This window comes from Bidens hawaiensis, unplaced genomic scaffold (assembly GCF_021521415.1).
Source record: "Bidens hawaiensis isolate Kalapana, Puna unplaced genomic scaffold, B.hawaiensis_p1.1 tig00012786_1, whole genome shotgun sequence".
Classification (NCBI taxonomy): domain Eukaryota; kingdom Viridiplantae; phylum Streptophyta; class Magnoliopsida; order Asterales; family Asteraceae; genus Bidens; species Bidens hawaiensis.
Genome location: NW_027492062.1, coordinates 325,741 through 462,582, shown reverse-complemented (window position 1 = coordinate 462,582; position 136,842 = coordinate 325,741). Strand labels below are relative to the sequence as shown.

The window sequence follows — 136,842 nt, the reverse complement described above, 5'->3', positions numbered from 1 at the left end:
TATTAAATACTTCAGAAATGAGTAATTGATTTCAGTGTTTTATTTAATGGTTATTGAAGAAAATAATATCAAAATCTTTTTCCATTAATACGTTTTTGTTATGCATACTTGTGATAAAACTTAATGTCGTTGATTATGATATATTTTAATATTAATTAAACAAGATCCATTAAATTCATGCATCCAACAAATATTAATGAGTATTTATTTATACAACCAAAACCATACGCTACCAAAAAATTTAAAGATTAAATACAAGACGCCAGTTAAAATATGTTGAAAGGTTATATGGGGTGTCTTTTTACATAATAAGGCCGTATTATAAGAACTTTAAAAACCGTGTAATATAATTATACTTTTTTCATGTGATATACAAGATACTTACATATATAAAATAATCAATGCACTAGGTATACATGCTTTATGTAATTCTGCGTGTATCAATATTGAATGGTCGCGTTAGTCATTAGGGCTGTAAATAGACTGAACCGAATGAACTCTTGTTCATGTTTGTTCGTTTAGTATTAAACTGTTCATGAACCATTCATGAACGCTAACCGAACATAAAATCTTGTTTATGTTTGTTCGTTAAGATATTGAGGTTGTTCACGAACACAAACGAGCGTGTTAATCAAATAGGGATGGCAATGAAACCCGAACCCGATGGGAAAACCCAGAACCCGACATAAATGGGACGGGTAATACCCGACCCGTTAGGGTTTGGCAATAGTTTTGAAATTTTTCGCGGGTTTGGGATTTCTAATATACCCGATTACCCGACCCGATTACCCGATAACATAGACCCATTTACCCGATTATATACCCGATGTACCCGATACAGCTTATTATATTATACATATACTATATTCCAAATATATTATTTGTCGAAACTTGTTTATGTCAATTATTTGAGATATTTTACCTTTATGGTAACCATCTTTGTAATCGATTAGTTATATTTTGTCAAAACCCCGGTAGAAACCCGACGGGTTTTGAGCCGGGTATACTCGACGAGTATTTTGTCAAATCCCGATAGAAAACCCAAAACCCGATGGGAAAACCCGAAACCCGACAGGTAATTATCCGATTAAAATCCGACGGGTTTGGGATGGACTTTTATAACCGGGTATGGGTTTGGGAATACCTAAACCCGACCCAAACCCGACCCATTGCCATCCCTATAATCAAATAAAAGTTAAGCACTTGAGATAATATTAATCACAAACAACAATCCCCCATTCGATGGTTTTATTATGACAAAGTCAACGAAGCACGAATTAGATATGTTGTTAGTTAAATGAAGAGTTATTATTACCACTAATGAAACGAGTGAACGTAAACACCAAAAATTATAAAGTTCAAATGTTAGGTTGGTTACTACAAATAAAATATCATAAAAATATAAAGCAAACCTTTAACAAACAAACGTAAAAGAACATAAATGAACACATTAAAGATCGAACGCAACCTCTATTCATGTTCCTTCATTTAACTAAATGAATATAATTTATTGTTTGTGTTCGTTCATTTATTAAATGAACTTTCTGTCGAACGGTTCATGAGCTGTTAACCGAACGTTGGGTTTGTTTACAACCCTAGTCCCCATAATTGTGATATATAGGGCTATAAACAGAAAGAACCGAACTGGAAAATTCGTGTTTGTGTCGTGCATTAAGGAATTAAGTTTGTACGTGTCCGTTCGTTAATATTGCAAACGGATAAATGAACACTAACGGACCTTAATGGACAAACAAATGCATAGATATTAACGGACAAACGAGCACTAACAGACACTAATGAACAAACATACAAAAACAACTGTAATGAACAAACGAGCATAAACGATTACATATTAATTTCTAAAAGTATAATCATATTGAACGAACTTGGTCTCTGTACGTGTTCTTTCGTTACGCTTACCAAACAAACAAATTTTCCTGTTCATGTCCGGTTCGTTTACGGAACCTAAAGGATATAAAAGGTTTTTTGAGAAGAAATGAATCGGCATTATTTATTTAATCGCATAATCTTGTTGTTTGTATAACAACTTGTTCTCGGATTAAAAGGTAATCATCGCAGGGCGATTCATTTTCTTTCTATTTATTTCTTCAATTTCATTGAATCGATTGATTTGTGAATGCAATTAGGAATAGGAATAGGAATAGGAATAGGAATAGGAATAATGGGACGTGGTGAGTCTGGACGGAAGCATCTACAGTTGCAAAACTCATTTGGCCCTATCCGATCACATCATCTCTAAGGTTACTTATATCTACGCCATTCCATTCTTTATGCTTAATCAATCCATTGCTTTACTTATTATTATTATTATTATTATTATTATTATTATATGTCAGATGATCCAATGCGATGATTATTAATTATTAAAATGTGTTTCTCATTTCTAGGGTTTTGGAATTCAACACTGAGGATTATAACTTACTGTCTAGCCATTAATCTATTTTCATTACACAATTACATCACTTAATTCTTTGCTTATTATTATTATTTACAATTCAAATTGAATTCAACTGAACTGAATTGGCACTTGATGTTACTGATACAATGTTTTATAACACTACAATATGATGAGGTCACCATAAGTCAATTTGATCCTGCGAGGTTATCGTAAGATTAAGACTGTTGACGTTAATAAGCTGCTTTTGCTACATTATTAATCATCTTCCTTTTTCTTTTAACTTTTTTTTGATCCAAATCATAGCAAGGATCAATTTGTTTCTTAAAATGGCAAATTGATTATGGGATTAAGTTTTGTCTACGGATATGATTCAGTTGGAGTCCTCAATTCATGTTTGCTGCTTGGAATCAGTTTCTTTTTACACATTATTATAGTAATGCTTACGAGCCTGTTTGTGTTGAACATACTATTTATCCTGAGCCAAAACTTTTATTTAGTATATGATCTTCTTCTTTAGATGTACTAATCGGATCCCCTACCAGAATCCAAACCCGCTTTCAAAAGAAGTCCAATTTAGACTTTAGTGCTCAAGCTCAACTATCTTTTATAATAATTGACTTTCTAAAAATCAAAAGAGTTAAGAGTGCCTTTTTAGGCTTCAAAAGGTTTAAAGCCGAAAAATGACTGCAATCTTTTGAATTACTTTGTTCAAATAAGTTGGTTCCTTATTGTAATAATAGTTTTTATAACTATATTCAGTCTATCAATAATCTGTGAAACTCAATCTAATTTTAACCAATGCTGAAATTTTTGTTGTTTTGTTTTGATTAATGACAGGCTTTCCACTGTCGACATGGGAAAGCTTATCTGTTTGATAAGGTGTAAGTGTTCTTGTTTTAAGTTTCTGCTTTAACAACGATGCTTTTATTTAAAACATCCTGAAATATTTTATATGTTTCTAGTGTGAATGTGACTGTTGGAGAGAGAAGAACGGATGATGATAACTGGAATGCATACTGTTGTTGACATATTCTGTGTTGGATGTGGATCAATTGTCGGGTGGAAATATGTGAGATTTTCTTTTCATTTATACTTGTAATTTCTCTTCCAACATTTTGGAAACTCAAACTTGGCAGTTTACAAATTAGAAGTTGACACCTGTCGAATTGTTTTTTCATCGGTCATGGTCTTGTTCTGGTCATGGTCTTGTTTTTAAAGAAGTTTATATTCGTTAGACATGGTTTATTAAAAATTTGTTCAGTAATCGTACCATTTCATATTACTTTCAAATTTCAAAGTAGTACTTTGCCTTTGACTGTAAAAGTCAAATGTGGTCTATTCTACACCTTTTTGAATAACAGACATTTGTGTTAATTTCAGGAGTCTGCACATGAGAAAATACAGAAGTACAAGGAAGGGAAGTTTATTCTCGAGAGGTATGCAAGTTCACATTTGAATTTGAATAAATTTTACGTTTTCATACATCCATTTGGTCAACTGTCCTGAGAAAAATTGTTGACTTTTATTTGGGTTTTTGCGCAGGTTTAAGGTTTTGGGGCCTGATGGGAGCATGTATGTGATTGGGCAAGAGGTTCAGGTCGGTGGAAGTGATGCAGATGACGCGTGAGGCCTATCATTGTACAGTCGAATGTGGTCATTAGGGGTGGTTATTAGTTGCTAATATTTTTTTGATTTCTGGCATCAGGTATGTCTTTGACTAAATGGTAAGACCGTTGAGATTGCTGATTTTTGACTAAAAAGTCATCCTTTTTGCAAGAACACAAGGGGAATAGAATGTACAAAACACTTGTTTTCTTGATTTTAGTATAACCATGGAACCTAGTGCAAAATGCTATAGACCTGGTGGTTAATACTCTTTCTTTTTTTTTCTGGTGGTATTATAGCTAAAAAAAATCCATGAAAGCTTTTATTTTTCTATGCATGGAAAAAAACTTCAAATGCATACTAATAACATCCCAATCTGCCATTTTATTTATTTTTTATGACCAGCAAGTGTGTGATGTGTGCCTTTGTATCAAGTATTAAACAAAGACAGTTAATATTGACTGGGACAAAATAGAGTTGATATGGACATGTATGAAACTATTTACATATCTGTGAAAGAATCATGCCACATTGAACCTATCAATTAGTATCAAGCTCTTTGTCAACTTGATCAAGCGAATATTGGACCAGCATTTATTGCTAGTTGCATAGCAATGACAATGGTAGTGAGTTGCAAACCCTCTGCGCAATGAAATTTTCATCACGCAATGGACCGTGACCATCGACTTTGTGTTAGGGAATTTGTGCAATGAATAGTAAACTGCTCTTTCTCTCTCTTTTTTAAATCGACTACAAGTTTCGTGTTTTAAAGTTTGGCCATAGGCTTTTCTGAAAATATAAAGTAGTATCATTTTCATTTTTTGATAATTATGGTATATGATATGTGTGTGTTTGAAAAAGTACATATAAATTCCAATTTGATTAATTGCTAGTCCCTACTATCGTCCGACTATCGCCTAAGATTTCCACAAAGCTGGTTATAGATAATACACGATAAATCCAAGTCATTTGTATACTTGTAGGTGCATTAAAATTGTAAAAGCTGAGTGCATAGAAAGGACAGGAAGGTGTGGCTGTAGAGTGTAGACTAGCAATGATGATTTAATCATGTCAAGCTTCTGGATAATAATAATAATAATAATGGATAATTCTTAAAATAGTCCCTTTTAGAGAGAGAAATCCTAAAATAGGCATTTTTTTTTTCAAAATCTTTTATAATTTGGACTGTCAAGACGCATTGGGAATAGATATAAATAAAGACGAGATTTTGAAAGAAAGTCATGTAAAAGACGAGATTTGGAGAAATAATGCCTTGCAAGTCCAAATTATTTGTAAACTTAGAGCAAAAGTACAAATTTTTCAAAAACTTTTTTACTCAAAAAAACCATATTGAGAGATTGTATTTTTATGTTTCCTATCTTTCCCGTCTATATTTTTAAATTCTTAGAAAAATATATTTTTTACGATTATACCTCTTAACCACCACCACCACCACCACCACCACCACCTTGAACCACCACCTTCCAACTTGTCACGTAATCACGCAACCAGTTCCGATTTCCATCACCGCGGATCTCCGGTACCATTTCTTCCACCGGCGCTTTATCCTTATCGCCGGAAACAGCTCTCCGGTGCGTGAACTCCACCGGAATCTCGTAACCGGTACGCTTCATCCTTATGACGGCTGACGAGCTGTTCTTTAAGGGTCGGTTGTTGCCGTTTAAGGATAATAATAGCAATAATGTTGTTGGACAGAAGACTACTCTCCGGGATGAGCTGCTTGCTGGAGAAGATGATGACGGTGGTGGTGGTCTTTCGTTTAGGCCGCCTAAAGCTTCGAGTACACGGTGGAAAGGGTTTTTGGGGCTCCGGAAATCGCTTATTGGGTCGAAAAGATCCGATAAGGGTGATGGATCTAGGCCGGGGTCAAGATGCTGCTGGTCATGCTTCCAAAACTTCACAGGTTTTTGTTTTCTTCGAATGTGTAACTCCGGTGGAGTTCACGCACCGGAGAGCTGTTTCCGGCGATAAGGATGAAGCGCCGGTGGAAGAAATGGTACCGGAGATCGGCGGCGGTGGAAATCGGAACTGGTTGCGTGATTACGTGACAAGTTGGAAGATTTTGAGAAAAAAAGAACTATTTTGAGACTTCTCACTCTAAAATGGACTATTTTAGGAATTTTCCCTAATAATAACAATAGTAGATATATCAAATGAAGACCGTTTCCATCATCATAATAATAATAATAATAGTAGTTGATATATTATATGAAAGAAAAATGCGTATGCATATTCTTCTACCAGTTGTAATGTTTATTTAAGTTGGACCAATTACTCATCAAAATATCCACACTAAGAAACCACAAAATACACACAGCCATGACGCTCCTTGTTCTTCTTATGCTGGCCTTATTTCTAGCATTCACCTTTTCAACATCAGCTAATAATGAAACCTACAACCTTGTCAACTCAACCTACTTAGCAAAGCCAGGCTGCGAAAGCCGATGTGGGGACTTAATTGTCCCATACCCTTTTGGCCTTAACTCAGCTGATTGTTCTATAGACAGGGGGTTTGTTATCTACTGCAACAAGTCCTTAAACCCCCAAAAGCCCTCTTTTACTAAAGAAGATTACAGCTCCATCAAATTGATATCTGACTCCACCCTGCGGATTACCAATGTAGTAGAGAGTAAATGCGAGTTTCTAGATGGCAACACAAGTTTTATTAGATTCTCCTTCAATTTTACAAGTTGACCGTACACCATATCGACAGTAAACAAGTTCACCGTCCTTGGTTGTGACGGTTCTGCTTGGTTGACCTCATCAACAAAGCAGCAAAAGAACTTGTATACGGGTTGTATGGTGTTTTGCTCAAAACCGGAGGAGGTTGGTGGAGATGACTGCACAGGAAATGGTTGCTGTCAATCATCTATATCCCAAGATATTAACTACTATACAACTCGCATCTCTTCCTTGCGGAATTCAAGTGAAATGACCGATAAGAGGCTGTTTGCTCCTTGTACGTATGCCTTTCTTGGTGACCCTAACGAATTAAAGTTTAAAGGCGCAGTTGATTTAAACAACATATCTTTCAAAGATAGGATTGAGTATGATGTACCAATAGTACTTGACTGGGCTATCGGTACTATGAGTAGTGCTCAGGCCAACAGAACCAGCGATTTTGCATGCCAAACAAATAGCATGTGTGTTGACTCTACAAGGGAAGCTGGTGGTTATCGCTGCGCATGTAAACAAGGTTATGAAGGAAATCCATACTTGTCTCCTGGCTGTCAAGGTAATAATAATATATGTACCTACAACTATATCTCACTTAGTTACCAACTTTTACATTATGAACCAGTCACTTGATTTTGTGTTTAAAGAGAATACATGATCCTTTCTCTTCTAGTTCGGTTACTCACGGGTATCAAAAAAACTCAACCTCCCCCCATTCTTCCAATCTACTTTTATTGATTTGTTTGGATAAATGTCTAGATTCACTTCATAGACTTTTCACAAGTATTCGACTTAAATTAAATTTTGTTTTACATCGAAATAATAGCCAGACGGACAACAAGATGCGCCGCTAACATTATTAAAGAAACATTGAAAAAAACCCTAGATCTGGAATTTTCATGGATAGATCTGAGAACCGAGATGAAAATCAAGGTGTGGTTCGTTGCCGGTCCCAAGAATGGCGCCAATGAAGAAACATGAAACAGATCTGACCTGATCTATATCGATGTTCCTCGGTGTTCGAGATGAACGAACCACGACTTCGTCTTCTTCTCCGGTAGCTCGAGATCTACCATGGAAATATGGGGGAAGTGGAGGTGACTGCTAAGAGTTTCCTCTTGACAAAAATCTGTGGAGACCAAGTGTCCAAGAAGGGATCTCTCAAATGAAAGATGAAGACCTCTTATATAGGAACTCCATAGCTACCATCATGAAACCCTAACCATATTGGGCCAGGCCCAGTTAGGTGTTACCTCCACAACCCTCCAGCCCATTGAGCCTTGGTTATTAAACAATAATAATATAACAAATATAATCATAATAAGTAAAATGCCGTACATGGTTATTTAGGACTCTACCTCCACAATTATTTAATTACAAAACCAAGTATTTTATAAACTACATTAATTAATTTACCTTATTCTATCTAAGTTATATAAATGTAGTTTTTCATTGACTTTGAAAATGTGAAATGAAATCAGCGTGGAAAGTGTAGATAAAAGGTGACTTGGCCTCAACTTGATGTGACATACGAACATTTTATGTTTATTATAATATGTTAGTTGCATATATTAAATAATGAAATAACAATTATTTATGTCAAATGATTTTAAAAAAAATATGTATAAATTGACGTGAGTAGATATAACAATGGCTAATCATGTCCAGGCTATCCGATTATATTTTAGCCATGACATATTTAATTTTATATGAAAAATATTACTTAAACCATTTATAAGGAAAGTAAAGAGAATAACTATCCTTTTATAAGTAATCAACATGCTTTTATATAGTAATCGACATGTGTTTTACATTTGATTAATTAACATAAATTTCAACAGACCGTACATGTCATTGGCTACATAAAAAAAGACTATATTAAAATTCACTATAATATATTAATGGACGGAATTACATGATTCACGAGAGCTATTATATTACCATAAATCGGAAATCAACCAGTACTTAAGGAACTTACAGAAAATTAAAGATAATAAAATGTGACAGAAGGATACATAATACACATTTCTCTCAATTGATTTAACAGTCAGTTGTTTATAAATATATAGTTTACAAAAAGCACATGCGAAACTATTTAATTTTCCGTTGACTTTAAAAGTGACAAATATTGAAGTTGTTTTATACAACAAAAAAAAAGGTTTTCACTTTATTTTATTTTTATTATTTTTTAATAGTGTTTGGAACTATCTCCTATACCTGAGTGTCTATTATGAGACAGATTTCAACCGTCAATACTGATTTTGACGCTACAGACATGGGTTGGTTGCAAATGCTGTTAAAAAAATAAACCTGGTATCAAGTTTTGACTTGCTGATGATGTATAACGTGATAACGATTGTTTTATTTTTATTATAACAGTTAATTGCATTAAATGTTTATAACTAATTCTATGATAAAACTTTGCTATATCAAATGATAATGCAGAATTGGTTATTATACACGATAAGAATGATATGAAAAGTTACTATACTTTAGCATAAAAAATTATAAAACCCATGCACTTATGTGGGCTAATAAATTGATGTTAGTAGAACTACACATATTCTATGCATTTAAAAATCAAATAATTTTCTAGGTTATGATTGATTTAGTCATCAAGTTATAATAAACATGATATTTTTTTTTTGTTATTTTATAGATATCAATGAATGTAATATTGTGAACATGTGTTATGGAGTTTGTGAGAATACTGCCGGGAATTACACGTGTAAATGTGAAGAAGGGTATTATGGTGATCCCATGGTAAAAGATGGTTGTCGACGAAAATCATTAAACGTGCTTCACTTATCACTAGGTATTTATATTTTCTAATTTTATTTTATTTTTGAGAAGTTTTGAGAAAAAGAACATTGTAAAAAGTATGCCTGAATTTTCAATTAAGTTGACATAATAATATTATTATTATTATGATTATAATAATTATTATAATTGATATAAACACAAATAATAGTAGAAGTGCCACATCCAATCTAAATAGTTTATTTCCTTTTTATATTAAAAACTAATTAAAAATTTACAATTATATAAAACATTCAATGATTCCTCTTTAACTACCTCTGCGCTGCACTATATTTTTTTTAGAAAACTTATACATGCTACACATTTTGGAAAAAAAAGAAACTTATACATATTAAACATTTTAGAAAAATACTTGTTTTTTACACATACACACATGTGCTGTTTGCATGTTCTAATCATGACAACTAGTTTAGAAACTTCTTAACTACCAATTACCTTGATTGTTAAATTAAAATAGTATGTTACCTGTTCTTGAAAAAAATAATAATATCTAACCCAGATAAAAAACGTACTCGAGCATAATCTGTTGGTTGGGTTATCTTAAATTAGGATCTATCTTCGAATCACATGCAGGATTAGGGCTTGGGTTCCTCACATTACTGACTGGATTATCTTTGTTACACATAATGGTAAAGCAAAGAAAGCTAATTAAGCTAAGAGTACAACTATTTGAGCAAAATGGGGGTGTGTTGTTGGAAAGTAAACTTAAGACCACCGATCATAGTGTCATGAAGATTTTTCAAGTTGAAGAGCTAGGAAAGGCGACGAACAATTATGCAGAAGATAATATACTTGGAAAAGGAGGTAACGGCACTGTGTACAAGGGAACTCTACTAGATACGCGTATAGTAGCAATCAAAAAGTCCCAAAGATTGGACCAAGGACAAAGAGATCAGTTTATAAACGAGATGGTAATTCTTGCACAAATTAATCACCCAAACGTGGTTCAACTTTTGGGATGTTGTTTGTAAACTGATGTCCCGTTGCTAGCTTATGAGTTTGTTTCTAATGATACTCTTCATAGCCACATTCGTAATAGAAATGGGAAGGGGAGATTGTCATGGGATAGTCGTTTAAGGATAGCACATGAATCGGCTGGTGCACTTGCTTATCTTCACAACGATGCTAGAATGTCCGTCATACATAGAGATGTGAAATCCACTAACATATTGCTAGATGACAATTACGTCGCAAAAATTGCAGATTTTGGTGCTTCAAGGTTAGTCCCATTAGGTCATGATCAAGTCACTAGGCTAGTTCAAGGGACCATAGGATACTTGGATCCTGAATATCTCTATACGGGTCATCTAACAGACAAGAGTGATGTTTATAGCTTTGGAGTGGTTCTAGCAGAACTCTTGACAGGACGAAAACCTATTGACCCAGAAAGAGGTTTAGATGATACAAATCTTGCTACATATTTTCTAAAGGCAAACAAGGAAAATCGATTGGTTGAGATTCTTGACCATCTAGTGGTAAAGGAAGCAACTTATGAGCAGTTAAAAGCAGTGTGTGACTTGGTTTGTAGATGCCTTAGCCAAGTAGGTGCGAGCAGGCCTAGCATGAAAGATGTGACCATGGAGCTTGAAACATTGAGGAAGTCTGGCAAACATCATCCTTGGTTTAGTCATGAAAATTACACTGAAACAAGTAGTTTCATGATTGAAAGTGAAGAACATGATATGCATCATCTTGTTGCTACTAGTGATACATTTGGAGAATACAGTTCAAGCAGTATGGGAATGAAATATATAATGCTCCACGTACATAGTCCACGTTAAAAGTTATACAAATGATTGGACTTTTAGCATTCCATTAGTGGTCCGGTTTCATGTTTCGGTACTTTATATTCAAATTTATGTCATATCTAGCATGTGTAAATAATACACCTTGTTGGTAATTTAGACTCTAAGTCATAAGTTGGTGAACTTGAGGACTAATATTGAGAAGTCAATCATAGTTGGTTACATTTCCTAATTGTTTTGATATTATAATTAGTAATCTCTTGGCTAGCAAGTTAGGTTTATTTATGTAAACGAGTTACGGTTAGACATTATAGAACACATGAAATGAAACCGAGTTAGGGTTTATCAAGAGAAACACGGGTTATATGTAATAGGAATTTTCAGTTACATTTCCTCTATAATATATTAAGAGTTATTCAATATTAATTTCGTGCGTGTTTACGATTTGATGAGTTATATCAATTCATAATATAAATGAGTGTTTTTTTTTTGTTTAGTTTGTGCTTCTTTATCAATACGTTCTTAACACCCTAAGTATAAGATTTCTTTCTCTTATGATTTTATGAATTAAGTACCTTTTTTTTTCTTATTATTAATAGTAAAAGCAGATGAATAAAATATAGATGCTGTCTCTAGTTAAACCCAGAGTCTCCAAAGGTCTTGTAGCCGTGTCTAGGGGTATTACTCTTTATGAGTTTGAAAATTAAACAATACACTAACAGCCCATGCAATTAGGCCCCATGAGATATACATGATTTATCTACCAAAAACCTTTTTTGATGACTAGAAAATTATCAACCAACACTTCATTTTCCCCACCAAGTCTACCATGCCCGTAATTAGTTCTAAACTTACACCACCTTGCTCATGAGACTCTGAACTCTCAAAGACTCCTTATCTAACACATCTTTATATCATTATATTCAATGTTGTTGAGACCGGACCGGACCGGGCCGGTTTTCCGGTCCGACCGGGATTCGGTCAACCGACCGGTCTGGTTCTATATAGTTCGCTCGGCTCCTAGAGAACTGGCCGGTCTGAACCGGTTCGGCCGGTCGGACCGGAAAACCGGCCCGGTTGAACCGGTTTTCTATTAAAAAAATATTTTTTTTTTTGAAAATCATTTTTCAGCCCGACTCTTCGTTTTCTGACAAAAGTTGTTCGGCCGGTCGGACCGGTTTGACCGATTGAACCGGTGAACCAGTTGGCCTTCCGGTTCGTTGTCCGGTCCGGTTATGCATTGATTATATTACAAACCGTTTCGTTATACTACCATGTCTTCTAGTTTTAAAATTTTGACAAACTGGAAACAAATTACGACTTTAAAACTCTCGTTCATTGTAGATACGATAATACATGTCACAATGAACTGGAAATATTAATAAAGTATACCCACGGCCAAATTAGGCTTGCTCGGTGTCCCATGGGATGCAGGTATCCCATGTGTCGCGATGTAGTCATTCCCCCCTTTTATGGAAGCCACCAGATTTCTTGATTTTTAAATGGAGGTCTCTCATTGATTTAAACCAAATTCATGGGTATGAGTCTTACCAAAACCAGATAACTCTTAAACGAGTTATAACATCTCATTAAATTAAAAATTAATCTTACCAATTATTTGATATGAAAATCCTACAAAATAGGAATATCCTAAAATTTAATATCCAATTTAAAAAGAAAAAGATATTATTTATAATTAATAAACAATTTTATAGTAAAAAACATAAGCGGGTCATGAGTCACCAAATCCAGATAGCTTTTGAAAGGGTTATAACATATCATTTATTTATAAAACCCTTTCATCATCAAACCCTAAGTATATTATTAACTTTCTTACAATAAAGAAAATTAAAATCCAAAAAATAAATATTAAAAAACAAAAAATGTAAAACAACCATTCTCTCAAGCTATCAGATTACTTTATTTGTAAATGAAGGTTTCTCACACATTTGACCCGAATTCACGGGTAAATGTCTCACCAAACCCAGATAGCTCTTAAACGGGTTATAACATCTCACTATATTAAAAAATAATCTCATCAAATATTTGATATGAAAATCTTATAAAATAGGAATATACTAAAAATTAATATCCTATTTTATTTAAAAAAAATTATTTATAATTAAGAAACAATTTTATAATAAAGAAAATAAACGGGTAATGAGCATCACCAAACCCAGATAGCTTTTAAACCGGATTATAACATATCATTTATTTGTGAAACCATTTCATCATCAAACCTCAAGTATATTAATTATTAACTTTCTTACAATAAATAAAATTAAAATCCCAATATACATATATAAATATTAAAAACGAATAATGTAAAACAACCCCCGTAATACGGGGATAAAATCTAGTATATATATACCTATATGATATTATCCTTCTATTAATTAAAAGCAAGAATATTAGTCTAGGTTAATATTGAATATCACTTTGATCGATCATGTCCATTTAACTATGATATTTAAACCATAATATTATTTTATGCGAAAAACAAAAGAGATAAAACCGGCCATACACTCATGTGTGTTAATAATTAAGTTGATGTTAGTAGCGCCACTGTACATATATGATATATCCATTAGAATGTCTATATATGATTGCTTTAGCATGAGGTTACAATACACATATATTCTTTTATTTACTTTTTAGATATCAATGAATGCAACCTATTTCCGTGTTATGGAGTTTGTAAAAATACCCAAGGGAATTACTCGTGCAAATGCAACGAAGGGTATTTTGGTGATGCCACAACTAAAGATGGTTGTCAACGGATACCACTCAACCGAAAATCAATTAACGTGCTTCACTTATCATTAGGTATATGTATTTCCTGTTTCCAATTTTATTTTATTATTTTATTAAAACAAAACCATGAATAAAAAAGTATTTATATTACTTGTTCTAAACACGACAATGTGGATTAGAACAAGTATAAGTCGTTGTTGTTGTTGTTATTATTATTATTATTTTTTGAAATTTGTTAACACCCAATTATCTTGATTGTTAGATTAAAATAGTATGTCCCCATAATTTTGAAAAAACTAATAATATATAACCCTAATTGAAAATAAAAGCATAATTTGTTGGTCGAGTTGTCTTAATTTGATAGACTTGGTCGAGTTGTCTTAATTTGGTATCTATCTTCTAATCATGTGCAGGTTTATGGCCTGGTTTCCTAGTAATATTAATTGCATTAACTATGTTGCACATAATGGTAAAGCAAAGAAAGACAGTTAAGCTAAGAGAACAACTATATGAGTAAAATGGTGGTGTACTATTGGAAGATAAACTGAAGACTGCAGGTCGTAATGTTATGAAGATTTTTCAAGTTGAAGAGCTAGTCAAGACTACCAACAATTACGCCGAAGATAATATTCTTGGGAAAGGAGGTAATGGTACTGTGTACACTAGGGAACTCTACCAGATACTGTTAGGTCCTGTTTTGTATGTCTAAGTCTTTTGTATTGGTTTGCTTATGTAATTGGGTTTATTGGTCATTTTGTATGTAATTGGGCCAAGGTCCATTGTAAAGAAGTCCATTGGGCCTAGTTGAATATAATATTACTTCTCATGCATGCTTCCCTATAAATAGGGAGCATGCCATGAGAAAACAATTTTTTGCCAATTCTCTAACTCACTTTCTCTCTTGTTATCTCTCTCTCTCTCTCTCACTCACCTCTCATGACCCGAAAATAAACATCTCAAAGATCCGAGATCAAAGGTGATTCGGTGTGATTTCCGCTAGCACCGGGTTTAGTTGATCCAAGAATAGTTGTTAGATCCATCCGGTTTCGGGATCTACAATTGGTATCAGAGCTTCGGCTCACTAGTTGAGGTTTTTGGATCACAACCTTGGGTTTTGATCTTGAGAAAGGAAAGAAAGTGTTCTTGCAAGAAAAACTACAAAAATACAAAAACAATCAGTTTCGAGTTCATAAAATGACTTAGAAAGTGTTATTGGTAGAAATAACAAGTACACAAGTTCTAGATCTAAAAGAATTGGGTTTAAAGGTGTTCAAATTAAACATTCGGGTTGAAAAGTTGTTAAAAATGGACAGTTTAGAAATTTCGCTTCGCATATCATGAAAGTTAGTGTACCAACTTTTGACCAGATCTGACAAGTTAGGTGAACAAATCCCCAAAAAGATTGTTTCTGGAAGATTTGAAGCTTCGCTTGACCAAGGATTTCGCTTCGCTTAAGTTTTTTTCGCTTCGTTTGTAATATCGCTTCGCTTAAGTTTTTCGCTTGGCTTGTAATTTCGCATCGCACAGAAGTTTTTCACTTCGCATGAAATCGTTTCGCTTCGCACAAGAATCTGTTTCGCTTCGCTTCTTATTTCGCTTTGCACAAAAGAATTTCGCATCGCATTACTGTTTCGTGCGAAATTCTTATTTTGTTAAAATTTGAACTGTTTAAGGACTGTTAGTGCTTGAGACTGTTGTAACCATGACTAGTACTGATTCTGAGTTGTTGAAGGGGTATTTGTTGCTTGAGAACCAAGTGGGAACACCTACAAAACCTCCAAAGTTTATGACCTTAGATGACAACTTTGCTGATTTTAAATGGAGGTTCATGAACTTTATCTCTCTGACTGACTCTGAGTTGATGAGATGTTTTGAAGTAGGTCCTCATGTTCCCATGACAGTCACTGCAGCGGGACAACAACCAAAACTAGTTGAAAGTTATGATCTAAATGATAAGACTTTAATTGAACAAGACAAGAAAGCGTATCTCACTTTAACCGTTTGTCTTTCAAATGAAATTACTGAGACTTTACGGGAGCACAAGAGTGCAAAGGGTTTGTGGGATGCACTGGTTGAAAAAGTTGAGGGAAATGCTGAAATTAGGGAAAACAAGAAGGCCCTGTTAAAGGAAGAATTCAATATGTTCAACTACTGTCAAGGTGAAGGTGTGCTTGATTTGATAAAGAGGTTTGAAAAGTTGCCGGTAAGAATGAGAGCTGGTAGTGTCAACATCACAAATTCTGAGATCAACCACAAGTTGATGAATTCTTTGCCGTATAGCTGGAGCACCAATACTGTGACAATCAAAAGAACTACTAACTTGAATGCAATGCCAACAACTGATTTGATATCCACTATCAAGTCTTTTGAAATGGATGAGCAAATGAGGATGAACAATCATATGAGTTCTCTGAATCAAGCTGGGATGAGTACTGCTCCTACAATGCCTACTGCTTTCTTAAGCAAGTCACAACACAACATGTATCCAGTAACCACTCCAAAGTATTCTTCAGCTGTGCCTTCACAAGAAACAGCATTTATCTCAACTGGCAATCAGTCTGCTTCACCTGGTTCTAGCTCATTTCAAAAGGCAGTTGATAGTGCTGTTGAACAAGCATTGAAAGCCCATGGGATCTCTTCTTCAAAGCCTCAGCAAAGCAAAAGTTCAAGCTACTGTGAAGCTTTCCCAATGCTAAATGATTCAAATGTTTCACTGGTTCATGCATTCCTGTCATGTCATGAAGATTTAATGCAAGGAAATCTGTTGCCACCACAGTTTGAAACAGGAGATCTAAAAGACATTAATCAAAAGGATCTCGAGAAGATGGATATCAAATATCAAATGGCTATGGCGGTACACAAAGCTATAAACTTCATGAAGACGTATGGGAAAGACAGTTTCAAGGATTTTGACCGAAAGAGGATTGGTTTTGATAAGGAGAAGCTTCATTTTTACAACTGTGGTGAGTTGGGTCACTTCTCAAGGGAATGCACAAATCCCCCAAAACCAGTAAACGACATTCGTGTGACTGAAGTGACTGATGAAGATAACAACAAGTCAGTTGGTAAGAAGCATGAAGTGCACAAGCCAAGCAGCTCAGCTCCAAGAATTGGAGGTCAACCACACAAGGGCAACTCAAGCTCAAACACTAGAGCCCTTGTCTCTCAAACAGAGGTCCAGACTGTGGATTGGGATGATCAATTTCAAGAGCTGAATAATCCACTCAATCAAGCGTGCATGGCTTTCACTTCCAACAATGAAGCATCTTCGTCTTCAAACACAATTTCTAAGGCATCACCACTCGATGAGGTACATCAAAATCCTTGCTCTCAAGCGTGCATTAACTTGGTTTATTTTTATAGGCACAATCATGATGAAGTCTTGAAAGAAATTTCAAAACTTCGAGAGTTGAATGCTGAGTATGTAAAAGCCAACAAGATTTATGTTAAAAAGATTCAAACTTATCTTGATGATGTAGCAAATCTTAGACTTCAAAATTTTCAAACAGAACAAGAAGTAATATATTTTAAAAACATAGTTTCTGAATTAAAAGATGAAATTGAAAGTTTGAAACTTGATATTTTTGATAAAAGGAAAGAAGTAAAGATAGTCAAAAGATTTGAAACATCATCTGAGAAATTAGATTATCTTATTGGAGCCCAGAGAAGTACTAAGCTAAAAGCGGGGCTGGGGTACGGCTATACAGTTGTACCTCCACCTTTTAATGACAACTACACCAGTTTACCACACTTTAGCTATACTACTTTTCCCGAGGAAGAAATGTCATATGGGGTTGGTAGAATACCAAAACCAATGAAGTTTGTTCCTGCCGTTTCACAAACTGTTGCTCCAGTCCCATCATCTGATAAATCTAACATCAATGTGTCTTGTGAAGCAGGTGATGTAAAATTTGGTGAATGTGGGAAGGTTAACTTGGGTTGTAAGCTAAAAGGAGGGTTAGAACCACGTTTTGAATCATGTGTGGATCTAACCAAATCAATTACCAACCCAGTTTGTAATAAAGTGTGTGAATCGATGTTAGGAAGTTTGATGTCAGGATCAAAAGTTGTATTTTGTGAAAGTTCGTGTGATGAAAGTTGTGAAAATGTTTGTAATGAAAATGAATGTTCCTCGTCTGATTCTGAGTGTGAAACAGTTTTTGATGAAACAATCGAAGAAAAGGTTGATGAACAGAATAGTCCTAGTTGCTCATCACCTGATCATCATATTGAGAATTTGAGAAAACCAGAATCAAATTTTGAAAATGAAAAACCAAGCACATCCTGTAAATACGTGCCACCCAAGAAAACCTCAATTTCTCAAAATACGAATTACAACAATAGTTCTCAATATTATGATCAATTTGATAGTGCCTATTACTACTCTCAACAAAAACCTAGGCAATCAAATTATTTTGTTAATCAAAATTCATATGATCACTATTATCAGTCAGATAGAGGTTACCAACATGTTAAACCGACTACATCACCTTATCACCCATACCTTAGTGACCAAGAAGTTTATAAATGCAACCAAAGAAAATGTTGCTTTGTATGTGGAAATCCTTCTCATCTTGCGAGACATTGCAAGAACTGGCACAAGCAACAAAGAGACTTAAACAGTGCGTTTGGTCAGGAATTTCCTAAGGTTAATCCCAAAGCTAAGAATATGTCTAACCAAACTCACTCCACAGCCAGCGAGTCGGATTTCAATCCCAAAAGTGATAAGAAACCTAAGAAACCATTTTGGCTAACACAAAGATAAAGAAAAAGGTTAGCTAAGGGTTCAGAAGCTGAAAAGCCCAAGAACCCTTCAAAGGTTTTTAGCAAGAAAAATCAAGATGATTTTGTGGTTAAACCAAAACCAAAACCAAAACGAAGGCAATCCAGAAAACCTTTTCAAAACCGAGGAAAATATAACTCATGTTCCTCGAGGGATTGCTCTTCAGATTCTGATTCACCAATAGATTACATTTTCAAGAATCATAAAATTAAGCTTGGTGATTTTCTGTTTAATTTTCTCGAGACAACGAGGTCTCGGGGCCCCTCCACTAACTAGCTGTTCATGTGTGTAGGGTCAGCCTGGAAGGCCTGTCAACAGTATCTGGTACTTAGACAGTGGCTGCACCTGACATATGACAGGAGATGAGTCTCTGCTGTTTGATGTGAAACCATTTGACGGCGGACATGTCTCTTTTGCTGGTGACGTAGGAGGAGAAATCAAGAAACAAGTAAACGTCTCCAATGGTACTCTGACCTTTGATGAAGTCAATCTTGTCGAACAGCTCAACCACAATCTGCTCAGTGTCTCCCAAATATGTGAAGCATTTCTCTACTCTTTTTACTGAAAATGAATGTCTTATTCTCAAACCAGGTTTTAAAGTCCCTGATGAGTGGATCTTGATGCGTACTCCGAGGCATAATGATGTTTATATTCTGGACATGAGAATCAATTATTCAATGCGTACCACTTCTTGTTTGATGTCCAAGGCCTCGGAGAACGATTCATTTTTATGGCATCGACGTTTGGGTCACGTCAACTTTAAGAACTTGAACAAGTTGGTTAAAGGTGAGCATGTGAGGGGTTTGCCTGTAAAATCCTTTCATTGTGTTGAAAAATGTTTATCTTGCTCTAAATGAAAACAACACAAACTTCCTCACAGACCCAAGACTGTCAATTCCATAAACTTCACTCTTCAACCGTTACATATGGATCTCTTTGGTCCAATTCAACCATTGGCAATAGGTCGAAAAGCCTATTGTCTGGTTATTACTGATGATTTCTCGCGTTTCAGTTGGACTTTTCTGCTAGGGCACAAGGATGAGACATCTCAGTTTCTGCTCAGGTTCATCGTATTGGTTGAGAATAAAACTAATAAAAGAGTCAAGTGTATCAGAAGCGACAACGGAACATAATTCTGCAACAAGGTGGTGAATGAGTTCTATCACAACAAAGGGATCCTTTGTCAGTTCAGTGCACCTTACACTCCCGAACAAAATGGGGTGGCTGAAAGACGAAATCGTACATTGGTTGAAGCCATCAATGGTGCCTGCTTTACCCAAAACTGTTTGTTGCTAAACAGAGACAGAACAAGACTCCGTATGAAGTCTTCTATGGAACAAAGCCAATGGTCAACTTCTTCAGAACGTTTGGATGCCCCTGCACTGTGCTCTAAATAAATGTTGCAACAACTTCCAAGTTTGCTGAAAGGGGATGAGTGCTACTTTGTAGGCTATTCAGCTGACAAAAGTGCTTATCGCGTTTACAACAAGAAAACCAGAGTAATCTTGGAATCGTTCAACATTGATTGGCAAGAATTGAATCCTACTGACGCACACACTGGTCCGAATTGGATGTTTGATTTTGAAGGGTTGTTCAAGAAATTTCGAGGAATGTATACAGCACCGGTTCCCAATGTTGTGACTGCACCAGCTCAATCTGAAGATGATCAATCAATCTTAATGCGTGCTGTTTTGAGAGGTATGGAAGATGTTCATGTAGCTGCTCTTGCACCCGTACGTAATGCACCTGCCGTGGTTAATCAACAGGTCGCGGTCAATGAAGTACAGCCATCTGCAGATATTACTAAGATGCCTATTGTTGAAGACACCGACGATTCAGATACTGATTCATATGTGTCAGCTGACAATGTGGAAAACGACCAGACTGATCAAGCGGTGGAGCACTAGACTGATCAAGCAGAGAATCCTCCAGCAGAACCAAGTGTAGTTGAGTCTGTTCCTACACCTCCCTCTGACGAAGAAATTCATGGATCTTCTGAGGAGACTGTTCAAGCTAATGTGCAGGATGAACCAGTTCAAAATGAAGCTTCTGGCAACACCGACTCAACCTCAGTCCCAGCCATCGTTGTGCCATTCCATGACAACCTATGGGAGGGTCTCATTGCTCATGAACATCTGGTCGATCAAGAAGAAGGTGCCAGTGAACCTTAACCACATGCTCATGTCAATGTGACTACTGTTTTTCATCCCATAGAGAGCTTATCAATTTAGCTTGAAGCTTCACCAGTCGAGCATGTCGAACAAATTCCACAGTTACCAATTCATCGACGACATCCTACTGAGAACATCATTGGAGATCCATCCACTTGCATTCAAATACGGAGTACTTCCGGTAACATTAACAGATGTCTTTTTGCTTGTTTTATTTCACAGGTTGAGCCCAAGGACTACAAAGTTGATTTGAAGGAAAACTCTTGGGTTGAAGCAATGTAAGAAGAACTGTTGTAGTTCAAGAAGCTGAATGTTTGGAGGCTAGTGAAGAAACCAGAACATAAAAGACCGATTGGAAGAAAGTGGGTGTTCCGTAATAAAAAGGACAACAAGGGGGTTATCATCAGAAACAAAGCCCGGCTTGTTGTACAAGGCCTTTGGCAACGCGAGGGACTTGATTATGATGAAGTATATGCACCCGTGGCCAGATTAGAAGCAATTCGTATCTTTTTGGCCTACGCCTCGTACATGAACTTCAAAGTATATCAAATGGACGTGAAGACTGCTTTCTTGTATGGGAAAGTAAAGGAAGAAATTTACGTCAACCAACCTCCAGGTTTTGAAGATCCAAATTATCCTGACCATGTTTATCGTCTTGACAAAGAACTTTATTGTCTTCACCAAGCACCCCGTGCATGGTATGCCACATTGGCTAACCATTTGGTGAAGAATGGGTACAAATGAGGAATTGTTGATAAAACACTCTTTGTCAAGAAGGTTAAGGGTGATCTGATTTTAGTCCAAGTGTATGTTGATGATATTATCTTCGGGTCCACGAATGAGAATTTGTGCAAGGAGTTTTCAGAGGTCATGCAACAGCGATTTGAGATGAGTTCTTTGGGAGAAATGACTTTCTTCCTGGGCCTACAAGTTGAACAAAAGACGAACGGGACTTTAATTCATCAGGAGAAGTACGTTCACGACATTGTTCAGAAGTTCGGGTTCAAGGATTCAGCTTCGTTTATGACACCAATTGCTACGTGACCTGTTCTCGCTCCTGATCCATCAGGAAAGCCAGTCGATCAACACCTATATAGGTCAATGATTGGCTCATTGATGTATCTCACTGCAAGCAGACTGGATATTATGTTCCCTGTTTGTCAGTGTGCCAGATATCAGTCAGATCCAAGAGAATCCCACATGACAGCTGTCAAATGCATATTTAGATACTTGAAGGGAAGACCTCATTTGGGACTTTGGTATCCAAAAGAGTCACCCCTGGAGCTTCATGCTTTTACTGACAGTGATTATGGGGGATGGAATTTAGACAGAAAGTCAACATCGGGTGGATGTCAATTCCTGGGAGATCAGTTGATTTCATGGCAGTGCAAAAAGTAAGTCACAGTGTCCACCTCCATAGTAGAAGCCGAGTACATAGCTACATCCAGTTGCTGTTCCCAAGTTATTTGGATCCAGCTTCAGCTGCTTGATTACGGTTTGAATTTCTATGATACAACGATCAAATGTGATCATGAGGCGGCCGTTGCAATTGTTAAAAACCCGGTCCAGAACTCAAAGACAAAGCATGTCGACATCCGAATACACTTTACTCGTGATTGTTTTGATCGTAAGCTTGTCAATATAAAAAGGGTCCATACTGATTTTAACTTTAATGATCTCTTTACCAAAGCTTTTAGTCGTGCCCGATTTTTATTTCTCGTTGAATCCTTGGGCATGATTTCTTTTCAGTAAATTTTATCCTATATTTTAAAATTGTAAATATTTTTAAAATATGTCACAATTTTAGAGTGAGAAAATGAGTTAACTTTAACTCACCAAAAAGATTTTCAATTTACTTTAATAAAAACAAAAATCGAGTCACTTGACTTAACAAATTTTTTTTTATTCTTATATATAATATTAATTTCATCTTTACTCCTATTTAAGAAATACTAAGAAAATTAGAAAAGAATTATCCCGTTTAGGGGGAGCTCCTGTTTAGAGGGAGTCGGATAATTAAAATTTTCAATTAAGAATTTGATCCGACCTTATGGAAAGTGATAGTACATTGGTATGTGTTGATCCTAGCACATGAAAAGAGTAGATCAAAAGTCTACAAGGTCATTCATAGATGTGTAGACAAGCTTGACAAACAAGTAAGTGTTTGGTGATATAAACTTAAACTCTTGCCGATGCTAGTGGCTATACGTTTAAGAAGCGGTTGCATGATTCCGTTATAGTCATATCAATGAAGGAAGAAATGTAATTAAACATGTCATACCCAAGCCTCTCTTTACTTGATCACAGTTGTCTTATGAAATAATTTTCATTGAGTCATGAAAAGCATCAAAGAAAAGAAAGAAAAAGAAAAACAAAAGAGTCAGAAAAGAAAAAGAAAAATTCAAGAAAAAGAGTCAGAAAAATAGTCAATTTTAACTTCTGCTTTATTTCTTCATTTATTTTGTTTAAGCTTTGGACTATCTCTGTGCGATAATATGGTATTATCCGACCTGATTGTTAAGGCTCTGAACTTCTGCTTCAATTTAATCTTTCTAGATCGAGTCAAGTGTGCAAAGCACAAAGTGTCAACTGTGCAAAGTACAAAGTGTCAAGTATGTTAATAAGAGTACTATGATCAACTAAGAAAGGTTTAAGTCAAGTGGAGGTGATATGTCAACACAAACTAGGCCCGAGATATGATGGAATCAGTATAATGTCTGATTAAGTGGGGACCACATAAGTATCGTGCCTAATTGAACCTTAAATGTATCACGTTAACATCAAAACACTTGTCAAGTTAAACAGGTGGACAATATCTACAATCGATGATAAAATTGTGTCAAAATAATATCAAAATGGAAACGCGATCTAGGGCTTTGCAAACCAATATGATTCCATGTTGTGATCGTTCTGTGTAAATTTATCAAAGAAAAGACTATGTAAATAATTATGTAAATTAATTTCACAATTACCCTTATTTTGAAATATGTTTTTAAATTTTATTTTGTTTTATTTCTATTTTCTAAAATATTATTTACCTTGGTGTCTTAATATTTTATGTTTTATTTTTAATTTTAATTTTCATTTTACTTTTATTTTTAATTTTATTTTTATTATTTTTAACTTTATTTTATTTTACTTTATCTTTATTTTATTTAAGTTATATATTACTTTTATTTTGGTTTTACTTTATTTTGTCAAAGAGATCATTTTTGCAAAAGTTAACAGTTACGGACCAACAAAAGGAAATTCAGAAAAATAAACAAGTGCTTGGATTCGGTGGGTAAATGTTTTTCGGGTTTGAATGTGCAAATATTTTTAAAGACCGAGGACTGAGAGTGTATTTTTTGTGAATACTCGTGATGTTTTGACCTTATAGCGAGACAGGCTGACCCTATATATATGGGTCACCAAAAATATCTTTCACTATTCATCATAAACCTTTCATCTTACTCTCACACTTTCTCTCTCTACCTTTTTCTCTCAAACCCTAACTTTTCATCTTCTATCTTCAAGATCCGGCCCTCTTTATCATCTTTGATCATGAATATGGATCCACACCTTCGGTATAACATCATAACACCATCAATCGTTCATCTTGTTGTATCTGGGCTCACGAAGATCGAAACGGCGGTTCAAACGAACCGTCAGCTAGATCTAAGTGATAGATCTCCATATATGTAGTTGTTATAAAGATTATGAACTGTTATTAGACCTCTATATCTTGTTTATCATCATTAATTTTTAGTTTTAGGTTTGGTTTGCAAAGTTTGTAGATCTAGGGTTTGTTCGAAGTTTTCAAGGTCCGATTGATCAAGTAAATCAAAGGGTTTTGGTCTCAAACCTTCCAGAACCTCAATTCGGGTCTAGGCTACATAGTGGAAAACAAAAAAGGATAAAAAAGAAGCTAAGTTAATGTTTTCGCATGGAGAAGGTTTTTCGCTTCGCATGGTGATGCGAAGCGAAACATATTTCTCTTTCGCTTCGCTTGACCTTATGTGAAGCGAAACATATTTCTGTTTTGCTTGGCCTCATGCAAAGCGAAAGGAATGGATTTTCTACTTCACTTCGCTTGGCCTCATGCGAAACGAATGGATTGTCTGTTTCGCTACGCATGACTCCAAGCGAAGCGAAATAAGACCCATGCGAAAATCTAACACTTAGAAAAAAAATTTTCTTTCTGGACTAAGGAAGCTACTAGACTGTTTTGGACTTTATGGATTGTTGGACTTTATGGACTGTTTTGGACATGCAAAGACTGTATATATTGGACTAATTGATTTTTAAAAAGACTAAAATTGTGACACCCGGTAAATTTCCCAACCCCTTAAACTAAGTAATCAACCTAATAATTAGGTGATTGTAAATATTATGCGCGCCATGTTAGTCAGCGCGTGCATGTGTTATGTGCGCCCTGCGCGAGCGCACCATGTTAAGAACCAGCGTGAGCATATGTTATATGCGCCATGCGTGAACGTATTGGCCTTATGTTTTCATGTAACTTAAACGTTATGTTGTCTATGGGTTGACCATCCCGCATGATGCTAAGGCGGGTGCATCCTACATCGTTTGTGCGCGTGCGGAAGGGAACTAACCTACCCGCATGGCGGGAACTTTGAGAGCTAGTTTGTCTGAAGCTCCAGGATGGAATTGACTTCAACATGACTGATCACTATGTTGAAATACCAAAACCACCTGGAGAATCTACAAATGAAACTCAAATGTCCCTAACTGCGAGAAGGTTACGCACCTACCCGCAGCAAAGAAATGTTCTACACGCAGGAAGCTATGCGCACCAAGTTATACGCGCAGAACACTTAGTCAAAATGATCAGATTTAAGGAAATTGTCCCCGCCCAAAAGAGGGCGGTAGCGTGTTTCAGAAAACTTCTACTTTTTACTGTACACTGTCTAAAGCACTGAAAAAGCAAACTGTAAAAGTCAACTGCCAGCCACCCACTCTCACCAACCACAGCCCTGCATGTCCTGTCCATATCAAATCAGAATCTTTAATCTACTTTTCTACTCTTTTTAATAAATAATAATAATTTCCATACTTTATCATCATTTCAAAAGATTACAATTCCCTAAAGCAAGGGATTATGTTCCCTTGAGTTTGCCTATAAATTTGTAGCCTAAATTATCACCCAAAACACACTTCAAGGAACTACAAACTTGCACTAATCTTTTCCCAAGCATCCATTGTTTCCAGCTCCGATCCTGTTACTAGGTAAGCCTAGATTATAACCTTGAGATCTACTTTCCAACCCTTATATCTTGATCTTAATATATATAATTGTTATTTAATCGTATTCTAGACCTTCGATTCCGAGGCCAACACCAAGAAAACCCGAATCTCGATTAATCCCTTAACAAGAACCACAGGTGAGTCTCACAGCCCCTATTTTCACTATTTTCACCATTTTAAACTGCTTTCGGGGCGAGGGACACGTATTTAAATAATGTTTTATCATGGTATATTTACAAGCTAAGCAAACGATTACGTGTTTAAGTTATGTTTCATGATGAGCAATGCGAACAGTTATCTATGGTTTTTCGATGATAGTGCACCAGATTCGAGTAAGTGATCACTTTACCATTGGAACTCTAAGGGTAGGGACTGCTGGTTTGATCCGCCCACTCGTAGGGGTCGCACCTCTTACACAGACGAGTGCCTAGCACGGGGCAGTACTATGGGTTTGAGCCCGTTCGTAGAGGTCGCTCCTCTTACGCAGACGAGCGCCTTGTTTTCCGGCACAACGTCCGCGCGTAACCCGCGGGACGGTATTACAGCATATATTCGCTCGTAGTGGCAGCGCCACTTACACAGACGAGCACAGTTTTCCAGAAGTGTCTGCGCGTAACCCGCGGGACAGTATTACGTTATTTTAGCTCGTAGTGGCAGCGCCACTTACACAGACGAGCACAGTTCCCAGAAATGTTCGCGCGTAACCCGCGGAACGATTTTATCAGAATATGTTGATATAACTATGTTTTACCAAGCATGTGTTTAATGATGCTACCAGAATTATGTTTCAGAATGATTTGTATCAAGATTATGATGCAATACGATTTATCAAGTTACTAAAACTTGTGAACTCACTCAGTTTATACTGATTCAAATGTTTTTACGTGTCTTTCAGGAGATAACTAGGTAGCGCATGGAGTCGCACTTAGAGCACCACACGCTGAACATCTAAAACAAGCTTTTTGGAAGATTTTGGTTTTATCCCCTCGATGCGCACGGTTACCCGCCGCGCAAGGGGATATGGCGAGAAAATCTTCAGTTTTAGTACTTGGATGTTTTTTTATGTAATCCTTAAACAATGTAATGTATTTGTATTAAACTTCTCATGCGCAATAAAAATCTTTGAATGTTTTGCAATGGCCCGTGCTTAAGTATCAATCCCCACTCGCGCGCGCCCGGCTGTTTCCGCCGCTCAGGGCCGGGTGTGACAAAAATCAACTTTTACCTTATTAAAACAAAATTTGTATAACATTAATTAACTAAATGTAATTAATTAAGTTAAATAACTTGTAAATACTTAATCATTTGTACATAACCTATTTTGTTTAATGATAATTCTTATAATCTCGATGAATGATTTCAGGGCCATAATCTATATTGTGCTCTCGAGGAACCCACAGATAAAAAGGACAAGGTCTTTACTTCAATGATCAAGGGGCTAAAGCAATCACCCCAAGCAGTCACCCCTTGCATATGCCATCACTGCTAACCCAGCCATTTACTCTAAGTGGATCATAGAGTTCTGGGCTTTTGCATCACCATCTAATGATGCTCTATCTATCAAGACAAAGGTTTCCAGGAAAGAGTTGATTATTACAGAAGGAGACATCAGGCGTGCACTAAAGATCAAAGACGAGCCTGATTATGCATATGAGAAGGGAGACAGAGCAAAATTGAGTGAGTTTGTGACGAATATGGCATATGATACAGAGTGGAAGAGCCTGGAGAAGAAGCATCTACCGCCGTACTGGAGATTCTTGTTTCACATAGTGACTCACTGTTTATCAGACTTGAGGGGTGGTTTTGATAGCATGAGGGTTGACTGAGTGCGGATTATGTTTGCTCTGTCGACTAAGGAGAAGTTCAGTTATTCACGAAGGTTGTTCTTGTGCATGATGGCCAATGCAAGGAACGAGTCGACATGGCTTATGTATCCAAGGTTCGTGCAGATGTTGCTTGACGATATGATTCCCGATGCACCCAGGCCACCTCACAAGAAGGCTAAGGATAAGAAATCATTGCCCGAGCCGTATCACGTAAATGAAATCAAGCTGTCAATCTTTGGAGTTTTGTTGAGCACAAAGGGCAAGGGTCATCAATATCAAGGACCAAGACGGGGACCGAAATTTGGGTTGTTTGAGGAGACAGAGCCTGCTGGGGATGACCCTGAAGTAGAAAGTGGAGAAGTTGTAGCTTCTGAAGCTGAGGTTGAAGTTGAACAAGATTCATCTGATGAAGCACCAGAAGACAGAACCAAAGCCAAGCATTATTTGAAGAGGAAGGTTACCGACAAGCCTTCTGTTGGTGGCTCTTCGGGTAAAGAAAAGGCTGTTGAAGAGGAGGAGGAAGAGCAGCAGCCCTTGAAGCGCATAAAGAGACTGGCGGACTCCCAGAAGTCTTCCAAGCTCATTGTCAAGCTTTCTACTACAGGTAAACCTGCTTCTGACCCTCCTGTAGTTTCACCCAAATCCCTAGCTCAAACACTTCGGGACTTAGATGTAGCAAAGATTAAGATCCCTGTTTACAAGAAACCTAAGTCTAGAGTTAAGTCCAAATCCAAACGAGCCAAAACCATGCTTCACGACTCACCCGATGAATCACCCGAACCCTCACCAAAAGACCAACCCATATCCACTTTCTTACCACAAATACCAGACTCCCCACCTTAGTCACAACCACAACCAACCCGAACCGAACCCTAACGTCCACACCACCTACCCAACCAGAACTATCCCAAATCACTACACCACCTAACAACCAACTACCGAACCCCTAACCACCTCAATATTCACATCTTCCATTTTTAGCTCACCAATCCAAACCACAAGCCTATGAACACAAACCTTTATCTCCTCACCACCAACAAAACCAACATCATCAACCATAGAACCCATACCCTACACACCCTTATTCTCTACCCCACACACCTCCACAACCTCACCACCACTTACCCAATCCATTACCCTACCTTTCCAAACCACCTCACCACCCATCCTTTTCGATACGCCACCAACTACAATCCTCTCACCCAAACCCATATCCAAAGGAAAGTCTTCGACACCTCCAGTGTACGCTGATCCTATCCTCGATAGGATCATCGCCCTGGAGGAATCAAACGCTAAGAGGGCTGAACGTGAATTGGTATTGCTCGAGTACATCATGACTCAAAGAAGAAGGAACGTGAGGACGCAGTTGCAAACACTAAGTTGGTGTCAAGGGTTCAGATCTTGGAAGAACAGAAAGAACTGAATGATGCTTTCATTGAAAGTCAACGACTCTTGATCAACACTCTCCAAGGTCGTATTCAAAATCAACAAGAACTGCTTAATAAAGAAAGTCTGAACAATGCCAATCAACGAGCTGAGTACAAGAAAGTGTCTGATCGGGTTGAGACTTTTGAGAAGAACCTACCTGCTGCCACTGTTTTGGAAGAAAGGTTGTTTAAGAAAATTGATGATGCAATGACCAAGTTGGATGTTGAGAAGGAGGCCACAAACTCCCGGGTCTCCATGCTTGAAGGACAATTGGCTTCATCTGCCTCACTCGGTACGCTCATTGCTCAGAACACACAGCTCAGAACCGAGATGACAACATTTCAAGCAAAGATAGCAGAGCAGAATCAACTTAATGAATGCCAATCAAAGCTGAATGAAGAGATGAATGAGAAGCACAAGGCGGCCTTAGAGCTTATCGGTATACGTGATGATGATCTTGCCACGCTCAAGGCCCGTCTTGATACAGTCTTTGGTACTTGGAGGAAATCTGCTTCCGTGGCACAAATTGGTTGATCCCAACCTACTGCAGGTCCGAGTATGGCCGTGCGAGCTGAATAGGTTGGTGGATCAGAAGAAGAGGCGACTGTGGGTCGGGTTGCACCACAGATCGGCCAGACTGGAAGCTTTGTAGGTACCAGCTTGGGGATGTCTCTTGTTGAACAACCTCAACCCCAAGCTGGTGGAGATGATGAAGGTGGTGACGGTGATGATGAAGACGACAGTGACGATGAAAGTGATGATGAAGATGAGGATGATGACGTGGATGAAAACGTCTACGATAGTTTTGATGAAGATGATGGTGGTGATGACGGAGGTGACGGTGGAGATGGTGGAGCCAGTGGGGCAGGAGGTGGAGGTGGAGTTAACACTCAAGCACCTCCACATACTCAAGAAACTCTTCAAGATCCTGCTGCACATGATTCGGCAAGCAAAGTCAGGGAGGCCGACTCAAAGATTGATAACATTTATAACGACTTGTTTCCTGCAGGTAATGTTGCAGGTATAGTTGATGCGTTCATTGAAGCCGGGAAGACCATCGAACTGGCTCAAACTTATCATACAAAGGAGGTAGAACATGATTACATCAACTACTCACCGAATCCAGACACGCCTCCAGTTCAAGTTCAAGCTTCAGAGGCTCCTGCAAGTGATCCAGTCATTGATCCAGCCACCGACTTGGCAAAAGCCACACCAAAGAAGAAAAGAAGAACTCACATCGTGTCAAGTCGTGCAAGCACCCGCTCCCTCAACTATCCTTATCACGATGAATCACTGATCGTGTATGCAAAGTACAACAAGGAGAACAGTTTCTGGGCAATCAGAAGATACAGCGGAGATCTCATATATATCACTCATCACGAGCTGAAGTCGCTGCCAGAGCTTGACATCAACTATCTCCGAAAAGCTCTGGGACGAGGAGAGTATGATGATACATTGGAAGGCTGGGTCACCACTCATCTGCATCATCAATCAAAGGTGGACTACAAGGAGTTTGAAGTAAATAAGGGTTGAAAGTTCAAGAACCCAAGGGAAATCGACCCAGCAACCGGAGAACCACGAACCATGTGGAGATATAGGGCACCAAAGGACTGTCACATCATCTATCATGGTGAGCCCTACATTCCTAAAATTCTCCAAGACTTCTCGGCTGGGAGTTCGATAACAAAACTGGTGAGGCCGCCATCTACTGCCGGAACATGCACGAGATTCGCGTGTTTGACGAGCACGAGCTAATGGGATTGCACATTGAAGACGTGTTGAAGCTCTACAACTCACCGCTGGGGACCGTCGAGGATCGTGGTCGTCAAAAAACCGACCGGATAGTTGAAGCCTTCAACAAGTTCGTCAGAAGACTTGTTGAGCTTCCACTGACCGAGGACGAATTCTTGATGTAAGACATCAACGGGTTACAATACTAAAGATTAGAGGGAGATTGTTAGGTCCCATTTTGTATGTCTAAGTCTTTTGTATTGGTTTGCTTATGTAATTGGGCTTATTGGTCATTTTGTATGTAATTGGGCCAAGGTCCATTGTAAAGAAGCCCATTGGGCCTAGTTGAATATAATATTACTTCTCATGCATGCTTCCCTATAAATAGGGAGCATGCCATGAGAAAACAATGTTTTTCCAATTCTCTAACTCACTTTCTCTCTTGTTATATCTCTTTCTCACTCACCGCTCACGACACAAAAATAAACATCTCAAAGATCCAAGACCAAAGGTGATTCAGTGTGATTTCCGCTAGCACTAGGTTTAGTTGATCCAAGAATAGTAGTTAGATCCATCCGGTTTTGGGATCTACAGATACGCGTATAGTGGCAATCAAAAAGTCCCAGAGAATGGACCAAGAACAAAGGGATCAGTGTATAAATGAAATGTTAATTCTAGCACAAATTAATCACCCAAACGTTATGCAACTTTTGGGATGTTGTTTGGAAACTGATATCCCACTGCTAGCTTATGAATTTGTTTGTAATGATACTCTTCATCGTCACATTCATAATCAAACAACTGGGGGAGGTAGATTGTCGTGGGAGAGTCGTTTAAGGATAGCACATGAATCAGCCAGAGCACTTGCTTATCTTCACACCGGTGCTAGAATGTCCATCATACTTAGAGATGTGAAATCCACTAACATATTGTTGGATGACAATTATGTCGCAAAAATGTGTTTTGGTGCTTCAAGGTTAGTCCCGTTTGGTCATGATCAAGTCACTACGCTAGTTCAAGGGACCATTGGATACTTGGATCCTGAACACTTCCGTACATGTCATCTGACAGACAAAAGTGATGTTTATAGCTTCGGAGTGGTTCTTGCAGAACGCTTGATAGGAAAAAAGCCTATAGATACAAAGAGAGGTTTACAAGATGCAAATCTTGCAACATATTTTCTGAAGGCAAATAAGGAAAATCGTTGTTGGAGATTCTTGATCATCAAGTGGCGAGGAAGCGACTGATGAGCAGCTAAAAGCAGCATGTGACTTGGTTTTTAGATGCCTTAATCAAGTAGGTGGAAACAGACCTAGCATGAAAGATGTGGCCAAGGAGCTTGAAACAATTAGGAAATCTTGCAAACGCCATCCTTGGATTCATCAAGAAGACTACACCGAAAAAAGTAGCTTAATGATTGAAAGTAAAGAACATGACATTGGCCCTCTTTCTCTTGCTCCTAATAACGATAATTTTGGAGAATACAATTCAAGTACTATAGAAATGAAAGACATGATGCCCCAAGTACAAAGTCCACGTTAATAGTTAAAGGAATAGTTGGGCCTTTTGCATCCTATTTCACGATTCTAGTGCTTTTTATATTTGAATTTATGCCATCCACGTATAATTTATAGATCGAGTGAAATACTTGCATGTGCGTTATGATTTTATATTTGTAAAACATTTCATTTACCATCTGACTTGTGAACCGATGATGTAAAGTTATTGTCTTGTATGTTAACACCAACTTCCAACCTTTTTTTTTTGACAAAACTCTGACCTCACAAATCACACAAAGCGAATCTAAGATGGTGTTGCTCGAGGTAAATGATGGATAAACACTTTATCATTGTAAGAGAACTCACTCAAAAACTATCTACAATAGATTACAATCCAAAGCCTTAAAACTAAACCAACTTTGATCCGTCTGTATTCACAACTGGAATAACCAATAGAAGCCATGTCATTTTTCGTTAAAACACTTTTTTTTGTTAACTGAACCAACCTAGCTATTAAAAACACTCTTTTTTTAGTTGGTGTATCAAACTTCAGTATTCTCATTCAGTCGTGAACGATGTACCAAAGCACAACTACCATGGGGCGATTGAACAATAGAAAAACCCTTGCTCACTAACTGCTTGTAATCTCTCGTGAAGCCAAAGCGCAACTAACACTAAATCTGATGAATGATTTTACAATTTTTGTGAAGTTGTATTGGAGGTCGCTATTTTCTTCATAATTTCTGAACTTTTACATACGGCTGATCGTTGACTAAAAACTGAGAAGTGTTTTTCCATGTACAAAATACTTATTTGCTGGTCAATCCAAAATCAATTTCAAACCGACCCACACCAATAACAAACAACCTATTTCAACTTGTATCTGTTTTCACCTGCTACATAAGCATCAGGATGAGCGTTTTCGGTTCCAATTCAGTACAGATTTGTTACCGTCGGTACCAAGTTTTTAGTTTTTAGTTTTCAGTATCGGTATTGGTACGATACCGATATTTCCCGAATTTTGCACGCAATGCCGGAACCGTACCGAATCGATTCCGGTGCCATACCGGTACCGAACCGAAAATTTCGGTACCCGTACCAAATATTTCGAATTTACAAGATTGGGATTGGTACTGGTTGGTCGGTACTGGCACCATCCCGAGCTCATCCCTAATAAGCATCCAATTTACCAACTCTGTTTCCAAGTGTTTAGAATTTAGATACAACATACAATTTTAGTTCACAACAAGGATAAGAATGTCTAAAAAGCACATATCATCCCCCCCTCCCCTCTGTTGGTATAAGAGCAGATGAAATTGAGTAAATGAGCAAAATAATAGCCAAATACTTAATTGTTTATTGATGAATTGAAAGTGCATACATCAAAAGGAAATTACTGATCTCTTATATAGAGAATCAGTTACAATTGAATAACGTAAACAAAACTAAAGACTCGGACTTCTGATAACAATATATAACTGCATTTATTTAAAATTCAAATAAAGGAAGAACTGGTAAATAGGAACATATGCAACTGGTCACATGTATATAGGACTTGGATTACTTTTCAACACCCGCCCTTGATTCAAGTTCCATGACACCCAGTTGATGACGAAAGAACACAAACTTCTCCCTAGACAAGGCTTTAGTTAGCACGTCGGCTAATTGATCATTGGTATTGCAATGTTCTAGCACCACTTCCTCTTGATTCACCATCTCTCTAATGAAATGATGCTTGAGCTCGATATGTTTGGATCTGCTGTGCATAACTAGGTTCTTGCTCAGATTTATAGTAGACAAGTTGTCACAATAAATCACAGTTGCTTTTTGTTGAGGAACGCCAAGGTCATTCATAATTCTTCGAAGCCAAATAGCTTGACAGGTGGCAGCATTTGAGGCCATATACTCCGCTTCAGTGCTTGAGAGGGCAACCGTGTTCTGTTTTTTAGTGCTCCATGTTACAGCACCACTACCAATTGTGAACACATTGGCAGACACACTCTTACAATCATCCAAGGAGCTTGCCCAATCGCTATCAGTAAATCCAACTAAGTTCACTTGAGCGCCTCTTTCATACCAAATGCCAAACTTTGTAGTACCTGCTACATACCTTACAATACGACGAGCTGCCCCAAAATGAATCTTGGATGGTGACTGCATGAAACGAGATACACCGCATAAGCCAAATCTGGCCGTGTGTGAGTTAGATAAATTAGACCACCCACAAGACTCCTATATACCGTTTCATTTGCCTTATCCGCCTGAACATCAGTCAATAACTTTTCACTTACATTCATTGGAGTGTCATTTGAAGTACATCCTTTCATTCCAAACTTGGATATTAGATTGTTGGCATATTTCTCTTGACCAACAAATATTCCATGACTGGTTTGTGTAACTTCCAGTCCTAAGAAATATTGAAGTAGGCCCATATCTGTCATTTCAAATGTCTCCTTCATTCCATTCTTGAACTCTGAAATTAGTTTAGAAGAAGAGCTAGTACAGATGATATCATCTACGTACAGGCACACATACATAATATCATTAGCTTCAGAATTCATAACATATAAAGTAGGCTCATTGTTGCTTCTCTTGTATCCATTGGTGACAAAGTAGTTGTCAATTTTTGAGTACCAGGCTCGTGGTGCCTGCTTTAGGCCATACAGAGCCTTCTTTAGCCTATAAATTTGTGTTCATTGCCTTTAACTTCGAACCCTTGAGGTTGTTTAACATATATCTCTTCTGTTAAGTCGCCATTGAGAAAGGCAGACTTAACATCAAGTTGGTGGATACTCCACCTAAATTGAGCAGCCACACTTATCACAACCCGAATTGTTTCAAACCGAACAACTGGTGCAAATGTCTCTTGGTAATCAATACCAAGCTGTTGAGAATAACCTTTAGCCACCAGCCTTGCTTTGTGCCTTAAAACCTCACCATTAGGGCCAATTTTTGTCTTGTACAGCCATTTCAAACCCACTAGGTTTTTACCTAGTGGGAGGTTTACAAGTTCCCATGTGTTGTTTTTCTTGATTGCCTTTAATTCACCAAGCATGGCTTGTTTCCATTCCTTCTTTGTAACAGCTTCATCATAGGTAGCAGGATCTGCAACATTCAAAGCAAACTGACAATTATAAAAATCTTTACCGACATCTATCTTTTTTTCTTTGTCATACACATCTTGCAGATCCTTAACCCTTGGAGGTGGACTCATTGAGGTGGAAGTAGAAGATTGGGCATGGCTAGTGGAAGTAGATGGTGTAGTAGAGCTATTAATAGTTACAGGTGTGTTGGACTGGTTAAAGGTAGGTATGGCTTGTTGAGTAGGTATATTATGGTGGGTAGGGGTGTTATATTCTGGAGAGTTGCTGGTTGTGTGTTCAGTAGATGTTGGTTGTTCAATAGGAAATGGATCAAGGTAAATTGAATGGGAGGTATTATTGTGGTCTGATGAGTCTTTTTGCCATATCCACTTCTGCCCTTCAATAAACACAACATCCCTTCGAGTGAGGAATTTTTTTATAGTGGGATTATAGAGTCGGTACCCCTTGGTTGAAGTTGAATAGCCAATAAAAATGCATCGTTCAGATTTGTTATCTAACTTCTTCCTATTTTGTGAAGGGACCAATCGATAGGCTATGCAGCTAAAGATTTTAAGGTGATGTACTGATGGTTTTTGATTATACCAGGCATAATATGGAGTCTGATCATTGAGTGCCTTGGTTGGAGCCCGGTTAATAATATAGATGGTTGTGGCCACGGCTTCAGCCCAAAAGAAATTTGGGAGAGACTTTTGCTTGATCATGCTCCTTGTCATTCCCATGATAGTGTGATTTTTCCTCTCTACGACTCCGTTATGTTCAGGAGTGTAGGGAGGAGTAAGTTCTCTTTTAATACCACGAGACTCACAAAATGAGTCAAACTCTTTGGATACAAACTCACCTCCTCGATCTGTTCTGAGTACTTTGATGGAGCATTCTGCTTCCTTTTCAACCATCACCTTAAACAATTTGAACTTGGCAAACGCATCAAATTTGTTAGCAATAAAGTAGACCCAACACATACGTGTTAGATCATCAATAAGTAACAAATAATAACTACTTCCACCTAAGCTTGAAACTTGCATGGGCTCGCAAACATCTGCATGAATCAGTTCAAGTTTCTTCGTGGCTTTCCAAGATTTAAACGGGAAGGGTGTATGAGTTTGTTTACCCAAAACACACCCTTCACAGGATTCAACCGGTTTAATGTTTGGAAGGCCAAGGACCATACTCTTGTCATGTAAATGTTTAAGACCATGAAAATAATAATGAACATACCTCATATGCCATAATCGAGAGGTGTCATCTATGATAACCGATCTGCTAGTTTCAGTTGATGAAGTGGTCTTAGATGCATCAAGGAGAAACATGTTATTGCTGGCCACCATTACTGTCATTAAAATTGTACCTGCTGCCTTGTTCTTTATAACACATTTATTATCATTAAATAACAAAGAGTAACCCTTCTTCATTAACTGGCCCATGCTTAACAAATTGAATTCAAGCCTTGGAGCATAATAAACATCATCAAGCAATCGAAAATTACCATTAGCAGTAGCAATTTTAACCGTGCCTTTGCCTTCAACAGGTAATTCCTTTTTATCTCCAAGATGAACAACAAGCTTGAAGTTTTCATTCAAGGTCGTGAAGCTTTCCCTAGATCCTGTCATATGGTTGGAACAACCGGAATCAATGAACCATAGACAGTTAGCGTTGTTGTTGGTTACCGTGTGAGCCATAAGAGAGAATGGGGTGGCATGCTTATCAATTGTATAAGCCATAAACAGTCGTTGGTCCTCTTTCCCTTTTGTATCATCATGTTCTTCATTATCTGCAGCCACATTTGCTTGACCCTCTTCATTGAACCAACAATCCTTCTTGACATGACCAAATCTATAGCAAATGGTACATTGAGGTCCCCTACTGTTTCGATCCATGGTTCTTCCTCGACCACGTCCTCTAAACAAGGCTCGTCCTCGCCCACGGCCTGGTCCAAAGGTATTGCTTTGTTGGGATCTATTAGGGTCTTGAAATACTTGGAGAGCCTGTTTTTCTCCCTTATCAGTTTTCTCAGGAGTTCGGCTGTTAATCCGTTCTTCCTGAGATTGCAAAGACCCCATTAACTTAACTGGGGTAAGTTGAGACAGGTCAAATGACACTTCAATGGACGGTACTATGTAATCAAATTTAGGAGTAAGGCTGCGCAAGATCTTTTCGACAACGGTTTGATCATGAACGATCTCACCAAAAGCCCTCTTCTGACTGACAATAGCCATTACTCTTCCAAAGTACTCACTGATGGTTTCACTTTCTTTCATTACCAGATTCTCGAATTCCCTTCGTAGGCCTTGCAGTTTCACGACTTTAACCTGGGAGTCTCCTTGGAACTCCATTTTTAGGATGTCCCAGGTTTCTTTAGCTGTACTTGCAGCAGCCACACGTGAGAACATGTGGTCGTGTACAGCTTGTTGTATGATTGCCATGGCATGTGCATCTTTCTTCATCACCGTCTTCAATTTAGTATGGTCCTTCTCAGTCTCGTCTATACCGGTTTCGACTAGTTCCCTCAAATCGCGAGATCTTAGGATCGTTTTCATTCGTATACTCCAATACTCATATCCCTCTCCATTGAAGATCGGGATTGGAGTAGGAGCAGTTGGTAAAGTGCTTGTAGCATCAGCCATAACTTCGATTGAGATAGAGGATCACTAACAATAGAGTTCTCTGGCTCTGATACCAATTTTGTTGGTATAAGAGCAGATGAAATTGAGTAAATGAGCAAAATAAGAGCCAAATGCTTAATTGTTTATTGATGAATTGAAAGTGCATACATCAAAAGGAAACTACTGATCTCTTATATAGAGAATCAGTTACAACTGAATAACGTAAACAAAACTAAAAACTTAGAATTCTGATAACAATATCTAACTGCATTTATTTAAAATTCAAATAAAGGAAGAACTGGTAAATAGGAACACATGCAACTGGTCACATGTAAATAGGACTTGGATCACTTTTCAACACCCTCCCCATGGTAACTTTATTTTCTTGCCAAAAAAACAAACACGAATATATTGCAGCTTACAAACAAGATCTTCTATGCAGATAAAACAATCAACTCGTGTCTTCTCCTTCCGCAACAATAAATAAAGTTTTTAATTTATAATGACGTTTAGTTATCAAAATCTTAATGTTTAATGCAATAAATGTCGAGTGCAATATTTAAACATATTTATAAAACTGTATGATTAAAAAGGCAATATATCTAAGCAAAAGTTGTTGCTTAACTTTCAAAATTGAAAATTGTACGAAGACCATGCAAACTACAGGTCAACTTCAACGTAAATCAGCATATGTATGCATAATGCAATCATTGTCGAGTGCAATATATCTAATATGAATATCTTTAAAACTAACACGGACTAGAAACATACCGTGAAAAATAACTTTCTATATCATCTTTCCTTTACCTTTTGCAAGTTTAGGCTGCAAATAAGAAACATAATTATATAACAAATTAAAAGTAATTTACAAACCATTAAAATATCAAATAATATTAGAAATTACAAAAACAACATTTGATTTGCGAAGCTCAGGGGTAGTTTTCTAAAACTACCTTTGTATACGTTTAAAATATATAAATTACGTGCACGGACACACTTATATATGTGTAAATATCAATTCAAGTATTTTTTTAGTGTAGTCGTGATTTATTTAAATATAAATCGTTGTGAAATACAAAAGTGTAAAGATCTGTGGTTGATGTGGCACTTCCTCTCAAGTTTTCAAGGCTAAGACGTGTATTGAAGTAACTAAGTAAGACGTGTGTTGGAGTAACCAAGTAATGTACAATCATGTAACTTTTATGTAGGTAGAGTGACACTAACTTACTTTTAACTGAAAAATGAGTAATGACTTAATTGAAAATAAAATTAAAATTTAATTTTTTTATAAAAATGTAAAAGGATGATTTGATTGGTTGGAACAAGGTCTCACCTCCACACACTTGTCTGTTGCCGTCGTTAGTATGGTAGCTCCCGAAGGGGCTTGAACCCTTTTGCGTCCTATTTCATGATTCTGGTACTTTATATTTGAATTTATGTCATCCATGCATAATTTACAGACCAAAGTAAAAGACTTGTATATGTGTGTATGCTGGTAAAATATTTCATTTATTGTCTTGTGAACTAGTGATGTAAAGTTATTGTCATGTATGTTAACGGCAACTTTCAACCCCCTTTTATTTTTTGCCAATACTCAGGCCTCACAATTCACACAATTCGAAAATGTATGCAAGAAGGTGAGTCTGTGACGGTGATGTTCAAGGCACAAGATCGATACATGCTTTATTATTGCAAAAACTTATTTAAAAACTCGTTACAATAATTCTTTATTGATCAATCAACCAAAGCCTTGCTATTAAACTAACCCGACCATTAAAAACTATAGAGCCCACTTTGATGTTATAAGTCTTTTGTATTTGTTAGTTAATTATAGGTTGTATTTGTTAGAATATTCTGGATCCTCAATTAGGCTACAATTAAGGAGGGAAATGCTCCTGTGATTATTGTGTATTTTCTCCATAATTAGCTTTGGACTCCTCTATTTATCATTGTCGATTGTATGTATTTTATAATAAGAAAAGAATGATCTTGCCCTTCAATACCTCCCTGTTACCATTGTGTCATGGTATCAGAGCTTAAGGTATAATCCTTTGAACCTAGAAATTCATCAACATGTCAGACAACACTACTATTGCAACCAACATCCCTGATGAATTAACACTACAAATCGCTGCGCTTCTAAGAAATGGTCTTGGAGCACAGCCAATAACAACCAATTCCGAGAATCTATCTCTTGGAATCAAACTAGAAGGAGACAACTATGCCCTATGGGCAGCCCTGATGAAAAAGGCTATTGGAGGCAGAGGGAGAGGCTCTCACATTACTGGGGAACCGTCACCACCTCTAAAAACAGATCAGACGTACGCACGATGGGAACAAGATGATCAGTGTGTGTTCACATGGCTGATCCAAAACATCGATGCTAGTTTGGTAAATAATGTTTCGCAATATCCGACTGCAAAGGCCCTTTGGGATGGCCTTGCAGTTACATATGGCTCTGAGGCAGATTCATTGCAAGTCTTTGATCTTCACAAAAGGGCCAACTCTTTGAGGCAAGGAGGAGATACATTAGAAGAATGTTGGAACAAACTGAAAAAAATTTGGATGACCATTGACAGAAGAGAGCCGAACCCAATGAAACACCCTGAAGATATTCAGATCTACAACAACAAAATTCAAGAACAAAGACTCTACCAACTATTGATAGCTATCGATGACAAGTTGGAACCAATTAAGCGGGACATCTTGAAACGAGACCCACTCCCTACGGTTGAAGCCGCATACGCTATGGTACGACGAGAGATAGCAAGAATCAACATTTTAAAACCTGTAAATTCTGAAATTGACAGGTCATCTGAAATCGGCCTTGGACTGGCAGCAAGGGAATCAACCGCAAAACCGAAAAACCGGTCAGAATCGCAGCGGAATAAAGAAAAAGAAGATAAAGCAAAATTGTATTGTAGCCACTGCAAGATGAAGAGGCATACAAAGGAGACGTGCTTTAAACTTGTTGGTTATCCCGAATGGTGGGAAGACAATCACAGGGAAAAGACAGAATCGCGAGGCAAAGGGGCGGCTGCCATCGGAAATCAAGACGCCGAAGTTGAACCGGCGACATCAAAAAGGCAGGATGAAGCAATTGGTTTTGGTGGTGTGGCTGCTGGAATAAACGCAACAGGTAAAGGGCTTGGTGGAAATTACACCCCAAGTCCTTCCATTCTCAACCCTAAATACTTTAAACCCTGTTGTTTTGACAATGACCAAAAGGATACCCCTAGCAACATTAATTTGGAACCTAAAGTCTGTCGAGCTCGTTATACATCAAATTCTAATCCAAAAAAATTAAGTGAATGGATTTTTGATTGCGGGGCTACAGACACTATGACGTATGATTATAAAGATTTTTTAGATATGTCATCCTCATCTAAAACTTATATCGAAACTGCTAGTGGAGAACGGGTTGAGATCAAAGGAGGGGGTTCAATTGAATTCTCTAAGAAAATGAAGCTGAAAAATTGTCTCTACATTCCTGCATTATCCTCAAAATTGTTGTCTATTAGCCATGTTACAAAAGAATTGAATTGTGTGGTGCTAATGTATCCAACATTTTGCATTTTGCAGGACATTCTTACGAAGGAGATAATTGGGCGTGGTACTGAGCAAGGAGGTCTCTACTATGTTGACGAGGTGACTCACCAGGGACATGCCATGCTTGCTCACGGAACAGTTGATAGACAACTTTGGTTATGGCATCGTCGTCTTGGTCATCCTTCATTTGGGTATCTTAAGTTGTTATTTCCGAGTCTTTTTTTGAATAAATCCACTCATGATATGAAGTGTGAAACTTGTGTTCTTGCTAAAAATCATAGAGTGCCTTTTGATCAAAGTAACACTAGAGTTAAGTCGGTTTTTTCATTGATACATTCTGATGTTTGGGGTCCTGCTCCAAACTCTAATAATAGTCGATTTCAATATTTTGTGCTATTTGTTGATGATTGTTCTCGAATGACTTGGATATACTTTCTGAAACATAAATCAGAGGTTCCTAAAAAATTCTTTGCATTTTATGAAATGGTTCAAACCCAGTTTAAGAAAAAAATACAGATTCTTCGCTCTGATAATGGTGGAGAATTTATAAATCAGTCTATGCAAAGTTTTTGTGAAAAAAATGGCCTTATTCATCAAACTACATGTCCTAACACACCACAACAAAATGGTGTCGTTGAACGGAAAAATCGAATTCTACTTGAGAAAAGTCGTGCTATGATGATCGAATCTCAAGTTCCTCAGTCTTTTTGGCCAGAAGCAATAGCTACATCCGTTTATCTACTTAATCGTCTACCTACACAAATTTTGGAACATAAAACCCCTTTACAAACTCTAGGAAGTCAAGTCACTATCCCTTCTATTCTAACCCTACCACCACGTGTTTTTGGATGCATAGTATTTGTTCACATTCCTAAGAACAATAGGAACAAATTTGACCCATGCGCAGAAAAATGTGTGTTTGTAGGATATGCTACTCATCAAAAGGGGTATCGTTGTTATAATCCTATCACACGTCGTATTCATGTCACTGTGGATTATGACTTCTCCGAATCTGAATTTTATTTCAACAACCAATCTAGCGTTCAGGGGGAGAAACTTAGGGAATCTCTAGATTGGTTAAACACTCTAAGTTGTTCTGAAACTGTTCTAACAGAGCCTGTAGATGGCGCCACCGAGTCCCTCCCAACCAACATAGAAGGGGCTGACGAACCAGTACACACAACCAATGAATCTACTTCGGACAATGTCCAACAAGAGGTAAATAATATTTTCTTGTCCAATTTTGATGATGTTACAAGTCATAATGATATTTCAAGTCCAGAAATGCAGTCAGAAGAACCACCGACTCGTGTTCTGCCTCCGAGGATAAATAGAGGCGTTCCACCGAATCGATATTCTCCAGAACATGTATCTCGAACTTCAAAGTACCCGGTGAATGGAGGCAGAGAGGGAGTTGCAGATAATGCAAAAGCATTCTCTGCCATCCTCCTCTCTGAGAATATCCCAAAGACAGTTCAAGAGGCAAGTAAGAAAGTCGAATGGCAAGATGCTATGAATACAGAAATGGAAGCTCTTATAAAAAATGGCACGTGGGAAAAGTGTGTGTTACCTGCAGGAAAGAAGCCTGTTGGTTGTAGGTGGGTTTTTTCTATTAAATATAAATCTGATGGAACCGTTGAACGATATAAAGCAAGGTTGGTGGCTAAGGGGTATACGCAGACATATGGCATTGACTACTCTGAAACTTTTTCCCCAGTTGCAAAAATTGATACTATTAGGGTGTTATTCTCGGTAGCAGCAAATAAAGATTGGCCGCTTCATCAATTTGATGTCAAGAATGCATTTCTACATGGAGATCTCAAGGAAGAGGTATACATGGAAGCACCCCCTGAGTTCTCTGGCGAATTTCAACGAAATGAAGTATGCAAACTCAAGAAGGCGTTGTATGGGCTTAAACAATCTCCACGTGCATGGTTTGGGAGATTTACGATGGTTATGAAGCAATATGGGTACAAACAGAGTAACGCTGACCATACCCTATTCTTCAAGAAAAGAGGTGATAAAATTACATGTCTAATAATATACGTTGATGATATGATCATAACAGGGAGTGATGAGGAAGAAATCACCTTGCTTCGAAAGAACCTCTTTACAGAGTTTGAAATGAAGGATCTTGGAGGGCTAAAATATTTTCTTGGGATTGAGGTTCTTCGATCTAAAGGAGGAATTTTCATCTCTCAACGAAAATATATTTTAGACTTATTGGCAGAAACAGGTATGGTGGACTGCAAACCAAGTGATACTCCAATGATGGTAAATCACAAGCTAAAGATAGATGAAAAAGATGAGCTAGTAGATCGTGAGAGGTACCAAAGACTGGTAGGAAAGCTAATTTACTTAGCCCATACTAGACCAGACATTGCTTATGCTGTTGGGGTAGTAAGTCAATTCATGCATCAACCTCAGTCGGAACACATGGAAGCAGTTATGAGGATAATACGATATTTTAAGGGTACTCCGGGAAGAGGTATAGTGTTCAAAAAGAATGGGCACCTAGATGTTAAGGCGTTCACCGATGCTGATTGGGGTGGAAATCCAAATGACAGACGATCTACTGCAGGGTTTTTTACCTTAGTCGGAGGGAACCTGGTCACTTGGAGAAGTAAAAAACAGAAAGTTGTATCTTTGTCAAGTGCAGAATCAGAATTCAGAGGTATTGTTAAAGGGATCACAGAGATCCTTTGGGTAAAAAAATTGATGAAGGAACTTAATTTTCCAGTAAAGCTTCCGATCCAATTGATGTGTGACAACAAAGCTGCAATTAAAATTTCAGAAAATCCTGTCCAACATGACCGAACAAAACATGTTGAAATAGACAGGCATTTCATAAAAGAAAAAATTGAAGATGGTACTGTAGAACTCCCGTTTGTGAGATCTGAAGATCAGTTAGCTGATATTCTCACAAAGGCGGTTACGGCAAGAACATTCGAATCGGTATTAAGCAAGTTGGGTATTGGAGATCCCACTACACAACTTGAGGGGGGGTGTTAGAATATTCTGGATCCTCAATTAGGCTACAATTAAGGAGGGAAATGCTCCTGTGATTATTGTGTATTTTCTCCATAATTAGCTTTGGACTCCTCTATTTATCATTGTCGATTGTATGTATTTTATAATAAGAAAAGAATGATCTTGCCCTTCAATACCTCCCTGTTACCATTGTGTCAGTATTTTGTGCTTTCGTTTATCTTATTATGTATATTTGGACCTTAGGCCATTGTAAGCAAAAGGCCATTGGGCCAAGTAAATAAAGAAGCATGGCATGCTCTCTACTATAAATAGTAGGAGCATGCCCATGCATATGTAACTTTTTAGAAAAACTGTATCTCTCTCTCTATTTTATCACCTCATTAACTCTCCATACTTACCATTTTTGGCAATAATCAGACATCACAAGATTGATTTAGCTTTGTTGGTGGTGATTTCTGCTAACTAACAACCAAGATTGATTTAAAAATTTGTTGGTTAGATCCGGTTTAGAGACCTACAAAAAAATTCTTTTTTAGTTGGTGTAACAAAATTCAGTCTTTTCTTTCAATCGTGAATGAAGAAGACAATGGGCAACTAATATGGGGCAATTACAAGCCCTTTGGTTACTACCATGTCTTCTACTTATAAAATGTTGTTAAACTGGAAACAATAAAGTACACGACTTTAAAACTCCCGTTCATAGCAGATACTATACGAAGGAAACAATAAAGTATACCCACGACCAAATTAAGGTTTGCTCGGGTATGCAATACGAGATACAATTTGATACGATACTACGTACATGCGTGTCACAATCAAGCATCTAACAAATATCTTATGCGATAATGCACTTAGGTTATAGTCCAAAAAACGAAAAATACAGGGGTGATTTTTATTCACTGTTAGACAAATCAACTTGTAATTTATCTTCAGACCATTTGCATCACTTGTACCGTGAAGAAAGAGTTTGGTTTATGTAAATTGTCCTTTATAGATGAATCAAAATGCAAGTGAGAATAACACCGAAACTTTCTCTATCAGCTGGTCCCAAATTAATAACCTCCATGGAAAAGGTATATATCTAGCTGTCTATCTTTTTTTTATATGTATATTTTTTCATATTGCAGAGGGTGTCCGTTAGATCGACTGAGCAATTAATTATAAGTACCCGGCCCTCATATCCAACCACAAATTACATTACATTACATTAAACAGCCATGAAATTCCTTTTTCTAATAATGTTGCCTGCAATATTTCTACCGTTGGCCTTTACAGTACCTATTAACGAAACCTACCAGCTCACCAACTCAACCACCTTAGCAATTAAGCCAAACTGCAAAACCCAATGCGGGGACTTGATTGTTCCCTACCCGTTTGGCATTGGCATTGGCTCCGGTTGTTCTATAGGCGAGAAGTTTGATATCTATTGCAACGAATCCGTAAACCCTCCAAAGGCCTATTTCTCTGAAACTGATTATGCGTCCATCAAACGGATAACTGACTCCACCCTCCGGACTTCCAATTTAGTAGCAAGCAAATGCAATTTTCCAGACGGGTCTTCCACTTCAACTAATATCACTTACGGTTTTAGTAATCGGTGGCCTTACACCTTCTCCGAAGTAAATCAGTTCACAGTCATCGGGTGTAACGGTTATTCTTGGCTGACATCAACAACAAAGAATGGAAGCGCGTCTACAGGCTGTATGGTGTTTTGCTCAAAACCGGATGAGGTAACACGTGACCAGTGCTCAGGAAGTGGTTGTTGCCAGTCATCCATTCCCCAAGACATAAAATACTATAACTCCTGGGTCAATAGCTTGGTGAATTCAGGAAACGTGAGTGATACACGGTCCTTTGCTCCTTGTACATATGCCTTTGTCGGTGAGGAGAACGTATTCAAGTTTAATGGTGTTAGTGATTTAAGTGCAAAGAATATAGACGACACTTCCTTCAAAGATAGGATTGAATCTAGTGTTGAAGTAGTGCTTGACTGGGCTATTGGTAATCTGAGTTGTGCTCAAGCCAATGGAACCAATGATTTTGCCTGCAAGTACCCAAATAGCTTGTGTGTGGACTCTCAAAGGGAAGTTGGCGGTTACCGCTGTGTATGTAAAGATGGCTATCAAGGGAATCCATATTTACCTCCTGGCTGCCACGGTACATTAATCATATCTATCTTTCAATCTATTAGTTAAAATTACTCTAATTTTCTTTTGAACGACCAACTTTTATTAAAAAAACATGGGACACTAGCAATACCGGGTTATTACAGACAATGTTTTAAAAACCAGTTCGTATCGGTCGGTTGAACTGATAATATCAGGTTTCACACAGTAGGTCGGTATTTTTGGGCGGTTTGCTAGACATCGACCTGCCAGTTTTTTTTCTGTTTTAAGCCTAAGAGATTTTTGATATCTTGTGGCCCATACTTTTCAAAAATTACTTTTAATCTAGCGATTATAACTAAAGCCAGTTTACCAAGAATGTCGGTCTTGAAAATAATGTGTATGACACTCTGATGTCATAAACCGATTGCACACTTTTATTTAAAAACAAAATAAACTTTGCTTTAAAATCGTGTACTTTTGTATTATTTTTTTATTGTGGATTTAACTTTTTTTGGTTATTTTTTGAGATGAATTTGTATTTATATGAAATTACAATAAAACTATTCAACTTGGCGGTTTTATCAATTTTTCACCTAACCCGATACGAGTTAAAACCCGGTTTTTAAAGCATTGATTACATATTCTTTTGATCGACAATGTCCATTTTAACTATGATATTTAAAAGGAAAATTGGATGTTAATAATTCAAACAATTCACTGCTGGCCAATATTAATCCCTACTAACAATATGACTACCGAGCATTCAACTTTGTTACTAATAACAATCTCAGTCTAATGAATTCTTAACTTTGTTAGTTAAGTGGGTGTAAGATTACAAAAGTACCCTTTAGATTAGAAATAAATAAATAAATAAATTAAAACACTAATTTATCATGGACCTACCCTGCATCTTCTTCAACTAATTTCCGACGACCTACTTGATTTTCCGGCGAACTTCCGACGAGCAAAATAAATCCATCAGTTCACATCCGATCACACCTTTTTTCCTGCCAACAACCTCCACTCTAATTGCTTGGACCGTCAAATCAGATCTGAAATTTGTGGCGAGATCTCACTCCAACTATTTGGACCCGTCAAACCCTAAACTCTTAATCGCTTTCTAAAATGTATGGCTAGTTTTCGAGATCTGAAGCGAGGAGATATGGTTGTACTGTCGTCGGAAAATCGGAGGTTGGAAGAATGATTGCGAGATGAGTTTAAGTGCTTGGTTTAGGTGTGAGTTCGTCGGCATAGCGAACCCAACTGGCGAGTCCCGACTCCCCGTGGTCCAAAGTCGTTGGTTTCTGAGGTCGCAGAGTTGGGTTGAATGGTGTGTTCGCCGGAATTGAATTAACGGTGAGGAAGTATAGGTAGAAAGGTTTAATGGGTATTGGTGATGAAAATGTCTCCGGAAAAATGGTGGTTGGATGGTTGCCGGTAAATATATTCGCCGGAGAAGATAGTGTTAACTGTAAAGTTGGTAAATTGTGATAGCATCCTGTTGGTCCATGATAATTGTTTTTTGTTTTTATTTTTCTAGTGTAAACGGGTACTTTTGTCATTTAATATCTACTTGACCTAGAAAGTTAATGGTTTGTTAGACTAAGATTGTTATTAGCAACAAAGGTAAAAGTTGAGACTGCTGGCAGTCATATTATTAGTAGGGATTAATGATAGTTTTGATTATTAGAATCCAATTTTCCTATTTAAAAAAAACAATATATATAGAATATATGTGTGTGTGTGTGTTTGTTTATGAATGAATGGGTTCTTTTAAGAACAACAATAAGCCGTGAGAACTTTAAGAACAAAAAACATGTAAAAACGATTTTTAAAAACTTTTTCTTTTTGTCAAATGCACGTATTATATGTAAGTTGCATTTACTAGAAAAAAAATTTTATAATTAACTTTTTTTTACACGAGTTGACCTTTGAAATATGTGTAATGAGGATTTACAATTTGCCTCAGATGCGTACTGTAAATGCACGTAACATATGTAACATGTGATTATGGTACTTTTTGTCGATTTTTACGAAAAAGAAAAAGTATATTGGTTTTTATTAATCCCATTTATCGTCTTTTGGCTGTTGTCGATCCTAACTAACGAATTGGTTGCTGGTGGTTCCATTTTTTAACGTATTTGTTTCCAACGGTTCGCGATTAACAGAATCTTAACACCCTTAGTTGTTGGTCGCCAGAAAAACTTTTTTGGCCATAAAACTCACATTTTTTTTTTGAAAAACTTAATATTTTCGTCCCATACATCTTTGTAACCTTGGATCGAACCTTTAGGAACCTTTTTCCTAGTAAAAACCCTAATTATTGAGGTCGGCGGAACCCTAGAACTACCGTCGGAATCGGTTGGTAGTGATCGATCAAGTGGTGGTGGTTGGTTGGTGGTGAGTCAGTTGGTGGTGGTAACGGTGTTCAGGTTGTTTTCTAGCAAAAAAATGTGACTTTTCCGGTCGAAAGCATGTTTCCGATGACTTGCAAGTAACGATATTAGGATTCTGTTATTTGTGAGCCGTTGGGAATAAATACATTAAAAGATGGGGCCCTCAACATCCAATTTATTAGTTGGGACCGACCACGACAAAAAAATGATAGCTTTAATTAATAAAAACCAATATATATATATATATATATATATATATATATATATAGGATTAGTACTATTTAAGAACTCTTAAATTATTTAAGAACTTGAATGAACTCTTAATAACTAATGTTTTTTATAAAAGTTTTTGTATGTTAATGTTATTTAAGTGTAGTTTTATCACTTTTGACATATATATTTACGATTACAATTATGATAATTAGTTTTTTTACGCATATCTATGTTTTTTTACACATATGTAAATTTTTATCACATAAATTTTACACATGTGTAACTTGTGATTTATATATGTAATCAAAAGAGATCGGAAAGAACACAAACGGCGAAAGCACTCTGCTGGGCCGACACTGACACTGAGAGACGAAAGCTAGGGGAGCGAATGGGATTAGATACCCTAGTAGTCCTAGCCGTAAACGATGGATACTAGGCGCTGTGCGTATCGACCCGTGCAGTGCTGTAGCTAACGCGTTAAGTAATTTTTTTTTATAAATATGATAAAACAAGTCTCAAATAATGTTAACATATAAAAAAAGTTGAAAAAATAATTGGTTTTTAAGAGTTCCTAAAAGTTCTTAACTTTTTTTGAGTTCTCAAATGAAACTAACCATATATATATATATATATAGGGAAAGGTTAAAATGAAAACCCATTTGTGTTGTGAAAACCCGCGAAAACCCTATGTAACATCGTTTTTTTTTGTTACATGTAATATATGTTGTAACATTTAATACAAAACATCGAAACATAAAAAAAAAGTTTTGCTATTTTTTAACATTTTTTTACTAATTTTTATATATGTTTTCATGAGAGAGAAAAAATTATATTTATATTTACATTTTTTATTCACTTTAATTGTGGACCACAAGATTTAAACAGTAATTAAAAACATGTGGTTGAGAATAAGTTTCTAGAGTTTTCACAACTCAAGTGGGTTTTCATTTTATAGTTAGTCTATATATATATATATAGGTTCAGGATCATGCGAGAACTTTTTGAAAATTGAGAACTATGAGAACCATTTTGGACTACAAAAAACCCAAAAATAAAAAAAAGTCATAAAACAAATAAAAACAAAAAATAAAAAAAAGTAAAAAAACCAAAGTTCTTATTTATCATCTCGGTTTCTAAAAAAACGTAAAATAAAAAATGTTCTCGGTTTAGCTATATTATACATATATATATATAATATGTACATATATGTACACATATGTTTTTTTTCCTATACACATATGTATAATTTAAGGTAAATGATAATGTACATATGTGTACATTACGTAACTAGAGATTAAATGAAAGTATACATATGTGTATAGGTATGATACGAATTAAAAAGAAAAAAATCGGTTTTTTTATTATACATATATGTATAATATGTACACACATGTTTTTTCTTATACATATATGTATAATTTAAGGTAAATGATAATGTACATATGTGTACATTACGTAACTAGAGATTAAATGAAAGTATACATATGTGTATAGGTATAATACAAATTAAAACAAAAAAAAACCTTTTGGTTTTTTTTATATGAAATATAAGAATTTTTGTTTTTTTTTACTTTTTTAAATTTTTTGTTTTATAATTTTTTAAATATTTTTTTAGGGTTTTTTTTAGTGGTCCAAAATGGTTCTCAAAGTTCTCAATTTGCCAATGGTTCTCTTAGGATCCTTACCATATATATATATATATAAAGAAATCTCTCAGCGCAGTTTTTTTTTCTTTTTTGGCGAAATACTTCTAGTAGTGTATAGATACTCTTTCAATTGTTTAAAAAAAATGTATTTTTTAGTTCTTAAAGTTATATGAGGACTCACATTGATTTTGAAAACATCTTCTGAAAATCAAAATGTACTTATCCATAGTGCATAAAAATTAAAAATAATCAAAAGTACTTACATATATTATGTGCACGTTAAAAACAGATAAAAATGCATTATATGGGACGTGATTCTTAACATGCATACATCATAGAATAAAAATGCATTATATGCATGGTTCACGTGATTCTCATCATACATGCATCATCGAATGAGGTAAAAAAATTTGTTATACTTTAGATTAATAAAACCAGTACACTTATGTGGGCTAATAAATTGATGCTAGTAGAGCCACACAGCATATAGCAATTGAAATAAAATATTTTGTAAGACTAGGATTGATATGATTGATTTAGTAATGAGGTAACAATAACCATGATATTCGTTTGTTTATTTTATAGATATCAATGAATGTCTTGATGCAAACATGTTTCCATGTTATGGAGATTGTGAGAATACTGAGGGGAGTTACACTGCAAATGCAAAAGAGGGTATTCTGGTGATGCCACTTTCAAAGATGGTTGTAAGCGGATACAACCAAATACAAAATCATTAAATGTGCTTCACTTATCATTAGGTATATATATTTCCTATTCCTATTTAATATTGCTAAAATAAAATCATGGTAAAAAAGTATGCCTGAATTTTCAACACATATTAATCTTTCTTTTTCAAATTGATATAAACACAAATAATTCTAGAAGTGCAGCATCTGATTTTTTGAACAACCAACAAATTATTTAAAGGGGCTATTGGCACTATTAGAAAAAAATGATGTCATTAAAGGATACGTATGACACACAAGCCCTAGTCACAAATTGAATATAAAATGCACCGCGCGTCATGTTTAATGACACACATTTATGACACGTTTTCATTAAGAGCATTTACGACACCAATACACGAATTGCATTTATGCGTATCATCGTTTTAATGCTTTTAAAAAATTAAATTATTAATTTTTTTGTATAATTACTAATTTGTACATTAATAACCATAACTAAATTCTGATGGCAAACAACATAAAATACAAAGATAGCAAAACTATCCATTCATTTCATAATTAGACATCCAAAGTCGAAATATTACAAGTTAACAAAATATTAGTTAATAGTCAATAAAATACATCAATATCGGAAAATAAACTGTGCCACTTAGCTTCGAGCATTCTTCTCGGATTGCATCAAATCTGCCTCCCACGTATTCATCTTTTCCATCAACCTGAAAAGAAAATTAAATAAATTAAGAAAATGTTAAAAAATTTGATCAGGCCAAAACAATCCAGTATAAACAGTAAATTATACTTACGTTGCTATTGATGAGTATTTCAACTTTGATGCTTTTATCAACTTTGATCAATTTGCATTTTAGTCCATGCATGCTTTGTTGAATAACATAGCGTATAGTTAATCAAGTTTAATTGTAGTTAAAATACATATATTAAAATGTTCAAACCAATTAAGCATTTATAAACGTTTATTACAATTCCATGTAAAAGCTATAAAAGTGATAAAAATAATTAAATAAAAATAAAAAATAAAAAATCGTACCAGTCTCTGCCCATATGTCTCGTAACAACCATGAAGAATTATTTCATTTGAGCTCATACATGCTGCAATTTTTAGTGATATTTTGTATGTATATATATATTTATATAGGGAGTGATTGTAAGGTCAATATTTGTGACTTACGATATCAAATTACGAAACCCATTATTTATTCACTGTCAAGATAATAATTAATGTCGGCGAGAAATACGGTCACGAGACGAGAGCTTCGACACGCGTTTAACTTCAACGGGAAAGCTTCTAGAATGTTTTTTTTCTTGTTTGGCTATAAATATGAATCATGTATTTCTTTTTATGTGTGTTTGTATGGTGTAAATCATCCACCCAAGGGGAGCTCACCTTGGGTGGCTCGGTTCATTTATTAATATATCAAATATTTAACCGACAACGAGATCGTTCATTTATTTTATCTTTATATTATTTATGTTCGGTCGTTTGATTTCACCGCACCTGTCTCGAACACTTATCAAGAACAAAGCCGTTCGTTGTCGGATCCAGTTTCGGGACCTACAGTGATAATTTGTGAACTCAATGGATTGTAAGAACTTTAAGAAATTATTTACAACTAGACGTTCAATTAAATCTTAATTTTTTTGTTTTTGTGATTAAATCACAATATAATATTTAAATATGAAAGAGATTATATTGTCACACCCCGGCTTAGGGCCTAGGCGTGTGACTCATAAGTTGGTACCTGTTTTGTAAATATATCAGAGTTTAAGGTTGTAAGGCGGAAGACTTTGATTAAAATATTATTATATTCAAAAAACGGGATTTTAAAACACTCGTTTCATTTATACAAAAGTGTTTGGAAATTAAAATTACGATTTACATTATTTTAATAATAAAATATTCATTGAGCCATCAGATCGTCTGACGGCTATCCCTCGTCTTCAAAAACCTATTCTCCATTACCTGTAAAATAGTTATAAAAATACGTCAGCAACGCATGCTGGTGAATATGCTGACACAAAACATTTATATACCTAGTTATCCCCTTGGGTATCTTATGACCCGGCCCATCGTGGCTTAGGAAATAACCAAGTCAAATTTACTATTATAAACATACAGTACTACTTGATACCACTCAGTGATACCGTAGCATCGAGGTCTTAGCAACTATAAATATACACAATATAATCCCCTCTCGGACATTACTTTGGCCCGGCCCAACGTGGCGGAGGTATTAGCAAGTGTGGTGCGGTGTGCCCATCGTCTACCCACATATGTAAGGATCCAACCAAACGTATATAATAGCCTGAGGGCCAACATTACTTTTGTTTATAAAGTTTTAGGGATATAATCCCATGGAAACATTCACAGACTTGTTTTAAAAAGTTTGACGTATTCACCTTTCTCCTTGGTTGGTGTTTCTCACCAATTTGTCTTGTTACCTCGGACCTATAGTACGAGAATAACGTTTTATAAGTACTAGATCAATGATCTAGCTTTAGATCTTTAGTCCGATTGCATAACCTTTACCTTGACATTTATCTCTTTATAAAATATAAGGACCTCTAGTCCTCTCTTTTGTTACTCATTTATAATCATTGTTTCTTCTTCATGAAGAAACGTATATTTCAAATTTCTTTTACTATAAGAAATATTTGTAAAAAATCTTTATATATAATAAAGAAATATTATTTTAATAATAATCTTGACTTTATTTATTTCCATTTTATAAAATCAAGGTACGGCTAAATCCCCGACTAGGGACTAAGCCACTTATAATATAATAATCGGGCAGAACTCCTACCTTGAATAGCTTACTTATACGAAATGCCTATACTTTACTTGGACCGCACTTCTACTTGGAGGTAAGTCGAGAGAGTATTTTAGGTAAGGTTACAGCACACATTTCGAGGTAAAACTTGTCGGGATATCGACATATCGAGATCATGGCACGCTTATCGATGTTGTATATGTGATTTGGGATGTGTGGGATGAATGAGGAACACCCCCATGCCCGATCTATTTATAGAAATTTTCTTGGATCTTCGTGTATCGCGAAGCTGCACTAGCTTCGCTGAGTCGCCGCGTAGGCTTGCCACGTGTCACGACGGTCTGCCGCGTGTCCTGCATCTTCGCGTATCGCGAAGTTGCAACTCAGATTCTTCGCGTATCGCGAAGATGCAAAACTTGCCATATCTTTGATTTCATATCATAATCCAAGAATACAAAGGCGTCTCTTAAGCGGCTCGCGGCGATGCGAGCGTGTGAAGTGCGCCATCAAAGCGCCACATTGCGCCCATCGCCTGTGTCCGGGCCCGTGCGCGTCGGGTGCTTCGCACCCTCCGCTAGGACTAGGGAGAGTGGTTGGTCACTTAAGAACATTATCATGGAATGTTCCCTCCTTATAAAGTGATTTATTTTCTTTACCACTTTCCATGTGGGATGAAGTCTCCTTACTTCATTCCCTTAACATAAGCTACTTCCATTTATTGTCTTATTTTGCCATGAATATTTTTATTCCTTAAGTTTTGTTAGTTTGTCAAAATTTGGACCAAAATTTTCGTGATGTTACATCCTCCCCACCTTAGAATGAATTTCGTCCTCGAGATTAGCTAGAACAGATGTGGGTACTTTCTTCTCATCTCCGATTCTAGCTCCCAAGTAAACTCGGGTCCTCTTCGAGAGTTCCATCCTATCTTGACTAACTTTAGCCTTCGACGTTTAAGTTGCTTGACTTAGAAATCCTCAACTTGTAGGGGTTGTTCTACAAATTTTAGATTTTCATTGACTTCGACATCCTTTAAGGGCATGGCTAAGGTTTCGTCAGCCAGACATTTACGTAAGTTAGAGACATGAAATACATCGTGTATTCCTTTCATCTTTTCTGGTAATCGTAAGCGATAAGAAACAGTACCGATTCGTTCTAGTACTTCAAATGATCCTACGAAACGTGGACTTAACTTTCCTTTCTTGCCAAATCGTACGACTCTATTCCATGGTGATACCTTAGTAAAACCTTATCGCCTACTTGGAATTCCAACGGCTTACGGCAGACATCTGCATAAGTCTTTTGTCGATCTCTTGCCGTCTTAAGTCGTTCACGGATTTGTAACACTTATCCGTCGTTTCTTGGACTACTTCGGGTCCAGATATTTGATTGTCTCCGGTCTCGGACCAACATACAGGTGTTCTACATTTTCGTCCATACAAAGCTTCAAATGGTGCAGCCTGAATACTTGTGTGATAACTATTGTTATACGAGAATTCCATCAGAGGCAGATGATCATCCCAAAATCCGCCTAAATCGATTACACAAGCTCGGAGCATGTCTTCAAGCGTTTGAATTGTTCTTTCACTCTGCCCATCAGTTTGAGGATGATAAGCAGTGCTAAGATTCAATTAAGTTCTTAACGCTTTTTGAAAACTATTCCAGAAATGAAACGTAAATCTAATTTCTCGATCGGATATGATACATAATGGCACACCATGTAATGGTACGATGTTGTTCACGTAAATCCGTGCCAATCTATCCATAGAATAGGATTCATTGATAGGTAAGAAATGAGCGAATTTAGTTAACCTATCAATGATTACCCAAATAGCATTGTGCTGTCGGGAAGTCTTAGGGAGTTTCGTAATAAAATCCATTGTTATCATCTCCCATTTCCATACAGGAAGTTCAGGTTGTTGAAGCAAACCTGAAGGCTTTTGATGTTCTGCCTTGACTTGTAAACATGTTAAGCACTTGCAACATATAAAGCAATATCTCTCTTCATCCAATTCCACTAGTAGTTCGGCTTAAGATTTTGATACATTTTATGACTACCGGGATGCATCATATACTTTGATTTATGAGCTTCACTCATGATCCTTTCACGTAAATCACCAACAATTGGTACCCAGATTTTATTCCCAAGTCTGAGTATATCGTCATTTCCCTTGACTAAAGAATCAATGATGTCGTTACGCTTTTCCTCCGAGATATGATATTCTTCAATTGCTTGTTTCTGAGCTTTCTTGATTCGTTTGATTAGATCTATTTGTAGCTCTAATCTCAAGGCTCGAACTCTTTTGGGTTTCTCATGTTCCTTCTGGCTTAATGTGTCAGCTACAACATTTGCTTTTCCTTCGTGATAGATGATTTCACAGTCATAATCGTTTAAAGTTTCCATCCATCTTCTTTAATGCATGTTGAGTTCTTTCTGATCAAAGATGTGTTTTAAACTCTTATGATCAGTGTACACGATAAATTTGACTCCATAGAGATAGTGCCTCCATAACTTTAAGGCAAAGATTATGGCACCTAACTCTAGATCGTGAGTTGTATAATTCTTTTCGTGTACTTTCAATTGACGAGAAGCATAAGCTATTACTTTCTTTCTTTGCATTAGTACGCAACCCTAACCCGAATGAGATGCGTCACTAAATACAACGAAATCTTCTGTACCTTCTGGCAAGCCCAGTATAGGTGCATTTTGTCACACCCCGACCAATGAAGGCAGAAACGTCGAGGCGCGACATGATTGCTCATTGCACAATGACACTATAAAGTTATAATATTTAAACAACTCATTTAAATCCATATCATCATAAATAACGCAACAATTGTTCATACAAAATGCCAAATAGATAGATAAACAAATAACTTGTTCTTTTATTTTCTAATATCCTAAAGCCAAGATAATAAGTTTCTTCAAGTAATCCAATCAAGCTAACATCAAACCTGTAACATTGCATAAAATAGAGTTTGTCAACACGAAGGTTGGTGAGCAATTTTCATAGTTTTGGACAATAAGTATATAGTATGAAATCCACAACTAGTATATGAAAACAATAAATAATAGCAACAATTTAGATAATAAAACCGTCAATAAGAATATATTGACGAACCGTCAATAAGAATACATTGACGACAATAATAAAATCGTCAATAAGAATACATTGACGACACCTTTCTATATGGGGATACTATATATACTCGGAATTAATGTATGATCATACTTTGATGAGGCTACCCGCCTTAGCATTCAAGAATTTGCACATAATCATGTAAAGCATATAACACCAAATCGAGCATTTATTTAAGTAAACATATACAATACGTGTTGTGGTTTAAGACTCAAGTATAAATCATTTGAATTTGAATAAGTATGCAATGCCACCCCCAAAACGAAAGATGGAAAACGGGGGTTGAAAAAGTACTCACATTAACAAGTAACTTGAAAGATAGTGTCGTGAATAATCGGAGAGATCGGTTTAACGAGCAAGACCTATATTAAACGGGTCTTGTGTTAGTACGTAGTCTTGGAAGGGTTTAAAATAAAATACATGACAAATAAAGTAAATAAATAAAGTTTAGAATTTAAAATGTAAATATTTGAGAAATTAAAGAAACGAGTTTTGTAAAATAAGTTTACTCGAAACCGGGTCTCGGTATTCTATTCATTAGTTTTTTTCTTTTTTCACTCAACCTATGTTAAGTAATAATGTGGGTTAAAATGCGATATTGCAAAACCCTTGGTTATAAGAATACCAAAACGAGGTTTAAACGAGTGTTCGGGTTTGTCGGTTCGAGACTTGATAATTGACCAAGCTCACAGTTAACTTCCCAAAATAATAAATGTTATGAGATAACTCAATAAAATCAAAATAGACTTAACCAAGTATGTAGTTCTATTGTAAAGAACCTTAACGTTCGTTAAGCGAGTATACGACCTTATCGGTTCGAACTTGTTATAACATCAAGTTGGTTACCGATATGCCAAGTATGTTTAGAAATTAACTAAAATTGATTTAAAATATAATCTTGAAGAAAAATATGAGTTTTGGTGGCTAAAAACACACTTGTGTGTCTTAAGCGAGTGAACTCGGTTTAGTTCGGTTTTTGGTTCGGTCCTTGACTCAGAATAAGACCGAGGATGGTTACCACATACCCAATTACCATGGAACTTGTAAAATAACTTATAAATAATAATACTCAAGTTTTACATTCAAAAAGTTAACAATAAAGCTTTTAAACAAAAGTTCGGTTTTTGGTTCGGTCCTTGACTCGGAATAAGACCGAGGATGGTTACCACATACCCAATTACCATGGAACTTGTAAAATAACTTATAAATAATAATACTCAAGTTTTACATTCAAAAAGTTAACAATAATGCTTTTAAACAAAAGTTCGGTTTTTGGTTCGGTTCTCAACTCGGGATGAAACCGAGGCTAGTAACCACATACCCAATACCATGGAACTTGACAAATATGAACAATAAACTAAAATATGTAGAAGTTAAGCAATTATAACAAGTTATATGGTTAGATTTGTTAAATATATAAACAAGGACTACAAAGTCCTCCATGTAACCTTGCCTTACTAGCCCGACATTTCAACCGGCCGAGACCGGAGAAATGAAAGACCGAAGGTAAACAAGGAGTGTATATTATATATATGTTGTAACATCAAGCTTTAAGTATTGAGAAGTTAGTTAAAATGAAAGATTAGCTTATGAAGAACAACATTAGAATTCAAGAATTTGAGAGAGAAATAAAGAAATGAGCAAGCACAAATGAAGAAGATGGGTGTGTATATATAGGGTAAGTTGAATGGGTCTTTCATAAAGGGTGTTTCATGAAAATGGGTTGGTTATAGACCCAAGAAAGCACAAACTACAAATGGGTCATTCAAGTCTCCATTTTGGTAGTTTTAGTCCCTGGAGTTCGTTTTGAGCGTTTTAGGGGAATTTTTAGAACCGAAAAGGGTGTTTTTTTTATCCAACAACAATAAAACAAATATTTAACATACAATTATCGAAAGGTTCGGGATACAAAACGGGTCGGGTTTACATTAAGAATACAAGTATAAAATAACCCGAAATTGACAAATGTCACACATTTGTAAGCTTTTGTTTAAGTAAATCAAATGCTTCTTGTTGTTTGGTTCCTCATTCATACTTAACATTCTTTCGGGTTAATGAAGTTAGGGGAACTGCTATACGGGAGAAGTTTTCGATGAATCTTCTATAATATCCAGCCAAACCTAGGAAACTTCGAACCTCGGTTGGCGATCTAGGAATCTCCCATTTAGCTATTGCTTCAATCTTTGCGGGGTCCACTTGAATTCCATTGGCGTTGACAACGTGTCCAAGAAATTGCACTTCATGCAGCCAAAACTCGCACTTGGAAAATTTAGTGTACAACTTCTCGTTTCAGAGTAATTCAAGTAAGATCCGAAGATGAATTTTGTGATCTTCTTCTGATTTAGAATAAATAAGTATATGGTCGATGAATACGATTACCAATTTATCTAAATAAGGCTTACAAACTCGGTTCATCATGTCCATGAAAGCGGCTGGGGCATTAGTGAGTCCAAATGGCATTACGGTGAACTCATAATGTACATACCTTGTCCGAAAAGATGTCTTTCGAATATCTTCTTGTTGGACTTTCAACTGATGATATCCAGAACGTAAGTCTATTTTCAAAAAGATACTCGCTCCTTGCAATTGATCGAATAGGTCATCAATTCTAGGTAACGGATATCGATTCTTAATAGTTACGTTGTTCAATGCCCTGTAGTCGATACACATCCTCATGGATCCGTCTTTCTTCTTGACGAATAATATCGGTGCTCCTTAAGGTGATGAGCTTGGACGAATAAATCCTTTTTCCAACAATTCATCCAATTGTTTCTTCAATTCCTTCATTTCCGTCGGAGCCAAACGATAAGGAGATTTGGCTATTGGAGCTGTTCCAGGCATTAAGTCTATTCTAAATTCGACTTCTCGATTGGGTGGTATTCCTGGAATTTCATCTGGAAAGACGTCGGGAAATTCAGATACTATAGGTACGTCTTTGATTTCCTTTGGTTTTGACTCTTTTGTCACGTAAGCCATAAATGCTAAACATCCTTGGTTTAAGCATTTGTTAGCTTTTATCATGGAGATTATGCTAACATGACCAGCATCTTTATCGCCCGCAATTTGAATTGTTCGCTTGTTAGGGGCTTGGAGTTCTATGGTTTTCATATTGCAAATGATACGGGCATGGTTGTCGGATAACCAGTTTATACCTAGAACTATATCAAAGCCTGCTAAGGTCATGGGCAGTAATTGTACAAGGATGATGTAGCCTGCCAACAAAATCTTTCCATTTCCTAAGGTCTCGGAAATTTTAACAATCTCACCACTGGCCGTTTCAACGTTTATGGTTTTATTTAATTTCCTTAAAGGTTCGTTTAATAGACTACAAAATTTATAATCTATAAAACTTTGATTTGCACCAGAATCAAATAAAACTCTTGCGTAAACGTTATTGACTAAGAACGTACTGGTGATGCTTTCCGGTATGTTGGCGGCCTTTTCGGTGTCAAGTATAAAACTCGAGCATTCCCCTTCTTTCCTTCATTCTTGGTGCCACTCCCTCCAACATTCTTTAACACATAATAACGCTTGAAGTACCAATGTTCATTCAATTATTTAACTAAAATTAACTAATTAATATATAAAATAAACTAACTTTTATCCAACCATCACATCCCCACACTTATCCTTTTTCATCCCGAAAAAGATTTTGCAGTGGAATTAGAATCAGAAATCAATCTCAAAATATTTCATAGATTATCTTAATTAAGCACAAAGAACACAAAAACCGCGATTGCCGATATTGTTGTCCACTTAAACCCATGCCTTAATACTTACCGGGAAAAATAAGGTGCGACAGTTTTATTAGTTCATATGATTAAAATGGAACCCACACCTCAAAGCCCTGAAGCCGCCTTACCATGCTTCATTATAGTTTTACCGAACCAGACCACCCCAACTTGACTTAAACCTTAAAATTAGACGATCAAAATTTTGCACATGTGTACAATTTTTAAGCCCATATGTAACAGCTAAGACAATCTTGGATATTTTATCGAACCAATACCTAAACTTAAGCATCAAAGTCTACTAGAATGGCCATAAGATATGATTAAGGTGCAATTAGGTAACCAACTAGTAAATAGCCCCCACTACATGACATACCCCCGTTATCAAGCAACACCCCGAAGTCCATCACCATACGTGAGTATGCACGAATTCATCTGTAGGGCTTACATGTGACGTGTCCCGTGTGGTCCGTTTCTTAATGGCAATGAGACTCGAGCACGGGGACCCCACATGACTAACAGCGTGGATGATCAAGTCAGTATTGAATGTGTACTTTGAAAGCACTTTTTGTGATCATGTTTAATGACTTATTAATTGGCAGATAAACTGCGGGTTTGCTCTTTTTAAGCTTTTTTAATATGAATAATCCACTTAGGATTACGCATACCAGATGATAAACCGCATACCGAGCCATGGTCTCCGAACCCCGGAGTATCCCATCAATACAGGATTTAAGGCTATAAAACCATACGCCTATGAAACGTTAGCCACTTAACTAGCATTTTTTTTTTCATTTATGTTTATATCACAAGCCATTTAGCATACTTTAATGTTAAGCCTATCCAACCATTGTAATATAGACTATTCATATTAAAATATATTTTTGGTGATCAAATCTAATAGTAAGGCTTGAGTATGGCCTAATCTTTCATTCCAGTCCTTACATAGGCTTAGCTAAACAAACAAAACCTTGAAGGCGTTTCCCACTAAAAATCAAGCATTTTAAAGTTCAATTAAGTCTACAACCAAATTATCTTTTCATTCTCAAGGCTGAGCCTACCGACACATCCCAAATTAAGTGTGTTCCTGTTTTATTTATTTATATAATAACTTTGAAAAATAATCCGCAATTTTTCTATCATTTTCCATTATTGTGCAAAAAATCTTAATTCAAGGAACATTAAACTTTTAAATTTTCAATTTCTCCCCCATCCCCACACTTGAGGCAAACATTGTTCTCAATGTTTAAAGTTTAACAAATAAAATAGGGACGAGGTTAAAATTCACTTTGACAATTTTAAAACCAGGCCTAATGTGATGGTGGTTATTTATTATACACAAATACAATTACACTTTTAACACAAATACTAACAAAACAAATAAGGTTATGAAAACAAAATCACCTGATAAATAAGAAAAACTCTCATGTGCAAATCTCGTGCCCTCGGTGATCTCTCGGTGAACCTTACCTCCTTAACTCTCAAAATAAAATCTTCAAACTCTCAAACATGTAGAAGCAAGCTTCTCACAAGTGTTAAAAATATAGGTCTTTTAAACCGTTTGCAAAACAGTTAATTTTAAATTACCAACCGAGATTAATAAATTTCATAACCAAATTTGTTAAACGAGTAAAAATGTTAAAAAGACCTAACTAACTTTCGTAGGAATCACGGTTGCATTTAGCGTGTGCAACAAGCCCTTTAAACCCCCCGGTAGCCCAGGTGGACGAGTATGGTCTCGTGAGGGTTTATAGTGAACTACAACCACAAAGTTCAACTACAACAAAAATATACAAATACCTGAATACTAGGCCGAGTTGCCTCCCGATTAGTGCTAAATTTTTGTTAAGATCTTCAGCCAGACCGTTACCTGATTTCTTGGTTATGGTGGTCTAAGTGGACATTTTCCAACCGAGTTTCCTCTAAAAGCTCGGTAGTTAATATGCCTCGGTTCCTCTTCTTCCTTCATGTTAAGTATGTTTGATGAACCCATACAGGCGGGTGTGAATGCACTTTTACCCTTAGAATTTCTCACATTCGCCCGATGGTTAACAAGTCGAGCACACCCACTTTTGCTTTTGCTTGAACAACCCAACTTTAATCGAAAGCGAGCTGAACATTTACCCACTGAGTTCCTGGAGTATGCTCGGTAGCTGAGGTGCTGTGTGCCCCCCTTCATCCTTGTGGTTGGCATATCAATAGAAACAATGTAGACCCATTTCACCATGTTCTGTTCAGTGTCTTCCAAACTCACTTTCCTTTTCCTTGAACTTGAACCATTCCCCACAACTTTGTTTATTGGTGTGATTGTTATAAATGAACAACTGGGATTCACCTGGGCTACTCTAATCATAGGTTCTTCAAAGGTTGATATGCCTTCAACCGGGTCTAAATTCTCAACTTCATGCCCTAAAAGATTTGAACTTTGTCCCTTAATGTCATCTTGTTCAACCACAACTGCAACATTCATTGGCTCATTGGTAATTAATGAAGTTGGTGTGGTATTAATCTCCACAACCTCTTCCTCCACTTCATGCTCTAAAAGTCCCTGAACCTCAACTATCACTTCGTAATCCACCACGACACCACTAGCCAACTTCTCTCGTTCTCGTTTAATTTGGGCCACCTCTTCTAACAGTTGACTCATCAGTTCATCTTGGGCCGCATTAGACGTTTCTTGAAGCTCTAACCTTTGATTTATAGCCTTATTCTGAGCTTCTTTATCTCTCTCTTCATCTCCTTCAGAAAATCCATAACGTCTTTTATAGACTCTTCATTGTTACCAGAGGAATCTTCTTGATCTTGCTGATAATTCGTTTGATAAGTACCACTATGATTATAATACTGAGGAACTTCTTCATATATCACTGGGGGTACTCATCATAATAGTAGTCTTCCTCCTCTTGGTAACGTACAAAAGTTGGCGTTTCAGGTCCATCACTATCATATTCACTTGATTCATAGTAGCTTTGCGGGTTGTATGAAGGTCCTTCATGGTATGGAAATGAATGGTACGGATAAGCATCTTCCACGAACTCGTATCCCTCATGTGGGTCATAAACCCAACTCCCTATCATTGTGGGTTACCTACAGACATGAAACACAGAGATACCAAGCGTAAAATCAAACAAATAAATATAAAAAAAACTGAAACTAAATTACTAAACTAAACTAGCACTTTGGGCGTTGAGTCCCCGGCAACTGCGCCATTTTGACGTAGGCTGTCGCGGTCTACTCAAAAACAATTAATTAAAGACTTAAATACCTATAAAATAGTACGGGTAAGTAAGGTCGTCTCCACAGGAACTCAAGAAAAGTGCTAATTTAATATGAATAAATTAATTAATTAACTAAGGCGGACAGACGATGTCAAGCAGTTTGTAGAAAAAGATTAATTAAAACTAATTATTACTTGAAAAGAGTTGTAAAAAATATTAATTAAAAAGCATTCATTCTAGGTTCGGGTTATGTGTTCCATACGTTAATCACAGATTCTCTAGTCTTTGGTTTTATAATAATTGCTAGTCCTATGGTTTGATTTATGATGACAAACGATACCCTAACCGAATTGTTGACACAAATGCACCCGGACACCACAATTACCAAATCTATGTCTAAGATGATTAACTCAATGTAAGGTTTGATGATTTTAGTCCAATGACACAAGAGCCTAACCCTAAGTGTTGATGGACAACCAAACAAACGTTACACAAATCAATATTCGCAAACTCAAGCTTTAATCAACCAAATACTAATTAAGCAAGACAAATCATATAAAATTAATCAAGCTATATTGATGAAGCACAAGAATCTGATCATAACACTATATTACACAAAACCTTAGCCTAGAACGAACACACAGGACTAGCCGGACATCGAGATAATCGTTAAAGCACTTATCTTGCTGAACATACGATTGTAGGACAATCCTGAAGCTTCGGGATGGCTGAAAATCGTCCTAGAGCACCTCTCCTGCCTCTGGAAGTCGTTATCCCGGAAATAGGGTCGAAAAATCGTTTATATAGTGAAAACCCTAACTTTTGCCGACTTTAAGCATCTTCGCGTATCGCGAAGATGCATGTCCAGCATCTTTGCGTATCGCGAAGATGCAACTGACTTCATATTCGGATTCCTCTCATTGAGAAACATAAAATTCATATATTATGGATTCCGTAACTCATTTTATACGCGAGATATACCCGTTTTACTAAAAGACACTTTTCTGGTAACCCATCTTGTTCAGTTTTCACTTCGGCTTCAAGTTTCTCATCCAATCCTTTCCCGAATCCTTCTTAACCCTCAATACATGTTTCCCCATCCTTCCATCTTCTCTAGGCTTGCTCAATCTTCATCTGGATGGCTCTGAATTAGCTCGTTTAAGCTCCTTAACTTCCAATGTCCTGAAAACACATAACAACGCTTGAAGTACCAATGTTCATTCGATTATTTAACTAAAATTAACTAATTAATATATAAAATAAACTAACTTTTACCCAACCATCAATGTGCCATTTCCTTGCAATTGAAGCAAGGCATCTTTTTCTTCCAACAATCAGCAGTAGCATGTCCTGGCTTCTTGCATGTATCACAAATGACAGATGAAGACACTGCGAACCGGCATCGACCCAGATGATGCCTCTTACGAATCTTGCACAACGGGTAGTTGGAATTGAAACCACCCCTCCTCCTATCCACATCTTTTCCCTTGAAACGGTTATTTTCTTTTCCCTTCTTGTCACTTGTTGTATATTCCTTCTTGTCTTCTTCCTTGTTGCGGATCATACCGTTCATCAAATAACCAGCAAGCTCCATAGTAGACTCGTCCGTCTGCGGTAGATGAGACCTCACCATGTCTCTTATCTCTCTCGGTAAACCCCATATGTAGCGCGTTACCTTATTTGATTAGGGTGTTACCAATTGGGGCACAAGTCTACAATAATCTTGGAACTTGGTATTATAGTCTCTCAGATTAGTTCCGACCACATTGTGGTTAAGGAACTTGGTTTGGATTAAGTCGGTCTCATGCATTGGACAATACTTCTTCGGTCCACAGTTCTTGAACAAACAACAACCTTCGGCGGCTATGACACCCTTGTCGCCGTAAACTCCTTCGGTCCACAGTTCTTGAAGTCTTTGAACAAACAACCTTCGTTTCGTAACTTCTTCTTAAAAGTTTGGTAGATCTTTTCACCATTGGTTGATCCCTGATCACTTCCTTCGTTTTGAGGGGTAGGATTAGGACGGGATTTGGATTTGACAGACTTACTGGGTTGTCGGTTTTCACTTTGGTGGATAGATTTTTCTTTCAATGTGGGTAATAATGTATTCATGGCATTAATCATTTCTTGCATTTTGGTTATCAATTGCTCATGATTTCCTTGAGCATGCTCGGTTTTTTGATTTGTTGCTTTTTGAAGCTTCATTATTTTGAGAGGGATTTTTTTGATTTGACATTCTGAAATTATAAGGAAAATTACTCATTACTAAGAGTTTTTATTTATCTCACAAACGGGACCACATTACACATTGACAACTTCTACTATCCTGGACTTAAGTTCAACGGACTTATTATAAGGACAAACGGTACAACTACGACGGATCGGAATGGAACGGAAACAGACAGTACGACTATTACGGAACGGGAAACAGACGGTACTACTATCGCAAAGTAGGATCCTCAATCCTTCATGTATTTCTTGATTATTTTCTTCAACTTACTACACTTGTGTAGTAACTTCTTTTCCACCTTCTTCCTCTTTCTACTCTCCGTAGCTACCTCCCTTTCTCAACTCATCGGTCTCATGGAGTGCCCGATCCAGATGCTCTTCCTGTGACTGAGGGATAAAACTTGGGTATCTGTATTGAGGCGGTGGATCACGATATCCCATCATGACTATATCATAATGGTTCCTTGGGTATGGTGGTGGAGGACTTGATTCAAACGGCATGTTATAAAAAGCTTCAGCAGCCTCTTCTTGCTGCCTGATCTCCTCTACTTGTTCCGAGATGGTTGGAACAACACCAGTGTAGGGTGGAAAACCACTTGTAAGTGCTTGGACTTATGGATCTTGTGGATCATAATAAGGGGACAGATGAAACAATGGTTGTTGACAGCCCATGCTTGGTGGACAGTCACATCCTGGGTGGCTTTGCACCTCATGGCTTTTATCATCAATGCTCATTTCCTTTGGGACTTCCTCCTCTGGATCTTCTTCTGTGTCTTCTTCTGATTCTTCTTCTGGTTCTTCATCTGATTCTTCCTCTTCTGGCTCAACTTCTTCTTCGGGATCTTCTTCTGGTTCAACCTCCACATTACTTTTATTTACCTCAATCCAAATGGTCTCTGGTTGCATCACTCTCATTTTGGGTCTCCTTGATGGACCTGAAATAGAATCGTGAGGAGAATCTTTGGGGTTATAGACTAGAGTTCTTGGGTCAGAGTAAATATGCATCCAAATCGGGTACCCTCCTTGGGATTGGACTTAGCTGGCTCGTCAACCTCCATGTTATCGAAGGATGATTCTTTGGGGTTGGCGGGTCACTTGGAACATTGATAGGCATTTGCTCTGTGCCTGGGAAGTGAATGGGTTGACTCCTATATGGGACCACTGGTGTGAGGGGTCTGTCCTGGTCAAAGAAGTTAGCGTAGTATTCATCACTTTGACCGTCGGGATGAACGATGGGTTCCGGACATCCTACCTGTCTCATTTCTTCATAGAAGGATTCTATCATCTTCTTGAATAATTATGAAAGATCGTCGCTGTTTGTTGGTAATAGAAAATAAAAATATGTTTGGTTGGAGGTAATGGAATGAAGGGGGAATGAAATGGGAGAATGAACGAAATGGACAAGGGAATTAAATGGATCATTAAGATTCATTTGTCTTGTTTGGTTAACCTATAGGAATGAAATGAATTATTACTTTATGTTGTTTGGTATCCAAAAAAATTGTAGGAATGAAATAGAAATAACAAAAACACTCATATCTCAAAATAACTTTTTTTACCAAAATAAAAAAAAACTGCATTAGCGACGGTGGTGGTGGTAGCTCCGGTGACGAAAATGGTGGTGGTGGTGGTGGCGGTCAGGTGGCAGGGACGATGGTTGTGGTGGTGGTGGTGGCGGTGGTGGTGGTGGAGGAGTTAGCGGTGGTAGCATTGTTAGTGATGGCGATTGTAAGGTGGCGGAAACGGTGGTGGTGGTCAGGCAGCAATAGTGGTGGTGGTGGTGATGGCCAAGCGGAGGCGGTGATAATGGTTGCGGTGGTTACGACAACTATGGTGGCGGCGGCGATGTCGGTGGTAACGCTGGTTGTAAGGTGATGGTGGTGGTGGTGGCGGCAGTGGTGGCGCTGGTGGTGTTGGTGGCGGTGGTGGCGATGGCAGTGGTGGTGGTTGCTGTTGTTAAGTGGTGGTGTTGTTGAGAAAGTATGATGAAGGAGGAATGGAATGAAAAAAAAAGAATGGGGGTGGGAAGGAATGGCTTTGATGGAATGGGATTCCATGTGTAATGGATGATTCCATTTCATTGAGCAACTAAACATCACATATTCCATTCCCACGCAATGAATCATTTCATTCCCCTTGTCGTTAATGCATACCAAACGCTACCTAATAGTTTATTAATTTTGGAGCATTTTGTGAGTAAATATACAGCCACAAAAGGAATTGAAAACATAGAAACAAAAGTGACGTATTTACTTTGTTACCGATACCGCTCAAGAGAAATTACATTCAACAAATTCCTTTTATTGTGTTGACCGATCATTCCAAGAAAAGAGTAGTAAGTTATTTTTATTCTACCCGTCGCAATCGCAAAGAAGAAGGCAACCAGGCGAGTCATTCATTCAAGTGAGAAGATAACCTTGTGAATTGTTTTACTTGTTCTTCGTCGAAAGCATCTATAAGCACACAAATATACATCAAACTGCAAGAAAGTGTTCGGGTTTTTTGGAATCCATGATTTGAAAGCAAGTTCGTATTTAGCAAGATTGTATTCAGGTAATCAAGAATGTTGTTCTTGATTTTGTGGTGTTTAGTTATTTATTGGAGACTGGTTTCGGGATTGGGAATCAATTCCAACTAAAATAGCAAACCAGAAAAGAAAGTAAAGATAGGAAAGACAAATGGTGATTGGGGACTTCCAATATTGACGAAATCAAACTACAAAGTATGGTCAACCAAGATGGAGGGATTTCTGAAACACTATTGTTTTTAGGATGTGATTGAACCTACAGTCGACGCAGCTGTAGACAAAAGGAATATGTATACAAAGTTGGGTTCATATGCCAAACCCTACCTGAAGACATCTTGGTACAAGTTGGCGTACTTGTGAATGCTAAGGAGGTATGGCATGCTTTGAAGATTCGATTTCTTGGAATTCATTTTGTATGAAAGGTACAAGATGAAAAAGCATCTCAAGAAGCCATTGAGAAAGAAAGATTGGATGAGATCTCTGAGAAAGAAAGATTGGATGCAATTTTTCAAGAAGAAGAAGCACATATGAAAGAAGCTTAGGAAGTTGCAGAGATAGAAGAAACTTTGCAAGCTCTTTTAGAAAGTGAAGAAAAAGAAAGTTTAAACGATTAAAAATGAGAGAATTTCTTCAGAAGAAAAAGAGAAGATGGTGAATCTTCAAGTATGTTTGACTCAAACAACCTTGAATATGAGAAAACTGTTAAGATAAGTGAGCATAAACGAAGCAAGAAATCCGCTACTGATTAATATAGTGAGAGAAAGGATATGACACTGAAAGAAAGGAATGATGCAGCTAATAAGTCTGCAGATTTAGAGCCGTGTGTGAAAGTCAATAATCGAGCATTTGTTGATGAAAGATCATAACCGAATGAAAGGTTCAAAAGAATAGTCAGAAAGAAAAGCACAACAGGGTCTGGTAAAGAACGAAAGAATAATCCATATACAAGTTTTGATGAGCAAAGAAAGAAAATAAAAGTGAGAAAGAGGAAAGTGGAGAATGAAGTTGTATTTGAGTTCAGTGTGGATGGTTTGAACGATGAACGTGAAGAACCTGTTTAAAACAGGTTTGTTACAAACAATTGAAAAGAAAGGGAAAAGACGAACCAGTGATTAAAATTGAATAATTTAGAGTACTATTGGGGATTCAAGACCTTGGTGGAACAAAAATTCAAGATTAAGGGGATGAATGAAGGTTAATCTTGAATTATTAATAAAGTGAAGGGTTTAGTTTTTATGTTTTATTTTAATTAGTTGAATTATTATAGGTTTTGGAAATGTTTCGCCTTGAAGAGTAAGTTTAGTGAATCTATAAATAGGGTCTAGGTTATGTTTATTGTGTGTGTCAAGAGGAGTCTCTTCTCCATGTAAGTTTGTTAAGTTTGTGAAGTTCGTTTGATTATTATTTCGTCCCAAGCAATTTTAACGCCTATGAAATCATGCTTCCGCCATATATAGACCACGAGAAAACCACTTCTAATCAAACGTCCTCAACGGTATATCCCTTAGCACATTACATTTCCTATGATAAATTTACTAACAAACATAAAGCGTTTTTGGCGGCCATTACTTCACGTAGTGAGCCAAAACACTTTAAACAGGCCGCACGAGAGTCAAACTGGAGAGAAGCCATGAAGAAAGAAATCCAAGCCCTTGAGGCTAATGAAACTTGGACTTTGGAGAGAATATGCTAAAATAATAATTCCTTCTTTAGAAAAGAATCGAGGGTTGTCACCCCATATCTCGTGTTCGTTTGTTTGTGTGATCTGATTGTTTGATCCGTCTAGGTCAAAAGTCTCTATTATCATATATAAAAAAGGTCAAACTATAATATATCGTTGTATATTGAGTTCATTTGAGAATTAAGATATATATATATATATATAAAGAAGAACTTTGGTGCCGCAAGTGGCCTATTTGGTCACTTGGCGGCACCGTATTGATTGACGATTTTTTTAAAGTTCAGTTATCATAATAAACATAATGGAAATCGACCAAACGTCAATTTTTTTTTTGTTTTAGTTCTTGTATCATAACAAACCTGAAAAAAACTGACTGAGTTTATGCAGACTCGCTGCATTATTTAACCCATGACCGACAAGCTCGGGTTTTGCCAATGTGCAAGTTTACCGACCGACACCCCCCCCCCCCACCAAAAAAAAATTGGTCGTTGTCCCACCTCAATTTTTATATATATATTTTTTCGTTTTTTAGTTCTGGTACAGTAACGTACATAATCAAAACCAACTGAATTTGTGTCAAGTTACCATCTCAATGCTCGGGACCGACAACGCTTGAGTTTTACCATCTCCCGGGTTTGCAAACCAAATAAACATCGTCTTTAATATTTTGTTTTCTTATATATTAATGTTTTTATATGTTAGTTTGACGAATTAATTTTTTTGGTTTTAATGCTCAAATTTAACCAATGGTGTCTATATCGTGACGAACGCAGCTGACGTGTCGACTTACCGTCGTAACGCTCGGATTTTACCAACGCTCGTGATTCAACGATGGGGTTTTGCCAACTGTCCCGGCGCAACGCGCTGGATAGAAAAACTAGTTTCGTATAATCTCCATTCCATATTTCTTCCACCAATTTCTTAGCTTATGTTTTTTTCCCCATATGTATTGAGTATATCGACAATCCCAATTCTTTACTTGTGTACCCCGTTATGTTTTTTTTTCCTAGTGGATGTTAACAAAACAAAGACACCATATAAATAACCAAGAAATAACTAATCAAACATATACACACACTACACAGTACACACAGACACAAAAAAAACACTTGTTATTTATAGCATATGTGCATATTTCAATACCCAATAATTAGGGTGTAGCTAATGTATTTATACCCAAACAAGTTAGATAATAATTAAATACATACATGAAGAATGAGAAAATTCGAAAGTAGCAAAAAGAATATAAACCCTTATAAAAGGACAGTTTTGCAGGTTTTAAACTTTTGGCTACTTGCCAACTTTGACGTGCTAAACTTTTGATCTCCTAGCCCCTTGGGCCTCAAATATTTAGCAAATTCAAGTAACTTGGCAAAGTATAGCAAATATTTAGCAAATTCAAGTGACTTGGCAAAGTATAGCAAATATTTAGCAAATTATAGCACCTTTATTAACATGTTTGACGGATTATCTTGGTATTATCTTCTAATCACAAACAGGTTTGGGGCTTGGTCTCATCACATTATTGATTGGATTATCCGTGTTGTACTTAATGATTAAGCAAAGAAAGCTAACTAAGCTAAGAGAAAAATTCTTTGAACAAAACGGAGGTGTAATGTTGGAAGATAAACTTAAAACCACAGGCTCAAGCATCTTGAAAATTTTTCGAGTTAAAGAGCTAGAAGAAGCGACCAACAATTACGCGGAAGATAAGATTATTGGAAGAGGAGGTAATGGCATTGTGTACAAAGGAACTTTACCTGATAGGCGTATAATAGCAATCAAAAAGTCTCTCCGACTGGACAAAGGACAGAGGGATCAATTTATAAATGAAATGGTAATTTTAGCACAAATAAGTCACCAAAATGTGGTGCAACTTTTGGGATGCTGTCTAGAAACCGATATTCCGCTGTTAGCATATGAATTTATTTCTAATGATACTCTTCATAGCCACATTCATAACAGGACAGGTGGGAAAGGGAGATTGTCATGGGATAATCGTTTAAGGATAGCACATGAATCGGCCAGTGCACTTGCTTATCTTCACACAAATGCTAGAATGTCAATCATCCACAGAGATGTGAAATCTACCAACATATTGTTGGATGACAATTGCACGGCTAAAATTGCCGATTTTGGAGCCTCAAGGTTAATCCCATTGGGTCATGATCAAGTCACTACACTGGTTCAAGGGACGGTTGGATACTTGGATCCTGAGTATTTTCAAACTGGTCATCTTACGGATAAGAGTGATGTTTATAGCTTTGGAGTGGTTCTTACAGAACTCTTAACAGGAAAAAAAACTATTGACGAAAAAAAAAGTATTCAGGATAGAAATCTTGCAAATTATTTTCTAATGGCGAAGAAGGAAAATCGGTTGCGTGAGATTCTTGACCATCAAGTGGTAAGGGAAGCAACCGATGAGCAATTAAAGGCAACATGTGACCTGATTCGTAGATGCCTTGACCAAGTAGGTGAGAGGAGACCTAGCATGAAAGAGGTGGCCAAAGAGCTTGAAACATTGAGAAAATCTAGCAAATCTCATCCTTGCATTTATGAAGAAAACTATACCAAAGCAAGTGGCTTTATGATTGAAAGCGAAGAACATAACCTTTATGATGTTCCTCTCATTGGTAATAGCAATACTTTTGGAGAATACAGTTCAAGCATTATGGGAATGAAAGACATGATACCCCATGTACAAAGTCCACGTTAATTGTTATGGGAATAATTGGACCCCCTCTCACATATTATTTCATGATTCGGGTACTTTGTATTCGAATATATGTCATCTCTATAGTATGTATAATTTATAGACCCCATGTGTAAGACTTATACGTGTAACGTGTGTTATAATTTTATATGCTTGTAAAATATTTCATTTACTATACATATTTTGAACCAATGATATAAATTATTGTGTTGTGTGTTTGGGCATCTTTCAACCCGCTTTTTTTTTTAACAAAATCCAAGCCTCAATTCACACAGTAGGAGAGTGTGTGTGCAAGAAGGTGAATCTTATGAAATTGGTTAAAAAGAAAGTTGAATGAGCTAAGTGAAAGTGTTTTAGTTTATATTTATCGAGTCTTTAGGTTGAATGTTTAGACTTATCATTTTAGTTTAATTTATTTATTTGCAAGTTTATCTAGTCTAGAAAGTATGAGTTTGAATTTCAAGTATGCTAAGTTTATGTTTAATTTGAGTAGGATTAGCATGGTTTATTGTTAGTATAATTAGAGTTAGGGCTGGGGCTATGTAATTGAGGTGTCAAGAATTATTATAAACATAAAAAGAGACAATTTCGGTTGAGATCAAAAGTTTGTGTTTGTGTTCTGAAGCCTGACTTCTAACAAATCTGAGAAAATGGTAGAAGTTATTTGTCGTAAAAACACTGTATGCAAGTATTTAGAACCTTGCATGAATCTTTTACAAGAATTTGCAAGAGGGGGGAGGGGGGGTGACAGCATAGCTATTTGTTATTCGGACAAAAATTTAGTTCACATCAACAATAAGAATGTCTAAAAAACTCATTTTATCCACCCATGGTAACTCTAATTATAGCAACATATTTTACTTATACGATATTTGCTTGTTGAGAAAACAAACACAGATATACTGCAACTTACGATTAAGAGTTTATGTGGGAAATATGCAAATAAAACAATCTGCTCAGGTTTTCTACTTCTGCATCGATAAAGTAATTACTTAATTTATAATAGCTTTCAGTTATTAAAATCATGATGCTTAACGCATTCAATGTCGAGGGCAAAAAATTTAAAGATATTTATAAACGGGATGATTAAAAAATAAATATATCTAAGCAAAACTTGTTGCTTAACTTTCAAAATCGAAAATTTTACAAGGACTATGTAAAGGTCAGGTCAAGTTCAATGTTAATCAGCATATGGGTGATTGATGTTTCTACCTTTTAACCATATGTCAGGCAAGTTAAGGTAAATTAATATTAACATCTCTAAAATTAATGTGGATTAGAAACATACCGTGTAAAAATAACTTCCAATATCACTTATCCTGGTCGAAGTCCAGTAGGAAATCAGTCAACTTTTCAGAATCAGCTATAGCTTCCTCCAAAGTCATCTTACCTTTACCTTTTGTTGGTTTCGGCTGCAAATAAGTAGGATTATATACCAAATTATATCTATATAAGTAAAGTTGAAGGTTGGTGCCGCAAGGTCCTGACTGGGCAAGTGGCACCACCTCAACGGTCCAAATTTTTTTTTTTAACTTTTTTTATTATATTGATTAAATGTTATTTCTTTTTGTTTTATTTTTCTAGATTCGTAACAAACGTTTTATTTTTTGTATAAGCAAATTTGTGTCGACTCACCGTCACAATGCCCGGGACTTACAATACTCGGGTTTTACCGACTCACCTTTTTTCTAGATTCGTAACGAACGTTTTGTTTTTTGTATTACCGACTTTGTGTCGACTCACCGCCATAACGCCCGGGACTGACAACACTCGGGTTTTACTGACTCACCGCACAACGTCCAATACCAACAACGCTCGGGTTTACCCACGCCCGGGTTTTACCAAACTTAATTTTAGTTCCGGGTACCGTAACAAATGTAAACAAAATCGACAAAATTCACGTTGGCCCTCCGCCGGAAAGCCCGGATTTTACCAGCGCCCCAGTTTTACCGTCTCACCACCGGAACGCCCGAATACGAGTCGACTCGCCGTTGCAATGATCGGTTTTACCAACGCCCGGGTTCAGTTTTACTGACTCACCACCGGAACACCCGAATATGAGTCGACTCGCCGTTGCAATGATCGGTTTTACCAACGCCCGGGTTTACCGACCGAATAAACATTGTTTTAAATATGTTAACAAAAGAAAATTATAATATGTTATATGAGTGTCATAGAGCCACTGCCTCAGCATCTGGGACCGACCGAAGTTGCCCCATTGGCTCACCTCAATTTTTATTTTTATTTTTTGTTTTCATTTTAATTAGGTTTCAGTTCCATAACGAACGTAGCTAATATTGACTAAATTCGCAGTGACTTGCGGTCGTCGTCCAGGACCAACCTGTCACACCCCAACCAAAGGCGGCGGAACATGCCGAGGTGTAACGATTGTCCATAAGCACATGACACTAATTAAAGTGACAGTATTTAATAAACTCATTTCATTTCACAACATCGAAAATGTCACATAACAATTATCCATAAAATACCCATAAACAAGATATCACAAAATATGGCAAATTGATATTGTTCATTTTTACTAATATCCTAAGGTCTTTGATGTCGTTTTCTTCACAATCATAAATCAACCAAGATGCAAACCTGCAACATTTCATAAAATAAAGTTTGTCAACACAAAGGTCGGTGAGCAATTCATAAGTTTAATCATATTAGTATATAATAAAGATAGCCACAAAACTTGCATACGAAACGATAAATAAAAGTCGTAATTTGGATAAATAGATATCGCTAAACACATTAGCGACACCTAGCTATAAGGGGATGCCAAATAGTCTAGGATTTTATAGTTATCGTTAATTGCATTACGTTAACGACACCTTGCTATAAGGGGATGCCAAATAGTCTAGGATTTTATAGTTCCACCAACCAAAAGCGATAAACACATAGGCATATAAGCATAGAACACCAAATCGAGCAATTATTTAGGTAAAGTATACAACTACGTTTGTGGTTTAAGATTCAAATATAAAGCATTTTGTTGAATAAGTATGAAATGTCACCCCCAAAATAAAAGATGGAAAATGGAGTATGAAGTACTCACATTCAAGTAGTAAACTTGAAAGATGATAATTTGGAGATTTGTCGGAACGACGAGTTTAACGCACAATGCTTAAAAAGAAAAGAAGTCTTGAATTTAGAAAGGTTGTCTTGAAGGTCTTTAAACAAAATAAATGTTGAGAAATGTAAATAATTAAAGTTCAAGGTTTAAAATGTGACTATCTAAGAATTTATAATAATAACCCTTTAAAAATGTAAGTTTGCTCGAAATCGTGTTAAAGTATCTAACCTTAATATTTACTCAGCCTATGTTAAGTAATAAGGTGGGTAAAATGCAAGAATGCAAATCCCTTTGGAACAAAGATACTAAAACGGGTTTTTTTTATCGAGTGTTCGGGTTGTCGGTTCGGGTCTTGATAATTGGTCAAACCCAAAGTCAACTTTCCAAAATATTGAATGTTATGAGATAACTCAATAAAATTTAATAAGACTTAACCAAGTATGTAGTTCCATTGTTTTAGAACTAACAACGCACGTTAAGCGAGTGTTCGGTTTTGTCGGTCCAAACTTTGTTATGAGATCAAGTTGGATCCAACATTTCCAAGTACTTAAGAAAATATTTTTTTTTCATAGAAGTTTTAATATATGATTGTTTATTGTATTACATCGAAACAGAAGGCAAGCGGACAACAAGCCGCGCCGCTACCCCTTTTTGAATCGCAAAACCCAATCTTTTAAAAACTATATTTGCTGATCTTGGAGTCATAACATTACTATGCATGACCCGCTGAACACGGGTAAGTAGCTCCACAGCTTCAGGCGCGAAAATCAATTTGTAACTATTTTTAAAGAAATATACAAGTCTTGATGGCTAAAAAAAAATACTCTTGTGTGTCTTAAGTGAGCAAGAATCGGTTTGGTTCGGTTTCCATCTTACAACAAGTTCATAGATGGTTTCCATATGTCCAAACACTAAATAACTTGTATAATAATGTACAAATAAAAAAATACCAAAAGTTAACAGTAAAGTCTTTAAACAAAAGTTCGGTTTTCGGTTCGGATCGTATTTCGGGTTAAGACCGAGGTAAGATTCTACAAACCCATAACCATAGAATTTGTAAAAATGATTTTAGAAACTTAGATTTAACACTGAGTATGTTTAAACAAACAAAACTAGTAACAAAGTTCGGTTTACGGTTTGGAGCTATTTACGGTTAAACCGAAGCATAAACTCTTAAAAACCCATAACCATGGAACTTGTAAACATGACCAACAAACTAAAATAAGCAAGATTAATATGTATGAACAAGTTATATAGATGTATATATATCAAGGACACGAAGTCCTCCATGAAGCCTTGCCTTATGGGGTCCGAAACCTCATCGACCGGAATCAGAGAAGTAACTACCAAAGGTAAACAAGGGGTGTATATTATATATATGTTGCACAACCATAAACAAGTATTAATAAGGCTACATAAACTAATTAAGATGAAAGACCAAAATCCTTCAAGAACACTTAAGAATATAACCTTGAATCTTTGATGTTTGAGAGAGTTTTTTTTTTTTTTTTTGGAGTTGTAGCAAGGGAAAATGAAGAGGAAAGGTGGTGTATATATAGGGTAATGTTGGTGGTCAAATATGAGTGTGGGACACAAGAGTTTTCATGCAAAATGGATCAAGACAAAAACACAAAACAACAAAAAAAAATAATAAAATAAATAAATAAATAAAAATAAAAATAAAGGTAGGATGTTTTCAAGACCCAACAAACAAGTGTGAAACAATATTGTAACATAAATCCATCATTTTGATTATAACATAAGCTTCGGTTTACAAATCGGGTCGGTTACATAATAAACAAATACAAAAACGAATACAAACAAAACCCGAAATTGACGAATGTCACACAACCGATGCCACCCCATTTGCCAACCTCAATTTTTATTTTTATTTTTTTGTTTCCATTTGGTTTACTTCCAGTACCGTAACGGACGTAAGTAATGACTAAATTCGTATTGATTCGCCACTGCAACACCGGGTTTTACTGACCGATTTTACCGCGCAATGCGCGGGTAAATTACTAGTTTAAGGTAATCTACAAAGTACAAACCGGCCATTCAAAAATTTAATAAATCAGAAATTATAAAACTACCTTTGATTTGCGAATCTCATGAGTAGTTTTTAAGATATTCCAATTAGTGTGATATTTTCATCATAGTCAAATTTACCCTCATCATAAACTATCCTAATAAAGGAAACATATGCAACAAACATCAGTGACACATTACATACAAAAAAAAAATAATTAAAAAACAGAAATGGCATTCTAGTTTACCTAGCTCCTTTTCACCAATATAAGAAGCATTAGCAATAGCTTCATCATCAGAAAATGATGTCTTTACCTATTTACAAAATTGTCTAAACTCGAAAGTGATCTCATCATTTACAAGTGATTTCGCATATTTACAAAAATGCATAATTAAACGGACCTTTTCTTTTACTTTTTCAACTTTCTCACTAGCTAATATTCTATCAATTTCCTCCTTCGATGTAATATTATCTACCATTCTGATAATAAAATTTTAGACCATCAATAAACAACATAAACGATATCAATATTTTTTCCATCAATACATCAAATAAACACTTGAACTAATTATTAACGAATAACAAACTAATTCAGTTGAAATCTACAAACCTGTTGCAAATAAGCCAAAACATTAGGTGTCGGCTCATGAAAACCTGGACCCCTAAAATCAATCACTTGATCAGGGTCTTGAATGTAGTTAACCGTTGGGTAAACCGGGTCTCCGCCCATACAACAAGTAAACAGGTCAAAATTTATAACACCCACGCATGTAAACAGATCACATTATTATTAACGTTTAAAAACATACTTTGTTTTATCTGATCCTCCGTCATTCGCATACAGTGGCGCAACTCAATGGGAACCCGGGGTGGCTCCGGTCACTCCCGTTTTTTCCGTTAGTAGGGTAAATTTTGCGTTTTCTTTCCGAAAATTTTTATAGGTATTAAGTGCGGTCACCCCTAATGTATTTTTCCAAAATGCTACCGGTCACCACTGATTTTTTTTTTTTGAATATAATACCCCATCGTTTGATTTTTTTTTATAAAACCTCACAGTTTTTATAAACAAAAGTTACAAAATTAGTAAAAAACTTTGTTTTTATAAAACTCAAAATTGAGGGGGCTATTTGTAAATTGTAAAAATAAGAACATGTTTAACAAAAAAAAGAACCAAACACAACTTACAGAAAACCCATCTTTTGTGCTCATTTGCTCGACTGCCCATCGCCGGCCATCCACCGTCTAACCGTCAACGCCCTTTACTGCCCCTTTTAGCAAGGTAATAGTTCTATTTTTGTGTTGTTAAACATAGTTCATCTTTATGTTCAAGGATTATAAAATTTGGGTTTGTAATTATGAATTGGGGATTTGAGAAAATTAATCAACTAAGCTTGTAATTGGTATTGCATGGTGAAATTTTCCTTTAACTCACCATATTGAATCTTCTTAATTAGGTAAATCATGAAAAAGCAAGATACAATTTATTCGATGAGGAACAAACGAGTAAACGTCACAGAGCTTCAGCTAGTGAGCCGGTTAATTTGAATTCTTCTTCTAAGGTACTCACCCCTCCTCTCAGCTCTCGCATTATTATGAATATTTTAGGTCTAGTTTTTTTTTTAATTGTAAGAACAATCGTTTTTGAATTAATGAAAAAAAAAGTTAGATATATAGATGCCATATTGTTTGATCCGACACGAAACAAATCATCGACCCGAAAATTTTGGGTCCATGACTTCGGTCATTGCATGTTGGCTCAATTGTTGTTTGGCCCAAATGTAAAGCCCAGCCCAAGAATTATTAGGGTTTTATTATATTTGGTAATGTCTTGGCTAGCAAGTTAGGTTAGTCTATATAAGCTGAGTTATGGTTAGACATTAGATTGTGAAGTTGGTGCAACCAAGTTAGGGTTCATCAAGAGTCAAACCGAGTTAGGGTTTGAGAGTTTATAATTAGTTTTTGAGTTACATTTTCTGATTAATATAAACAAGAGTTATTCATGTACTTGGTGTCTGATTTATCGATCCGGGACTTGACCGCCGTGGCGAAACCCAAGCTTCGCCACTGTTCGCATACCAACGGGATCTCTAGAATCACGATAATTAGTGCCCATCATTACGCGATACTCACGAGCGGTTTGACAATAAAACATTTCTATAACTTGTGTGTTTTCATCTTCACCGGTTTCCTCAAATATTTTTGAATTGCTTCACATGACGTGTCTTTGATAGAATCTGGAAATCTAAAGTAATGAAACTAACATAACTAGCCAAATTCGAGATAGGCTTGATCTCCAACTAGCTAATTCGAGATGGCAATTCTCCAAACACAAGGTTAAAGAAACCCTAATTTTATATTAATAACATCGACATGAAAATAAATGCAGAACATGCTATAAATACTAATCCTAATTAACAGTTATTAAACTGCTCCACTACTCCTATTTTTGTTGAATAACTGGTTTCCTATCAGTCTTTTTTCCATGCTATAATCCATTCCGAGTAATAATCGATCGGGTCTTCTTTTTCCATTCTATCATGTTCAGCCTGCAGCCAATATAACGTACCAACCACTTCTTAATAAGATATCATTTCTTTTAAAAAAATAATTAAGAATTCGGTTAAACCTTTCTTCTTTGTATTATTAAGACACTACCTGGTTAACACCATACATGACCCACAGTTCACTCGGTTCAAACCCCATTGCATGGACTTCTAAGAGAACCAACTTTGGCTCGTTCATCTACAGAAGCTAACTTTTGAGTTTTTGCGTCAACTACAGCCAAGGTACAATGGATTATTTCTCTAATAACCGAGCTTGGCTACAAATCCACAGTCACTCCAACTATTTATTGTGATAACATCAATGCAACCCACTCAGTGGCGGATCTAGACATGAATCTTAGGAATAACGTTTCAAAAATTTTTTTGTTGTATTTCATACAATACAATGTAAACGAAACAAAAACATATTTTAACAGTTGAGATTGCAATCGGTAAAACCAAGACTAGCTTCAATATTCAACAAACCAAAGGAAGAGTGGTATGCTTTCCGGTTTCCACTCTTACATGAGCAAGGTCACACATTTCACCCAATTTTATAAATTTATCATTTTTCTTTAAAATGTGATAAAAGGTCGTACGACAACCCAAAATACACCCTCTTTCTTCATTACTAAAATCATTCAGATACATTCTCAAAAATGTCACTATCTTATTCCTTAGATATGTCAAACTTGGAAAACGAATCACATATATTTAAACCAGCCATATTTTCTAACAAACTAGTTAAAACCTCACTGAATCTATTTCCAAGTTTTTGAATTTGCATATCCAAAACAGTATTAAAAACTTCAAACTCAAAATGATGATTTCATTGAGCATTTTTCTGTTTGATGTTTCTCGTTTAAACGAAAGGAAAAAAAAATGTTAATGATTTCTATTTGCTTTAGTCATTTTGTTTTGATTTAATTTGATTTGAACTTTTAATAAATGATGATTTTGTTTAGCCTGTTTCTGTTTAATGATTATCGTTCAAACGAAGAAAAAAAAAGTTAACGGTTTATATTTGCGTTGGGCTATAAACTTTGTTTGGGCTTTATTTGATTTGAACTTTTAAATTGGTTGGACCTTAAACAAATATGGGTAATGTAATATTTTTTAAGGGGTAACGAAATACGAAAATCAACCTAAAATGAAAAAAATTTACACTACCACCAAAAAGTTGAGAGGTAACGGATGCTACCCCTGACTTTGAAGTAGATCCGCCCCTAAACCCACTACTCAGGGAATCCTATCTTTCACTCATGAATGAAACATTTAGCGCTTGATTTTCATTTTGTTCGTGAAAGGGGGCAAACAAGTATTATACGGGTAACCCATATGGAAGGAGATGATCAATTAGCATGCGTTTTAACTAAACCGTTGCTCAAACCGTGCTATCACGAGGTATTATCCAAGATGGACTTCTCTCTCGGTCGTTCACCTTGAGGGGTGACATTATGAGCTACGACACAACCTGGTTCACTTGTAATAATTGTACTTTTTTTCCTTGATCTTGGCCACGTATTATTCCTCGATCTTAGCTATTCTCTTGTACATGTAGCATTCCCTTGTAAATGAAAATATCAAGTTTACTGACCATCATTTTATATGTATAAATGCTTTCAAGCTCTGTAAAGTGCGGTTTCGGTTAAGGTCGGTTCTTCACCATAAAGCTTAATTTACCCACTCTTTGCCATGGCTTTGAGAAACACGATTAACCAAAAAGAATTAATATTACGTCAAACATGTAAAAAAAAACTGATAATTGTAAGTTATCCACCAACCGTTGGTATTATTACACATAAATATGGTGACGTGGCTTTCTGTGATGACATGGATATTAGTTGATTATTTAATTATAGTTAAAGAGTTAAACGGGATTGGTTAAGTAGTTAAGTTGTTGATTAGCTTCTTTATATATGGACATTTCAGTTCATTTGAGAATAATAATAAAAAATTCATTTATTCATCAAATCCCTTTCTTCTATGATCGAAATTTCACTAACCGTTTCAGCATCGGGACGCTTTATCTGCCACCTGGACCTTTGTTCCTTATCGGGTTTTCTCACGTGAGCATGTGGGCAAATAAACCGGTTAACTGAACTGAAACCGAACTATTTTGAAACCGATAATATAGAAATCGGTTTGGAAACGACTGAAGCCGTAGGTTCAGAATTGGTTTGTAATTTTCTCCACCAAAACCGGTTCCAAAACCGGTCAAAACCTGAATGAAACTGGTCAAAACTGAAGGTTAGTCTTAAATTATTAATAAAGTTAAGGGTTTATTTTGTTATCTTCTATTTTAGTTAGTTGAATAATAATAGGTTTAGGAAAGGTTTCGTCTTGGAGAATAAGTTAAGTAATTTGTTTGAAGAGCTGGTTTAGTAAGACTATAATTATGGGTCTAGTTTATTGTTTTATGTGTGTCAAGAGGAGTCTCTTCTCCTTGTATGTTCATGAAGTTAAGTTCGTTTGGTTATATGAAAAAAGTTGAGGGTTGTCACCCCAATATCTCGTGTTTGTTTGTTTGTTTGTTTGTTTGTTTGTTCGTTTGATTCGATTGTTTGATCCGAGTAGGCCAACAAAAACCAGAAGCGAAACCGATCGTAACCTGGTTAATAAACCGGTTTCAACCCGAACCGAAGCCGATCATAAACCAGTTTTGACTTTTGTTGACCAAACTAAACTAGCTTCAACCCAAACCGGTTTGTGCGATTATTTGTGTGGTTGATCCAATACCTCCTTACACTTTGAAACCAAAATAATTCGGTTTCAAACCTATCCTTTTGACTTCTTCTACCCGGTTCTAACAAATATCGGTTTACTTTGTTGACCCAAACCAGAATCCTTTCGACACGAACCGATTTGCAAGCATTGAAATTAAATAGTCTTGTAGAGTTGCTAAAACAATCTTTTTTATTTTTTTATTAGTTTGGTTTCAAAGTGAGACTGCAATGCTTTAACTGTGTTCTTAAAAACTATAACTTAAAATGACATTTTTTTTCTTTGTAAACCAAGTATTTTATTAAAAAATAGTGTTTATATAAATGCAAAATGTAAATGGACATCTAGCTGCGCTGCTAGCTAGCCCTTATAGAAGGCTAAGTAGGGCCGGCCTAAGGGTATGGTCGGGTGGTCGACGGCCAAAGGCCCGACACCCTGTTAGGCCCAATTTTTTTTTAATTATATGTATTTTTATTAAAACAATATGTATATTTAGTGTTTAAACTCAATTGCATAACGACTAGCTTGGTCTAGTGACAAAAGGGTAATACTCCTAACCAAAAGGTTATAGGTTCTAGTCTCATTTGAGACATGTTTAATCTTAATTTTATACAAAAGTTTTTTTCACAACCTAAATTATAACCAACTAAGCCCATATCAAAGTTAAATTGTTTAAAACCCAACAAAATACTCTTTTAACTTGGGATATCTAAGTATGCACTATAAGTATTATAATATCCCAGGGGAGATTCTTTCTTCTTGATAAATACTTTCAAATATGTAATAATTTGTTCATTAACGTTTCAAAATTTCCTGCATAGCAAACTCAAGAAATTGTCTCCCATATGGGATATCTAAGTATGCACTATAAGTATTATAATATGCAAAACTTTTACGACCTTATTTCAGACCTTATCCCTCCCCTCCTCCCCCCCCCCCCCTTTTTTTGATAAAAAATAAAAAAGATTGTTAACTTGACAATCTGAAGGAATTGTGAGCCTTGTTTAAGAAGGACCTTCATATTAAAGTAATAGCCCAGGACACCCCCTAAGAAGGGGCTCGCCTTGAAACTTTAACATTGTTTAGCATGCAAATAAAGTTTAATAATGTATGGGGCAGGTAAGGGTTGTCCAAAAAGATGTATGCTTGTGGGTTAAGTCACATCAACTTTTTAAAAGGCAAATTTCTCATCATCCTTGTTAAACGTGAAGTTTGTGTTTGAAAAGTCAAACATACATGCCTCCTCATGTGACCATGTCTCCTCTTTTGCAACATATTAATATTAAATTAATACTTTACAAAAGTGACTTTCCAACCTTTTATAATAATAAATACTTTACAAAGTAGGTAAATGTATGATTTGACATAACTTTTCTTTCCTTTTTCATTCTTTTACTTTTTATATTTAGACGCATTTTTTTTCCATATAGAAATTCATACTTTGGATCTGGTGGAACATCAAGATTTAATGATAGTATAAAAAAAAATTCTTCTAACCTATATGGTGTACTAAAGTAACTTAAACAAGATGAAGAGGTCAAACCGATTACTTTTGTTAGGAGTGGAGATACCGGCTAGGTGTCTCTGGCGTCACCGTAATAAAAACCGTTCCGCAATATCGCAAGGCTTTTCTGTCTCTTTGGACAAAGTCCAACTAGAAGACTTGCTGTCCTAAACTAAAAAGGCTTGAACGTGAGCGGATGAGGGCTCCAAACTGAGTTGAAATGACGCGAACATGGGCAGAATGGGCTCAAATCGAGCTTATTCACTCCCCCATTTCTACTAAACATGTGTAGATCTAAATATCATGTAGACACTTGAAGTTTTCTTCATACTCTTGCTCTTCGACGCTTGCTAAGCGTCTCGGTGAGTCATATGAACTCCGAGGTTATCTTGGGCCTTTCGGCTGTAATGTCTTCAACCTCTATATCGTCTTCATTTTCGAACAAAACTGGTCCATCGATGTTCTTTCTATCTTCCCGATACGGATGTGCACTTGTGGGCACTATGGACTTAGCGACGGTGCTAGTTACAATGGAACCGGGGGTTGCGGTTGCGGTAGCCTGTCGCCGGAGTGGCTGGAATTAGTAAAAGAAAACGAGCATGTGTCTTGTTGGTTGAAAGCAATCGTCATGTCCGACTTCTCAAGACTCACAGGAGGATATTTCTAGATCCTTAACTTCACGGAATATTCCGAAGAGTCGGGAAAAAGATTCCGGCGATGGATATAACGCCGGAGACCCTGAACTAGGTTGGTGCTTGTTTACCGAAACAGTGGACGGACAAACCAAAACATTTTGCCGGTGAGACAACGGTGGTGGCGGCGGATTTGATCGACCATTCTTCTAGAGGTTTAAATGAGACCCGTGATCAAGAGGTCCCACGGATGGCGCCAATGTTGGAACCTATTCCCACGAAGGAGGTAAGTTGCCTAACAAGATATAGAGAATGGTGATCAGATGTTGATAATAAGTAAAGAGTATGTTGGATTATTAGTGAATGTGTGTTCTTTTACATGATTCTTTCCTCCCCTTATATAGAGGGGAGGTATTACATGATGTTAGTTTCCCTCCAAACCCAGGAGGCATTTTCCCTCCAAATCCATAGGAGGCATTTTCCCTCCAAGTAAGCTTCTAGAACGTTTGGGCTATTGGGCCTCTTGCTGGTAGGCTTATTGTTGTTACTGGGCAGGAGCTTGCTCATGAGGTCCATCTCATGGGTAGGCTCTTCACCAGCTAATAACATACTTGTTTGCTGGTCAATCCAAGTATCCAACTCAAACAGCCCCACGCTAAAAACAAACAGCCTATCTGAACTCAAATCTGTTATCACCAGTTACACAAAGGTCCAATTTACCAACTCTGTTTTCAAGTGTTTAGAATTTAGATCCTTGCACAACATCTTTTATAACTCGGATGAAACTTTAGTTCACAACAAGGACAAATGTCTAAAAAACTACATATCATTTTCTCCACCCATGGTAACTCTAGTTACTCCTATATATGCTACTTTTAAGGTATTTGCTCTATGAGAAAACAAACACGAATATATTGCAGCTTACAATTAAGATCTTCTGTGGGAAAGATGCAAATAGAGCAATCGACTCATAGTTTCTCCTTCTGCAACGATAAATAAATTATTTAACTTATAACAATGTTCAGTTATCAAAACTTGTTGCTTAACTTTCAATATTGAAAATGGTAAAAAGAACATGTAAACTACAGGTCAACTTCAATGTAAATCAGCATATGCATGTTTAATGTTTCTGTTTATTACCATATTTCAGGCAAGTTAAGGAAAATAAATATGAAAACATACCGTGTAAAAATAGCTTCCAGTATCACTTATCCTGATCGAAGTCCAGCAAGAAATCAGTCAAGTTTTCAGAGTCGGCTATAGCTTCCTCCAAAGTCATCTTTCCTTTACCTTTTGCAGGTTTAGGCTGCAAATAAGTAGAAATATATAACAAATTAAAAGTAATCTGCAAATCATTAAAAAATCAAATAATATCAGAAATTACAAAAACTACCTTTGATTTGCGAAGCTCAGGAGTAGTTTTCAAAACACTCCAATTACGTGTGATATTTTCATCATCGTCAAATTTACCCTCATCGTCACTATCCTATTAAAAGAAAACATACGCAACCAGCATCAATGACCCAGTAAATATTACAAAATAATTTAAAAACAGAATAACCAAAATCAAAATAAAAAATGTCACACAAATTTACCTCCTTTTCACCAATATCAACAGCTTTAGCCATAGCTTCATCATCAGAAAATGGTGTCTTTACCTATTTACAAAATTGTCCAAACTCATCATAATTTTCAAAGTGATTTTGCATATTTACAAAAGTGGATAACTAACTTTACTTTTACCTTAACTTTTTCAACTTTCTCACTAGCCAATATTCTATCAATTTCCTCCTTCAATGTTATATTGCCATTCTGATAAGGAAAAAATATTACCAAACGACAAATAATATGATCATACTCTTATAAAGCTTGAAAGAGTAAAAGTAACCGAAAACTCAGTTAAAATCCACAAACCTGTTGCAAATAAGCCAAAACATTAGGTGTCGGCTCATGAAAATCTGGACCCCTAAAATCAATCACTTGATTCGGGTCTTGAATGTAATTAACCGTTGGGTAAACCGGATCTCCGCCCCATACTACAAGTAAACAGGTCAAAGTTGATAACACTCATGCAAGTTAACAGATCACAACATTATTAAGTATTAATGTTTCAACAACATACTTTATTTTATCTGATCCTCTGTCATCCGCATAGCCAACGGATCTCTAGAAACACGATAATCAATACCCATCATTACACGATACTCGCGAGCGGTTTGACAAGAAAACATTTCTATAAGTTGTGTGTTTTCATCTTCACCGGTTTCCTCAAAATGCTTTTGAATTGCTTCACGTGACGTATCTTTTTTCCATGCTTTAACCCATTCCGAGTAATAAGCGATCGGGCCTTCTTTTTCCAATCTATCATGTTCAGCCTGCAGCCTATATAACACACCAACCACTTCTTAATAAAATATTATTTCTTTTAAAAATATTATAAGAATTCGGTTAAACAATTAAACCTTTCTTCTTTGTATAAATGCTTTCTAGCTCTATAAAGTGCAGTTTCGGTTAAGGTCGGTTCTTCACCATAAAGCTTAATTTGCCCGCTCTTTGCCATTGCCTTGAGAAACACCTGTTGACCAAACAGTTGACCAAACAAAAACAATTAATATTAAGTAAAACGGGTAAAAAAAACTGATAATATTAAGTTAACCACTAACCGTTTCGGCATCAGGACGTTTCCTCTGCCACCTGGACCATTGTTCCTTATCTGGTTTTCTCCAATTCCACCATAACTCTTCACTCGTAAGCGGCTCCTTTATCGGCTTCCTAACTTTAGGATCAATAAACGGGTGGGGCCGCCCGAGTTTCTTGTCGAGGTCATACCCGGTTAACTCATCTTCTTCATTTTCCTCCTGGTAAACCACAAAATCAGAAAACTCGTCGTTTGCTTCTTCTGATCTCTCAAACAAGCTATCATCATCCTCAACATCATCCTCAACTACTTGGTCAACAGCTGCAGTTGACTCGGAAACAGTTGACTCAGAAGTAGCACCCTTGGCCTTATACATTTTCCTTCTGCTTCCAGGGTTTTTACCAAAAGATGAAGCCGTGGACGAGTCATCACTTGGGCCAGGGGCACCAGCAGCCCGGGCTTGACCGACCGTGCCTTCGGGTAAATAATCCTGGCCGAGAATACTTGCCCGGGCACCAGAAGCCGGCTCGACCTGCCCGGATAACGAGTCCCTGTAACTATGATATGGGGCCCGCTCAACCGATAGCTTCTCAAAAGACGGTTTCTCAGAAGCAGTTTCATCATCATCCTTATCATTCTTTTCACATTTCACACATGGAAATAAAGGGGCTCTTTTAGCGGTGTTTAACCTAACTTTTGGGTGCCATACTGATGCTGGAAATGAACCTGATAGAGACGTCTGTATAGAAAAACATACGGGTTATGGTATTAATTAGGGATTATTTTACATGTAAATTCAAACAGTATATTATCTAACCATCACAAGATTAAAGAAATGAAGCACGTCTAAACACAAACAAATTGTAGTAAAATTTGTTAGGAACAGAGTGTCAATGCGGAAACAAAACAACACACTAAACTAGGCTTGTAAACAAACCGAACGAACACGAACAAGGGCATGTTTGTGTTCGTTTCTTTTAACTTTAAACGAACATGAACACGAACACTTAATCTAACACATATTTTGTGTTCGTGTTCGTTTATGTTCGTCTGTTTAAAATCTTAACAAACAGTTCACAAGCATAAATAAAAATAACTGAACAAAGATGAACAAACTTAAATGAACATATATGAACAAATTCAGGTGAATGCAAGCAAACAAAAATGAACACACTAACATGAACATAAGTGAACACAAACGAACTCTCTTATATGATATAAACCATTAAGTAGATGACTCTTCAAGATAACATTTAATTATTATCTATTAACATGTAAACGAACATAAATGGACATAAATAAAGGAAGGTTCACGAACATAACATGTGTTCATGTTCGCTCGTTTAATTAAACGAACACAAATTTGTTGTTCATGTTCGTTTGTTTATTAAATAAACGAATTTCCTGCTGAACGGTTCACGAACAGTTCATCGAACTCTCGGTTCGTTTACAGGCCTACACTAAACACAAACACGAAGAAGAAAATAATAAAGTCAACAAAATAACGGTGTATCTTAATTAGCTAAAGGTGCAAAGATTACAATTACATAGCATAGTTTAAATAGTAGTCAACAAGAAACAAAATAATGTGGCTTTACTTAAGTAATTAAGACCCGAAAAACGACACAATTTTCAAATGGTTGGCTTAACTTAAACTAACCTGAAAGAAGAGAGGAGATTTGTTAGGTGCACAGCTGCCACATCCTCCAGTAATCATGATTGATTCTATCTATCTGCACAATTACAAACAACAAACATTAAGAAGCAGCAATTAGATATTGAAACAATTGATTTGAATGAGATGCGAATATTATTAACTACTGAATTGAATTTAATTCAATTGAGTTGGACCTGCAATTCTTCAAGTTCTCCACAGGGTTTTAGGAGTAAAATATTATTATTATTATTATTATTAATTGGATTACGTTTTTGTTGGTAAAATAGCCCAATTACATAAATCATCCCTCAACTCTTCCTACATGTCAAATGATCCCTACACTCTTATTGCCATCACAAATGTTATTATTTGTCACAATCTATATTTTGTTTTTTCAAGTAAAAGAAAAAATATTTCTTGCAAGTTTTTTATTACATCGAAACAGAAGGCAAGCGGTCAACAAGTTGCGCCGCTACCACTTTTTAAATTGTAAAACTCAATCTTTTAAAAACTACATTTTATTGTCTAAAAAACTAAATTACGTTGCAATTTTATTTTATAACTGTAAACAAATTCTTCATTACAATTTTATCTATAACAAATTGAAAGTAACTATGTAACAAAATTAGCTAACTCAGCGAGTGATATAAAATAGTTGAGTTATTTGAGATCGGTTTGCTATTAAAGCTCGAACTGAGTCGAGCCGGAACCAGAGCTTATGTTGGAACTATATTAATAAACTAGCGTGAGTTTCACATGTCAAGTTTGACTAGATTCACAAACTTAAACAAACCTATTATTATAACTTTTGCTTATTATTATATTAACGGGTATTGGTTTTTATTAATCTCAACTGTAATCTTTTGGTAACGGCCGGTCCCAACTAAGGAATTGGCTGTTGACGGTCCCAATTTTTAACGTATTTGTTCTCCACGGTCCGCGACTAACAAAATCCTAATGCCGTTACTTGTAGGTCGCCGGAAAAACAATTTTGACCGGACTAGTCACATTTTTTGCCGGTAAACTCAACATGAACAGCACCACCACCAACTGATTCACAATCAACCAGCCACTACCATTTGAGCACCACCATTCGATTCTGACATGGTTCTAGGGTTTCTAAATGTCCGATCTAAGGTTACAAAGATGCTTGGGACGAAAAAGCGTTAGGATTATGTTAGTCGCGGACCGTTGGGAGAACAAATATGTTAAAAGTTGGGACCGTAAACAACCAATTCGTTAGTTGGGACCGGCAACGACCAAAAGATGATAGTTAGGATTAATATAAACCAATACACATTATATTAAATATATACACATAATAATTAATTAAATATATAGATTATGGTAAATAACTATATAATATATATATATATACTATAAATAAAAATTATGATACAAATAAATAGAACAACTGAATAATAAGCGAGTCGAGCATTAGCCAAACTCGAGCATTAGATATAGAGCTCTAAATGAGTTGGGATCGGGCTTGACTAGGCTCGTTAACACCCTTAAACATGTCCCATAAAATGCCATTGGACATCAAGAGCCTTTATAGGAGACTCCCACTATGCATTTTTGTTGTCTTTTTTCATGTTTCATATAGATATTTGTGTTATGTATTGAGGTTAAATGGGGGCTTGCGCGTTCTGCACGAGTTGGTAGGCATAGCAGGTTTCTAGATCACCATTTGATGCATTCTGCAATTGCCTTTAAATACATCTTACCGGCTTAAGCCCAAACTCAATCTTATGTTGGAGCTTTTTTAATAAATGACTTTGACCTTCACGTATCGACTTCGACTAGATTTACAAGCCCAAACAAGCCTATCATATACATAATTTTTACTTTTTGTACCAACTATATATATATACACAAAATAATGAATAATATATACAATCTTTTATATATAACTATAGATAAAATAAAATTTCGAATGATAAACAAGCCAAGATCGAGCTTTAGAAATAGAACTTTAATTGAGCTGAGTACAGGCTTGGCTCGACTCCTTTACACCATTAAACCCAACTTATCAGATGCCATCGGAAAGAATCCTCTATGCATTTTTGGGGTCTTTATTCATGAATCATATAGATATGTATTTTCTGTTTGAGGTTAACGAGAACTTGGTGCGTTCTGCACAAGTCCGTAAGATTACCAAGTTTCTAGATCACCATCATCCTCAACTACTTGGTCAACAGCTGCAACTGACTCGGAAACAGCACCCTTGGCCTTAGGCATTTCCTTATGCTTCCGGGGTTTTTACCAAAAGATGAAGCCATCGACGAGTCATCACTTGGGCCAGGGGCACCAGCAGCCCGGGCTTCACCAAATGTACCTTCAGGTAAATAATCCTGGCCGAGAATACTTGCCCGAGCACCGGAAGCTGGCTTGACCTGCCTGGATAACGAGCCTGTAACTATGATACAGGGCCTGCTCAACCGATAGCTTCTCAAAAGACGGTTTCTCAGAAGTGGTTTCATCATCATCCTTATCATTTTTTATCCATTAGTATTTTGGCATCTATAAGTCAATATGCCGATAATAAGTCAAACCGATAGTTGTTATATTTTGGCATCTTGCACAATCATTTTCATGCGAACTCAACAATACATCAAAGTAACAATTTAACGTAACTATTATTCACAATCAAGCACTCGTTAATCAACAGACATTTATCTGGCTAAACCAACTAGTGACGCAATTGACCCAAACCACACATAGAGCTACTCGAGATCGGTTCACTAAAAGCTCTAACCCAGCCAAGCTTAAGCCCAAACTCAAACTTAGGTTGGAGCACTTTAATATATGAGTTTGAGTTCACAAGCTTCTAGATCACTACTGATGCATTCTGCAATTGCCTTGAAATACATTGCATCAGCTTTTGTAGTTTACTATTTAAATGTATACAAAATACAAACATCAAAAGTATAAAAAGAATGGACACATTCCAGATCAACACATTATAGAAAAAAGTTGTTCAGTAGCATTTCATATCAAAAGCAAAACCTCCCAAATAAAATGGAAACTTAATTCCAGGTCTTAGAAATTGTAATTGAGTTTTTTTTGCCAGTGGATGTTTCCTCTGCAGAGACTTGAAGGATTCCATTGGCATCTATATTGAAGCAAACCTCTAGTTGTGACTTTCTATTTAAACCTAGCGTAAGCCCATAAAGGTCGAAGCTGCCAAGTAATATATTCTCCTTAACTTTGTTGTTCTCACCTTGATACACTGTGATCTTCGTTCCTGTATGGTTGATCTTTGAATAATATATTTCTTTCTTGCAGGTGGGTATGGATGAGTTCTTGGGAATAACTACAGACATGAGATCTTTTCCCAAATCATTATCGACTGCTACTCCTAAGGAAAGAGGAGTGACATCCTGTAAAACAATGTCCCACACCGCTTTATCATTATTTCCATGTAACCTTGCAGCCAAGATTGCTGCACCGAATGCAACAGCCTCATCGCCATTCATGTTCTTGCAAAGTGTCTTCCTATCGAAAAAGTCCTGCAACAATCGTTGTACCTTTGGAATCCTAGTGGACCCGCCAACAACAACCACCTCGTCTACGTTACTCTTCTTTATATGCCCATCAGACAAACACTTTTCCACCAGTTTAATGCATTTCTCAAAGTAACTTGAATTCAGTTCCTCGAATTTCGCTCGACTGATTTTGATGGAAAAGTCAATCCCCTCATACAAGCAGTCGATTTCAATTGAAGCGAATATAGAACACGACAAATCCCTTTTTGCTTTGTCACAAGCAACTTTCAACCTCCCCATTGCTCTAGGATTTCCCTTTATATCCTCCCTGTGTTTTTTCTCAAATTCTTTTACACAGTAACTAACGAGCGTCCTATCAAAATCCTCACCGCCTAAATGAGTGTCACCCCCAACAGCTTTCACATCTATGACACCAGTCTTGCTGACTTTCAAAAGAGATACATCAAAGGTTCCACCGCCCAAATCAAACACCAATACAGTTTTATCATTGTGCCATGTTTGGTCAGCCATATGGTCCAAACCTTAAGCAATTGCAGCAGCAGTAGGCTCGTTTATCAACTGCATCACATTGAGGCCTACGAGTGTTGCTGCTTCCTTTGTTGCCTCTCTTTGATTGTTATTAAAATAAGCAGGAACGGTGATGACAGCATCAGTTACCTCTCTTCCAATAAATGCTTCAGCAAACTGTTTCATCTTCTTGAGAACCATGGCTGATAACTCTTCAGGTGCATATTTCTTCTTTTCACCCATCGACTGAACTACAACAGTTGGCTTCTCTGCAGGCCCTTCAACGATCTTGAAAGGCCACAACTTCATGTCCTTCTGCACTTGAGGATCATGGAATCTGCATCCGATAAAACGCTTCACATCTGTAAATTAAACAATAAACATAAATGAAAGAATTTCAAACAATTGCATATTTGTCTGTAAGGTGAACATATCAGGTTTAATAATGACTTAAACCATTAAAAATAACTCAAAGATTCTTTTATACACATGAACTATTTTTTTAAAGCACTAACGATCTCGGTTTAAGGACAATCTCAAGTCTCAACTGTATATTTTTTCTAAAAAAGATCCAGATTGACCTTTTAAGGGACCAAGCCTTCAAACTTTTATATGTTCAGGATAAATCAGGCCTAGGACCAGGTTCAGGCTAGAACCATCTTAATTCAAAAAATAAATTTAAGCCGAATATCAACTTTCAGGTTTAAACGAGCTTCCTACTGGTCCTAGGACTAGTATTGTGCGCGGTCGGTATACAAAAATAAAATGTAGAATAAGAAGTAAAAAAAGACTTGCCAAAGACAGTGTTGGTAGGGTTCCTAGCAATCTGGTTTTTTGCTCCCTCGCCTACCAATACCTCTGAATCGTTAAAAGCTACAAAAGAAGGGGTGATATTGCTTCCCTGCTCGTTAAGTATGACCTCCACTCGTTTTTTTCCGTCAAACCAAACAGCAGCACACGAGTACGTCGTTCCAAGATCAATACCAATTGCAGCTCCCTTAACTTTTGCAGAGATTTTAACCTGAAAGAAAACGAAACAAAGAATTACTTTCGAATGCAAACCAATATGATGTGTTGAATATCGGTGACACTCTTTCAAAAACGGATGAATTTATATTCAAAACTTGTTTTCTACACATTTAAACTTGAACATGTATATATTTAACCTTTACATTCAAAGGTAACACCTATAAACTGAAGACAGATGAACTAGAATAATATAAATTTAGCAATGACAAGTGTTGAACATATATGGACACAACTCATAAAAATATTTTCAATTTATATCACACTGTAAGTATAGATAATATTTTGTATGTATAAATATATAACGCATGTATGCATGCATTACACATTAAGCTAACACTTGATGAACAAAGCAGTAAAGTACTTTTAGTTCCCAAAATGCATGAAGATGTACTTAAGTTGTGTACTAAACCATAAAAATAAAATGATTCGCTCAGTTCCTATATAAGTACTTAATTAATAATAAACTTTTACACATAAACCTTGGTGTTTGCTTTATATTTGAGCAGTATATAATATATATATATATATATGGTGTTCAACTGAGGAATGAAACCAAAATCAATGGATATATACTTACTTGCTGAAAGCTCTAAAGGACACGGAATTTGATCGATTCCTCACGCTGATTAAAGACAATGGTTAGGGTTTTGAAATATTGAATGAAGTTAACCCAAAGGCTTATCAACAACTTTAAACACGTCCTTATCAGTTTAATTTCAAGATTGTAATTTTTCTTTACGAGATATTGTTTTTATTTTATGATATCTTTCTTCCTTTTTAATCACCAACATGGAGATCCACTTAAGTTGTAGACTAAACCATAAAATAAATAGTAAATAATAATTTTTTACACATAAACCTTGGTGTTTGGTTAATAGTTGGCCTGAATGGTGTTCAAAGTAGAAAGGAAACCAAAACCTTTTAGAAAAGAGAAGACTTTGTATAACTAAATAATAATCAGGTTCTATATATTTCGAAAAAAAAAACAACCAAACGATTTACAATGAAGTGGTAAGTAAGCGGGCAACAAGTTGTGCCGCAACCCCTTTTGGATGGCAAACCCAATCCTACTAAAAACAAAGTTTTGTTCTTATGGCTCGATAAATTGCTATGCACGACTTTCTGAACTCTGTTCAGAAAGTCCACGGCATTCGGAGCTAATATCCAAATGTGTCAAAGGCAAAGGGTATAAACACGTGTTGATTCTCCAAACAGGCTTTCTCGTGTTTAACAACCTTGCCTGATGCCGCCTTCAATGCTGCCTGACATGCTACAAAACCATTGTCCCTGAGCCCAACAAGAGGGGACACTCCTGTGACTGTGAGATCCACACAATATATATCTATATATATATATATATATATATATATATATATATATATATATATATAAACAAAACCGAAAATTTAAATGGGTCAGGTTTAGAATGTTATAAGATTCACAACTTTTAGAATTCGTCCCAAAATAAAAATAAAATTTTAAAAGAAAACAACTAGTGCATGGAGTTGTTAAAAGTTTTAACAAATTTTATATGCATAATTAAATAAAAGGAATAACGTCGATCTTTGAATGACCCAAAAGACGCCACAAATGGGAAATATGACAAAGACACTTATATATAGGATGTATCAACGACGTATCCGCCATGCCCTTATCATACTTCATTTGTCCCATTCATTCCAAGTTTCGAGTTATTGCACACAACTGTACTTATTATGTTTTTCATGCGAGGACTTTGATAATTACGTGTCGACCCATAATTACCTTATCGTCGGATAGTCCACATAATCCGTCCCATTGTGTGGGAAATATATACTATATACCATAAATTTTTATATGAAAATTTGGAAATCAAGAACAATGAACTATAAGAATCAAAATTTACGAAATATATAAACGAATCATTGAGATCAAGGATAAGCGAAAAACTAGGTAAAAAAAATAAATGAAACTATTGATTTTTAAACAAAATAAACGATGTTATTGAAGTTTTATACTAAATATGCGAGATTCTAAGAATACTTAAAATAATAAGAATAACAAATGAAAACGTTAAGGTCATGAACATTAAACGAAACATTGGAGTCGGGAATAACAGAGTAATGTGGCATTGAGCCAACAAAATATAAACATGTAAGTCGATAAAGCATTGGGTTCGAGAGTAAGATAGATAACGAAACTTTAATCTCAAAATATCAAAATAGATTAAATTCTCAGAGTCAATAATGACACGTTAAACAAATAAAAATTTCAAATAAAATATCAATGTGAATAAATGCAACATTGAAATTAAGAATAACAAAGTAAATTGAAACATGTTTGGTAGTGCCCAATCAATCGATTATTCAATTTCACACCCAAACGAGTTAACGAATTCACATGCTTGCTTCTCAACTTATGTTTTGACTTCTGTTTCAAACCACACAAGTCAGAAGTCACACAATGGCCAGAGTGCAATGAAAACTCCGTTTGTTATCGTATACTAAAAATTATTTTATTATTTAATATAATTTTTTACTTTATTTCATTTAACTTAAATTTCTTTTTTAAACTATTTTACCATTTTATCATCACTTTGGTGGGGTGGTTAACTGGTCATTGAGGTTTTTCCTAAATGTTTTCTTCATAAAGAGGTCATGGATTTGAGTCTTGAATTAAGTGTTAGATTGTTCAAAAGAAAAAAAAATTGAATTTAATGGTGCTCAAAAAAATTACAAAATTTAATGTGAACTTAATGTTTTAATTAATATTTTCTTAAATAATAGCATAATTTAAGTTTGGTATATTATTAATTTATTTTTTGGGTTTTCTTATTCACCTATTATAGTTAAATAATTTATAACAAAAAAAAAACAACAAACATAACACTTGTCAAGATACTTTTGTGTATATTAAGGCTTTATATTTTCCCTCTTCAATTGCTATATCGAGTGGCAATACCACACCGGTACTTTACTCATGCTAAAACAAACTTAACCGATACCTATCGAGTTACCGCCATATTTACTGCCTTAAAACACGGGTTAAACCCACTAGTTAGTATATAACCAAAATGAACATACTAATATAAGTCTTTAAACCAAAAATCAAGGTCCATCACTATTAAACATTAAACAATTATAGTGTTTTAAAAAGTAGATAAACCATGTGACATTTTTATACTTATATTTTTAATTTAAGTATAACAGCTTATATTCTCTCTGTGGAATATCATAGATTAAATACACTTTATTGAAAATGACACACACAACAAAAATTGTCAATTTTATTGGTAATGAAGTTAATCAACGCTCTATAAACTTAATTTTTCTACATAAAATCTGATAATCACACCAGTTTATTTATCAAAAAACCTTTTCTTACTTAAACATTAGTACAATTTCAATACAAATATTTTCAGTTAGAAATAATATAAACGTTAAAATATGTTAACGAGAATGACAAAAAATTGCAACGAAAATGAAACTTTAAAAACATATGTAACAAATTTTGGACTAATATAATAAATCTGAATAAATCACAATCACGAAAACCGTAGCTATTTTCTTAAAATTATTACAGTATTTTTTTTAATATTTTGTTGTTTATAAGACTTGAACCCAAGATTCAAAAGACTTCACAATTTAATGTGTTTAAAAGTTTTGTCTTTGCTAGAGCATTTCCAACTGGATTCTCTATATTATATAGACTAGGATATAGCCCGTGTAATACATGGGTGGTTAAAAAAGTATAACAAAAAAGTTAAATTTAATAATATACGTAATAACATGTCTTGTCGTCTCAAAAGCATATTAAAGTATATTTATATGTCTAAAAATTTGTTTAATATAACATATTTTTATCTTATGGATTCATAATAACATACCTTATGGAAGAATGATTTTGTTTTAATAATATAAATAAGTAGATTAAAATTAAATAACTTATTAATTGTAAATTATAATTTTGAAAATTATAATTTTGAAAATTGTTGAGGTGAAATCTTATGTGGATAACTTAATTAAAGGCCATGTAGAACCATGTTGCTTTAATATAATAGTTAGATTAGATTAGTCGTAAGTGGTTGTGAGTGGAGAATATAAACAAACTTTTATTGATAAATAAATTTGCAAAAACACTGTTCACCTTATATAATTTTTAATTTTTTTGAGAAGTAGTTGTGAGTTAAAAAGAGAAAAAAGACATTGTTAAAGGTATAAAAGTCATATTATTTAATTAAAAGAAAATAAAAAAAATATAATATTGATAAGAATGCTTTTAAGTGTTAATAATAAAACCAGAAAAAACAAAATAAAACAAAAGGCTAGTGGCGTATCCGTAAATAAAACCAAGTCGAAGACCAATTATATAACCCCTCCCATTTCCTCCTGTATATAACCCCCCACAATCACTTCATTTCAAACCACTAAACAGAGGTTGAGAGCCTCTACAAATTCTAGTCGTTAAATCGTCAGCAACCGTTGCAATTCTCTCTCTATTACCATCCAATTTGTAATTTGATGCTAAATGAGTCAGTTAGGGTTTAATAATAATAATAACAATAAGGCTACCTTGGTTTACCATGGTGAAGCTTATTTAGGTGAATTGAATGTTATTCCTGTAAAATGATAACAATTTTCAATTCCCAAACAACCAGATTATAATCCACCACATTTCGCCTCTTTCGGTTCTGTTATGCATCTCTTCAGCTTCGGTTTGTTGCAAACTTGAATCGTGTTCGCTTTCGGTTAACCATACATTGCTTGATCTCCACGCCAGTTGCTTTTATGAGCTAAAGGTAGCCGTCCTGGTTAATATTTTATTATTATTATTATTAGGGCTGTAAATGAACCGAGTGAACTGTCCTGCAGGAAGTTTGTTTACGTTTATTTAATAAAATGAACATGAACAATGCTTTATTCGGTTCGTTTACAGCCCCTAATTATTATTATTTTTAGTGCTGTAAACGAACCAAATGTTCAGCAAACGGTTTGTAAAATGTTCTGCATGAAGTTTGTTTACGTTCGTTCGTTTATTAATGAGCATGAACAATGCTTCGTTCGGTTCGGTTCGTTTACAGCCTTAATTATTAGTATTAGTATTATTATTATTATTAATTACTGATTACTGATTAAAGACAGCTGTGGTGTTGATTGGAGATGAAGAAGTGCATTTGGTGGCAATGCCAAGCAAATTAAAGCGGTTTCCGTGTTTCTGGTGTTGTATGGTGCCGGCTGGGCTGTACACCGCGTGTTTAGCGATGTTGAACAAGCGGTGTTTGTCGATCGTGTTTGATCTAGACGAGACGTTGATTGTTGCAAAAACAATGAAGTCGTTTGATGATCAGATTGAGATGTTGAATGGGTGGATTCAGCACGAGTCGGATCCGGTTAGGGTTAGTGGGATGAGTGCTGAGCTTAGAAGATATGTGGAGGATCGGGCGTTGTTGAAGGAGTATGCTGAGAATGATTTTGTTAGTTGTAATGGGCAGAGGTATGAGGTGAAACCGGAGGAAGTTCCTGTTAATGCTGCTGGTAATGACCATGTTATTCGGCCGGTTATTAGATTGCCAGAGAAAAATGTGGTCCTGACTCGGATTAATCCTGAGGTACTGTCAACTGTCATGTATGCATATTGGTAACTCTTATTAGCATTATCTTGATTTTTTCCTTTTTAGCAGTCTGCGATTATATTAGGACAAATGATTTAAGAATTAGGATAAAAGATTGTAACTTGAGTTGTGGATGAATCATTATATTCTGGATGTGTTAGTATGCCCTAGCAAAATGAAATGATTATTATTCGTCTTTTTTTATAATAAAATGATCTGAGTTGTGACCAATTCACTTTATTGTGGAAGAATTAGCCTTACCTAGCAATGTGTTTATTGTGCTTAGATATACATGTATGTATATTGGTAACTCTTGTTAGGATTATGCAGATATTTCCTTTTTAGCAAGAACAAATCATTTAAGAATTAAGATCAAAGATTGTAACTTGAATTGTGAATGAATCATTATAATTTTGGTGCATTATGCCCTAGCAAAATGTAGAATCTGTTGTGGCTAAAGACGAAATGTAATGATTGTTATTCGTCTTTTTATAATAAGATGATCTGAGTTGTGACCATTTCACTTAGCAATATGTTTATAGAAGCTTATTTGGCTAAAGACGAATTAGTAATAATTCTGTTTCGGCTTTATACTGAAGGTTTAACTGAAACAGATTTTATCACATCTTGCATTATCATTAATTTTATTATATAGAGTTGGAAATGGAGTGTCATTAAATGTTTAACTGAAACTGATTGCATTTTTTATTCTTTTTCGTCTTATTATGTGTTGTTTAAGGAAGGTTGAATACAGAGTTCTTGTGTTATATGTGTCTAACTGTCTATGTATAATGTATGTATTCTGTATTCATATGGTTTGTTAGTTGTAAACTTATAATTATAATTTGTTTGCCTATACAGATTCGTGATACCAGTGTGCTTGTTAAGTTAAGACCTGCATGGGAAGATTTGAGAAGCTATTTGATTGCAAAAGGACGCAAACGATTTGAAGTTTTTATCTGCACAATGGCTGAAAGAGATTAAGCGTTGGAAATATGGAGGTTGTTGGATCCCGGGTGCCACCTAATTGCTCCTAAACAATTGTTGAACCGTGTTGTATGTGTCAAATCAGGTGATAGTTTTAACTTTTGAGAAAACTATATAAAATTGTGCATACATGTATTAAAGTTATTTTGTTGAATGTGTAGATGCGCATAAATCTTTGTTGAATGTGTTTAAAGATAGGATTTGTCATCCGCGAATGGCGATGGTGATTGATGATAGGTTAAAAGTTTGAGAAGAAAAAGATCAACCACGAGTTCATGTGGTACCTGCTTTTACTCCTTATTATGCTCCACAAGCAGAGGTATTGTAAAATTATAATGTTTGTTTCTTCATTTGATCTTTTTATATTAATTTACTAATATGAAGTTTTATCTTTAATCAAATTATGAAAGACTGCAAGCGCTGTTCCAGTTCTATGTGTGGCGAGGAACGTTGCTTGTGATGTTAGAGGCGGTTTCTTTAAGTAAGATGGTTGTTTAAATAAGAAAAATATCATATTTACAGTTTACACAATACAATACAATACATTCTTTTATTTGTTATTTACTTATGATTATGATGCGCTGTCCAGAGAATTCGATGAGACTTATTTAAAGAGGGTTTCTGAATATTTTTATGAAGATGAAGTTTTGAATCTACCATCTGCACCGGATGTTTGCAATTACCTAATACCAGAGGTGAGTAAATAATACAAGCGTCCTGATGTCAGACGGAATGATCGGTTCTGAAGTTGTTTGTATAATGAAGTTTATTCATGCCTTTCATTATGCAGTACAGTTATTTTAATTCTTTCATTTTTAACCTTATTCAGGATGCTGGAAACATGGAACTAAAACCTGAAAGATCCCAGTCGGTAGTTCCACTTGCGAGTATCTACGGTCCACCATCGGTTAGATCTACGATGCCTTCTGACAGTAAGTACTCATAAAACATCTTTAGTTTGTCTTTTCATTTTTTTCGTGTTATAACTTAATTCGTTATGTTTCAGAATCCAGCTTACCAGGCCCGATTCAAGCGCCTGGTATATTGAACAAAAAACGAGCTGGTTCTTATCCTCTGCCTCATGGTGCATCGAGTTCTCTCTCTGCAGGGCCTCAACCGCTCGTATCTGAACCAAAGCGTGATGAGGTAACTAATATTAACTACTTCCTAATACTGTCAGTTTGTCACATTTGCTTATCTAGTTTTGTGGTGTTTTCAGGTGTCACATGGTTATAAACCGGTAAAGAGGAATTTTCCACTAGGAGGTCAACAATCAGGTGTTAAAAGACTGACTTTTATGTCCCAACACAAAAGTTAAATCATTGTAATTTTTTTACTGTACTTAATGATGAGGATTATTATAAGTTGGGGAAAAATGTTTTGTGCAGCCGATGCAGGTGTAGCGCATAATCAGCCATCCTTAAATAACACAAGAGGGCCCACTGGTCGCGGAGATACAAACCCGCAACAACCTTCTCTATTCATTGAAGTGCTGCAGAGAATTGGACAGAAATGCAGGTCTAAGGTATTTATCTATATGTTATTCATGATTTCATGTTATATTATGCTTCATGACGTCTTTAACTTTATTTATTTATTTGCAGGTTGAATATAGATCAACTTTTAGTTCCCACCGTGAATGGCGATTTTCTTATGAGGCGAGTGCTGAACCTTTACACCATTTTTTGTTGTTATCTCAACTTTTTTTTTAATAAGTTTCAATTTATGCTAAAATTTCCATTAAAAAAATTCATTTTTTTTAATAATTCATTTTATGTTTAATAATCCATTTTATGTTTCACTGCTTAATGATGCAGGTTTTATTGACGGGTGAGAAAGTAGGGTTTGGGATGGGTAAGACCCGAAAAGATGCTCAACAAAAAGCTGCTGAGAATGCCCTTCGCAGCTTATCTGGTTAGATTTTTTATTAATTAATTTTTTTACTGAAAATAAAACTGTGTCAGGTGATTGTATTTATAAGTTATAAGTTTATAATATATGCTTGTTGTTATGACATTGCAGATAAATACCTCGCATCCCTATTCGCGCGATCTGAAGCTGCACGCAGAGATCTTAATAGCCAGCCCGTTCATGGAGAGCATGGCTTTCTGTGGGAATCGAATTCGGATGAATCTGAGGTGAGAATCAATACATCCTAGTTTTTTGTATTTTCTAAATAGTTATATATTATAATAGGCTAACTTAATTGTATTATGTTTGTACGTAAAATAGTGATCGTGTAGGTTGACTAGACGTTCCTCCTAAGCGAGATAGCTAGTACAGAAGCGAGTCAAGGGAAAGAAGTATTTAGACTTGAAAAGGTCAACTTTCGGTCAACCCCGGGAGCAGCTTAACTTTTGGGGTTTTAAAGCTGTAAATTACTTGTTTTGTGTAGTCATTTGTGTTTGCATACAATGTTAGACATCAAACACACTCATGTTTGTACTCATACATTTATACAAGTTCATCTATGTATAATCATGTGTATGTGCCTGGATTATGTAGGTTTCATATTTTCAAAGTGTCGGTGATAGCTTTCTAAATCTTGTGAATTTCAGATTAATGTATTTCATGTATGAATGAATTCAATAATGAAAACTTCTGCTTTAGAAACGAGACTGAAAACTTCTCATTTGTATCTTAAACACACCAAATAAACTTTTTATATTTAGATTTATAAAATATATTATTACCTTGTTAAGGGGTGTTTGGGATTTCTTATTTTACCTCCTTGTAACTTTTTAATAAGTTTACAAGTTACAAAAGTGTAATTTATTTTTTTTCTCTCACACCAAAAGCAATCCCAAGCATCTTATCATTTTTTTAAAAGTTAATAAGTTATAAGTTGGTGAAAATAAACAATCCCAAACACCCCTTAAATTCTTTTAGGATTCTCAATTTTAAAACAATTATTTATGCCCAACAATCACTTATTACCCTACAATAAAAAATAATTTATATGGTCCGCCCTCATGTTAGAATATTTGACTAATTAAAGGTCAACAATGAGTTATTCAAAGATGACTCATGCCATTGAATAAAGTTTGCTTCAAATAACATACACATGGATTATATTTATTTAAATAGTTGCATCCTAAGACTAGAAGATGCTAGTTTTCTAGCTACTTTCATATTGTTTGTGCTAAAATATATATGCCAAAAATTTAGATGAGGTGACTTCTAAATTTTTTAATAATTTTAAGATATAAAAACAAGATACATTATATATTTATTATAGTTAGATACCATGTGATAGAAGTGGAAAACTATGTCAACTTCATACACATTTTTATCTACAAAAATTAAGTTTAAGAATATACTTCATCTTCATAAATTATCATAATTATCTTTGAATATAATTATAAAACTTTGCCAATAAATTGTGAAACAATTTCATGTATGCAACTTATTGACGTGTCCTTTATAAATGCATAAACGTTACCAAAGTCTCACCTTTTTATGATTCATGTTTAGTAAAGATTAAATACTTATTTAGATGCGTTTTTGAGATCTCTACAACCGTTTATGACGACTCACATAAGAATAGAAGGCGTTTTTGGTGCATACTTTTTTCTATCCTCTAGACAACAATTATTCACATTCACAAAACTTAATTCATAAACTTTTCATGTTCACAAATGCATAACTTTTAAATATACTTGATAAAAAAGTATCTTATGATATTTAAAGCATATCTATGTGTGGCTCTACTTAACATGACTGGACCCCACACCAACCTTCTAGACCATCACACACCTGATTATTTCCAACTTTGATTAATTTTTTATAACATGACTTTCTTTGTATGTTATATATCGCACTCTCCGTTATTTCACTCCGACTCCGACCAAACTATATTATTTTAATCGGACTTACGCTAGCATCAGAGTTTGGTTTGGACATTTCCTCAGAAAATCATCTCTGCCGCCGCTTGACAGTCATTTCAAGCATATCGAATTCATCCTTTCAAATTTTCTAACATATCGAATTCATTCTAAAATTTTTTTTGCACAATCCAAATCATAACCCAACAAGCCCATTTAAAAATTTAATTATTTAACCTAATAAATAAAACCTTTTTAGAGCATGTTTGGGATTGAGTTTGAAAAATGCTTATTGGCTTATTGGTGTTTTCAAAAAACCAATAAGTTAAAAGGTGTTTGACAATCACAAAAATCTTTTTTATTTTAGCTTTTTGAAAGGGTTAAAAATCAGTTTTTCAAAAGCCTCAAATCATAGCTTTTCAAAATGGCTTTTTAAAAAAGCCAATAAACATTTTTCAAACTCAATCCCAAACATGCTTACTTAACACCCAATCTTTTCCTTCATTCGGCCCAAATTTCTTTAACGATTCTCGACAACAGCCCTACATAACACACGGTATACTAAAACCCTCGTAGAGATCGAATTTGAGTCTCTACCGAAAAACCCAGACATGCAATTCCACCTTTGATTAATTAAAACTTTAAAAGTCAATTTCAGCATCCTTCAAATAAAAAACCTTTATAATAAAAACTTTAGCAATCCATTATGCCACATTAATCCAATCAATGAAGACCAAACTTCCGGCCACCAAGCCGGCGGAGCCACGGCGGAGCAACCGCCACCTTCACACCAGATTCCACATCATCACCACCCTGTGTCTGATACTAATAATAATAATATTCACATACACCTTCAACAAAAACACTTTCATTTCAAACATATCATTCAACTTCAACCCAAACTCCACAAATCTTTTGATCAATAACCAAACATTCATCATAAACCAATTAAAATCAACTTCCACTCTTCATAATCCAGTCTTGATCGTCAAAGAACTCATAATTCAAGAACCCAAGAAGCAACATGATCACTTTCTTTACAACTCAAACCAAGAATTCGAAACCCGAGTGTCCGAATTCTTTAAAGGTTGCAAAGTTAGATTTTTCATGACATGGATTTCATCTTCTTTCAAATTCTTTGGGGAACGCGAGTTTCTGGCGGTCGACGCGCTTTTTAAGACGAACCCTGATAGTTGTTTGATGATATTGTCAAACACTATGGATTCTGATCACGGGTTTCAGATATTGAAACCCGTGACAGACCTGGGGTTCAGGGTTCTGGCTATAGAACCTGACTTTAGTTTTTTGTTTGACCACACGCCCGCGAAAATATGGTTTGAGAATATCAAGAACGGTGATCGCGATCCTGGGGGATCCCCTTAGCTCAGAATTTATCGAATTTGATTCGGTTAGTTGTGGTTTATAAATACGGTGGGGTGTATCTCGACACGGATTTTGTCGCGTTACAGGATTTTAGCGGGTTACGCAACTCGATAGGAGCGCAAAGCGCGTCGCACTTGGGCAACTGGACAAGGTTAAACAATGCAGTGTTAATATTTGATAAAAACCATAGTTTGTTATACAATTTTATTGAAGAATTTGCGTTGACTTTTGACGGAAATCGGTGGGGGTATAACGGTCCTTATCTTGTGTCAAGAGTAGTGGAAAGAAAAACAAGGCAAAATGAGTTAAATGTTAGTGTTTTGCCACCGTCTGCGTTTTATCCCGTTGATTGGACAAGAATTGGTGGGTTGTTTAAGCGGCCAGTGAACCGGGCCCACCGGAGGTGGGTGGAAGCTAAGGTGGTGCAACTAAAAGAGTCAAGTTATGGTGTTCATCTTTGGAATAAGCAAAGTAGGAGATTAAGGATTGAAGAAGAGAGTATTATGGCAAGATTGATATTGGAATATTGTGTAGTTTGCAAAAGTTTTAAGAAAAGTCAAAAGACTTTATGAAGAAGAAGAAGAAGAAACTCAATTTTTGGTGGAGTGATTATTTTTCTAGATTCATGATTTTGGTGTAGGTAGGGAGAGTATACTTGTAAAATTTTATATTTTTTTGTTATTTCTTTCTTGAATAAGAAATGTAGGATATGTGCAACATTACAAGATACGTACTTGTATTACTTTCAAAAAAATATTAAATTTTGTGTGACATATGGAAAGGGGAATTAAAAGTTTGTTTTTGTTGTGAATTCAATTAAAAGTTTATAATTATTAGTGTTTTGATATGGTACTGTTGTTGAACTTATAACTTTTGCTAAAGGTGTACAAATTGTTTTCAGGGTCTAAACGTTACGAGTTTGGTCAAATCTGGTCAACATCGAGTTTCGCCTCAAACCGGTACGGCTTGACATGGTTTATAGGGGGCGGGGGGAAGGAGCAGTTTGAGTTGAAACTAAGTTATAACCGGTTCGGTTAAGGTTTAACCAGGTACAAACCGATTACAGTTCTCGATACTTCGATTCAAGTCCGAATCGAGTTCTCTCAAACTTGTTTCCGAAAAGGTTTTCTAAAAAAACAATTTCGGTTCTTATTCGATTTTTTTGTTCACCTTTAACCGTGCCCCACTATAATCGATCCATCATCTAGACAACACAACCGTAATTAAGACTCAAGAGATAATATTTTCTCTCTTTCATTCCGTCACAATAAGAGCCAAAAATAAAAAATAATATTATACTTTTCTTTTCCAAAATTTTATTTTATTTACTTTCACTTCCGTTCTCTTTCCTTTTCCTTCCCAAAAACGATAACAAAACCTAATTCTTAACTTCAGCCGAAACCTAAACCGAAACCGAAATCTAAACTTATAGAAGCTTGGTAATCTGCTAAACGATTTCTTCCGGGTCAACTTGTGCTTCCTAGACACCGAGTCTTTCTTTTCTTCTTGGTGTTCTTGTTCTTTCTGCTCTTCATATTCATCGCGTTCTTGAACAAACCCGTGATCAAATTTAATTATACCCAACCACGGATCATCATGAACCCCACCATCTGAATCACTACCCCATAACGGGATCGTCTTCGTTTCAGGCGATCCACTATACAACTCAAAATGATTACTTAAGCTTGTATGCTCCATATCAAACAACCTTCTCAATGATGTACTTCCTTTCTTCATCAAATTCAATAGCTTATGACTGTGGCTACGATCAAACGATGAGAACGAAGAACGAAAAGCCGCCCTCGATGAAGATAACGAGTACATAGATGATGAAGACGTTGATGTCGATGATGACGTGTTGTATTGATTCTTTTGGTGTTTTAAAAGTTGTCTTATCTTGTCCTTTTGAGCTTCTTTGTTGGTGATGAAGTATGAATCTTCATCTTCTTGTTCTTCTATGATCTCAGACACCATTAATTAATGAAGTTTTAAGGATGAATGATGATGAAAATTTAAGGATGTTTGAAGGGGATAAAATGGAAGAGTGAGGCCGGCAAATGACAAGTGATATAACTATAATAATAATAAATTTATTAATAATCGAGTTTTGTAATGTAGTTATTTGGCCGTCAACTTTATGAACATTCTTTCTTTTGATTTTCGTAATATACAAATCTTGGTTTTTTAAAAAACTTTTATGAGCATAATAGATTATGATATAATTAAAGAACATGGCTAGGTGTATACTACAAGAACATGATGGATTCTATAATTTGTTTATATATTTATTACTTTACATTTATATAACTTGTTTATATATTTATTGTTTATGAGATAAATATGTGATAAATATGGGGAGGCTTCATGAAAAATAAATTTGTAAAAATTACAAAATTTACTAAAAAATAGAGAACACCACTAATAAGTATTAAACAATGTATTCTCATTAATTTTTTTACTAAATATTTATATAAGATAATTATATAATATGATATATTAATAAATATAGAGCTCATGAAGTTACATATTCAAGTGCTACATATATACTATTTTTCAAATTTGTTTAACGTTTCAAATATAATTAGAAAAGGCGAAAAACTTTTTTAGATTGGCTAGTGATGGTTTTCTTGTATCTTTTTGTTTTATCGTGATTATTTCTCCATTGACTAATTAAGAAATAGTTAAGATTATATTAAATTCCAACCTAGTTGAATAGCTTGTTATAAGTGCACTAAACATTAAATTTTTACATACCTTTAAATATGATTATTTTACATTTTTTAAGACAGTGTATCAAATTTGACATGAAGTATATTTAGATTTAAAATTGCAGGTAAACGTTAATGTTTTAAATAACCAATTGAATATCTTTTTTAATTATTTATTTGAAAAATAAACAAGCGTGGTGGGGTTAAGGTTATTATTATTAACATTCTAAATACCAAAGATATGCATAACTTGATATTTAATATTATATATATAGTTAATGTTGCAAAGCTTAAACCCCACGATGATTACGACTTCTCAACTACATGAAATAGTTAGAGCATTCTCAACTACAAATATTCGTATTTGAAACCGCGAAATTTAAAAAAAAAAAAAAACCGGTTAATAAAAAAAACCGGTTAATAAAAAAACCGGTTCTAACCGGTTTCTAAACCGGTCCTAACCGGTTAGACCGGTTAGGGTTTTGACAGCAAAAAACCGGTTATTAACCGGTCCGGTTATTAACCAAACCGGTTTTTTTCCGGGCCAAAAAAAACCGGTCCGGTTAATAACCGAACCGGTTTTTTTAAAAAAACCGGTTTGTGCACCTCTATTCTCATCCCACCCACTATCTCCAAATCAAAAATTATACTAAAACTCATTTTATTTTCTCTCTCCATTTCAATTAAATAATACTTTTTATACATTTTATCATTACATTTTCTCTTTCCTTCACTCACAACCACTTTCAAAATATATTAAAAAATTATAGGAGATGAACAGTAACTTTTCAAATATACAGAAAAATCACTGCTTTTTCTAAAATATAAAAACACTTCACTCACAACACCCTAAATCACTCTCTAAATTATAAAAACACCACTCACATATTACATTTCTTAAATATCATTAATCATTAATGCAAACGAATATATTCTGTAATATATTAAATTGCTTCTAATTTAGCAAGTTGATAGGTGTTATTCATTGCACGTTCGGTATTTTTGGATATATTTGTGGATCATAATTCATATATACATTTATATACGTAACATATGGTTACTTTTTAAGTAATCTTTAATAATCCAATAAACAAATTAATACTTTACTTTATATAATTCGTTTTCTTATTGACTACGGAATAATACTTTTGAGTTGGTACTTGCTGGTACGACTTGGTCTCATTCATGATGTCACATGGTTTGGTTGATTTGGGTATAAAAATGAACGAGGGATGTGTCAAATTATGTTAAAGTTAGGATTGTATGAAAATTGATAATTAAATAAAAATCATTTAAATGCCCAAAAGTGTTTGTGATGATTTAAAAAAAAAACTCATTCTTTTACGGCGAAGGGAATTGTATATGTAAAGAGACGACTAGAAATGAGCTAGATCCCAAAATACACCTAAACGAGTACAAATCGTATGCCCATGAGGCTATGATTAACATCAAACATTGGTGACTTGTTTACTTGATGTTTTATAGAAATATTCAATTAGTTACATAGACATAACATATATATTGTTTGATTAACTGACTTAGAGCAATACAAGTTGTTTTTTGAATAATCAACCTATTTGTGGTGAAGTAACAATTGAATAATGCACTATAACCTGTATGAGGATTAACACAACTAAACAAGATAGCAATAAATAGCTATGAACTCAATCGTCAGTTCCTCATAATTCGTTAAAGCTTAACGTATCAAGTACAAATATCTTCCGTCAAAGTTATATTTAAAATTGTAGTCCCGAGTCCCAGTCATGATCACAATAAAGAAACTAGTCGTTGGTAAAGATGAAATGAATAATAATGATTATTATTATAAATATCAATTTCTCTAGTAAAGCTTGTTTAGTTATCGATGGTTTCGTGAGTTCCCTTTTAATAAGCCCAATTCTGCCATCATGATTCATGAGTTCCCTTTTAATTCTTGTGGGCCGTGGCTTGTTAATTCCTGTCTTCAATGGGCCTTCAGAATCTCTTTATCTTGAGTGGTGTAGCCCAACTGGCCCATTCATCAAAACCATATAAACTCCTTTCCTTATATTGCCTTAAGTTAGAAGTGAAAAAAAAAAACCCGAACCCGAAACCGGGCTCGAAAAAAATACCTGAAAGCGGTTTTTTTATACACAGGTTTTTAATACCCGAACCCGTACCCTACCCTACCCGCAGGGTACGGATAGGGTATGCATTTCAGTACCAAAACCCATACCCGGAACCGGACCCGATTTATACCAGGTAATACCCGAAAACCAGAACCGGTTCAATACCTGGAACTGGGTTTTTCCAATACCCGAAACCAGGTTTTTCAAATACCCGATCTATACCTGAAATTACCCGAAAAATACCTAAAAAGTACCCAAAAATACCCTTAAAAATTGTAACCCTTTAAAAAAAATCCAATCTATGCCCAAAAAAAAAGCCCCAAAAAACCCAAAAATAAGGTTTTTTCAATACCCGAAAATAGGGTATTCAAATACCCGGTTTTAGAATACCCGGTTCGATATCCGGCCCGAACCCGATGCGTAGGGTATGGTTTTTAGAGAAAATACCCGGACCCGACCCGGCCCGGGTATTGCCAATACCCGATTTTCCAATACCTGGTCATACCCGAACCTAATTCCATATTCAAACCCGGGTATTTGAAAAACCCGATTTGTGCACCTAAACCTTAAGTTTGCCAGGCCCAGTTTTCATAATAATAATAATTATTATAATAATAATAATAATAATTATTATTATTATTATTATTATTATTATTATTATTATTACTTATGTTATGGTATTGGTAGCTTATATAAGTTAATCATAGGTTTAATGTTCTTTAAGTTAATCATAGGTGATAATGTTCTTTAAGTTTAAAACTTCACAAACTTCGGTTATGTGATTCCGTCGTGTGACAAGTTTGGGTTATAAAATAATTTAAATTTCTATAAATTTATGTAAAACATGTTAGTGTTTTATCATTTTGAAAAAATAAGTAGGCTAGACGCTAGTTATGCAATTTCCTTAAAACATAATTAAAATAACAAACCCGCTTTGTCCACCCACAGAGGTGCCCCATCTTTGATGTCCTCCGCTCTCAATGTCGTGCCCCACTAGATCCGGCATTGCTTACTTCCTTTTTCCTTCTCTCTTTTGGTCCTGTCTCATCCCGTCGGTGTCACATAACCACCATCAATCTATTACATCTGAAAATCTCTATAGTTACCTATTTATCCAAATTAACTACGTTCTTTACTCGCCTCATTTGTTAATGAACCTATACAGTTTTTAAGCACGCTAGTATACCAAAATACACTTAAATGTAATTGTTAGTTTGTTTCGCTTTCTAAAAGCAAAACACTATTTGTGAAAGGAAACATCAAACTTTTGTCGCAAACATGTTTCATGAACTTTATGTGCTGAATGAAACATAAACACTAAATACGAATGGCAAAATATGATTTGACAAGATATCATCATCATCATCATCATCACCTTTATTGAATAATGTTAGGTATTCGTACACCACTAGTGTATTTCACACACCACCACAAGTTATGTAACATTTTTCACATACCACACGGTGTATAGGGTTATATAGTCTGCATGATATGCGGAAAAATGATCTATACCGTCACGTATAAACAAATTATGTGATATCATGACTTATAACTTGTGTTATATTCAATGAGCAAAGTTTATGGTTCAACGTAGACAAGGGCATGCTTAAATAGAGGCATTTAAAGTTGATAAATTAGGTGACCTACAATTATACTCAATGTCCAGTTTTGATTGAAGATATTAATTATTATTGACAACGAGACCCTCTAGTCTCTATGGATATAATTAATTACTAAAATGACTGTATTAATCAGGCCTCTCAAACGGATCAAGCCAGGGGGGTTCTGGTTATGGGTTTTGTTCGGGTTAGAACGAGTTCTAAACAAAATGCCTTTACGTCAACACAGGTTTTAAGCAAAAAGAATTTGGGACAATACAGACTTCTTGAATAAGTACGCATGCACCTCCCATAGTTTAAAATGAGTCATTTAAGAAAAGAGTTACCCACCCCACCTCGCCATTTTTATAAACGAAGTACCCATTCATCCCTGTTAACATGACGCCGGCGACAAATGGGCGGAGATAAATAATGTCATAGGTTGCATTCATCCCTGTTAACTAACTCATTTGTATCTTCTTTTTATACATGCATAAGTTGCATAGTTGGTAATGTCCTAGATGGTCTTTTTAAATCGTGAAATCAATCATTTTTTTATCAAAGTATATATTTTGATGAAAACTCGAAATCATAATTTCATAAATATTCTATTAAGTTAACAACAAGTCACAAACAAGTCTATTTCTATTTTGTTAGCAACCAATTTGCTTCTGTTGTGAACAGACCAAGGTAAAGAAGTTCATTTTGTAGGTTACGATTTACGAAATATCACACAACATTTTGTTCAAACTGCACAAATTCGTGTAAAATAGTGTGTTGTTATTTTTGTATATTCGAGAACCGTTAATAGAAGCTAAATTACTATTTATTACTAGCTTATGTCACTAGCAACTTAGTTACTACTTATAAATAGATCATGTTAATAGGAACTTAGTTATTGTTGATAATTGACTTTTGTTGGTACGAACTTAGTTACTAATGGTTGTTCAACTACCGTTAGTTGGTTAGTTGTGTTTGATAATCTCATTTATGTTGATGATGCAGTTTCTACTAATCAAATAGCTTAGAAACGAGCTCCATAGTCTATTAACTGAGGCGATCAACTTTTGCTAGGTTGAGTGCTATGTGTCTTATGTCCAAGGTCCGATGCAAAACTACTATCGAGTCGGGGTTCTCACCGGAAGCAACATCTTTATTTATATGAAATAGATATAAGGCTGTCTACATCTTATCCTCCTTATATCCTATCATAACTTTGCTATTAATGAGATTTACCAAATACGATGATGATATGATTGTTAAATTTAAATGTTTATTTCATCGTTCAAACAGTTATATTACATTTACCGTCCAAAAAAAGGAAAATCAAACAGATATATTATAAAAGAAAAAGACATTGTTGGTTATTTTTTTAGTGGACATATTTGAGAACCAAAATAAGGATTAACAAGGACGGCCAACAACTTTGATGTTCTCCTTTGTGGTGATTAATTTTTGAACATTACATTTGCTGGAAATAATGTATGGTAATGTATACGTCCCAATATTGTGCGTAATTTGGAATTTCATATTGCACGATGCAACGAAACATATATTTTTTTTTATATAAAATGATATTAAAGCGGTACATGGTTTAACATAGTATTGCATCTTTTTTCTTTCTTTTTTGTCATTTTTTATATGCAGTTATGAATTTCTAAAATTATGTGTAGTCAAAACTCTTCATATAAAGGCGTTTTACGACACTTGGCGCCAGTGGCGGACCCAGGATTTTTTGTCAATGGGGTCCCAATTTTTTCGGTTTACAAAATTTTTCGGGTCGGTCGTTATTCGGGTCGGGTCGAGGCGAGGAACATAATAAAACACGGAACTATGGTGTCATTGGAAACGAGTAAGTAGAAAGAATCTAAATTAGAAACTAGATGAAACATACACTTTTAATTCATACCCGAAAAACATGAACGTAATCTATATATATGGTCTTACATAATTGACCAAAACATGAAAAAATAACTCTAACACAAATAAATGATTAATTATAATATACGTACACAAGGTAAATAATAAAAGAATATGCAAAATCCATGTTAACATTATATATGTTGCATGGTGATAATGACTATATGAGAGAAACTAACAAAAAGCACAAATACCCTAACTGAATAACTAAGACTAGGATATTAAAAAAACAACAAAAAAGGAGTATGGTGGGGCTTGAACCTACAACCTCTCACAAGTAAAACAAGGGACTTTCCACTATACCAGTTCAATCCTAATAGTATGGGTTCCAAGTATTAATTTTTATGGGGTCCTTACAAAATTTAATATATCGTCTCTAAGTAATTTTTAAAAAACATTGGTGTCCCGGTACCCCGATCGGACCTATGTGGGTCCGCCCCTGCTTGGCGCCCAACCAGCAATAAGACGTTTTGCAAAAAGTAATCTAATGGTAAAAATCTCTTGCAATCAATTATTATAAATTAGGAATATTGGTTTTAAATAATCCCAACTATGGCCTATTGGTAAATATCAGTCCCAACTTTACACTTGTCTGCTGACCGTCCCAACTATTGATGTATTTGTTTTTAACGGGCCGCGACTAACGGATGTTAACTCCGTTAGCGATTTGTTGACGTGGACCTTCTTCTCCGGCCGGAAACTTGCCGGAAACCTGCAACTCGCCTCCATTCCCCCTAATATCGTTACACCATCTCTCTCTATCTTTCCCCTCATTCGAAACCTAACCGACGTGCCGCCGCTGTTGTCTCCGGCGAAGTCCACCCTCGTCAATCGTGCACCATTCGAGGTAATTGACACATCATTCGACTCATTTTTATCCTCTTAACAAAAGCCCTGTGCTTATTTTGTAAATCGTGTAACATTGATTTCAAAATTTTGAAAATAAAATCGGGTTTGGTATATAGGGATTAGCCATGAAAGAAGATGAAATCTACTTCATTTTCTAATTTCCGATGTCTTTTGAAGAGGGAGGGAGACAATGTGACGATATTAAGGAGAATGGAGGCAAGTTGCAGGTTTCCGACCGGAGAAGAAAGTCCACGTCAGCAAATCACTAACGGAGTTAACATCCGTTAGTCGCGGTCCGTTAAAAACAAATACATCAATAGTTGGGACGGTCAGCAGACAAGTGTAAAATTGGGATTGATATTTACTAATAGACCATAGTTGGGATTATTTAAAACCAATATTCCTATAAATTAAATACAAATAAAATAACTATTTGATTGATTGGAGCTTGTAGAAAAAATCTGTTTGGTTAGAGGATTAAAGGATGTAGCGTTTTGTGGGAAACGTTGGTGGCCTAAACTCAGCCCAAGGGTGAAAGATTGTTTCATACACTTTGAACACAATTTTAAGTTCCCATATTGATCCGTTCTATGTATGTACATACATATAGAAGACTAAATTATGCTAGAAAAAAAAATAAAGCCAAAATCTTTAAAAAAATTTTAATCCGTGTTTCATATTTTCTAAAACTTTTACTTCTCATATACATGAGGTACATAAAAATGCCATTAAACTAATATTATCATGTGGTTCACATTTATAAATGTTTGCTTGTGTAGGAAATGTGCATATGCATGATTCATACATATGTAGATTCAATAAATCAACGAAGTTCATTTAAAAATTATTTAAATTTAAAATGTTAGAGAAAATGAATAAACATTACATTTAAACCATTTTTTTTACTTTAAAATGAAAAAATGATTAACTTATTTTGTTTTGCTTTTGTTCTCGCTAAAAATATCTTCTACATAGAACTCTCTCATTTACGTGTGTGTATTATTGTTATGCTAGAAAAGATATTGTGTCTAAAAAGTGCAAGAAGCCACCAACCATTTCAAAGCAAGACGCTTCACGCGTACAAGGTTCTCGTAGACATCAAATATATGGCGTATTTTTATGAATGAAAATAGGACGGATGTAATCTTAACATGATCATGTAATTGACAACTTTACATGGATCCTTGTAATTTGCTAAGCCCATCTTTTTTTTTAATGAAATGAATATCTACCATTCTAATAAATAATAATAATAATAATAAATACTAGAGGCCTTACTCGATATGTGGTTATCCATATATAAACTAGAAGACTGAATTGCAGTTTTCGTCCTTGTGGTTTATCGAAATATGTAATTTTAGTCTAATAGTTTTAAATTTGTGATTTTAATCCTTTTGGTTTCATTTCACTTGCAATTAAACCCAACCTCATTACCCCGTTATATCCTCGTCGTTAAACCCATCAGTGTGCTCCTCACGTGAGTTTTGTGCTTTTTCCCCCAAATACACCACAGCCACTCACGTGAAGGGCTTGCGAATTCGGGCGGTGGCATTTGAGGAGAAAATGGACAAAACCGTCCCTCACGTGAGGGGCATGCTGATGGGTTTAACGACCAGGCTTAACGAGGTTATTAGGTCGGGCTTAATTGCAAGTGAAATGAAACCATAAGGACGAAAATCATAAATTTAAAACTATTATACTAAAACAACAGATTTAAACAAACCACAAGAACAAAAACCACAGTTTACCCAAACTACAAATTTAAAGACTTTCTTGGGTGCATTAATAATAATGTGGACTAGCCGGTGGATACAATTATGAGGTTTAATGCAAACCGAAATGCAAGGTTTTAAACCCACATGACACCAGCAGTCACTCATTTGTATCTCAGCCACAAGCTCTTGTGCACCAATCACGTGTATGCTACATATATATGAATGGTCTATTATAATCAAAAATAAATTGAAACTTAAAGCATATGATTTAACTGTATATATGTAGTTTTATGTCAGTACTCTGGTAAAAAAAATGAGTGGTTGTCTGTGTGTTTTACTCTTAAATTGTAATTCACTGGGTGGTGCATGGGCCAAGACATCACATTCTGTTATTTGAACGAAAGGTGATCCACTTGTTAGGGTAATCTCAGATGTTCGGACGTTACTTCTAAAAAGAAAAGGTTCATTTGAGTGGTAGTTTATCTTCGCATTACGAGTTTGATATATATATATATATATATATATATATAAAAAAAAAAGTATGAGAAATTACACATTTGAACCTACAGTTATTTCAAACATAACAAATTTAGTCATTGGATGAAAAAATATTATTTAAAGTGTCTAGACAAGATCGTTGATTACAGCCCATGACTTCCCATGAAGAAAACCGCCACCAAAGACTGAGTATCAAGTAACGTAGTTCTCTGCTATCACTAAATGCACAACCCCTCTTCCTCAACTTCGATGCTTGCATTTCACCAAATCCATCCTCACCGGTCCCACTAAGGTGGCTCTAACTTGTGCATTGATAAATTGAACTTCTCATAACTAAGTGCAGGCATACCTGATACCAACCGGGTAATAGGGTCGGGTACTTGATGGGTATGAGACCAAGTATGCACGCAATGTTACAATAGGATATGAGATTAAGATTACAAACACCCGTCTCATTATCATCCGAATTTTTTCTTAAAATCGTGTCTTGCACATGAATACTTTTTAATCATTTTGCTTCATTCTTCTATTGGACTTTAACGAATACTTAGTGAAGAAACACTAACCGGACCCCGGGCAGATTACTGGTAACCTGGGGGTTAGATGTTTCCCACGAGGGGTTAGACCCTGAGAAGATGGTTCTTCTGATAACCTGCAAAACAGACACCGTGAGCTCGTCACTGAGAAGGGGGGGGGTTCCTCCTTGTGACCACCCTCCGGCGTGAGAATCAGACTAGATTGCTCTTTAAATATAAGTGTATATTAAAAGATTGCTAGAGCAGATATCAGGTATGATTTGATGATATAAGATAAGATATGACGGTCATACCATATGGGGTATTTATAGCCGAAGGTGGGTTTCCAAGGAGGTGTGGCCGGCTGCAACAGTGTTCCTGTTCCACCAACAGTGGCCTACGCACGTGCCCTGCTGGTAGTTGGTGGGTAGGCAGCGGCTGATAGTAACCAGGCCTGCTGTGTACTATTCCTTTTCCACCAACTGCCGGCTACGCACGTGGTATGGCAGTAGTTGGTGAGTAGGCAGCGGCTAATAGTGACACAGTACAGGAGCATGCTGCTCGCCATACTGTTGTCGATAAGCTGTCGTATCTTTTAGTCAGATCTTTTTCCCATACCTCGTCAGGTACAGTACAGAAGATCTTCCTGTATCGTACGGACTGGCTTATTTGGGCGGGAGTATTCCCCCTCCCGCCCTTGTGCGGGATTGTTCCCGGCTTTGCTCATTCCTTCAGGTGACTGAGTGATTGAGAGCTAAGTGCCTTGTGTGTGTAGCCTTGCTGCGCGGGTGGCCTTCCCTGATGGCTTGTATCCGAGGCTGCGGGGACAGGCGGAGTCCTTCACCATTGGGAGGCATTTCCTGCGGAACAGCTTGCGTACTGCGCGTAAGGACGTCACGTCTCTGAGCATGGTTGGTCCTGCGGATCCAGTTGGTTTCTGCGCAGACGTTCCTCTTCAAGGTGAGTCTTGCGGGTCTAACTGGGCTCTGCTGGGACCTACCTCTTCAAGTCCCCCCAGTCCAATGTTCTTCTCATGAGTGTTTAATAAAGTGAGGTGAACTTTTGGACTTAAGCAAAGGGTTTTGAAAAGGGTTTTTTAAAGTTTTCCATGGGGATTCCTCCCGCGGAAGTCCTTGTCACTTGCAGAAATTCCCGAGTTTCCTGCTTAGTCTTTGGGTATGATGCGGGTAGGTCTGTAACCTCCTCGCAAGTCAGGAGCGTTGAGTCCCACTTGTGTGGATTCTCCATGAGCTTTTGGTAGTTTTGAACATAGTGATCAATTATGTTAAAACCACCAATTCCATCCTGGAGCTTCAAACAACGTAGTTCTCGACGTTCCCGCTATGCGGGGATGTTATTTTTGTTTCCGCAAGCATTGCCCAGAAGATCCTTCTTGGTTTCAATTCCCAGCGGAGCGCTAGGTATGTGAAGGGTTTTGCCTTAACACTGTACCCGCGCTCGTCTTACGGTTACTTTACTTCCAAGGGTATTCCTGGCGTCAATTCCCTGCGGGTGCTAGGTATGTGAAGGGTTTTGCCTTTACACTGTACCCGCACCCGTCTTATAGTTACTTGGTTGCCGAGGTATACTTGGCTTCAATTCCCTGCGGGTGCTAGGTATGTGAAGGGTTTTGCCTTAACACTGTACCCGCATCCGCCTTACGGTTACTTGTTCGCCAAGGTTTACTTGGCTTCAATTCCCTGCGGGTGCTAGGTATGTGAAGGGTTTTGCCTTAACACTGTACCCGCATCCGTCTTATGGTTACTTGTTTGCCAAGGTTTTCTTGGCTTCAATTCCCTGCGGGTGCTAGGTATGTGAAGGGTTTTGCCTTAGCACTATACCCGCATCCGTCTTACGGTTACTTGTTTGCCAAGGTTTTCTTGGCTTCAATTCCCTGCGGGTGCTAGGTATGTGAAGGGTTTTGCCTTAACACTGTACCCGCATCCGTCTTACGGTTACTTGTTTGCCAAGGTAAGGGGTATTTTCCCGCTTACTTTTTAATCTTTTTGAATTTTGAATTTTGAAATTTGAAGAGTTGGTGGAAAGAACAGTCCAAAACTCTGAAACGTCGTGCGACGGTTTCTTCTGACTGTGTCAGATCGTGCAGGAAGTTATGGTGACGTGACAGTACATGGTCATTCCAGACGCTTTTTCAGGCGCGTGGGCGCGATTTTTCGGGCGCGTGGCCGCGAAATTAATGGTATGCGTCCTGTCAACAGCTGTTGCCAGCTTGCTTTTTGCCACGTGTCATAGTTTCATTGCACCTTTGTTTTCTCTCTCTTCCGCATTAATTTCATCGCATTAATTGCGATTAGTATATAAAGGGGTGGAGGGCTCTTTGTAATCCACACTTTCACTCTTCTCTTCATCTTTTTTGCGATTTCCGGCGAATACTCACCTTTTCAGGCAAGCATTCTCCCGAAATCGTTTTCTTCTTCTTTTACAAGATGTCTCGTGATCTCGAATCTGCAGTCGATGACAAGAGTACTGCTGGCGAGTGCCAGTGTGCTCTGCCTGGCGATCTGTCCGCGGGACGTGCGGGCACGCACAAGTTCGAAGAATTTAAGTCCAGAAACCCAATTTTGCAGCCCCCCCCCTGCACGCTGGTAGGAGTTATGGTAAAACACATCACAAAGCTTCAAATGAGCAGTAAAGGTTGCACCTTATAAACCACTCTTCACTTTGTTCACAAACCGATGTGGGAAAAGTTTTACCACTTCCATTTTTTAAGACATTCATTCACACACAAATATACCCAAAATTCCAACAATCCCCCACATGAATGGAGGTCGAAACAACATTATTTCGATTAAATTTCATTAGTTGAATCTTGCATACAATAGGTAGATGTTACTCTTTAAACCTTTGCTTATGAAGCGCACTTAGCCACTGACTCTGAGTAGACAGCGATGTCTTTGAACTCATCTGTCGTTTGTGTAGACGACAATACACTTCACACAAGACTCTCCCTAACAAAGTCAAGTCCTCATAGTTGTGTTCGTTATGGTCATGAACATGAGCCTGGTTCTGCGAGAGCCATTATGTATTGTGCCCCAACAATACCCTTCGAAGCAACCCCACTTCTCTCTCACATAGGTGATTCACCATGTATGGTTACCTTAGTCGAATCATTAAAAGCCATAAGCTTAGTCTCACACTTGTCACTTTTAGGAATGGACTAGGAAGTTTACCAACCATGTAGCTAGTAAACTACCTTTTAAATACGTAGGGTTATTCCCCCCCCCCCCCCCCCCCACAGTGACCTCATTAATTCAAACAATTAGGTTTTCCTATTGAACTCAATTCTTGGGATCTTCAATCTGTTGAGTTAGGTTTCCTTCGTATGAACCTTTAATTTTTCAAGGGCTTTAGTCCCATTCCCATGAACGACTTCTGAACTAACTCTCTACTTAGGCTTTTGTTAACGGATCCGCAATATTATCCTTTGACTTTACGTAGTCAACAGTGATAATTCCTGTAGAGATTGGTTGTCGTACCGTATTATGTCTACGTCTAATATGTCTGTTCTTACCATTATACATTGTGCTATGAGCTCTGCCAATTGACGATTAGCTATCACAATGTATACAAATGGCCGATGCCGGCTTAGGCCATCTTGGTATATCCTCAACAAATTGACGTAACCATTCTGCCTCAGCGCCCGCTTTATCTAGGGCGATGAATTCTGATTCCATTGTGAATCTAGCTATAGCCGTTTGCTTAGACGATTTCCACGATACAGCAGCTCCTCCAAGTGTGAATACATACCCACTTGTTGCTCTGGAATCATTCGTGTCAGATATCCAATTTGCATCACAGTGTCCTTCAATAACTGCCGGATAATATCTGTTATAATGCAACCCGTATTCCCGAGTGTATCTTAGGTACCGAAGCAACCGAATCACACAGTTCCAATGAATTTAACTTGGGTTGCTCGTGTATCTACTTAGCTTGTTCACAGCATATGCTAAGTCTGGTCTAGTACAACTCATAAGATACATCAAGCTGTCGATAATTCTTAAGTATTCCAACTGGTTAACGGGTTCACCTCTATTCTTAGCTAGATGTTGACTCGTGTCAATGGGACTTCTAGCTACATTAGAGTCATTAGCATTAAACTTCTCAAGAATTTTGTTCACGTAATGGGCTTGACTTAAAACAAGTCCACTTTGGGTTCGTGTGATTTTAACTCCCAAAATCACATCCGTAAAACCCATGTCTTTCATGTCAAATCTTGCCTTTAGCATGTTCTTTGTGCATGCTATGATTTTGTCATCACTTCCAGCAATGAGCATATCATCTACGTATAGACACAGAATGACATATCCATCTGATGTGTCCTTCACATACACACATTTGTCACATTCATTGATTTTGAACCCGGCATCAAACTTTTGATGCCATTATTTTGGAGCTTGTTTCAATCCATACAAGGATTTTACAAGTTTGCAAACTTTCTTTCTTGCCCTTCAGGTTGTTTCATGTAAATCTCTTTCTCTAGATTTCCATTCAAGAAAGTTGTTTTCACATTCATTTGGTGAACTTCCAGATTTCTAATGGCAGCAATGGCAAACACCAACCTGATGGAGGTTATTCGCGTAACTGGCGATTATGTATCAAAGTAATCTAAACCTTCTCGTTGTTTATACCTTTGATCACCAAACTTGCCTTGTACTTATCGATGGTGCCATCTGGTTTCATCTTCTTCTTGAAGATCCATCGATATCCTAGTGGTTTACATCCTTGAGGAAGATCCACTAGTTCCCAAGTATGATTTTGTAAGATAGAATCTGTCTCACCTTTGATGGCCATGATACTTAGTAATTATCATAAAATCATAACAAATGTTATAAGGATCCTTAAAGTGTATTAAAACAAAATAATGATCATTAGTGCAACATTTGAAACTGAAATTAATGATAATAATTATCATTAAGTTTGTTGGTACGTTTGAGGTTCCTCTTCTACCATGTAGGCAAAGGAAGTCAGAGGCGAAGGATTTTTCAGTCCTTTGCCGTTTACGGTTTCTAATTTCAACTTCCTCTATTTCAGATTGTTCTCGAGGTTCATCTCTAGCACCCTCGTTTTCTAGAACAATTTCCTTAACCGGTCTAAAACAACTTGGTTTTCCTTTACCCAAGCATGAAACATATGTTTAAACCATGATGTATCCTTTGATTCTAGTATGGTGCCTTTGTTTATTCCAGGGTTCTTGGAATTATGCATAAGAAAACTAAATGCACCACCAGGTGGAGTGTATTCTATAAGTATACAATCCACTGTTTTGGGTCCTATTAATAGCCGGTTCGGTGGTGTTACTACTACCTTGGCTAGGCACCCACATACTCGCAAGTATTTATATGACGGTTTACTTCCCATCCATAATTCGTATGAAGTTACATCCTTTTTCTTATTGGGTATCATGTTTAAGACATAATTCGCCGATAAGATTGCTCCCCCCTACATGTCTTGGTTTATACCAGAACTTATCATCATGGCATTCATCATTTCTTTCAAAGTGCGGTTCTTGCGTTCCGCTATGCCATTTGATTGAGGGGAGTAAGGAGGCGTGAGTTCATGTATGCTTCCATCTCTTTCACACAAATCAACAAAAGGTGAAACATATTCACCTCCTCGGTCACTCCTTACTCGTTTGATTTTCCGATTTAGTTGATTCTCAACTTCGACTTTAAACAAGATAAACTTAACAATAGCCTCATCCGTACTCTTAAGTAAGTACTCATAGCAATACCTTGTACTATCATCAATAAACATGACGAAGTACTTACTCCCTACACGAGTAGGAATTACTTTTAGATCACACACATAAGTGTGGATCATCTCGAGGGGTTCGATGAATCGTTCAATCTTTTTGAATGACGATCTTGTTTGTTTTGATTGGACACAAGTTAACTTTGGTGACCATAATCGAGAGGTTATCAACCTCACGAACCATATTTACTTGTCGGGCATTTTCATTCTTTGGAAGCTTACACTCATTGGCCCTATGGCCTTGCTTTTCACAATTGTAACAAGTTCCTTGGAACTTTATTATTATTATTATTATTATTATTATTATTATTATTATTATTATTATTATTATTATTTTAAATTCTCCCCTTAGGACCAAGGTTGGAGCCTTTCCCATTTTGAAGTCCAAGAACTTAGCCACTGCGAACTTTTTAACACCGATGTCTTCTGTTTTGTATTTGCGGTCCAAAGACTCCCATAATTCTTTGGCAGTCTTGGTCTTGCATTACACATTGTACAATGCATCCACCATACCATTCAAAACATAATTCCGGCACAAGAAATCCGAATGATTCCAAGCCTGAACCGCGCTCACCGAATGAGCATCCATTTCCCCTTTATCAACATGGGGAACGGTTTCACTCACGAACCTCACTAGGTTCAACGTGGTCAGATAAAAGAATATCTTTTGCTGCCACTTTTTAAAATTCACGCCGGTGAATTTTTCCGGTTTCTCAGCATGAGACGTAACTGCATTAGGCAGTGGTGCAACTAAACTGGTTGTGATAGCAACAACAGAAGCAACGATCATGGCTGTCTGAAACAAAAGTGATCATGCCTAGGATTCCATTCTGTCTGTATCTACTTAGCTTGCTCACAGCATATGCTACGTCTGGTCTAGTAACTTCAAGCTTCCGATAATTCTTGAGTATTCCAACTAGTTAATGGGTTCACCTCTATTCTTAGCTAGATGTTGACTCATGTCAATGGGAGTTCTAGCTACATTAAAGTCATTAGCATTAAACTTCTCAAGAATTTTGTTCACGTAATGGGCTTGACTTAAAGCAAGTCCACTTTGGGTTCGTGTGATTTTAACTCCCAAAAATCACATCTGCAAAACCCATGTCTTTCATGTCAAATCTTGCCTTTAACATGTTCTTTGTGGACGTTATGATTTTGTCATCGCTTCCAGCAATGTCATATCACTACGTATAGACACTTAATGACATATCTATTTTGATGTGTCCTTCACATATACACATTTGTCACATTCATTGATTTTGAACCTATCACCAAGCATGATATGATCAAACTTTTGATGCCATTGTTTTGGAGCTTGTTTTAATCCATGCAAGGATTTTTAAAAGTTTCTAAACTTTCTTTTCTTGCCCAACAGCTATGAAACCTTCAGGTTGTTTCATGTAAATCTCTTCCTCCAGATTTCCATTCAAGAAAGCTGTTTTCACATCCATTTGGTGAACTTCCAGATTTCTAATGGCGGTAATGGCAAGCACCAACCGGATGGAGGTTATTCGCGTAACTGGCGAATATGTATCAAAGTAATCTAAACCTTCTCGTTGTTTATATCCTTTGATCACCAACCTTGAATTATACTTATCGATGGTGCCATCTGGTTTCATCTTCTTCTTGAAGATCCATCGATATCCTAGTGGTTTACATCCTTGAGAAAGATCCACTAGTTTCCAAGTATGAATTTGTAAGATAAAATCTATCTCACCTTTGATGGCTATGATACTTAGTAATTATCATAAAATCACAACAAATGTCATAATGATCATTAATGTGTAATAAAACAGAATAATGATCATTAGTGCAACATTTGAAAACCTAACAAACGTCATAATGATACTTAGTAATTATCATAAAAATCATAACAAACGTCATAATGATCATTAAAGTGTATAAAAAAGAATAATGATCATTAGTGCAACATTTGAAACTGAAATTAATAATAATAATTATCATTAAGTTTGTTAGTACGTTTGAAGTTCCTCTTCTACCATGTAGGTAAGGAAGTCAAAGCCGAAGGATTTTTCAATCCTTTGCCATTTACTCTTTCTAATTTCAACTTCCTGTATTTCGGATTGTTCTCGAGGTTCATCTCTTGCACCCTCGTTTTTTAGAACAATTTCCTCAACCGACCTAGAACAACTCGGTTTTCCTTTATCCAAGCATCGGAACATATGCTCAAACCATGATCCATCCTTTGATTCTAGTATCATGCACAAGAAAACGAAATGCACCACCAGGACGAGTATATCCTATAAATATACAATCCACTGTTTTGGGTCCTATTAGTAGCCGTTTTGGTGGTGTTACTACTACCTTGGCTAGGCACCCTCATACTCGCAAGTATTTATATGATGGTTTATTTCCCGTCCATAATTCGTATGGAGTTACATTTTTTTTTTCTTATTGGGTATCATGTTTAAGACATAATTCGCCGATACCCCCCCCATGTTTCGGCTTATACCAGAACTTATCATCATGGCATTCATCATTTCTTTCAATGTGCGGTTCTTGCGTTCCGCTATACCATTTGATTGAGGGGAGTAATGAGGCGTAAGTTCATGTATGATTCCATCTCTTTCACACAAATCAACAAAAGGTGAAACATATTCACCTCCTTGGTCACTCCTTACTCTTTTGATTTTCCGATTAGTTGATTCTCAACTTTGGCTTTAAAAAAGATAGACTTATCAATAGCCTCATCCTTACTCTTAAGTAAGTACACATGGCAATACCTTGTACTATCATTAATAAACATGATGAAGTACTTACTCCCTACACGATTAGGGATTACTTTTAGATCACACGCATAAGCGTGGATCATCTCGAGGGGTTCGATGAATCATTCAATCTTTTTAATGACGATCTTGTTTGTTTTGCTTCGACACAAGTTAACTTTGGTGACCATAATCGAGAGGTTATCAACCTCACGAACCATATTCACTTGTCGAGCATTTTCATTCTTTGGAAGCTTACACTTATTGGCCCTATGGCCTTGCTTTCCACAATTGTAACAAGTTCCTTGGAACTTTCTTTTATTATTATTATTATTATTATTAATATTATTATTATTTATTTATTTATTTTAAATTCTCCCCTTAGGACCAAGGTTGGAGCCTTTCCCATTTTAAAGTCCAAGAACTTAGCCAGCACCGGCATCTTCTGTTTTGTATTTGCGGTTCAAAGACTCCCATAATTCTTTAGTAGTCTTGGCCTTGCATTACACATTGTACAATGCATCCACCATACAATTCAAAACATAATTCTGGCACAAGAAATCCGAATGATTCCAAGCCTGAACTGCGCTCACCGAATGAGCAACCATTTCCCCTTTATCAACATGGGGAATGGTTTCAGTCAAGAACCTTGCTAGGTTCAACATGGTCAGATAAAAGAATATCTTTTGCTGCCATTTATTAAATTCACACCGGTGAATTTTTCCGGTTTCTCAACATGAGACGTAACTGCATTAGGCAGTGGTGCAACCAAACTAGTTGTGACAGCAATAACAGAAGCAATGATCGCGGAGACGGCAAAATGGCAGTGATTATGGCTAGGATTCCATTCTAAAACGAAAGACACAGGAACAATTAGTAATCTGTTTAAGTTTGTAGGTATTCCTGTATTAGAACTGGAAACTATGAAATAGAAACAATAAATGATAATGGTGAACTGGGCTTGTGTTTGACACAATTCCCTTAGACAGATTCGCGGTCGGTTCCCAGGGTACTTTGGTTCGAAGCAGAAACGGACTTCCGGACTTGATCACTTGTCTGAAACGAAACCGTAATAATGCTGCAGCAGAGAGGGTGAGAGAGTTGTGTGTTTTTCTCTGGTTGTATAAACTGAAGCATTTCATCTAGTTTTATAACAATAAAACTAAAACTCATAACTTATTGTTGACCATAATAATACTTAGTAATTAGTGCATAATTATCACCATAATGGTTATCATTAGTGCAATGAAACAGAAAATAATAATCATTACTGAATAATGATCATTAATGTCATTGACCATCAATCATTAGTGCAATGAAACAAAAACTAATAATCATTACTGAATAATAATCATTACTAATAATCATTAGTGCAATGAACAATTAGTAATCTGTTTAAGTTTGTAGGTATTCCTGTATTAGAACCGGAAATTATGAAATAGAAACAATAAATGATAACGGTGAACCGGGCTTGTGTTTGACACAATTCCCTTAAACAGATTCGCGGTCGGTTCCCAGGGTACTCCGGTTCGAAGCAATAACGGACTGCCGGACTTGATCACTTGTTTGAAACGAAACCGTAATAATGCTGCAGCAGAGAGGATGAGAGAGTTGTGTGTTTTTCTCTGGTTGTATGAACTGAAGCATTTCATCTAGTTTTATAACAATAAAACTAAAACTCATAACTTATTGATGACCATTATAATACTTAGTAATTAGTGTATAATTATCACAATAATGGTCATATTAGTGCAATGAAACAGAAAATAATAATCATTACTGAATAATGATCAATAATGTCATTGATCAACAGTTACGAAATCATTAGTGCAATGAAACAGAAACTAATAATCATTAATGTCATTGACTATCAGTTACGAAATGCACCAGCGATTTTCGGAGTTGCATTCGTGTCCGCGGGACGTGCGGGCACGCACGAATTCGAAGAATTTAAGTCCAGAAACCCAATTTTGCACCTCCCCCCCACGCGCTGGTAGGAGTTGTGGTAAAACACATCACAAAGCTTCAAATAAGTAGTAAATGTTACACCTTATAAACCAATCTCCACTTTGTTTCCAAACCGATTTGGGACAAGTTTTACCACTTCCATTTTTTAAGACATTCATTCACACAAAAATATACCCAAAATTCCATTAGTATGAGTAAAGATACCTCATAGTAACTCATTTGGTCGTAAACGTTTTTTTAGAACGACAACTTTCTTGTGTGTCAGGCCATGGCATCCTCTAAAGTTGAAGAACCCCGTTTTCCCGCTATGGCCATGTTATGTTGCGTTAACCATGCTCACGCTAGCTTCAGAGTTTGACTTTGGTGTTCCCCGGAAAACCATACCGTCGGCTGCCACTTACAGTCGTTGTGTCGCCACAAGAGCAAAACCACATAGACTAAAGCAAAACCACGTCGGTTTGCGCCTCGGAATCTTTTATGGATAGCGGAATATCCACTGACCCGATCAAACTTAACGTCAGCGGCAAGCTCTTTAATACCACCGTCTCCACCTTAGACTCCGGCAGTCCATAGTCACTCCTCGCCGCCCTATCCAACCGCCACGTCCACTCATAGTCAAATCCAGTATTCATAGACCGAGATCCAGAGATATTGTCCATCCTGTTACCTCTCCTCCGCAGAAACCAACGGTTTGGTTTTATGTTTTTTATAAACCAAACTTATGGTTCAGCTTTGGTTTTGCATGTTATAAAAACTTAAAAAAAACGAACCTAACTGAATTTCTAGATTTTATTTTTAAAATTTTATTTTAAGGGATTTACAAATATCTAATAAATACGTAACTCAATTTTTTTATTTTTTTTTTTTTGCCAAATGTATAATATTCACTTAGTTAATACTCAACAATTATTTGTACCTAAATTCATTATTTTCGATCTAACCTTTTTTTTCAGCCTAAATTTTTCAAGTTCAAATGGTAAAAACTGGAAAAACCGAAACCATAACGAAAACCGAAAAACTGCAACCGAAATGGTTTCAAAATTTCAAAAACCAAAGCTTCGGTTTTTGATTTGGTTTTAAGTTTTAACCCAAAACCGCACCACGCACACCCTTACCTCCGTCGTCGCCACAATTCGGCATGCTTCTGACGGATTCATCTCCGCGCTCACCAAAATCGAAGACGGATCGGTGTGGATAGCGCATGGCGGTCAGATCTCCGTTTACGATTGGAATCTACAAGACGCGAGTCGGCCGCGATCGCTGACTCGAATGATTTCGTGTTCTCCGCGCTTGATTCGTACCATAAGAAAAACTGCGTGCTCGCAATCGATAGTCTACGCTCCAGTTGACGTCGGATATGAATATCTAGCGAACGTGAAGGATCTCGGAGTTCTAGCTGCCAGCACTGTAACATCTGGAGCTTTTGTAATGGCGAAGCTTGGACAAGAACGCTGGGCCCGGACTCAAAATGCATTTAAAAATACATTGGGAGGGGGGCTCAAAATGTACACGAGGGGGTGGGGGACCCCTGCCCTCACTGTGCTTCGCCCCTGAGCTTTCGGTTTCTCTGGTTATATCCATCTGTTGGATCCGAGGTCCGCACGTGTGGTTTGGGAGACGAATGAGCCAGGGTCGGGACGAAGTAGTAGGCTCAGAGATTCGTTTGCATTGATGTGAATGAGCTGATTATGTGTAAGATATGTTCGAAATCTGGTGATCTGGCAATGGCGTATCTGCGCAAGTTAGGTGACAATCCGTGGGTGTATCTGAGAGATACGAATCTGAGTTTGAGAAATACGAGTGGAGCCATTGGCAAGGTGCAATAATTTGGTTTTGAGGTATTGGTTACTAGCTTTTATCATCTTTATACTTCAAGATATGCAGTTGATTTCTTCACTTATGCTTTGTGCTTTATGCTGTTCAAGAATCTTGCATGTTCTTCTATAGAGGGTCATTTGTTGTCAGTATTAGTTTTAGAATTCAACAAGTTAGACTGCTTACAATAGGGGTGCAAACGAGCCCGAGCTTGACCAGGCTCGAGCTCGGCTCGTTTAGCTTATACAGAGCTCGAGCTTGACTCGATTCGATCTTTATTTGTTAAGCTCGAGCTTGGGCTCGGTTCGTTTACTATTTATTAATTAATTTTTATTTATATTTAATTATTTTATATTTTTAATTAAAATTTAATATATAACATAATATATATTTGTTAGTTATTTTGTTAATTTATTAATTATTATATACATATATATATACATATAAATATACATATATATATATAGGGGATGGTTCAGGAGAGAAATGAAATTATTGTGAGAAATGAATAATGGGCCACTAATTTTAATTTAGGTTTTAAATGTTTAAAGATAAATGAGAAAAGTATTAATGCATGCTCTCTCTTCAATTAATATAACTAATAAATATAATAGTTATCTATTTAATTAATATAACTAATCAAATTATTATAATTAGAAAATATTAAGAATTCATTTATTTTTATAACTTATTTTTTTCTCTCTTGAATTTTTATCCCACACAAGTACAATTTATTCATACATTAAAATTTATTTTTATCCAAAACCAATTTTTTCCAACTCAATATATTAATATCCATCAACACGTATTTACATTGTGATGAATAGTACAAAAAACTATCTTACACTTGTTTACATTAAATATCAACAAAAAAGTACACAAGCTACACAAAAACATATAACCTACACTTGTTCTAAGAATAAGAAAACATATAACCTACACACGAAAAACATATAGAAAACACACAAAATTCAGCATTAATAAACTACACACGCACACGAAAACGTATAACCTACACACGAAAAACATATAACCTACACTCGAAAATTTTATCCTACACATTTAAATACAATTTATTCATACATTAAATATTTTTTCTATCCAAAACCAATTTCTTTCAACTCAATATATCAAAATTCATCAACACATAGGTACATTGTGATGAATAATACAAAAACTATCTTACATATGTTAGCATTAAATTTCAATAAAAAATATACAACCTACACAAAAACATGTAACATACACTTGTTCTAAGAATAAAAAAACATATTACCTACACACGAAAAACATATAACCTAAACACGTATAGGATGTGTGTATCTTTTTCTAGTTTATATAATTGTTGATGTCAAATTACATATGTAAGTTGTATACTTTTTGTATGTTGTACGTTTTTATTGCTCAAAACAAGTGTAGGCAATCTAATTTTGTGTATGTTGTATATTTATTGTTTATATTTAATGAACACATTTGTATGATATTTTTTTATTATTATTTATAACAATAGTTTTTCTAAGTATATCAATTGAAAAAAAAAATATTATGTTTTGATATTTATTAATTAGAGAGGATTTATTTTGGTTATATTAGTTGTATTAATTGAGAAGAGAGGGATTTATTATGGCTATATTAGTTGTATTAATTGAAGAGAGAGAATGCATTTATTGTTGCATTTACATTTTTTTCATTTATTTTTAAATATTTAAAACATAAAATAAAACTAGTGGTTCATATTTATTTATCACATTTCTCACAGTATATATATATATATATATATATATATATATATATATATATATATATATATATATAATTATACAATGATGAAGTTGTATAGAAGTTGTTTGGTGAACATAAATCTAATAAGAATTATATTGTGATTTGTGTATAGAAGTTGTCTAGCTTAAGTCACAAGAAATGAAGAAAACCCTTCTTTGTTTCACCTGGAAATTATATTCTTCCCTATACAATATGCTTGATCATTGTTAGCGAATCGGTAATTAAAACAATTGATTAATGAAACCTGTTTATGGACCTGTCTTGTGGATTTGTGAATGTATGAAGCAATTTAGAAATTAGAGCATAGATGCTTGATAAAAATTAGAACATAGGCTTGATTGGACTCGCAAACTAGCTCAAGCGTGATAAGCATTGCTCGGATTAAACAAGCTTATTTTTAGGCTTGGCCATTCACTCCTCTACTTGATAAAGATGCATATATGTTACGAGCCAAAGAAGTTGAGCGGATATGCAGTTAGGTTCGTTTAGATGTCCGTATACCATCTATTATTGTGTTAAGTCAGTCGGTTAGTTCACGACAGCATCGGGTACGCGTAGATATGGTGAAGGCCTAAAGTAACACTATGCTAGACTTTCAATAATCACTATGGTTTTAAGACTTGATAGAAGGAGAATGGGTATGGGTTTTTAAATAGATGTCAATATGATTAATGGTTTGCACCTAACATGTAACCAGTCGAATTTTGATTGTAATCAGAAGTTGAATGGAGCTGCAAGCAAGGTTCATATAGATTTCTTAGTTTTTTAGCCAAACATCTGGTATACAGTTAAATTGTGCGGGTTGCGTCATAACTCAAATGTCGATAGTTTAACCTAGCAAGTAGCAAATTTCGTACTTACGTACTCATCTCGCCACACGATCATCCTTCTTTCACTTACTCAGACCTTAACCATTCTTATCAACTTTTTCTAAGAAAAATAAGTAGCTAAGCGGGGTGGGTGTGGTTTAAAAACCATTACTTGCCCCCACCAATACAAGTGTGCCACCTCACCCCACCACTTTCCATCACTAGTGATGGAATTTTGGTGGGGGTGGTGGTGTGGTGTGATGGTGGTGGACGGTGGGTGGTGGTGCATTTTGACGAATAACGGATGTGCATTTTTGAAGTGCCATAAAACTTCGTTTGCCCCTCGTGTCGTAAGATTCTTGAAACCATTCTTCGCTTGCTTCGACGTCCGCTACAATCTTTAAAAATAAAGATTTCGGCAAACGAAACCGATCCCTGAACGTCTCGTCATTGTATTTCGGCTCCTCCACAAAATATTCGTTCATTAGCACTTCGTGGGCATGTATACGATCACGATCCACCATTTTTTTCTTTGGACGGCTCGGGCCTTCAAGTTCGTTATATAACAACGGGAACCATTCAACAATGTCATCGTCCGAAGACGAAGAGCTATCGGTGTCTAGCAGAAACGAGTTGCTCGGAAAATCCATATTTTTTTGTTTTGAATTGAAGTGGTGAAGAAATAGATTTTTGTAGTAGAAGATTGAGAATGTTTTGAGTTGGATGTGATTTTGAGTTGGATTGAAATGGTTGTTAATTTATATTGTTAAAATTTTTTTTTTAATTACCCAACCTCAACGGTCACCCCCTCCCCAACGTTCAAATTTATTGGTATTCACCACGTGATGGCCATCATGGCCGAACCCCTATCACGCGTGATGGGGGGACCGGCGGCGGTGTTCGTGATGCCATCACGCGTGTTGGCCGTGTATAACGGACCACCCCCACTCCCCTAAAAGTACTAAAGTTGAAATATTAGATGTGAACTTATCATGATTATCACAACATATATTTTATAAAAACAATTAAAACTGTGAAATTGTACAATGGAAACTTGATGAAATATAAGATGTGATCGTTCGACATGAAGTAGAAAGATGTTGATTTAGCTATTGTTAGTGTAGCTATGTGCGGTTTCAAGCTTGGATGGAGCGATATTGTGATTACAACACGAGCTGGCAATTTATATTTTTAAATATATTTATACAAATATACAATAGTGATCAAAGCAATTTATATATATATACACAATAGTGATCATTTGTTTAAATATATTTTTAAAAACGTGTAATGACATGATAATCGAAAGAATAATAAAACTAAATATGTGTGACTAAACCTAAACCTCGTTATTATTTAATAATAGATTTCAACATAAGAAATTCATAAAGAAATGAGAAGCAAGTGGAGTACGTACGTTTGCTATTTATGACCTAAGACCGGTCAACTGATAGGTAGCAAACATAATTTCTACTCTCTCTTGTGTTGACCAAACTCATGACACTTTTAAAACATATCTATAGCGGTCACCTAGCAGTCTTGCACAGTTGACTTGGTTTTTTCTTAACAGTGAGCCTCCTTGAAACAGGATGTTGACCGTCAATACATACTTTAACGCTCTTAGTCTAACTCATTCAAAAACACCATTAAAAAAGAAACAACACACCTCTATCGACGGGCCGTGTCTAGGGGAAGTAAACTCAGCCTAAAGCTTCAAACCCTTACTTGGATAGGACTTCCAGTTTAGACCAGAGTAATCAAAAACATACTAAATGATAATTAATAAAAATGACCCTTAAGTTATTTTAAAAGAGAAACATATCCATGGTTAGTTGTTTTGCTTCGTAACAATAAAATTTGAAAAAAGGCCACAATTCTCGTTTCGTTTTACGACATTGATGGAGTTATGACAGTCCTGACTATGGGAAAACCCCTTTGATTCATGTTTTGAAAGTTAAGATCATAAAGATTTCAAACCAATGTTGTTAAGATCGGACTGGACCAGGTGGTCGAACCGGTTCAACCGAGATTCAGTCCACCAATCGGTCCAGTTCTATGCAGTTCGTTCGGTTCTCAGAAAGTCGGCCGGTCCTACGGGAAAACCGAACCAGTTGAACCGGTTTACTATGAAAAAAATAATTAAAAAAAAAAACTTTTCCATTCCAAACCGCCATTTTTGAGGAAAAATTATCCGGCCGGTCCGACCGGTTGAACCGGTGAACGATTGCGCATCCGGTTCGCTATCCGATCTGGTTATGAAAACATTGTTTCAAACGTTAACCATTACCCTGATACTATTAGATCAGAACGACAATTGCTGGTGGACTTAGTCTTAGAAAAATTAAAGTAACTTTGGTATTCATATAAACAGTCAAATAAGA

General features: G+C 36.0%; 1 protein-coding gene and 10 pseudogenes across 4 annotated transcripts; 8 read left to right on the top strand and 3 right to left on the bottom strand.

Annotated features, from left to right (window-relative positions):
* Nucleotides 1-2,183: 2,183 nt before the first annotated feature.
* On the top strand, nucleotides 2,184-11,006 carry LOC143542169 (protein yippee-like; annotated as a pseudogene). Its single transcript, XR_013136861.1, has 6 exons — nucleotides 2,184-2,261; nucleotides 3,257-3,300; nucleotides 3,382-3,488; nucleotides 3,800-3,855; nucleotides 3,962-4,124; nucleotides 10,895-11,006. The product of XR_013136861.1 is annotated as a protein yippee-like (transcript).
* Nucleotides 6,365-11,322, top strand: LOC143542189 (wall-associated receptor kinase 1-like; annotated as a pseudogene).
* A 20,533-nt stretch (nucleotides 11,323-31,855) lies between these two features.
* Nucleotides 31,856-32,473, top strand: LOC143542168 (putative wall-associated receptor kinase-like 16 pseudogene; annotated as a pseudogene).
* Nucleotides 32,474-46,186: 13,713 nt separating this feature from the next.
* Nucleotides 46,187-74,086, top strand: LOC143542166 (wall-associated receptor kinase 2 pseudogene; annotated as a pseudogene). Its single transcript, XR_013136860.1, has 3 exons — nucleotides 46,187-47,126; nucleotides 51,918-52,093; nucleotides 72,830-74,086. The product of XR_013136860.1 is annotated as a wall-associated receptor kinase 2 pseudogene (transcript).
* LOC143542207 (18S ribosomal RNA) lies at nucleotides 49,876-50,178 on the top strand (annotated as a pseudogene).
* An 859-nt stretch (nucleotides 74,087-74,945) lies between the features above and the next one.
* On the bottom strand, nucleotides 74,946-88,625 carry LOC143542165 (protein PLASTID TRANSCRIPTIONALLY ACTIVE 12, chloroplastic-like; annotated as a pseudogene).
* LOC143542188 (protein PLASTID TRANSCRIPTIONALLY ACTIVE 12, chloroplastic-like) lies at nucleotides 87,743-90,943 on the bottom strand. Its single transcript, XM_077034835.1, has 9 exons — nucleotides 90,853-90,943; nucleotides 89,218-89,931; nucleotides 89,017-89,129; nucleotides 88,677-88,936; nucleotides 88,469-88,590; nucleotides 88,298-88,366; nucleotides 88,150-88,212; nucleotides 87,948-88,040; nucleotides 87,743-87,860 (listed from the first exon to the last, which is right to left on the bottom strand). The coding sequence occupies exons 1-4, from the start codon at nucleotides 90,907-90,909 to the stop codon at nucleotides 88,678-88,680; spliced, it is 1,143 nt and encodes a 380-aa protein (XP_076890950.1). The 5' UTR covers nucleotides 90,910-90,943; the 3' UTR covers nucleotides 87,743-87,860; nucleotides 87,948-88,040; nucleotides 88,150-88,212; nucleotides 88,298-88,366; nucleotides 88,469-88,590; nucleotide 88,677.
* A 2,935-nt stretch (nucleotides 90,944-93,878) lies between these two features.
* LOC143542164 (heat shock cognate 70 kDa protein-like) lies at nucleotides 93,879-98,895 on the bottom strand (annotated as a pseudogene).
* Nucleotides 98,896-100,400: 1,505 nt separating this feature from the next.
* LOC143542163 (RNA polymerase II C-terminal domain phosphatase-like 2) lies at nucleotides 100,401-104,630 on the top strand (annotated as a pseudogene). The gene is made up of 13 exons (XR_013136859.1): nucleotides 100,401-100,671; nucleotides 101,011-101,481; nucleotides 102,346-102,556; nucleotides 102,633-102,790; nucleotides 102,882-102,952; nucleotides 103,061-103,166; nucleotides 103,301-103,403; nucleotides 103,478-103,617; nucleotides 103,691-103,748; nucleotides 103,860-103,996; nucleotides 104,076-104,129; nucleotides 104,289-104,385; nucleotides 104,494-104,630. The product of XR_013136859.1 is annotated as an RNA polymerase II C-terminal domain phosphatase-like 2 (transcript).
* Nucleotides 104,631-107,021: 2,391 nt separating this feature from the next.
* LOC143542162 (uncharacterized) lies at nucleotides 107,022-108,250 on the top strand (annotated as a pseudogene).
* Nucleotides 108,251-130,387: 22,137 nt separating this feature from the next.
* On the top strand, nucleotides 130,388-131,881 carry LOC143542161 (protein ENDOPLASMIC RETICULUM-ARRESTED PEN3-like; annotated as a pseudogene).
* The last annotated feature ends 4,961 nt before the right edge of the window (nucleotides 131,882-136,842 follow it).

Coding starts and splice junctions, on each gene's coding strand:
- LOC143542188 (XM_077034835.1), bottom strand. CDS start 90,909: ATGATTACTGGAGGATGTGGCAGCTGTGCACCTAACAAATCTCCTCTC. Junction 89,932..90,852: donor AATCTCCTCTCTTCTTTCAG/GTTAGTTTAAGT, acceptor TTTTCTATACAG/ACGTCTCTATCAGGTTCATT. Junction 88,937..89,016: donor CATTTATACAAAGAAGAAAG/GTTTAATTGTTT, acceptor TGTGTTATATAG/GCTGCAGGCTGAACATGATA.